The following is a 144,179-nucleotide window of genomic DNA, read 5'->3' as shown; positions in this document are numbered from 1 at the left end:
GAAGTATATGAAGTGACATGTACCGACTTTATGCTACCTTATCCGCACGCTAACTTATACGGAGTAAGAGTTGGTTGCTCTTTTTGCACCGCTCAAAGAATAGTTTATTATTACGTATGTAATACACATATGGACACGGACAATTTGAATACACCCGTTGCACCTTGCAACAGGCGTAACGAAGGTTTTCTTGTAAAATGAAAGAAATTTTGTGAATTATTTTCTTTTTACAAATAATTTTTTGAAATTATAAATTATTTTCCCGAGCTATTGAATTATTACAATTAATGATAAATTTATTATAAAGTATATTTTTTTCCATTTTTTTTAAAATTTTCATTTATTTTTAAATTATTTTTATTATCTTTTCTCTTATCTAAATATTAATTATACCATTTACCTTAATTTTATTATTAGTATTAATTTATCAGAAAATGAAAAAAATAAATAGATTTGTACCATTTTTCAAAACGATTAAATTATTATTAAAACTTTACTATTTATCATAAAACTTATTATACCCCATTAAAACTTTATTACAGTAAAAAAAAAAAAAAAAAAAAATACATTCTTTTTCATACAATATATTAATGAAAAATTAATAAATTGCTAAGGGAATATTATGCACAAAATATTATTTACAAATTTAAACATAATTTAAGAGAATTTTTTTCACTTTACCCTAAAGATAATCAAACACATGAATTCAACAAATGAATGAAAACAAACAAATTCTACCTTAAACCCAACTGATTGGTTCGTGTGGTAAATTACTTGAATCAGATGTTGCATGAAGTTATTTTAAAAGATTAACTCTTGTGCACGATTTCTTGAAATCATGTTAATAAATAAAAATATAAATTTTACTCAGTTCGTGTGAAAGAAATATTTACACGTTATCCTGATAATTTAGTCTAGCAAAGCGCGGAATACCACAGCAACCACCTAAAACAAAATACCAACTTTATTTGTTAATTTATCAACTCCTCACCAACCCTTTCAAGAATGAGATTTTACACCGTGTTGATTTTTCCATTATTTGTTGCACGCGTAGAAACATAGTCAAAGTTTGTTGGATTGACTTGACTTGGCTCGGCTGACTCTAGATTATTATGCGAATAATATCTTGCATAATTATCAACGTAGTAGTTCATGCAAATCTTGCCTTAATAATCAGTCAATTTGAAAATGTTGCATGAGGCTGACCATTTTTTAATTCTGCATCATTAAGGTAAGGGACTTGAATGGCTCAAATACCAATATTTAGTCATTTTTTATAATTATTAAAAGGAAAAATAATATTTTATTTATCTAACATAAAAATACAGTAATTGTTTAGGGCCTGTAATCAATTTATTATAATTACTATTAGTTGATCACAACCATCTATTGCATAATAACACTTCAATTGCACCACATAGGAACCGAGCTCATGCTACTAAATGCAAAGGAGGTGCCAAATTAAGGGGAGAAATTATTGGTTGGTACTAGTCCATTGATACTTAGTGGACTAGTTAAATTGACATTTGGTGGATTAGTAATATTAAGACTCTCGAATTGAACAAATGGTTCTGTTAGAAAATATTAATATATTACAGAGAAATTTTAACATAAACTTTCATTAGATTAGTCCACGACTTCACGCATATCAAATAGATTATGACCATCTAATAATTACTCAATTAAATGATTTTATAATCAGATCCACTTTGGTACACATTTAATTCAGTACCATTTAGTGCAACTAAATTGAAAATGCGACACCAACCAATAATATTAGATTGAGAATGCAACACCATTAAATCAATAAAAAATAATGACGAAAAATGATTACATTATTTATTTAATGGTGATGTTGCAACTTCTTCTTTTTATTTTATTTATTTTATTTTTATTTTTGACAAAAAACGCATCCACACACTCACTTTTATATTACAACTTAATATAATGTGTGGCATAAGTATTGCATTTTCTAAATAAATGTAACGACTTGAATTTCCATAACCCGAAACGTTAGTAACCCGAAAATCTGACCCGATAACGAGTTTGAAATGCGAAAGCGAAAACAAAACAAAAGGGTCACTAGAAACGGCACCATCTCTAGTATAATAAAAGAATACCAAATGGAGTCAACAAGACTTGATTAGAATACAAATGCGGAAACTAAGATCAAAACGGATAAAATATGGAACTAGGGGTAAAATAGTCATTTTACAACCAATGAGGAGATAATTTAACTCTGAACAAGTCAAATGGGATGAACTAAATACCATCTAATCATTTCATGACATCTCAAGAGGTTCTAAGGCCTTTAGTCATGGTTTCCCAGCAATACCCCATCTCGGTCAAGTGATTTCCCGACACCGTCCCACCAAAATGAGTATATCTCTCAATAGTAAATGAATTTGAAAATTGAATTGGTATCATTGGAAATCTGATTCAAAATTATTGAATTTAGACTCAAGAATGACCGAATGAATAGTAACTGCGGCTGAACTTACATTTTGACCAAAAACTGAAAATAGGCTTCTGGAAAAGATTTTCCAAAAGTCCGGTTCGAAAATGTGCTGTCCATATAAACCCAAATGACCTTGGAAAGTCCCGTAATGGTAGGTTCAGTTATAGGAAGGAAAAAAAAAAAGAAAAAAAAAAAAGAAAAAAAAAAGAAGAAGAAGAAGAAGAAATAACCGAGCCTCCAACCAAAAATAAAATAAAAATACAATTGACCACCTTTGCTCACAAATGGTCCTTAGGACTTCCAAAACATAACCCAAACTAAAATAGTGCATAAATGAGATGGGACTAAATGAATGTACATTAAGGGAACTAATATCATGCTTTAAAATAAGATGGCCATTGGCCTTATTACATTATATCAAATAAATACCAAGATACAATTTGCATAAAAGGAGATTACATCCACATTTAAAAGGTACATTATATATAGAAGCAATCATACATCAAAAATCCATAATTGAATCTTCAACTCTAGAATCATCCGAAGCTTTTTTGTTCCTGAAAAATGTTTGTATAATAGGGGTGAGCACCACCGCTCTGTAGGACATGGTGGATCACACTGATAATTTACGCCCTTCAGAATCCCCAAGGACATGCAATAATGCTTAGCATCCTGAGGATGAAAGGTCATGTAACTTCAAGCCTAAGTTTCGTGAAATACAAAAGGGATCATACACCCTAACTCTAGTTTCCGTAGCATGATAGTCCAACTCAACAAGTTAAACATATAACCAAGTCATATAGCAGAAATACAAGCCAACAAGTAAACTTCCAAACGACTCATAAACCACATTAGGCACATTATTACATAATGGCTATCACAAAACTATAACGATAAAAATGTCTACATAATTCCATGAATGAAGAACTCAATCGAGCCCATGAACACCTCCATGACACAACTCACACATGTAAATGCCATGATGCAAAAATGATGACAATGTGCTAAAATCAACGGGACAACATTCCGCACCTGCAATAACAATATGCCAAAATCACCTGAATCCTATCTTGCACCTGCAATCATGATGTGTTAGAATCACTAGAATCTCATTTCGCACCCGCAATACAAATGAGTGCCCTTCTGCACCCTATGGATAACATATATCTATCAAATATCTCATGCATGCTATGGATACATAACTCATGAACCCATTTATAAAGTGGCACACATAGCATGACCCATGCATGATGAAAATAAACCTAAGTATCAGAATGCTACAATAATTTCTAAACTATACAAGTAGACATTTAACAAAATCCTCTAAATGCACATAAACACATATGCACATAAATATCCATAATGATACCATTTTCACTTAAAGTATGATTAAGCAATTATGAATTAATCAAATACCCAAATTTCGCCACTATAAGCCCAAGGCAAAAATGATAACAATTCTATAGTACCTTAAACATTGCATATATATATATATATATATATATATATATATATATATATATATATATCAAATAAAACATGGCTCACATATACACATTTTAAACAATCATGCTTTATATATCTCCACATCCATAAGAACAAAACAAAGTATAAATTACTAACATAAGACACCCCTACCTCATATTGAGGTGAAAACCGTAAAAAGGCCAAAACGAAATGTCCCCAATGCGACGCAACTTCGAGGTTATGTCAGGGAGAACAAGGAGAACAATAAACCTTCTTGCAGCATCACCCAAATCCAAATTCGAGCTCAACTCCAAAACTCAAAAATGGACAAAACATGAATTCAATCGGATGAAAACCAAGGCCGTACTAAGGCCATCACAAAACCCTCATACGTAAAGGCCGAATCTCAAATATAGAAGGGCAAAAGGAGGAGAGAAGAACAAGATCTAAAAAAAAAAAAGAAAAATTCGACCAAAAAGGAGATTTCTCTCTCTTTCTCTCTCTCTCTGTCTCCTCTTATCTCTTTTGTACTTTCAAAAATATCGCCCAAACGGCCCCCACGTGACCCCAAAAGTAGAAGTTGCCAAAACGCATTCAAACGGATAGAAACCGTAAATGTAAAAACACCGATGGCCAAAATAATAAACAACAAAAAAAATGGTACCTAAAAACGAATCACGTACCCCACAATCCATCCCAGACCCACACGGCGACTTCCCGGGTTAAAAACCCTAAAACGGGGGAAAAAGTCTGAATAGCATTTCTAAGAGTCCATGGCTCGAACAAAGACTAAAAAGAATCTCGTGCAAGCATCCTAACCAAAATAAGACATATTACCCGAACTTCCACTAATTGTAGAAAAGTCCCGCCATGAAAAATATCCTAAAAGACAATTGCACTTTTGCCCCAAAATAAAAATATCTTCAAAAGATAATCGCACTAAAACCCCTTAATAAAAATATCTCCAAAAGATATTCGCACAAAGACTCCCAAAAATCAAAATGCCAACCAAATGAAATCGCACAAATGCCCCCACGCATTAAAAGGCAAAGTATAAAAAAGTATAATATAAATTCAATTTGACATAAGAGTCAAACACACAAGTATGAAATCAAAGAAGTGTCGGGAACTATTCACAAGCACTTGACTCGATCCAGTCCGACCAGACCTGTGATATCCCTCGATTCCGGAATACGGGTTGAGACCGAGGGGAATATCAAACAATTAATCTTTTAAATCGAACACAGAATACAATGATCGTCTCGTCGACTATCACAATAATAACCAACCCTTTGCAATAGCACAAATCATTGTAAAATTGGGCTATTGGACAGGTAAGTCGAACCACTGGGATTTCTAGTTTATGGCAACCAAGATTGTAAAATTACTTTTAGTTTGATGAAAGAAGTAAAGAGTTTTTGTTTGGTTTGTCACTTGGTGACTTTGAATTAAAGATTGCATAAAACCATAAATTGTAAGAAATTAAGAGGAAAGAAATTTAGGTAGAGGGGACTAGGGAAGTGAATCCATTACCTACCCTATAAACATGTTAAATTATGCTTACTTGGGGAGACAACATTTATATGTGACTATGAAATGTAGCTACACATGGTTGCTACATTACCTTCAAGAAATTTCATGAAAAAAATGGCAAAAATAACCTATCAAAGTTATACATGCTTGAACTACCTAAACTAGAATGTAGCCTTAGACATGCTTACTAAGCTAGAGATTATCAAACATTCAATCAAATGATAAGAGCACATGAAGTTAAAAACTAAGTATAGTCCATCAAAGGAAGGCCCTAAGTTATGGACTATCAAATTTCTTAAACAACATGCCATTAAACCATTCCACAATCTCATTTTCATTGTCACTATGAAAATGCAAGCCATATGATCATGAGAGAAAATAATCTAAGATAAGATAATAAACTCAAAATGATCATTTATAAATATTAATATCCATCAACATGTGTATAGCTCTAGATTATGGAAAGACCAAATATATACATCATTCCCCTAAAATAAATCAAAACTAAGGCATGCTTACGAGGGAGGGCTTCATCACCTCCCTAGAAAGGGAGTTAGTTACCCATAGGATCAAGGGAGGAAGGAGAAGAGATCATCATCCCCACCATTTTCGCACCTCAAGGCCACAAGACACACAAACCCTCTTGTTCACAATATTTCTCTCTCTAGAACCTTACAAAATGTGAGATATCTTTCTAACAACCATAAATGCCTTCTATATACTCAAGATAGCCTCCCAACCACTTCATTTTCATGGTCCAAAACCCCTAGACAATTGCAGAGCAATCCCCCCAATCAAGGGATAACATTAGGTGGGAAAAAAAAAGCCCATGCTTTAATGTCTGCAGATTTGCGGGCGCCCGTAGGCGCAGGGCGAGCGCTCGCGCTTTCACGAACTTGCTGGCCATTTTGGCTGGCGCCTACGACTTCACGAGCCCACTGCCCATTTTGGTGGGTGCCTACAGCTTTCTTACGGGTGCCCGCAAGTTGTCTTCAACTCTGCGCACCTTTGGTAAAAAGGCCATAACTTTCTGCTTCGAACTCTAAATGACGAACCGTTTGATGATTTGGAAAGCTAACTCAAAGCTCTAAGTATGTCATTTTTAATGGGAGTCCAATTCTCAAGTGTGGTGGGTCAAAAATGAAGAACAAAGTCAAACTTCACTGCTGCCAAGCTACTTTTGGCTCGATCCGTTGACGCGATCATTGTTCTTAGCACTTTTTGCAAGGATAACCATGAGTTCAATAGATCACTAGCTTGGCCAAAATGAAGGTCCCCGACAACGGCATACTTTGATCTTGAAAAACTCAACAAAGCTTCACTTTTAACTCTTTTTGGAGAACCAACCTGAAAGTAAACAAAAACACGAAACTGAAAATAATCTATATAAATTGATTAAATAATGGATTTAACTAACACAATTAAGGGCGCTTAAATATACAATATTCGGCGCTTATCACACCCCTAAACTTACATTTTGCTAGTCCCATAGCAAAACTAAAATGAAAACATTTAATGAAATGACAACAAATCTCCTCTTTCGTGAGAGTGACGATTGCATTTAGCATATGCAACAAGCCTTTTAAAACCCCTAGGCATCCCTAGAGGACGAGTGAAGTCTCGTGAGGGTTTAATAGAAATGTTACCCACAAACATCAAACATGGTGCATGAAGATGCACAAAGCTCATTTGATAACTTGGAACATAGAGAACATTGCAGATGGAATCATTATGGAGACTACCTTGTGTATATGAAGCCTTGATATAACACAATGGCTAAACACATTTCAATTCTCATGCATCAATATCATAGTCTATATAAATATTTTAATTGTCATCTCTTTGATAGAAATCAACTCTAACTCCAATGAAAGTGAACCGGATTTCCAATATGTGGCTTTTACCTTATTTTCCCAATTTCAAAACACAAGTCTTCAAATCATTGAATTTCCCTTTTAAATGAGCTCTCTACGGCATGATTTATTCAAAATACACATAATTTTTTTTTTTTTTTTTTTAATTTATGATACATATTATGGTCGTGCAATGCCGAAATCCCTTAAGCTTTCTAACAGACCCATGTAGCAAGTGTTAGGCCAGCAACTCTTAAACTGGATGGCTTTAGGGTGTTAAGTGTAAAGACACTCTAAGGGCTTAATAACTCGAGTTGGCAAGGCTACGAACTCCAACAAACCATATTTATTTATTTTTGTTTCGTAAATGACCGTGTAATACCTAAGTCCTTTAAGCTTTCTAACTAACCTATGTAGCAAGTGTTAGGCCAGCAATTCCCAAACCGGATGGCTTTAGGATACTAAGTGTAAGGACACTCCAATGACTTAATAACTCGAATTAGCAAGGTTACGAACTTAAACTAGTCATTATCCTTATTAAATTTTTTTTTTTTTTTTTTTCAATGCCAAAGATATCCATTCATTAGGGTCATCAATTCAAATCAACTGAGTCATGGTCAAGGTAAATCGGGTTGCATGCCTCACAATTGAGTTTTCGGTGTGCATCTATGAAGTGTGGAGTATAGAAAAGTATGAAATTCGACGAAAATCTAATTGAAGCATTTATACAAATCGGTTTGAATCAACATGATCATTTTAGATTTTTCTTCATTTTAAAACTATCATGTGACGGCCCAAGTTTTTCAACTCGATGCGTCAGTGATGAACCTAAAGATGACCCGATAACGGATCCGAAATACGGAAATAAAAGACAAAACAACGGTCTCTAGAGATACCACGCATCTCTAAGACACCAATGTGACACTCAATGAGGTCATGGAACCCAAAAGAATCAAATGCGGAAGCAACGTTTCAAAAACGAACAAGAATGAACCTAGGGGCAAAAACATCATTTTCAGCTTAAAAGTGAGTGTCACCGAGCACACCATTGGAAAAATAACAAAAAATTAATGAATTTAGACTCAAGAATCACTTGATTCGGAGTCCGGATGAAGAAGATATGGCTAACGGAAGAAGAAGGGGCAAAACGGTCAAAAAGGTGACAACCAAGAACATCTAACCGGTTACCAAGTCTTCCTAACCGGTTAGGAGACCAAAAATTTTGACCAAAACACTGCCCATGCACATGTAACCGATTACGAAGCCCCTTCTAACCGTTTACATGTGAAGGAGGCAGAATGGACAGCCCAAAAACCTGGCAGTAGGGGTTTTTCAGGAAAAAATGAAAATTTGAGGGCCTAAATGACATTTTCTGGAAAAACACAAAGAAGAAAGCCCCCTCCTCAAAATCGAGTTTTCTACTTTACTCGCGAGAAAAATCGAAAAATACGCACTGTGAAATGCCTAAAATACCCTCCCAAGAAAACTGGTCCAGAGGGTCCAAAAAGCTGCTAAATGAAAAAACAGAAGCTGAACTTCGAGATCGATTTCCGATGCCAAGACGACATTTTCTGGAAAAACACGAAGAAGAAACCCCCCCTAAAATCACATTTTCTAAGTGACCATGTGAAGAACGGAATTTATTTCTCAAAGGAAATTTCTAAAATACCCTTAGGTCAGATTATGCAACAAAAGTGTAAAATGAGTCCGTAGGAGGCTCATTTCACCAAAGAAGAAGCTTTGCCCGGAAACGACCATGCACGCAAACGTAACTTACCTATTAATATGTGCTAAAATGGTCCATGGCCCAAAAATATGGCCGATGCAAAATATGACCCCCCCAACGGCCAAAATGCCAAAAATGTAATTTGGAATGAAAACTTGGAATTCAAAACTATGAAATGACTTCAAAATACCGTTTGGCCTTTGGCCACACCTCATAAATATTAAATGAATTCTAGATAACGAATTTCATACGCAATACACGCTCCAGTGCAAAATAGCATACTAAAACGTATGAATTTCATATAATCTCATTAAAGGCAAAAATCAACATCCATGACATAAATGTGATTCTAAAAGAAGTTTGGCCATTGGCCTCATGTCATATACATAAAATGAGAATCAAAAGTGTGCTTAGGCACACATTATAAGTTTCGAATCAAATATACAAATTTGACAATTAAGACTACAATTGGCATTCCGAGCCAACCTTCAGAAAAATGGAAGTCCACAAGTCATCCAAGCATAATGTAAGTCTCAACTTTAATTCTTATACCTAAAATATGCCCCAGTATCATAGGAGTGAATAACATAAAGCTACTCGTAGGAAATGAGCATGCATCGACCTACGTTTTACAAGTTTGCGTGATTTAATTATTGTGGTTCATTCCACCTAACGTCTATGTCAAATGTGAGACTCAAGGAGCATTCTAACTACTTAAGATCATTTCTAGCATCAATCACTCTATTCATGCAATTTTAGCAACATAGGGTCATGCTTACACAAAGCAACAACATAGGAGCATGCGTATACAAAGCAACAACATAGGAGCATGCTTACACAAAGCAACAACATAGGATCATGCTTACACAAAGCAACAACATATAGATTCTCAAGGTTATCAACTTGAAGTCTAAAATGCAACGTCAACTAAATATAACAATTTAGCATAATTAGAATATCTAATACCACACATCAAGACATAGATTCTTTAGGTTATCAACTAGAAATCTAAAAGTGTGAAATCAACTAAATATGTCAATTTAGTATGGATGTACTTAACAACATCAAAATCACCAATAGCCAAAACCACAAGTCAACAAGGTAAACATGATTGTCAACTTGGAATTGAATGCGAAAACAAATAGTAGAAGACTTGGACATCACGCTCGGAATTCTGCCGAGACCTCAATGGTTATTCCGGGCACTAACCCGCAGGGAAGACCACCCTAAGTGCGCACTATCTCAATGACTTAGAGGACTCAAGTCCCCGTACTAGAGCCAAACCCTAGCCATCTCAACTCAACAATATTCCAAGAATCCAAAATAAGCCAAATAAGTTCATAACAAGTTAGCAATATAACTCTCAATTGTGCATAATAAACATTTCATATCCATAATGCTATGAAATCACAAGCCAACAATATATTCATATTAGAAACATACTCTCATGAATATAAATTTAACAACAATGCCCTTCAATGCATATCACACAATCAAGTGGATACTTCACAAGTCTAAATCCATGATCTTAAAATAGAAGCACCTTCTAAAACATGATTAAATCCATGGATAAACAAGATAGAATTTAATTACAACAAAATAATTAAACTCTCTAGATCATATCATTTCCAATTGGCCCCAATTTAATATATGTTAATAGACATATCATGGTCATTACATATATTCCCACAAAAGCTTAATTAGGCCCATGAAACCACAAAATTAGATTTTAATTAATTCTCTTAATTCAAGTCTCTAAATTTTCAAACTCAACCAAATGCTCTCAAATTAAAGTATGTTAACAAACATGCCAAAACTTAATTTAGAAGTATAATACAACTCAATTTCATGCAAGGTACGGCTATGAACTTTAATCTTTCACAAAAGATAAATATTAATTAAAAAGAGAAATTCTTATTTAATTAACCCAAATTTAATATATGTTAACCAACATATTAAAACAAGATTTTCTACCATGCCATAATTCAAATCAAAGTTATATATTATCATGAATTTTAAATCTTATACAAAGAATTAAAAATTACTAACTTTCTAGATTTGATACAAGACACATATATAAGTTGTATAATCATTCTAAATACTCAATACAATACACACAAAAGCCTAAAACATTCCCTACCTCCATTTGAGATGAAATCTCAAATCCCCACCAAAATAAATCGGCTCCGAATCCGACGAAACTCCTAGGTTTTGTCGGGGACAACACCACGAACATGAATCCCAAGGAAGCCCCATCAAAAACACAACTTGACTTCAAACCCGAACTCAAGAAATGGCCAAAACGAGATTCCAATCGATTGGAATCGAAGGCCTCGCCGAGGGGAACAATAAACACTAAGGTATTTCATTGAAGGGAAGAAGCTCAAAAGAAGAGAGGGAAGATGGCAGCCATGGCTGCCTCTAGATCCGGCCAAGAGAGAGGAGAGAGAGAGCAAAAATCTGATTTTTGACTTAAAGGCCCCCTATTTATAGAAAAACTCAAAAAGTGTCCCGAACGGGCCCCGCCGGGTCCAGAAAAGTGAAATCTGAGCAGACGCACTCAAACGGCAAAACTCTGTCAATGAAAAAGATTCCAAATAAGAAAATATGAACAACGGAAGAAACGGCATCGAAAACCAAGTCCCGAGCAGAGAGTTATGCCCAAAACAAGTTTGGTGCAAACCGGGGCCAGAAACCCTAAAACTGGAAAACATCGTCCAGGAGGAAATTCTAAGAGTCCACGACTCGACGAAAAGTGAAAATGAATCCCATACGAGGATTCAGGCTCAAAATAAGGTATTGAGCAATAACTTTTATTAATTGCACAATGACCCCTCCAAAAAGTGAAAACTGCGAAACTGCCCCAGAATGAAAATATCTTCCAAAAGATATTTTCTTAGATACTCCTGAAATAAAATATCTTCAAAAGATATTTATCAAAAGATATTTATGAAAAACACCCCAAGAAAAGAAAAAGTTTTCAAAGAACTTTGCACTTATGCCCATATGGACACCGGGAGCAACCAGAGTACTTTCTTACGAAAGTAAAGATACGTATCTCATAGAAATCACTGAGAATGAAGATACGTGAAGTCAGAAATCAACTCCAAACACAAGAAGTGTGGTTACGCAAACAGAGTGACAAACGAGGAAAGGACGAAATAGGAAAAAAGACAAAAAGTGAATAGTGTCGAAAAACGAAAAATGTGGGAATGACTCGGTCCTCAAAGGAAGTTGTCAATCCACAAAAAAGAGTCTCGGAAATCACTCCAGAGCACTCGAGACGACACTAACCGACAAGAAACCAAACTCATAAGGGAAAAGACAACGGAAAAAAATTTATCCGAAAAATCCGGGTCATTACATATCATTTGCCTCTATACATAAAGTATTCAACACATGCTTCAATCTCCAACGAGTTCCAAGACTACAAAATCATTGCTTCCATTTTTTATTTTTATTTTTCAGTTTTATACCAATATATTTGAACAAAATAGCAAATGCAAATACTATACAATACACAATACCCCCAAACTTGAATGGCACATTGTCCTCAATGTGTGAAGACAAAGGTGTATAAATAAATAGCATAAGGGGTAAAAGGAACAATAATACCAAGTGAGTGAGGCAACTCTGGCATTGTAGCCGCATGCAATCCCATGAAGAGATGCCAAAATGATCTTCCCCCAAATTTGGACATAAGAACTTATGAAAACAATACTAAAGCACACAAATATAAAAGCATAGGCACACAAAAACAAACTGAAAATGTGGAAAGGAAACTAAACTAAGCATATCCACAAGTTCATGAAATCAAATCTAAAATTGTCTAATAAAATCAAAACATCTAAAAATTAAAATGCAAAAAAAAAAAAATAAAATAAAATAAAATAAAATAAAATAAAATAAAATAAATCTAACTACGAATCTCAAAGTAGGGTTTACCCTAGACCAAGCCTCTCTAGAGAGTTATACTTCCCCAAATAAGAAAGTTCCTGTAGAAGTGGAGGAAAAAGAGCTTGAAAAAAAAAATGAAAAGAGGTAAAGGAAAGACCTCAATCCACTCTTCATCCTCAATGAAAAACTTTAGATTAGAGGGCTGTTTTGGATTATGGGAAGGTGGATCAAGTGAGGGTACACCAAGTAAAGACTTGTGAAGGGTCATATTTAGCGCGGGAATGTCTAGAAAAATATCCTTCACACTTTCAACATCCTCCTTACACTTATCCGGTGGTTCGGGCTCAACAGTTTGAGATAACTCAAGTGAGCGAATGGGAGGAGATGCAAGCTCCCAAGAAAAAGATACATTTGATGTTGCCGAAGGAAAAGAGTGAATGGGGGAAGGAATATCAAGTAAAGAATTTACCTCCCAAATAGATTTTTCTACATCAAAATCCTCACAATTAAAATGAGCCAAGCAAGCTTTTAGAGGATCCTCCATTGAAGGAGGTGTATCAAGCAAAAGATTCTTTAGGGGCTGTTTTGAATTAGGGGAGACAATCTCTTCATCATTATTTTCCTCATTTTGAACCACAATTGCTTCATTTTTATGTGTGGCAACAACTTGATCTTCAACCACCATTTCATCATTTTCATATGTAATAACCACTTGATTATTCTCATGATGAAAGTTACTAGAAGTAAACTCATCATTCATAGAATTCTCTTTTAGATTGGCCATAAATTCAAATGAACATGCTTCTTCCTCTTCATGATTTTTAGCATTAATCCTTTGTTGAATTTGAGATATTTGGTCATCTATCATTGCACTAACTTGGGACTTATGATATGGTACCATTTGATTGATAGACTCTATTGTGGATTGCATGCTAGCAAGGGCAACCAAAATTTACTTGTTGGAGTCCATCATAGACTCAATCATTTCTTTGTTGTTATTAGCAATCACTTCTTCAAATTGAGAGGGTGTATCATGAAATAAGGGTTGGAAATAATGATCATGGGGCTGAAAATTGGCTTGAAAATGTTGCCCATCAGATTGTGGGGCTGAATTTCCCATGTCATGCCACATAAAGTTTTCATGATCTCCCCAACCCGAGTCATAACCATTGAAGTATGGATTACTACCCGGTTCAAAGAAATTTTCAGTTGGTTGCTCTAGATAAAAATCTGAAAATTATCCCGGTTGAGGACAATCTCTTGTATGATGTGTATAACTAGAGCAAAATGCACAAAACTCATGCGGTGTGTGAAATTGAGTTGAAAGATAATTACCCTCCATCTAGGACTAATTCAACCACTTGTTTAGATACATGAAGATAAATTCACACAAAAATATATATACAACACAAAAATAAATGTAAAACTAGAACATCAAACACTTACCCGGAGTCCTTAAGATTTCAAATTTTCAGTTTCTCCTCAGCGAGTTTTGAGTTCCTAGGATCACACAGAAATACACAAAAACAAAAAATATACACAAAACAAAATATTCACAATCAAACAAAAGTTAATCTTAAAAACCTTGGTCACAAAACCGTTTGCAATCCCCGGCAACGGCGCTAAAAATTAATCGATCTCGTCGACTATCACAATAATAATCAACCCTTTACAATAGCACAAATCATTGTAAAATATGGCTATTGGACGGGTAAGTCGAACCACTGGGATTGCTAGTTTATGGCAACCAAGATTGTAAAATCACTTGTAGTTTGATGAAAGGGGGTAGAAGAGTTGGTTTTGTTTGTCACTTCGAAACTAGAATTGAAAATTGCATAAAACAATAAATGTAAGGAATTTTAAAGGAAAGAAATCTAGGTAGAGAGGACTATGGAAGTGAATCAACTACCAACCCTCTAAACATGCTAGAATATGATTAACTTGGGGAAACAACATTTATATGTGACTATAAAATGTAGCTACACATGGTTGCTACATTACCTTCAAGAAATTTCATTAAATCAATGGCAAGAATAACCTATCAAAGTTGTACATGCTTGAACTACCTAAACTAAAATGTAACCTTAGATATGCTTACTAAGCTAGAGATTATCAAACCTTCAATCAAATGATAAGAGCACATAAAGTTAAAAACCAAGTATAGTCCATCAAAGGAAGGCCCTAAGCAATGAACTATCAAATTTCTTAAACAACATGCCATAATATTATTCCAAAATCTCATTTCCATTGTCACTATGAAAATGCAAGTCATATAATCATGAGAGAAAATAATCTAAGACAAGACAATAAACTCAAAATGATTATTTATAAACATTAATATCTATTACAACATGTGTATAGCTCTAGATTATGGAAAGACCAAATCCATACATCATTCCCCCAAAATAAACCAAAACTAAGGCATGCTTACAAGGGAGGGCTTCATCACCTCCCTAGAAAGGGAGTTAGTTACCCATAAGAGTAAGGGAGGAAGGAGAAAAGATCATCATCCCCACCATTTTCGCACCTCAAGGCCACGAAACACACAAATCCTCTTGCTCACAATATTTCTCTCTCTAGAACCTTACAAAATGTAAGATATCTTTCTTACAACCATACATGCCTTCTATATACTAAAGATAACCTCCCAACCACTTTATTTTTGTGGTCCAAAGCCCCTAGACAATTGGAGAGCAATCCCCCCAATCAAGGGATAACATTAGATGGGAAAAAGAAATCCCATGCTTTGATGTTTTCAGATTTACGAGCGCCCGCGCTTTCACGAATTTGCTGGCCATTTTGGCGGGTGCCCACAAGGGATTGGCGGGTGCCCGCGGCTTCATGAGCCCGCTGCCCATTTTGGCGGGCGCCTGCAGCTTTCTTGCGGGCGCTCGCAAATTGTCCTCAACTCTACGCACCTTTGGTAAAAAAGCTATAACTTTCTGCTCCGAACTCTAAATGATGAACCGTTTGATGATTTGGAAAGCTAACTCAAAGATCTAAGTACGTCATGTTTTAATGGGAGTTCAATTCTCAAGCGTGGTGGGTCGAAAATGAAGAACAAAGTCAAATTTCACTACTGCCAGGCTGCTTTTGGCTCAGTCCGTTGACGCAATCATTGTTCTTAGCACTTTTTGTAGGGATAACCATGAGTTCAATGGATCACTAGCTTGGCCAAAATGAAGGTCCCCGGCAACGGCATGCTTTGATCTTCAAAAACTCAACAAAGCTTCGCTTTTAACTCTTTTTGGGGAACCAACCTGAAAGTAAACAAAAACACGAAACTGAAGATAATCTATATAAATTGATTAAATAATGAACTTAACTAATGCAATTCAGGGTGCTTAAATATGCAATATTCGGCGCTTATCATACAAAAAGATAAATAAATAAAGAAATAATCTCGCTGAAAGGGAAACTATTAAATAAATCTCCTCAATTTAAAATCCATTAATCCTCAAAGATAGATAATATAATCCCAATATAATTAATTCTCCAAAATGATACAACTCTGAAATCCTCAACATGGACATCTAATAAAATCCAATAATTGAAATTAAATAAATATCTAATAAACTGAAATAACTAGTCAGAAGGTAGAATCCTACGTCGATGACACCGAAAGAGTGATGATGCCAAGTCTCTGATTTGTATGAACAACTGTTAATCCTGTTACTAACGAGGACTTGAAAAATATAACAATGGTGGGTCAAAACTCAGAACAAGCCCTTTTTACGACAACCCAAACAGAGACCTGAAGAAATTATACATCTATAGCTAACTTATGCAATAACTACATAGCCGATAAGAATATAAATATACACACTAAAAAATTTCACTTAACTAAAGCATATTCAACCAAGTAGTGAGTATCTCATGCAAATCGCACACCAAGGTGGTCACGAGTCCTCCTTCTACCAGGGCACACACATCTTTAAATCCAGTTACCCATCTTAACTAGTAATATACGTCTCCATCCTAACCAATGATCACGAGACCTCAAGCTCATATCATGGTACACATAATTTTACTATAGATATAACTAACCATATCCTAACAATGGCAAACAAACAACCACCATACCCATATCATAATAATGGGTAAGAGCATCTCCAATGGTAAAATACTAAATTCGGATGCCAAATCTATATTTTGACAGTGTTACAGTGTCAAAATCCTACATTTTAGCAATTCTGCTCCAATGATGCACTTTATGCAAAATGCTTTTTTTTTTTTACACAACCACTATTCTTTTTCAACTACCATTCCCACCATTCATATTTGTATCAATAATGTTAATATTAGGTACATTCCAAGTCAAATTGTAGACATTAGAAGGAAAGTAAAATTAAACTTAATTAAAAAGAATCAAAAATCTAAAATATCTTATCAAAAAAGGACCCAAAAATATATATACGTATAAATTTATATATTTGATTATATTATTATATAATTTTTTTTAATATAATTTTTTTTTCCTTTTTCGGTAATTTATATTATATATATATTCAGGGCAAATCATTTCAGCCTCCCCAATCGCCTCCATCTCTATTATCATTCTCAACTCTGAAATTGCCCCCCCTCTCTCTCTCTACAACTGCAAACTACAGAATTAACAAGAATCAGAAGTTCAAAACCCATATCGATTGATCAAAACCAGACACTAGATCAAAACAAGGCATTGTTCCCGGGAAACTAAATGTCCATTTGGTTCCTTACACGCACGATGATGTTGGATGGTTGAAGACTGTTGATCAGTACTATGTTGGTTCCAACAACACCATCCAGGTTATCTATCTCTCTATATGCATTTGTCTGTGTGTATATAATATATATTACATCAGTATCTCAAATTTTTTCTTTACTTTATTATTTGATTTTTGAACTCCATGGCACCATATCCCCTCATGTATGTATGGGTTTTGTTTTAATTTTTTTTCTATAATTCAATTTTATGATGAAGGTCTGTGTGATACCCCCGAATTTCTGAATGCGGGTTGGCCAGACCCACGCCCAAATACCTGAGGATATCAAAAACAAAATTGACAATAAACGAACACAGAGTACAAAAGAATAAATAGGAATAAATAATTTACTAAAAGAAAACTAAAAGAAAAATCCAATAATAAAACCTCTTAATAAATTTCCATTAATAATAAAATCATTTTGATACAATAAATCCTCCATTAATACAACTCAGGAATCCATACTGTGTGGACCCCTAAAAACCAATTTGAACAAGGGACAACAATAACTGTCTACAACTGAAGAACGAAGCATAAAACAATCACCTATGTAGAATCGGAAGAATGAAGTAGACTGATCCCCGTTCAGCACGAACAACCTCTACTCCTGAAGAACACCTAAAAAATAATGGTGGGTCAGGCCCACAAACAAGTTCTACTCTACTACAGTCCTAGCAAAGATCCGATACACGTGTACATCCTAGTCAATCCAACAGTAACTAGTAGTCCGTATATATATATATACACACACACTAAAGGAACCTCACTAGACTATAAGGTTGTCTCAACCTGAATAGTAGACAACATGCAAAACGCACATATAGTGGGCATGAGTACCTAGACCTACCAGGGTACACAACTACAATATATCTAGCTATACATCCCTGGCAATATACGCGCCCTAACCACTGATCCTGAGACTCATGCTCATATCATAACACCATACTTATATATATATAATCTAGTAACTATCCTATCCAGCATAAATTAATTCTCCATAAGTCATTCAACTTGTTCAGCTGACCTGACTTGAATATAAGTAGGACTTAACAATTTAGTTAATCCATTCCCTTATATAATAAATTAATCATCCATAAGTCATTCAACTTGTTCAGCTGACTTGACTTGAATATAAGTAGGACTTAACATTTTAATTAATCAATTCCCTTATATAAAATAGGTAGGACTTAACTGATAAGTTAATCCGTCTCTAGAATGCCATCATCCCATACTGGTGCATTAAACCACACAATCCAACAATTGATGTAACAATTAAAGAAATACATCAAACAATCCAGAAATAGCTATAATTATATGATATCAAGTTATCACAAAATAGGAAAGACTTATTATTTATTTAAGCTTCTTATATCATATGTCCTACACAAACTGAATTTTATACATGATGATATTTTATTATACCTTCAAATAAGCATTCTCCATATCCAATTCATCCTACACATTTAATCTCAATTGCTAAAGCATTTTAAAATATTAAATTCATTCGTTTGTTTTAAACATTCAAATAGCAAGCATCATTATGATTGAGTCTATTTTAATTTATTTAAACCCAAACCTAGTCCCTATTTAATGTTCAGGAATCCTAGGCATGTTTTTACGTTCCATCATTCCACAGATTTGAAAAATACATAATTTAAACATGTAAAAATTCACACCAGAAATCAAATCAAAATCATGCATTTATCAATTCATAACACAAGAACAGATATGAATCAATTTCATAAAACCTATGTTCTAATCCAATTAAACATGCATAATTATTTAATTTTATGTGTTTAATAAATCCTGAAATTTCCTAGGCATGTACAGAAATACGAATCAAAGGGAAAAAGATAGAAAAAGAACTTGCCTTAAACTTTCGAATCGAAAGTTAAACTTCTTCTTCCTTAATCTTCTCTTTGCAGGGTTTTTCTCCTCCTTCCTTCCTTTTCCTACTTCCCTCTCTAACTCTCTCTCTCTCTAGAATGCATTACGTGAATATTTCTAACTCCCTTTTATAACATATAACTATATATTTATAAGCTATATAAAATAATCATAACCGTTTTCCCAATCCAACTCAACTTAAAAAATAAAAATTAAAATATTAAAAAGGTAAGTAAAATATGTTACGTATATAATTTATGTATATCTTTATTAAATAAATAAATTATACACATCCCATTATTTATTATTGAATTATCCAATAATACCTAAGTTACCATAATATTATAAAATAACTTAAAACATAACACGTATCAAATCTATGTATATTTTTATTATTTAAATATAAAACATATACATCAGATTAAATATTACTACCCAAGTTATCATAAAAGTAATTAATAAATTACCCATTATTTATTAATGAATTATCCAATAATACTTAAATTACCATAATATTATAAAGTAACTTAAAATATAACACGTATCAAATCTATGTATATTTTTATTATTTAAATATAAAACATATACATCAGATTAAATATTACTACTCAAATTACCATAAAAGTAATTAATAAATTACCCATTATTTATTAATGGATTATCCAATAATACATAAGTTACCATAATATTATAAAATAACTTAAAACATAACACGTATCAAATCTATGTATATTTATATTATTTAAATACAAAATATATACATCAGATTAAATATTACTACCCAAGTTACCATAAAAGTAATTAATAAATTACTTTTCCTTCTATATATGTATATAATATATATCTATATATATATATATATATATATACACACACACACAACTATTCATGGGTAATAATCCATACCCATCTAACCTCCTATCCAAGTAATCCATGAGACCTAATTGGTTGGCCCATTACCACTAACCATAACCATAAAAGAAAAAAAAATAATAATAATAAAATAAAATAAAACATTTAATTCACAATTAATCAAAATACCATTTAAGCACATAATCTAATTAAACAATTAACACATAAACAAATACAAATAACACATAGACACATAATCAAATACTTAAGTAACACTTAATTCAATTAAACCCATAAGTAATTAGTCAAATAATCAATTAAATAATTAAAAATACAATTAAAAAAAATAAATAAATACCAAGACTATCCTTTTAAAATTAGGGGTATTATATTCTTCCCCCCTAAAAAAAGGAATTTCGTCCTCGAAATTCTCCCTTACTTCCTTCCATTATGTTTGGAAATTATGAACGAAAAACATCATCATATTCCCAAGTAGACGCACCCTTACTATGAGGGCTCCACATAACTCCAATATACCAAGTGGTATACAAGGTTCCTATATTGTAAGAAACACAATAATCATACAATGCATAGGTTGTATCAAACAACAACGTAATCCTCCCATTTCGACAAGAAAATGATCTACATACCTCCAAGTGCCATAGAATATACGCACAAACTCCTATGCACCCAGCGATAATAATTTGGTAACGCTAATCCAGAGGCGATTGCCTCAATTGTGAAACATAATTCTCTAAAAGTCAATGTAATAAGTAAAATTGACCTTTATCCAAAAATCACATTTCTTCCTACATGGAAGACATAACGAGCAAACTACTCCCTGATAGAAAAATATAGTATACGAGGTTGACTATTTACAACATCCCACAGCTGCCTCCAAATTGTGCGCAGTCCATTACAAAGGGAAATATTTCTCTCTGATGTATTTTTAAATGAAATCAAGGTCTGATTGTACAACCCTTACTTCCATTTCAAACCAACAAATTAGAGGTATGCACGAGGTAATATACAAAACCTCAAACGTTGTCACTCCAACCTCCTCGTGCCAACAATACCACAGACAAAAACTGAAAAGCGAAGTAAATGCTTCCAATTGTCTATGAAAACATAGGATATATGCCTCAAGCATATCCTTTATGGTCTAATTTAATCTCTTGATTAATTCCTCTGTCTATAGATATGAAGCAAAACTGCTGCTCCAAAATCATTATAAAGCTCCTTTAAAATAGCACTTTGCATCCACTATAATGGACATCCACATGCTATAACACTACTATCGCTATACTATAGAACTACTCTGAAGCTCTAAAATGAACATCACTCCAATTAATATCCTCAAGCGAACTTTCTCAATCCACCACTCTTATTCCATATGAAAAATTGAAATTCCAAATCAATGTCGATAATTCCCACCTACCGTCAATAGCCTTAAATCAATGTCATTATGTCGATGACCATTTCCATTTCCCTTCTCAGCTGACTGATTCACATAGTCTTTATCACCCCGCTTCTCACCCTTGGCCTGTCTGATGTCTACTGTCAGCTGATACTGCTGCAAAGCGGCGTCTACCACCTGAGCATAGGTAGTGTAAGCTGGACTGCCTATAATAGCTCGCTTAATCGACCACATTAGCCCCTTTCACAAAACCATTGCCTTTCTTTTCTTCCGTATCGACCTCCTCCAGAGCAAATAGAGATAAGCGTGTGAACTGCTGCTCATACTCTGCCACCGTCATGTTCCCTTGTTGCAGATTGAGGAACTCCGTCTTCATAGCTGCCCTGACTGCATAAGGGAAATACTTCTCATCAAAGCGTATACTGAACTGCTCGTAATTCAATTCCATTCTCTCCTCTGCGGTGGTAACTGATTCCCACCACTGTAATGCATCTCCGACTAGCTTGAAGGTAGCAAGCATCTACTTCTGAACCTCCGTGCACTGAACCAACCGAAGATGTCGCTTGATGTCCCGTTTCCACTGGTGAGCTGCTTTCGCATCGGTGGAGCCTGAGAACTCAGGTGGACTCCTCTTTATGAAAGAACCCCTGGCCTTCTCCCAAGTATCAGTCTGAACAACCGGTGCTGGTAACGGTGCCGGCTATACCTGAGACTGATTCCGAAGTGCAGCTGTTACTCCTGCTTCTATAACCCGAGCAACGAGGTCATTGATGTGAGGAGGAAACTCTGGATCTCTGACCTGATCCTGAGCCTATTGAACCACCCCCTGCTCCTTCTGAAACTGACCCATTTCCTCCTGAAACTCAAGCCTTAGCTGCCCTTCCTGCATCTGCTGTTGCCGTAGGAGAAACTGTTGTTTCCTACGTGCCTCTCTCTTTTGCCTGCTGTTCTGTCCTCCTCTCCTAGCGTTAACCATCTGTTAACACGGAAAGACAGACCTCAGTACAATCAAAACGGACCATAAAGGAATACAATGAATCCTAAATTTAAGCTCTAATAAAGAGTAAACGCTACACGGAAGTCTTAATACAAAACACCCTAGAGACACTTGAACCTAGAGTGCTCTGATACCAACTGTGATACGCCTCGGTTCCGAGACATGGGTTAATCAGGCCCAGGCCCAAACCCGAAGGAAATCAAACAATTAAAGTATTCTAAAACGAACACAGATGAAAAAAAAAATGAAATAAGAATAACTATTAAAAGCTGAACAGAATACTAATATAAAATCCTTAATAGCCTGATAAAACTTAATAAAATCCAACTTCCAAAACTTCCATGAATTACAACTCGGGAATCCATCTAGTGGACCCCTAAATAAAAATCTCAACTGAAACGTAAACAACTGACATAAAACCAAATACTAAAATATGGAAGGACATCCTACATCGTCGGTGGAATGAATGATAATCCCTGCACAGCACGATTAAGCCTAAGACTGGAACCGTCCGATACCTGAAAAATAAGAGTGGGTCAGGCCCACAAATAAGTCTAATCTAACAGCAATCCATACAGTGACCCGATATGCAGATACACCTAAATACCTCACAATATCTATCTAGTCCATACATAAATATATCCACACTAGAGGACCTTCACTGGACTATAATGGGGTCTCAACTTGAGTAGAAGGCAACATGCAAAAACGCACCCAAAGGTGGGCATGAATACCTAGACCTAACAGGGTACACCTCAACCATCATATCCAGCTATGCATCCCAATGCATATACGCTCCCTAACCAACGACTCTGAGACTCATGCCCATATCGTGGTATCATAATATATATATAAAGTCCGTCTAACCCAAAGTATGCCATTTTATTGTTTATTGAATTGACATAAGAATTTTAATCTAGTTTAGTCATTCAACTTAATCAGTCGATCTGACTTAAACACAACCAACATTTAATCCAGATAGTCATTCAACTTAATCAGTCGATCCGACTACACACAAACACAATTAATCCAGATAGTCTTTCAACTTAATCAGTCGATCTGACTAAACAAGGTTTAGGATTCAATATTTTACAATCCTTCCCTTAAATCCAATAGGTTAGGTTTATGCGTTTTGAGCTAAACCATCCCTAGTATGACACCGTCCCATACCGGTTCATACCATCCTCCACAACCATGTAATTGACAGAATCTATTAATTCAGCAATTAAAATTCTACATATATATATAATCGTTTAGCGATTTATAATCCAAACCCAATATCCAAGTATTTGCAATTAAATCCAAGCATTTAAACCATATAGTTGTAAGGAATGATTTCATAATTCAACCACTAACATCCAGAGCCTGCATAGATCACATCTAACACATCAATGACCCTATAATATATTTAAAACCATTTTATAAATATATTAAATCCCACTGGAATGCCTAAAAATAAGCTTAAGTATTTAAAACTTCATCTATCCACTAACCATATACAATGTACATAAGTGTTATACAGTTTGATCCGTTAAGTTAGAATTAACCTTAAATCAATTTAGGGTCTTAATAACACCCAAAAATTAACTATTTAATCCCTCCGTGAAGTCTCATTAAATTTCTAAAATTTAATCAAGCCATTTAGTTCCTTTCTTCTGTTAGTAGCATACACCGTTGTATATTTTTACACTGCTACATCCTTTGTCTTAGAGACTTAAACTATGCAACAATAAGTTTAATAACACTTAGAATTAACTACTTAGATCCTCTGTTAAGTCCCTACAGTTCATTAGAATCACTCAGAAGCTCAAATAGTGCTCAAAACACCAAACAGAGCCCTAGAAAACACTTTCTGGACGTAAAACAAATTGGAGCCGGCTCTTGGAATGGAAGAGCCGGCTCTTCCCCTATTGGAGCCGGCTCCAATTCCCTAGGAGCCGGCTCTTGCTGAAGGGGAGCCGGCTCTTGACTTTCTAGAGCCAGCTCTCTCCCTCTTGAGAGCCTCCAGTTCATCTCTGCTCCGTTTCCGTCAATCTGCTCCTTCTCCGATCAATTCCTACCCCTCTGCTTGTTTCTTAAACTGATCTAAAGGATCTAACACCCTCCTGATAGTATCCCTAAGGTTTGATTATAGCAATTTAAATCAATTACAAAGCTTAAGTTTGACAAAAGTTGCAATCAAATACAGAGACTAAATTTACAACAGAATCAATATACTTAACGTACAGGATATTGAAACAAATATACACGAACTGTAAATATATTGGATTTTAAAACAAACAAACTATCACCCAAGCATATAATAAACATGTAGGTTTCAATCATTGATTAGTTATTCCCTAGAGATCATCTAGGTGCACAGAACACGACCCAAAGGGAAAGAGGAAGATAGAACTTGCCTTTGAGTTTCAGACTTTGAAACTCTAAACCACCGTCTCTGAGGTTTTCCGACCACCTTCTAAATTGTCGTTCTACTCCTCTGCTACTCTTAGTTAAACGCAGAAGAAAACCCTTATTCCCTTCTTCTTGAACTTCTCTGTAGATCACTCAAGTTTTCTCTGTTTCTCTGTCTCTCACTCTCTGTATCTAGGTACGTGAACAGAGTTGTACGTACTTCCCAAAACCCTAAACCCACATTATGATATATTTATAGGCCCAAAACAATAACCCTAATCCGTGTAAAAATTAGAGACTAAGCCCTAATTCCAACCTTAATCGGCCCATGAAACTACCTAAGTTGAAACAGACGGCGGCTATGATAAAACCTAAACCCTACGTTACGATAACTCAATTATAAACAATTAAATAATTACCATTTAATACAATAATTAACCAATTAATATAAAACGCAATTAATCAAATAACTCACGAAATAACAATTAATTTAATTTAAAGAAAAATACAATTTAAACAATTAATTAAATTAAAATACTATTTAAACAATACATTAAATACCAGGAATATCCTTTTTAATCTAGGGGTATTACAAACCTCCTCGTGCCAACAATACCACAGACAAAAACTGAAAAGCGAAGTAAATGCTTCCAATTGTCTATGAAAACATAGGATATATGCCTCAAGCATATCCTTTATGGTCTAATTTAATCTCTCGATTAATTCCTCTGTCTATAGATATGAAGCAAAACTGCTGCTCCAAAATCATTATAAAGCTCCTTTAAAATAGCACTTTGCATCCACTATAATGGACATCCACATGCTACAACACTATTATCGCTATACTATAGAACTACTATGAAGCTCTAAAATGAACATCACTCCAATTAATGTCCTCAAGCGAACTTTCTCAATCCACCACTCTTATTCCATATGGAAAATTGAAATTCCAAATCAATGTCGATAATTCCCACCTACCGTCTACTCCTGTTTAGTCCTACTTCCATATTCATGATAGGAAGTGGCTAAAGATTCATATGATATCCGATGATCAACTTTCCACCTTTCTAGCAGGTGTTACACTTAAGTCAATTATATACACGTCCCTATCCATACTTGTTTACCAAAATCGACATTTGATGTCATGTTGTACCTTCTAACCGTCTGAGTGCACTAAGAAAAAGTATAAGTTCAATCTCAGTCGTTCGACCGTCATAACACTATTTACAGAAACTACTAAATCCTTCTCCAGTACCTTAAACTCCATCTGAGTAAGGTAACACCTTCTCCAGGGTCAGCCCCGATATTCAAAGTTGACCTCCTAAATTACCTTGGTAATAACAAGTTTTATTATTACACATGCTATAAATTCAACTAATAACTCATCAACTAACCGAAAGATTTAAATATCTTATCGATTGTTGAGAGCATCCACTTCCATAATTGCTTCCACCAGACGGAACTTGATATAAAGTGTGAATCACCACTTCTATCCATCTAAACCGTCTCGTGATCCATTCTATTCGTATGAACTGAAGTTCTACCAGTTCGAAATAGACAAGAACTAAGCTGACCTAACTTATCAGTCAACCAATATCCCATCCAGAATCATGACCCTTGTGCGAAGTCAGTAATCCCTCAACTAAATCCATGGAAAATGCTCTCTTATTTCCACTTCAATATAGGGAATGGCTGCAAATGATCTAGTGATCTCTGATGGTCCATCTCGACTATATAATAAATATTACACTGGGAGACAAAATCACTATGTCCCCCCTCCTGCCTGTCCTCCAAACGTCTACTTCATACCGTGAAGCATCATATTTCCACTAGGATAAATAAAGAACTAAGAGTTGTGAAACTCAACCCTTGCATCCTCCATCCAATTTGTCTGCAGAAAGTACCATTAATCCGGTACCACCAGCTTTCTTCTGTACCCATTATTTAAATTGGAGCTATGACTTTAACTAAATCTATCTATCCACCACTGATCCGTGATAAACTTACCAATATTAAAAGTCAATTAGTAATTCCATTTATCAATAGTTAACTATAACTTTAACTCAACAAAAGTCAACAAACTAAGACCTTTCCATACATACCATGCACCTCATCTTTATATAGGTGTTTGGTCTCACCATCTTATCTTTGACACACCCTGTTTCTTTAAGACAAGTTTGTGTCAATCCGACTTCTTTGTCTAACTTCAAAAGAATATGAAATCTTTTCATCCTCCACATAAGTCATTAATTTCCTAACAACAGCTAATTGTTGCAAATTGTGACTAAAAAATAATTCCATATTATTTATGGAAATGAAGAGACTTAGTTTCCTCCTCCGTGTGCAACACCGGCAAATTCCTCCAAAGGACACACCCTCGTGAATAAATTCTTGATTAAGAATTTACTGATGAATATTTATTCAGTCTTCTATCCTCACTCGGTGTCATTCCAAAAAGTACTTAATCTAGTTCTAAATCCTCCTTCCGACTTGGTAACAACTTCTGAAATTTTCAAGAAGATGTTTAGCAAATCCAGCACCTCTGATAAATCATCATGGCGTTACATTGATCTTTATTTACCACCATATCACGCATACCGAAACATTAACAACCACCAATATCATGGCGTTGTAATATGATATGAATCCATACCTAACGTAAAGTATATCAAACTAATCGTTCTAGATTGTTTGACTCGTAGTGATGGTTTAACTATCCCATCCCAAAACACACCATAATGACACATGTCCAGGTCCAATAGATTGGCTAAATTTATATGTATCTACCAAATCCTACAATCGTACGCTCACAAATCTAGCGTAAATAGTGTTATTACTCCATGTTATTAAAACAATAGTTGGCTAATCACACACTTGTATCCCCAACTAAACCACATACCAAATCCTGACTAATAAACAAAAAAAAATAAAACGCGTATGATAAACACGATAAAACAAAATATACTCCTACTTAAGACATCGTTCTTTTTAGAAAAGAAAGTCTCTTTTGAAATCAACCTTACTAGATTGTTTTAAAATTTCCTTTTATAGTTTCGTAAATAATCATCCAACCTCGAAACATATCCTTTAAAACATAGCTTAAAAACACAAATGTTTACCTAAGCAAATACCAAGGGCTGCGGAATGTAAACTGTCTAGCTTGGTTTTATAAAGCGAATTAAAACGTCACAACATAGTACTAATGCCCTCTTGTATGTGATTTAAAAATTATGTATTTTGTTCTGATAAGAACATATCTGATCCCCAAACTCTTGAACAATACTCCTTATATACCTCTTTTAAAGATGATAAGAAAGCTTAATTATTTGTAAATTAATCAACCCCAATTCTACTAATAACATTCGCTATACTACTAGCAATTCAGATCACCTCGCGCGATCATCCATCTTCAAGATTTAGTACCCTCTCTATTGGATACACATAAATCTCCTCTATTAGGATCCTCTTCGGCTCCTACTCCTCGCTTGTCTCCTTTTTGAGATCAACTGAAGTCGTGTTGGCCCCAATATGCGGTGACCTATCACGTACACCTAAATCCTTCCTTGGCTTATACTTTTAAAGTAACACCAAACGAACCTAAACCATCGATCCCTAACTCTACCTTCTGGCAACGAAATCGATAACGTACTCCTTTACTCATTTAGGTCTTTATCGCTTTCGCCTTGAACCCATCATTTTCCTAGTGCCAACCATTCTATGATTACAGAATATAATTGACATTAGCTCCTCCTAATAAACCGTAAATAGAGTACAACGAATCCTAATACGGGCTCTAAGTTTTAAGAGACGCAACGCGGAAGTCACATAACGAAAGACATTGTTAAGGACACTTGAACCTGGAGTGCTCTGATACCAACTGTGATACCTCCGGATTTCCGAATGCGGGTTGGCCAGACTCACATCCGAATACCCGAGGATATCAAAAACAAAATTGGCAATAAACGAACACAGAGTACAAAAGAATAAATAATTTACTGAAAGAAAACTAAAAGAAAAATCCAATAATAAAACCTCTTAATAAATTTCCATTAATAATAAAATCATTTTGATACAATAAATCCTCCATTAATACAACTCGGGAATCCATACTGTGTGGACCCCTAAAAACCAATCTGAACAAGTGACAACAATAACTGTCTACAACTGAAGAACGAAGCATAAAAGAATCTCCTATATAGAATCGGAAGAATGAAGTAGACTGATCCCCGCTCAGCACGAACAACCTCTACTCTTGATGAACACCTGAAAAATAATGGTGGGTCAAGCCCACAAACAAATTCTACTTTACTACAGTTCAAGCAGAGATCCGATACACGTATACATCCTAGTCAATCCAATATTAACTAGTAGTCCGTATATATATATATATACACACACTAAAGGAACCTCACTAAACTATAGGGTTGTCTCAACCTGAATAGTAAGCAACATGCAAAACACACATATAGTGGGCATAAGTATCTAGACCTACCAGGGTACACAATGACACTATATCTAGCTACACATCCCTGGCAATATACGAGACCTTACCACTGATCTTGAGACTCAAGCTCATATCATGGCACCATACTTATATATATATAATCTAGTAACCATCATATCCAGTATAAATTAATTCTCCATAAGTCATTTAACTTGTTCAGCTGACCTGACTTGAATATAAGTAGGACTTAACAATTTAGTTAATCCATTCCCTTATATAATAAATTAATCATCTATAAGTCATTCAACTTGTTCAGCTGACCTAACTTGAATATAAGTAGGACTTAACATTTTAGTTAATTCATTCCCTTATATAAAATAGTTAGAACCTAACTGATAAGTTAATTCGTCCCTAGAATGCCACCGTCCCACACCGATGCATTAAACCACACAATCCAACAATTGATGTAACAATTAAGGAAAAATATCAAATAATCCAGAAATAACTATAATAATATGATATCAAGTTATCACAAAATATGAATGACTTATTATTTATTTAAGCTTCCTATATCATATATCCTATACAAACTGAATCTTATGCATGATGATATTTTATTATACCTTCAAATAAGCATTCTCCATATCCAATTCATCCTACATATTTAATCTCAATTGCTAAAGCATTTTAAAATATTAAATTCATTCGTTTGTTTAAAACATTCAAATAGCAAGCATCATTATGATTGAGTCTATTTTAATTTATTTAAACCCAAACCTAGTTCCTATTTAATGTTCAGGAATCCTAGGCATGTTTTTACGTTCCATCATTCCACATATTTGAAAAATACATAATTTAAACATGTAAAAATTCACACCAGAAATCAAATCAAAATCATGCATTTATCAATTCATAAGACAAGAACAGATATGAACCAATTTCATAAAACCTATATTCTAATCCAATTAAATATGCATAATTATTTAATTTTATATGTTTAATAAATCCTAGAATTTCCTAGGCATGTACAGAAACACAAATCAAAGGGAAAACGATAAAAGAAGAACTTGCCTTAAACTTTCGGATCGAAAATTAAACTTTTTCTTTATTAATCTTCTCTTTGTAGGATTTTTCTCCTCCTTCTTTCATTTTCCTCCTTCCCTCTCTAACTCTCTCTCTCTCTAAAATATATCACGTGAATATTTCTAACCCCCCTTTATAACCTATAGCTATATATTTATAGGCTAAATAAAATAACCCTAACCGTTTTCCCAATCCAAGTCAACTTAAAAAATTAAAATTAAAATTAAAATATTAAAAAGGTAAGTAAAATATGTTACGTATATAATTTATGTATATCTTTATTAAATAAATAAATTATACACATCCCATTATTTATTATTAGATTTTCAAATAATACCTAAGTTACCATAATATTATAAAGTAACTTAAAACATAACACGTATCAAATCCATGTATATTTTTGTTATTTAAATATAAAACATATACATCAGATTAAATATTACTACCCAAGTTACCATAAAAGTAATTAATAAATTACCCATTATTAATTAATGGATTATCCAATACTTAAGTTACCATAATATTATAAAGTAATATAAAACATAACGTGTATCAATCTATGTATATTTTTATTATTTAAATATAAAACATATACATCAGATTAAATATTACTACTCAAGTTACCATAAAAGTAATTAATAAATTACCCATTATTTATTAATGAATTATCCAATAATACTTAAATTACCATAATATTGTAAAGTAACTTAAAACATAACACGTATCAAATCTATATATATTTTTATTATTTAAATATAAAATATATACATCAGATTAAATATTACTATCCAAGTTACCATAAAAGTAATTAATAAATTACTTTTCCTTCTATATATGTGTATAATATATATATATCTATATATATATATATATATATATATATACACACACACAACTATCCATGGGTAATAATCCATACCCATCCAACCTCCTATTCAAGCAGTCCACGGGACCCAATTGGTTGGCTCATTACTACTAACCATACCCATAAAAAATAATAATAATAATAATAAAAATAAAAAGAAAATATTTAATTTACAATTAATCAAACTACCATTTAAGCACATAATCTAATTAAATAATTAACACATAAACAAATACAAATAACACATAGATACATAATCAAATACTCAAGTAACACTTAATTCAATTAAACCCATAAGTAATTAGTCAAATAATCAATTAAATAATTAAAAATATAATTAAAACAAATAAATAAATACCGAGACTATCCTTTTAAAATTAGAGATATTACAGTCTGTAATTCTATTTTTTCCCTGTAATCAAGGTTTGTAATTCTTGTTTTTTAAACTAAATCCTATTTAGTGTAATTCTTTTATTTTTAATATATATATATATAGATCTGAATAGCTTTAATTTTCTCTCTTTGGAATAGCTTCTCTCTCTCTCTCTCTTTGAAATCGCAATAGTTATTTCTTGTGCTACAATTGGCATAAGAAATAGCAAAGTTAAAAAGTAGTAGGTGATATAGCATTGCATTGGAGAGCCTGTTTTTAAAACCTATCTGCTATATTTTGAATTGGCAGGCCATATGACAGCCCCATTGGAGATGCTCTAAGAAACAAATATATAAATATAGCCATATCCTAACAATGACATGTCTTCCATATCCTGACGATGGTATGACATAGAATCACATCCTAACAATGGTTTTCAAATAATCTAAACACACACACACACACACACACACACACACACACACATATATATATCATGTTTAAGATCACACCAAACACATATGCACTTGATTAATATCATATCATAACATAACAACAAATAACATATAATTTCATGTTATTAAATAACAAGAATAACTTATAAGTTATTTAAAACCTTTAATCATTTATTTCATCATAACCAGAAATATAGCATGCTGATAATATATTTTTCCAGCAATTCAAAAGATCTTACAATCTCCCATCTTACTAACATTTAGTCTCCTATACTAAACAATTTATATGATTAAACTTACAATTTAATAATTAATTTAATCCCATTTACATGCATCGAGATTATCATGCCTCAAATTCACATATTACTGTACGTAAGTCCCCTTTTATTGTTCGGGACCTTAAATAATCAATTCGGGGTCAAACATAACACGTTTGCCCAAAAACATCACATAATGCCCGAGCACTGTCCTTAGTGTGCTCGAGCACCGAAGTGTGCTTAAGCACTATCCTAATAGTGCTCAAGCACTATTTCACAGAAGACAGTGCTCGAGCACTGTTACGAAAAACAACTCGAGAATTCTAATTTTAAGTCATGTTCTCCATTATTAAGGGTCCTAAAACATGTTACTAAGTCTTATAAATACTCAAACACGAATTGATATCATTTTAACACGTAAAAATCCATTTAAATCGGATATAATTCATGAATTTACCAAATCATACATCAAGAACAAATATGAACATAAACCCATAAAAACCTTACCTCTAGATTAATTTAAACATGGATTCATATTTTATTAACCCTCTAATCATTCCTAAAGTTATACTAGAGACATATAGATCACAGATCTAAAGGAGAAATGTAGAACAAAGAAATTGCCTTAAACTTTCGGATCAAAATCTAAACTCCTTCTTCCTTATTCTTCTTCTCTAACGCCGGTAGCCTTCGAGCTACCGTCGTCCACTCTAATGATCCCTTTTTTTCTCCTTCCTTCTCTCTCTTTCTCTTTTTCTCTCTTTTCTTTTCTTTTTTTCCTCTTTTTAGATCTACTCTATATGTATATATATAGATAGATAGATAGATATATATTATATATATTATATATATCTTAGACCTAACACACGTCTGACGATCTCAAATTAGGTAAGTAATATAATAAATAATTATTTTTAATGAAACATAATATATATATATATATATACACACATCATTATATATATAACTACTAATCTCCAAGGGTCACTATCCAATCCATTTAGGATTCCACTCAAATAGTTCAAGACTCATCTAGTTGGTCCATGGGTTACAACCCAAATCCATAAACTTTTACAATAAAATAAAACTAAAATAAATAAATCATTTAACTAACACAATTAATCAAAATAAAAACTATTCAATTACTGAAGATGCAAGAAATTTCTCCTCTCTTTCTCTCTCTAGAATTCTCGCATTTCAACCCAAAAGATATATCCCCCAATTCTATCCATTACTTCTCCTCTTTATAGACATTTACAAATGTTGATGGACTGCTGGATCTAGGCCCGTTCCTCCATGAGTTCTGGTCATCTTTGATGGGCTTATTCGCGTTCGGCCCATATGGCAGTGTCTTTCTATGGGCCTGACCCATCTGTACGGACCGGATGTCGCGTTTGCAAGTCATATCCGGCCCATGTCACTTCGGGCCTCCTCAACTGCCCCCATAATTACCCCTTGTTTAATAAGGGTGTAATTATTAAAGGCGTCTCATCATGACGTTGACGGCTCGAGAAACCCACATGGGGGAACGGACGGTCAGATCCAGAATCAATGTTCCGGGGCTCGATGAATTTCTCGCCTTCCTGACGCTTCGGCCCTCGGGTCCCCCTCGCCTTTATAAGGCTCTAGAATACCACTTCATGCCTTTTTACCGTCTCCATCACCAGTCAAATCTCTCTCTTTTTAGAACAGTGCTAAGCTTCTTCCGGTGAAATCCTTCAAGAGTCATTCTTCCAGCGGTCTCGCAGTGCTCTTTGTTGTTTTCTACCTTAGAGGTTAGTTTTGTTCCTTTTTACTTTCGGCAGGCTTCTTTTTACCCTTTTAGATCATTCAATCACTTCCACCATGGTTGTAGATCTAGATGTTCTTCGTATGAGACTTAGACTTCCTGACAATATCCAAGTTAGGGTTTGCCCTAAGGATGTTAATATTATGACCGGTGCCAGCCTCCTTCCCGGCGAAGTTTTATTTTCAAACCTTCAACTGAATGTCGTTAGGTTCCCTCTGCACCCCTTCTTTAATTTTGTCTTCAATAGACTGGGGATATCCCCCCTGCAGGTAAACCCTAATTTCTTTAGAATCATATCCGTTATGCTACTGTTGATTCGTGACAGAAGTCTGGACCTTGACCTCATAGATCTTCTTCTGTGTTATAAGGTCAGTAAGATCCGAACTAACGAGCCCTTCTACCACCTCTACCCGATTGACAAGATGTCCATATGTACGGACACAATCAAATTTGAAAAGGGTTGGAGGGATAACATTGTGGGCATTAGTGGGGCCTGGTCTTCACTGGCTGCAGAGGATTACCCAATCCCGAGCGCCTTTGGCGTCTGTTCTGTTTCCTCATATAAGAAATTCAAATCTCATAAAAACGATTGTCCCTGTGAAACATGCGCTCCTCGCTTTTGTACTTTCTTATGTCGCTCCTTAGGCATACCTTGTGATGACTTGAGCTACAGTGTTTGTAGGGATAGGAGTAATTACTTGAAGAAATACGTTCTGAATGATATTCCTTCTTGTTCAGACCTCCTCACTTCGGACAACCTTCTAGCGCTCTCATCCCTCGGCTATACCATGAGCAGGCTTCAGATTCCATCCTTTGGTAGGAGGAAAAATACTCCCCCACCCACTTCTGCTGCTGGAGCAACCTCCTCTCCTACATCAGCCTCTTCCTCAGCCACCATCTCTGACACAATCCCAAGCACGGTGGCTATTGATTCTGTTGTCAGCACCCCTGCTACCAACCCGAGCGCGTCTCCACAAATCACTACTGCCCCTGCTGCCGCTGGGGGTGCTCGGGACAAAGAACGAGGCAAAAGGCCTCATCCTGACGGTGGAGTCGACCCTGAGGAGGAACCTCTTATAAGAAGGACCCGGGTCTCTGGGCCGAGTGCTCTCTTGCATCGCCCAGTCAGAGCTCCTGCCCCCTCCGGGCCTGTCGCAGCTGGTGCCTCTGCTTCTGCTTCAGCTTCTCCTTCTCTTCCCACTTTACCACCGTGGGCTCCTCGGTACACCCGAACGGATGGGACGTTCGTGAAGCCGAACGAGACCATGCTAAAGGATGGCCAGACTGCCATGGCGTATTATAGGAGCATGTGGACTCCGAAAGACCTTGAGGCGGCGAAAGGTCTATCCCAAAAGGATGTGTTCAGCCGCTTCCCCCAATCTGCCATGGAGGTGACTTTTATTTTCCAACTCATGAATCCTCTCATACTATTTGGTCTTACCTTCGTCCGACCAGACTATCAGTTTAACCATTATTAATGTATATCTATGCAGACTTTGTTCGGTATGATGGCTATGCAGAAGCAGGTGGAAATAGGGAACGCTGTAATACCCCGATAATTTTAAAAGATTTATTAATTAGGATTAATTATTTTATTTTATTTTTCAATGATTTATTTTATTTTATTGAGTGCTAGATTAATTATCTTATTTTAATTAAGTTATATTTCGTGATTATGTATGATGATTGATTGTTTGTGTGGTTGATTATTGATTGAATTATTGGTGTGTTGATTTTATTGGTATTATATGACTTAGTTGTAAATTCTTGTTTGTTTATGTGCTTCATGTAATTAGTATTTTAATTTCTGTATTTAATTAATTATCTTATTTATTTAAATTAATTGGATTGGGCTTAAGGAAAGTTGGACCAAAAGATGTGGTCTTGGGCTTGTATGAAACCTTATTGGGTTAATTAATGAAGGTCCGTGGTTATTTAATTATTTAAATGATCACTTTTGTATCAATTATATATATATATATATATATATATATATATATATATATATATATATATATATATATAAATATAATTAATTAATAATTGTTATGGAAAGATATATATATAGATATATATTTATTGATATTTATAAGTATATATGATTTAATTAACTAATGAGTTAATTATGGAAGGAATATATATTTATATATATATATGTTTATAGATATAAATTATTTAAAGATTATTATTTTAATTCATAATACTAGTTGGAATAGGATTTGGAATTTAAGGTGTATAAAAATACACATAAGGCTTTAGGGTTAAAGGTTTTACACGTTAGAAAAATAAAACAGACAGAGAGAGAGGAAGAAGAAGGGCTGACAAGGAGGAGGTCGGATCTGAAAAGGAGGACGTCGGAATTGGAAGAGATAATTAAAGCTTAAAGCGTCGGTTTCGTTTCGAAACCTTCAGGCGAGTTTTCTCTAACTTTCCTCTTAGAACTCATAAGGATTTCACCTTGAGTATCAAGGCTTTAATTAAATTTATTTGTTTAAAAATTATGGTTAGATCGGAATAATTAAAAAGTATAAACTATTATATTTGATTTTTAGATTATTGGATTTTAATTGATATATATAGGTGTTATGTATATTTTAAAATCAATCTATAGGTGGATTTGTGACCCAAGAGAGTTAATTATGGTTTCTTTATTTTCTAGAATTGTTCTGTAATTTTCTGGAATTTTTCTGATATTTTTAGGAATTTATTAGGATTTATTTTCCTATTATTTGTTAGGAAAATAATTATATATATATATATATATATATATATATATATATATATATATACTAGGTAACTGGGAGCGGCGGCACAATAAAGAATTGATCCAGTGCGGCGCGGTGTAGGATAATAGGGTGTATACGCCAATTAGGGCCATTTGATTAATTAAACTTATGTGAATTGATATCGTGCATCGCGGCGCATAAAACTTTGGTGCGCATGTGTATCTGGACCATAGAAGTGGTCTGGTCAACTATGGGATTATTTGGTGTATTGCAGACCATGAGAAGATGGTGCACTCGCTGATCTGGACCTTAGATCTATTATAGTTAATAGAAAATAATCTAGTGTGAGCGTGTTCATTTGCGCACTCATTTATGACCATTGGATGCGGCATAAAGGAAGTGATGGATTCAGTGTGGTGAGCTCACGGTAGCTGAAAGAGCTTAGCCAATACCAGCACACAAGGAGGCTTGAATCCAGCGCGTGCAAGTGCATAGTAAGCACGTGGGCGCGCGTGGGTAACTATGTTGGCCTAATTCGACACTAGAAATTAAAACGGTCATAACTTAGTCATTTTAAATCGAAATTGGGTCATTCTTGAGCTCAAATTCAAGGATTTTTCGTCTTCTTTCCAATGGTACCAATTTCATTATCAGATTCCCATCCTACTAGGAGATATTTATATGGAAGGAAGTGTATATATATACATATATATATATATATAATTATTTATATATGTGTATATATAGTTTAATTTGTCTATGAGTTGTATGGAAGGATGAATATATATATATATATATATATATATATATATATATATGTATGTATGTATGTATGTATATTGATTTTAAATAATCAAGGATTATTAAAGTGTTAAACACATATATACATTAAATAACATATGTGTAGGTATATATATATATAAATCATTTAAGATGATTAATATTATCATTCTTATTTGGCATATCTTAATAGGCTGGTTGTTAAATTAATGATATGCGTATAATATGCATGTGATGGCTATGTATGATTTAGCGTATTGTTAATTTTAAAGTTAATTCATGGTTAAAGTGTGGGCATGGATGAATTGTCAAATGATTAAATATATTACCTAAATATTTGTATGAATAGAATACATATATGTAAAGTATGGATGAATTGCTAATTAAATGTATGAATAAATATACCTGTGGAGGCATGGTTGAATTGCCAATGTATAAATATACATACACGGAGGCATGGTTGAATTGTCAATGTATAAATAAATATACTTATGGAGGCATGGTTGAATTGCCAATCTATAAATAAAAATATTTACAATGGCATGATTGATTTGCCAAAGCATAATTACGTTGTTATGTGTTAGATGATTAAAATATCATCTATGGTTGTTGTATGTATGGATTGGATTAGGGTTAGATATTCTTAAATGAGAATAGTTTAGTACTTACTGGTTAGTGTATTATTTTACATTAATAAAATAATATTGGGGAAGACGTGGATGATTTGTCAAAACTTGGATTTTGGATATGTGATTTAAACAATTAAAATCATTATCGGGTTGGGATTAAATAGAGTATTTCTTTTATTATAATTTGTTGTTTAAATGATTAAACAACTGACTAGGATGGGATTAAGGTCAAAGGAGTTTTTATAAAATGAAATGGTAGATTGGTCTAAGTATGAATATTATTTTAATAATTATTTAATAGGTATGGAAATTTAATAAACCTATTAATGGATGTGATTAGTATAGTATATATAATTATATATAGACATGTATATCGTGCTTTATTAAAGTTAAAACTTTATTAGGTTTAGTTTTGATCAGAGATGATCTGCTTATTGGTTTTCAGAGGCCTGGTAGAGTGAACTTGCTCGTAGGGTTTAACCCACGATTTATTTTTCAGGTTATTAGAGGTTCCAGTCTCGAGGTTGAGGATCCGCAGCTGGGAGACTGTCATTCGTCTATTCATCTTGTGTACTTTTAAATAGTATTGGATTATTGGATAATGTTTTAAGGGGTCCTTGAGTTATGGGATTTCCGAATTGTAATTGTTGGAGAATCATTAAGTAATATTTATTTATTAGTTTTCTTCAGCGGTTTATTTATTCTTTATTATTCTTCTTTGTATTCTGTGCTTGTTAAATACTTAAATTGTTTTGATATCCCTTGATTTTGTGCGCGGACTTGATCAATCCGTGTTTCAAAATTAGGGGGTATCACAAACGCCAGGGCCCGTAAGTTCTCTGATAGCCTGGAGGTGGCCAATAAGGAAAACGACCTTCTCGCCAGCAAGAATACCGAGGTATTGGCTCGGCTTGAAAAAATCGAACAAGAAAGAGATGTCTTGAAGAAGGAAAACGACTCTCTTCAAGATGAGAAGGATGCCCTCCAGCTTGAGAAGAGTGTCTGGCAGACAGAACGTGATTCAATCAGAGACGAAAAGGCAGAGCTCCAGCGCCTTCTGGCTGATGAACAGTCTGCTCGAATGGCTTTTGAGAAGAGAGCTCTGGACGAGCGCAATGCTCTGATTGATACCATCAGCAGAGTGAACGGTGGGATGCTGGCTCTTCATGCTCGGTTCTCAAGAGTCGGAGCTCTTAGATATGCTCAGGGATTCCGAGAAGGTTTCTCCGACCGAGTTCCGGCTGAGGGACAGACCAGCTCAACTCCAGATGAGGTTGATAAGGATTTAGGGATTAATCCTCTGGGGGTCTATGTTGACCCAGAACCCACCGAAGCGGAGCACATATTTGATGAATGTCAGGATATTGCTTCTTCTAGGATCACTACAGCTCCTCCTACCGTTCAGCCTCTAATCGCTCCTCATTCGTCAACTGTGATATCTCCCATAGTCACTGTTGACGTTGGCCCCCAGCAGAATGACTCTGTTATTCATCTTGATTTCCCACCTCGTAAGGGTGAGATGGCTGACGGGACCGAGGAGGCGGAACGGCACAACTAGGAGGCTGTCGGTACTGGGGCAGCTAGCTAGGACTCCTCCAGACTTTTCGATTCCATACTTTTTTTTTTTTTTGTAACAATGTGACTTGAGTACTTCATTATTTGTAACTCCAATGCTTATCATGAATGAGATGACAGAACTCTTTTTCCTTTATGTTACGCTCTGTTCAAACCTATTTTCAATATATATACTTTTTCTCTTTTTTTTTTTATATTAACTTTGTCGTGTACGTGTTTATGACAAGTGCCTGGCGTTCGGCTTATGGTGCCAGCTGCCACTTATCTTGCTTAAGTGCCTGGCGCTCGGCTAGAATGCCACTTGCCACTTGGCTTTTTATTTTTTAGCAAGTGCCTGGCGTTCAGCTTATGGTGCCAGCCGCCACTTATCTTGCTTAAGTGCCTGGCGCTCGGCTAGAATGCCACTTGCCACTTGGCTTTTTATTTTTTTAACAAGTGCCTGGCGTTCGGCTTATGGTGCCAGCTGCCACTTATCTTGCTTAAGTGCCTGGCGCTAGGCTAGAATGCCACTTGCCACTTGGCTTTTTATTTTTTTAGCAAGTGCCTGGCGTTCGGCTTATGGTGCCAGCTGCCACTTATCTTGCTTAAGTGCCTGGCACTCGGCTAGAATGCCACTTGCCACTTGGCTTTTTATTTTTTAGCAAGTGCCTGGCGTTCGGCTTATGGTGCCAGCTGCCACTTATCTTGCTTAAGTGCCAGGCGCTCGGCTAGAATGCCACTTGCCACTTGGCTTTTTATTATTATTTTTTTAAAAAAAAAACCCATTGAAAAGGAAAGTTATTTTTATAAATTTCAGGAATTTGCACATTCATACGTACTTGATTGACAACAAACAACACTCAATAAAGCCGAAACTTAGCTTTTATTGGTAGTACCTCTTCAGAGACGTGGCATTCCAGGGCTTGCTGACCAACCTTCCCACCATGGTCTTTAACGTATATGCTCCCTTCCCTATGACTTCTGCAATTCTGTATGGGCCTTCCCATGGTGGCATCATTTTTTTGACTATCCCCACCTTTCTTTTCAGAACCAGATCGCCAGGGGCAAAATCTCAGTGTTTCACTCTTTTGTTGTGACTATTCGCCAATACTTGCTGGTATGATGCTAACCTTATTGCTGCAGCGTCCCTCTTTTCGTCTATCATATCGAGGTTCAATCTTAACATTCTGTCGTTCTGATCTCGACTCCATGCTAAGTTTCTGATAGTTGGGACCAAGTGCTCAACCGGTATAACCGCCTCGGTACCATATGCCATTGCAAACGGGCTCGCCCCAGTCGGCCGCCTTGGGGTGGTCCTGTAAGCCCATAGGACGTTCGGGAGCTCATCCAACCACTTCCCTTTATGGTCCTCCAGCTTCTTCTTAATGCAGGCGAAAATTGTTCTGTTTGTGATTTCTGCTTGTCCATTGGCCTGAGGATGACTTATTGCAGCCAACTTCTGATTAATTCCATACTCCTCCAGCAGCTCTCTTACTTGCTTGCTGTCGAGGTTCGTGCCATTATCCATGACTATTGACCTTGGAACGCCGAAACGGCAGATAATATTGCTCCAAATAAATCGTCTCACATGAGTCTGAGTCACGCTTGGATATGGTTCTGCTTCCACCCACTTAGTGAAGTAATCCGTGGCCAGTAGCACATACTTGTTCTGAGCTCTTGCCGTTGGCAGAGGACCGACCACATCCATCCCCCATTGCGCGAAAGGCCATGGCGAGGCCATTACGTGCAATTCCTCAAGTGGTTGGTGGATCAATGGTCCATATCGTTGGCATTTATCGCACCTTCGAGAGAACTCCTCCGCATCTCTTGACATGTTCGGCCAGAAATACCCTTGTGTCATTGCTTTATGCGCTAACGATCTTCCCCCAGAATGATTGCCACATATGCCTTCATGAATAGCTCGCAACACCTGCTGCGACTCTGCGGGGGTGACACATTTCAAGTATGGGCCAGAGTAGGACCTTCTGTACAGCTGGTTATGCACGATGGCGTATTTTGCAGCATTCTTTTTGATTTTCCTAGCTTCATCCCTTTGCATAGGCAAAACGCCATCTCGAATATAAGTGATGATGGGGTCAATCCAACTCGGTTCATATGGTATGACATTGACTTGCCAAGGGTCAGAGTCCAAAGGTTCTTCGAAAATAGATGGCTGGGTCAGTATTCCTATTGGAATCACCCTCGCCAATGTTTCACCAGAACTCAACGCACTACATGCTAACCGGTCCGCATCTGCGTTCTGTTCCCTCGGTAACTGTATGAATTCAATCTTTGCAAAATCCTTGGCTTTATGCAGAACGGCAGAACGATATGCCTCCATCGTGCCATCCTTGGTCGCGTACTCACCATTTACCTGCCGAACAATCAACTGAGAGTCACTATAAACAATCAAACTTCTGACCTGTAGCTTACTAGCCAACTTTAACCCATTCAGCAATGCCTCGTATTCTGCTTCATTATTGGTGGCTCGAAACTCAAGTCTGAGTGCTTGACTCAAAGAAGTACCCTCTGGGGTTTGCAGTTTAACCCCAATTCCAGCCCCCATCTGGTTAGAGGAGCCATCTACATAAAGTTTCCAAGAGCCGCACCTAAGGTCTTCTTCCGTATCCTCAAAGTCACATTCTAGCAGGAAATCGGCTACCGCTTGTCCTTTGACAGCTGTTCTCGGCTTATATGTTATGTTAAATGAACTTAACTCTATGGCCCACTTTGTCATTCTGCCCGAGAGTTCTGGCTTGTGCATGAGCACTCTAATTGGAAAAGTTGTTAAAACAGCTATAGGGTGGGATTCGAAATAATGCCTCAACTTTCTTTTTGCGTTTACAAGTGCAAGTATCACCCGCTCGGCCTTCGAGTATTTTCGTTCTGCCTCGGTCATTGTTTTACTGACATAAAATACCGGGTGTTGCACCCCTTCCTTGCAACGAATCAGAACGGCACTTGTCGCAACACTAGATACTCCAAAATACAAAAATAACTTTTCTTCTGGATCCGGGGCTGACAGGACTGGTGGATTCTGCATATATTCCTTCAAGTGGGTCAATGCTTGTCGTTGCTCATCTCCCTAGACCTGTCTTCCATGACTCCGAATCATGTCAAAGAACGGCTTGCAGCGGTCTGACAACTTAGAAATGAATCGACTTAATGCAGCTATTCGTCCTGTGAGGGCTTGCACTTCTCTGATCGTCTTTGGCTCGGCATTCTTAATCAAAGCCTCTGCTTGAGCGGGGCTAACTTCGATGCCTCTGTGGTTGACCACGTGTCCCAAAAACTGACCGGAACTCACGCCGAACAAGCACTTGGTTGGATTGAGCCTCATCCCATATCGCCTCAGCACATCAAATATATCTTGCAGATGTTTCAGATGATCATCCTTCTTCCTACTCTTTACCACCATATCATCAATATAGGCTTCCACAATCTTTCCTATTTGATCCTTGAAAATTTTGCTAACAAGTCTTTGATAAGTTGCTCCCGCGTTCTTTAGTCCGAAAGGCATAACTTTGTAGCAGTATGTCCCTCGCTCGGTTACAAAAGAAGTTTTTTCTTCATCTGCCGGGTCCATAGGGATCTGATTATAACCTGAATAAGCGTCCAGAAAGGTTAAACGCTCATACCCGGTGGTGGCATCCACCATTTGATCAATCTTTGGCAGCGGGAAGCTATCCTTCGGACAGGCTTTGTTCAAATTGGTGAAATCAATGCATACTCGCCATTTCCCATTCTTCTTCTGCACGACAACGACGTTGGACAACCAATCAGGGTAGTGTACTTCTCTGATAAATCCCGCATCAAGCAGCCTATCAACTTCCTCGGCTATGATTTGGTTGCGTTCTGGAGCAAATCTTCGTTGCTTCTGTTTTACTGGTTTGAAATTGGGATTGACATTCAAGGAATCACAGGATACGAAGGGATTAATTCCAGTCATGTCTAGGTGACTCCATGCAAATACATCGGCATTGTGAGACAAGAAGTCAACTAGCTCTTGCTGCTCTTCCCTGGTCAGTCTTATTCCTACTCTGGTAGTTCGTTCTGGCCTGGACTGATCGATCTGCACATCCAGAAGAGGCTCTTCGGTCAAGTCAACTGACTCCTCCACCCTGTTCTGCTTGGGCGGAGGTTCCTGTAATTGCTATCTGGGGCTTGCCGGTCGGACGGTCGGTCAGACGGACGGTCGGACGGAATAACACTCTTTGGCTGCAACCTGATCCCCACGAATGTCTATCACCTTATTTCCATCGGGTCCGAGGCACCTCATAACCTGATGCAAAGTTGAGGGTACTCCTTGGACTCTGTGAATCCATCCTCTTCCCATCAGGAGATTGTACGAGGGGTGAATCTCTACAACCACAAAAGTTTCCATAAGAGCTCGTTCTGCAGCTTGAACTTCTACTTCCACCATTCCGACGGGCTCCACCCTCTTACCATCGAATCCTAACAGGGGATTTCCAGTGGGCTTGAGCCTCTCTGGTTTAATCTCGAGCTGATCAAATGTGTCCCTCGGCATGACATTCGCACTGCTTCCGGGATCGATCAGAACTCTGCGCACCAGGCAGTCCGCCACTGTCAAACTGACTACCAACGGGTCTTCATGGGGGATTTGAACACGCTGCAGGTCTGTCCTGTCAAACTTTATCTGTATCGATGTGATCTGCTGGTGTAGAGTATTTACACTGCTGACCCTTTTCTTCATCTGCGCCTGCCGTAGGCGCGCTCGGAGTAGCTCATCTGACTCTTCGCTGGGCTCAGGTCGACCATGGATAGCATTGATTATACGAACTGGTTGTGAATTGTGGGAGCTTTGTTTATGACTCCTTTTTACTTGTTTCATCGGTCGATTCTGCTCTGTCACCGAGCCTTGAACATAACTCGCGAACTCCCCTCTAGCTATCAACATCTCCACTTGCCTTCTCAAATTCCTGCATTCATTAGTCTAATGACCGAAATCGGAATGGAAAGCACAATGTTTAGTCTGATCCCTTTGTTCGAGGGGTTGCCTAATTGGTAGTGGTGGATGAAACTTATCTTTGTTCTCCTGATATGGCCTCGCCAGAGTGACCTTCAGCGGCGTGATCAGCTCTTCCTCCCTGGACCTCTTTTCTGCCTTCCAGGAGGTCTGACGCTGCGGCTGAGCCTGCTTTTGCCTGATCTTTGCCTTGGACTTTTCCTCGATCGACATGAGCGACGCTGTCCGAGCATTGGCTGCCTCCTCTTCTTCCAGGCGCACAAAGCCATCGGCTCTTTCATTGAGTTCATCCATAGTCGTCGGCGTGTTCACTACCAGACTGGTATGGAACGGAGTGCCACATGTCATGGCTAACTTGAAGGCTTGAACCGCTATAGAAGGGTGGCATTCGATCACCATACTCTTAGTGAGATTAAACCTGGTGAGAAAAGCCTGGAGACGTTCATCTTTGTGCTGTCTCATTGTGAATAGGCTTGAGATGTCCTTTGGCGAACGCTTGTTCCCATAGTACTAGCTTATGAACCGATCGCACAGGTCTCGGAAGCTACCAATGGAGCTCCTAGGCAAGTTCTTGAACCAGCTGAGCGCCGGTCCAGCTAGGCTTGTAGGGAAACATTTGCACATTAAAGCGTCGTTTTCCGTATTCAGGGCCATCTTCAACTGAATATGGTACACATGATCGATCGGATCGGTTGTTCCGTCAAACAGAATAAATACTGGCATAACAAACTTCCTTGGATGCGGGGCATTCAGGATCTCGTCAGTGAATGGTGAATCAACCGTTCGAGCCGCGGATCGGAGTGCTTCATTCTCTCTTTGGCGCCCAGTGGTATCTCTGTGAGCTACGGTTCTGCTCTCCGAACCGCGATGAGTGATTGTAGCCATGGAGGGCCGGTAGGACGGATCGAATGACCGTTCCTCTATGAGCTCTCTTTGCCAAGGCGACGTAACTTGGCAGCGATCAACCTCTATCACCTCCTCTCGGTTGAACCTTTCCCGATGCGGATCGAAGGTCATGGCTTCGTTCTGTCTGATCTGCTCATGTCGCGGATCAACGTGAGTCGATCCTTCGTGATCCTCAACTCGACGAGCATTTGGCGGCAAATCATCCATCCTCCTTTCATCACGGTGGAGAGCTGACTGATTGTTCTCGTCCTGCTCGCCTTGATGCGCGATATTAGATTGAACACCTCCTTCACCGGCCGGAAGTGGACGCGAAACCGCTGGTATTTGCTGATGTTGCATTCCAGCTTTCAATTCTGCATTCTCTTTTTTGAGAGCCTCGATCAAGTTCATCAACTCCTCAAGCTTCGTTTGCTGGACAGCCTCCATCGGATTGGAGCTTTCACCTATCATTATTCCTGAACGGAGTAAAGGCATTAATCTCAAGTTCGTGAGTAGATCCGAGCTTCGTGAGTGGGAATTTTTCAGATCTGGTTTCGAATTCTCCGAATTATGCTCACGGTTGACGAGATCTGAATTGTCCGAATTCTAAATCCGTCAGATCCTGCCACAATCGAACAACTCGTTGTTGCGTAGATCTGAAGCCACTTCTGCCAAAGCAACAGGAACTAAAATTCCTCCAGAGTAGGTCACAATCGCTCAGATCTGGATCCAACTCCCAAAGATCGAGTTTCGTTCCCCCCGATTGGTCTGAATCCACGCGATATTAATCAATGATCAATCAATCTTCCACGCTTCCCACAGACGGCGCCAATTGAAGATGCAAGAAATTTCTCCTCTCTTTCTCTCTCTAGAATTCTCGCATTTCAACCCAAAAGATATATCCCCCAATTATATCCATTACTTCTCCTATTTATAGACATTTACAAATGTTGATGGACGGCTGGATCTAGGCCCGTTCCTCCATGAGTTCTGGTCATCTTTGATGGGCTTATTCGCGTTCGGCCCATATGGCAGTGTCTTTCTATGGGCCTGACCCATCTGTACGGACTGGATGTCGCGTTTGCAAGTCATATCCGGCCCATGTCACTTCGGGCCTCATCAACTACATAAACACATCATATGAAATCAAACAAAATTCACATATACTAATAGCCAAACTAAATAATTTAATTAACTCAATTAAACCAATTAAATAGAACAAATAATATATTAATCACACAATTAAATATAAAATAAATAATCAATTAGCCACATAATTAAATAAAAATGTAATTAAATAAATTTTCAAAAAATAAGAGTATTATTACAAGACTCAATCCCAAAAAATAAACCGAAAAGTAAAATATCAAAAAATAAAAAAAAGGACAGATCCTCACATAAATGTGTTTCGTGAGCGTATATATTGATATTGTACGAATGCTTTATCCTGAATTTAAAGTGCACTGGACCATCTGGTGTGCGCACTGAAAATATATGAATCTCATTATTGTACCTCTATAATGAATTTTCTATGAGATACTTCACTCTATGTCCTTTCATACCGAATTGCACTTTACAAATATGAAAAATTACAAGGTGGTCTCGCCCTACTAAATAGCTGCATATAAGCGCGCCCTTCCGCTGGCAACCAAATATCCATAGACAATTATTTCTTATATTTATTAACTAGCCAAATTAAAAACCTTACGGCCACTTAATCAAATTCTTTACTAAAATAATTTTCAAAATATATACTTTTTATGCATTGACAAATAACTTAATAAACATTTTATTAAAATGCAGTGGTTTTAATAATCAAATACTTTATTTAAATTGCTTTAAGAATATATTCTAGTACAGTTTGAAGGAGCATAAATTCCACATTAGTGTTCATGTTCCACAACTCCAACATTAATTACCCAAGATGTCATGGTGTATTGGCCTGAAAAAGATATCTAAGTAAAATTGAGTCCACTAATCCCCTCTAGATTTAGAAATTAATGCATTCATTAAAATAAAAAGTCACACCAAAATAATGACATTAATTTGTATAATGTGATTTTATCTCATCACATGGAGATTACATATATTACACTATCATAGATAAAAATATCCAATTTTTATCAAACACTATTAAGGACAAAACTTACCTACTCATATGTGAGTAGGGTATCTCTCATGACCGCTGATGTGGTTTAATCACAAATTTATAAATAGTCTGTAATTAAGTAAAAAAATCGGATAAGGTAACTGAATTTATTCCAAAATAAAAAGTCATCATCCTTATTATTATTATTTTTTCTTAATTGATACTCATACACACATGTCTTTTCTGAGAGTTGAAACTCCTGACTTTTCCTTTAGAAATAAGAGGCTGCTAGGCTACAAATTATTTATATATTTGTGATGATTGTACCACAACAACTTTAAATATCTTTGAGTAAAATTCGTGTACACCTACACGAAAGCTAACAATGATATAACTTGAAAAATATAATGCAAATATCTGAAAAATTGACTGAATATCTAATTTAATAATAATTTATATCTATTATAAAAGATGAATTTACAAATAGATAATTAACATTCAGGGCATATATTCTCAACAGATAAAGTTAGGAAATGTCCTTGTAAGTACAAGTAGTGGGCACCAGCCTGTTGTATTGAATCTTAACCCAGGCCTCTCATTTTGGGAAAAAAAGGCCCTGAAAGGACACATTGTATGGATCTAAGTCATCTTCACTCATTTAACGTTAAAAAGTTGAAGTCTATCAGCCAAGTACCATTTAAATCACGCGCGACAATGGTAGGGTATATATATATATATTGTGCATGGATATACAATGAGTTAGCACGACCAAATCCTTTCTCAGTCAGACATGAACTTTGTGATATCAAGAATCACCATTAGCGAGCGGTTGGATCATGAAGTAGATTTCACAGTGAAACGGCTGAATTCAAAACATTCATTCCACATTGAAGACTATTTGTCGGTGACTTGATGAATACTAAATTTATCATGATTAAATAGAATAATGATTCTTGAACTGAAATGTTCAATGGAACACTTTGGCCAATCATGCATTGTGGCCCCATACATTGTTGTGAGACAATAATGCATTCAATGGGTGTATAATGACATAGCTAGTGAGGTAAGAGACCAAATCGATGAGTTTATTAGTCACACATGATCTTTGTGATATCAAGAATTACCACTATGAAGTTGGATGAAGTAGATCTCACATCGGGGTCACATGAAAAACAACACATTGTTCAAATAGTTGTACAGTACAGTCATAGTTGTTTAAAACATTCATCAAATACTGTGTTCGACACAAACAGTGACTTAACCGATCAAAACTTTTTCATTATTAAATAGAATAATGATTCTTGGACAAAATTATTCAATCGAACACTTTGGTCAATCAAGCATGATGGACCCATGCATTGTTGTGTGACAATAATGCATTCAATGGATGCATTGTGGTAGGGAAGTTTTCACTTCTAAATGGTTTGATTCTTACAAAATTGAAGGGTCGTGCAAGCACAAATACAAAGCAATAGTGTGTGTGTGTGTATATATATACACACACACACACACACACACACCCCTTAATGGCATCTTCAATATCTCTAGGTTTAACATCCTTTCTCCAAGTATGAAAAGAACAAACTTGCTGAAGAGCTGTCACTCCCTTGTCAGTGCGGCCAGCAACAAAAGCGCAGCCTTCAAGTGGTAAACCCTTGTCTTTTAGCTCCTGTGCTCATAGCTGGTTGCTAACATGATCGAGGTGCACAGCTTAACCGCAGTGGAGTCATTCACAAGGATGGATATAGAGTCAATGGTGATTGTTTGTCTGTCTGTGTTTAATTTGTTCATTTCTTTTGGTTTGGATGTTGCTTCTGCTTTGTATGTTGCTTCTACTAGAACCTGTGTCCAATGTACTATGTGAGGACTTTGGTGGGTATTTACTATTTTCCCCCTTTTGTTTCATATTTTGTTGTCCCTACTCTCATTGGGGCATCTTGTACATTATCATCAATATATACACAAGCTTACCTTTTAACTAAAAATAAAAAATAAAAATAAAATTTATCACTTAAATAGAAGAATCAATGTTTGTTTTGTCTCTCAAGACCATAATGCATTCAATATATATATATATATATATATATATATATATATATATATATATATATATATATATTCCCCCAAAGAACTCAACTATATTGACCGTATAATATATATGTAAAATTAGAATTGGAATAAATAAATAAGAGATATAAATCAATAATTCTGGGTTGATGCATGCACAATCTTTCACTTATAGAACCATTTTTTGTTAATGTCCACAGGACCACAGGCACGTGTATATACGTGCATTTGAATATATATATATATATATATATATATATATATATATGCATTTGTGAATGTGAAACGAAAGTTCACAATGGTTTGTTTGGCTGTTTTTGTTAAGATTTACAAGTGGCACCATTTTTCATCCTTCTCCTTAATTTCAATCTCTTGCAAGTTGCAAAGTAACTCTCTCTCTCTAGAAGTGCACCAAGGGCAAAAGCCAGGCACAGTCATTATCAACTTTAATTATTAATGCAAGTTTTGGCGATACAAAGATTAGCCGTATTTACTAAAATAAATGCTCATTCCCTTTTTAGTTTATTTATTTCATTCTGGGAGATAACAGGCCAATATATAATTTGTGGTTTCATTTGGTAAAAGTTTAAATAATGCATCTCTCTCCCTCGTTGTCATATAAAAGGATGATTGGTGTATGTGTGTGTGTGTGTGTGTGTGTGTATACTTCTATATAAAACCGTGTTTTATCATTAGAGAGGTGATATTAACACCCCAAAAAAGACTTCAACTGCTCCACTTATATTCTTTTATGATTGGAATGACAAATACAATCTAAATTTTATATTTAACATAAAACTACGTTGTTTGAAAAAATTAAAAGAGTTATACGGATAGTAAACTACAGAATACAATAATGGCGCTTGAGCTTTGTGTTTGGTGTATACCTGGTTGTGTTACTTTTTTCCTCATCTACATTCTCAATGTTGATAAATTCCTGATGAGTTTGCTCTTCCACTCTCCCATTTATCCAATTTTATCTTCTTCTTTTTTCATTTTTCTCGAGTTCCTAATTATTTAGTATGATCTATTTGTTTGGTTTCATTCAATGTCGATTTTTTTTAAGGAGATAAAAGTGAAAGGTGAAGAAAGAGAAAAAAGGAATAAAAAGAATGATGGAAGATTATTTATATCATTTCATTTATAATATATATATACATACATACATACATATATATATATATATATATATGAAACGCCTTCCCTTGTCATTGTTATCATTAATCACTAAATCACTTAAAACATGCGTTTTTAACAGATCTTGGGATTTGATTACATTTGTCATTTCATCAACACTTGTGCTTACATAATATCCTTTAATACATAGAATTGAGCGATGAATTGTCATTTTTCAACCATTATGTTCTAAAGCCAATAAAATCTTTCACTTTTGTAGTTTCAAGTCAGAAAAACATAGCACGACAAAATTATAGCCTTCTAATTATTCGATAAAGGAATTAAAATGCTACAATAAGCACAATCTTACATGTGTGTGTTTTCAATCAATCACTCGCTTTATCAAATGTGAGACACACTTGATTACGTTGAAATTTTGAATTTGCTTTTTACGTAATTAAACTTAGAATGCTAAAAATAAGTGTCGAGCGACTGTCGCTGGAGCGACTGTCGCTGAGGCGACTGCCTTTAGCATTCTAAGATTAATCATAGAAAAAGCGAATTCAAATTTTCAACATACTTTACAATGTGTGTCTCGATCTCTTTTATGGTTGGGTGTAGACCTAGACACACTTGATAAAATAGGTTGAAATTTTGAGTTAGCTTTTTATGTGATTAAATTTAAAATGTTTAAAGCAAGTGTCGAGCGATTGTCGCTGAGAAGACTGCCTTTAACACTTGATCTCTTTCATGGTTGGGTGTAGACCTAGACACACTTGATAAAATAGGTTGAAGTTTTGAGTTAACTTTTTATGTGATTAAATTTAAAATGTTTAAAGCTAGTGTCGAGCGATTGTCGCTGAGACAACTGTCTTTAACGCTCTAAGACTAATCATGTAGAACGTGAATTCAAATTTTTAACATACTTTTTAAAGTGTGTCTCGATCTCTCTCATTGTTGGTGTCAATTCAGGGTTTTAGGCCTTATCTTAGAAAACAGTGCTTGCCAGCCCTAAATATATTAAGGTTCATGCATTCGAGTTCATTCTGGTGCATGTGGTCGTCTTCTCAAGACCTAGCTTGTGAAAGTTTCAATAAAAGTACATGGTTATTACAAAAGTTGTGGCTTTGTAGGTAGATGGGTCCCACATGTCCCTCCCTCACTAATCAACCCCTAATGATATTAATTATAGTTCTATGATTATATGGATTAGTTATTTAATTGTAGCTAATCCTATATTTATAATGATCTATTAAGAATCTAAGATTCTTGTACTTAGATTAATTAATTTTTGTTGACTATATATGCTTGACAATTTAAGCATGGAAACAAAAGATAATCTTTTTTTTATCCCGTTGGACTTTTTTCACATGAGATGTTACTGCATGCCTGTCTTTTTCCAAACATGAATTAAAAATTCTTGCAATATATACCAAATTCACATAAGAATAGTATGGCTAGAACCTAGAGTATGAATTTGATGTTATGCTATAGATGTAGGTAAGGAAGACTGGGCAGTCAACAAGCAAAGCTGTTCTGAGAATTCCACTCGGGTTTGATCACTTGTTTGACAGCAGGTTGCAGTCCCATTGTTTGTATCTTCTATATATATATATATATTTGATGTTATGCTATAGATATAGGTAGGAAAGTCAACATGCAAAGCTGTTCTGAGAATTCCATTAGGGTTTGATCACTTGATTGACAGCAGGTTGCAGTCCCATTGTTTGTATCTTCTATATATATATATATATATATATATAGGTAGATATATAGATAGGTGCCTTAGACAAAAAGGAAATGCAATGATCTCATTCATGTACCTTACAATCTTAGGCCTAAGATTCTTAAGTAGCAACATTCCAAGCCTAGTCTATCAATCATATTGACCAAGGATGTCCAAGAGTAATCTAGCATTACAATGAAATTTTCAAGCATCTCATGACATGTGTTTAGGCCCTATCAAGCAACACAAATCATAGTTCAGTTTGAATCCATCAATCATTTGAAAAAAAAATTGTTTAAAAGATTAATTAAAAGGAATTCATTGAATAATTCTATATCTAAGACTCAAAGCAACAAGTATAATAAATCAGACTTAACATCTTCTGTTTTTGGAAAATGAATGAATTTATAGAAACACAAAGGAACTATATATACTACCAATGACGTTAGTCCAAGTGGTATAACGTACCTTCTCTTTTACATATTTTTATTTTTATTCTTAAAAAAAAATAAAAATTCAACTTTACAGGATCAAGGGGCATACTCAAGAAGGAAACAATATAGGGCACAAGAAGATAAAATAATTATAGCTTTATATATATATATATATATATAAAGCCCAATACAGAAAGGAACCAGCACTGAGAGCCCCCTCGATCACTTCGCATGCTTAATTGTGTGGTCTAAAAGGATTCCTTCTCGTGATAGCTCTCTAACCACTTCCGCCAGCTGGTGTTAATTAGAGTATGAAAAACGTTTGATTGCCATTTGTACGGTGGTACAGTGTTTCTCAATTTCATTATAGTGTTCGGTTTAAAGTGGAAGGTCAATGTGAACCTATGAAATAATGTGTTAAGACTCAATTCAAGTTAAGGCAGAGATTGTTGAATTTGTGGTTTGAAGACTTAAAAGTCGTGTGTAAAAGATGGATGCGTTCAAGTTATTATAGACCTATTTACTTGGGGTGCATTGCGAATATAAGCAACCCCAAATGGACCTGTTCAACTTTTCTTAGAATCTGCTCATCTATGATAGTGAACTCCAGAATGCTGATTTCGTCCGGCTGCTATTCTAGAGTTGTAATTTTTATGATAATTCCTTGTGGAATTTGTGAGAGATAGAGAGAGAACTAATGAATAATATAAGGAATTTAAGGGTGAATGTTGTAAGAAGAGCTGAAAGTATATGTAATTTTTGAATATAAAAATGTAACTTCAAGAGTATGATGAGTGAGAGTGACTAAATTTTTTAACATATGATTGTATATTTATCTTCCTCTTCCTTGATATATAATAATGAAATCTCTTCTACGTAACCTTAGAATTTGTTGAATCATATAAAATATTGTGATATACGTGAATGTATAATTACTGATTAGTATTTACTAGCAAAACTGAGATGTCTTTACTTTAGAGTTGATCGCCAAATTAACACGGTCTCATTGTTCATAACGGGGCATAAAGCAATGGTTAAAACCTTTGATTCCAAGATGTCCATACACACACTTTAAAGTTTTCTCGCAAATTTTCTTTTTTCCCTCCATATATTGGGTCGATGTCAAGTCGTTTATATGTTATTAAAATATTTTACAAATTAGACTCCCAACCTAGCATTACGATTTAACAATGAAAGTACAACTTAGTGTCTGTGTTTTTTTTGGGTTAACTGCAAAAATAAACATCCCTTAACTTTTACCTATTTGAAAGTTGTAACTTACCCAACTGGTAATGCTGTTAGCATACATCTAATATATCATTTTATCCCCCAAGAAATGAAAAAAAAATTATATTTTAAAATGATAAAATAACCTTAAGGGTAAAATTTTAAAAGGCATACTATAATGACCTGCGCTGAGGTTTGCCCTAATTGCAACTAAACTTGAGATTTGTCTTTTTTTTTGCAACATGTTCCCCTGAAGTTTGATCCATTTTACAAAAATCTCCCCTCCCTGTAAAAATTAATACTTTTTGTCAGAAAAATTAGTTGATGAGTCCAAATTGCCCATCAACTGAGTGTAAAGACTATTATCCTTATGGTTTCATGAAATAACAAAAAAAACCTTGTTTTAATAGATAGAAATACCCTTCTCTCCTACCCTTTCTCTCTTTCTCCACCCACCTAAAAAACTACAGTGAGTCACAATTCCCAGAGTGCCCAACTATTTTTGGACGGAGGGAGTATTAATTTCGTCAAATCCTTAATAAATGCAGGTTGTAGCTTGTGCATTTGCTAATTCAGCATTTGAAAATAATTGTTTTGCATTATTGTCATAAAACGATACTACAAATGTGTTTTTTTTTTTTTTTTTGATACTTCAAATGTTGATATTCAAAGATTCAAATGAATTTCGGCATGTGTTAATCCCAAAAAAAAAAAGTGTCATAGGCAAAATGGTCATTTGTTATTTTCAAATATTTTAAATCTTCTTAACAATATAATAATAAGGATAGTTGAGTAAATTCACCTAAAAATCCCTCAATCTGTCCGAAGGGAGGTCTTTGTAAAAGAAGGCCGACAAATCTTTGATTTACTTGCAATTAAGTCGGACTTTATATTATTAGTTGATTCATGAATCCAAATATGATCCAAAGGCATTTTGATTAATAAAGAAGTATTATATATAGAGATTTTAGGTATTTGGACCTAAGTGGTGAAGGGTATATACATATTTTTAGACTAGTGTAAGGGAGTTTGTGCAAAAAAAAGTTCATGAAGTTTTCTACGAAACCGTGAAAGTTGGGAGGATTTTGCAGTTTATACATGTCACAAAAATTTATTATAGATCTATCTAATTTTATCACACAACATAAATTTTGCTTACTAGAAAGAAGATTCATTAATATCCATGAGATTTCATTTGATTTTGAAATTAACATTGAAATTTAAGTGTGTGTATATATATATTAAGACAAAAAGTGTTAGATACAGATAGTCGAAACCTGACACACCAAAATTCACCAAGAGAGACATGGATCAATGGTGAACAAATCAACATAAATGGGATGCTAATATGGCAGGCATTTTTCAATCCACGAAGTTCATTACATTATATGAGAAGATAAGGTTAGACGGACTAACAAGTTTTCAGAATGTTTATTATGGAAAAGTTTTCCATGAAATAGTATTATTTTCTCTTTTTAGGCTAAATTCCTATAACTCAATTTCAACACACACACATTAATCTCGGCTTTCAGAATGAGCCCAGATCCTCTGCATTGTACAGGGGGTGTAGGGTTTTTCAAAACGTGCAATTAAATCTGTTTTCAACACATTAAATCTACATATTTTATCTTGTTTTAACGTGTTAAAAAACAGAATTAATATGTTAAAAAGTAAAAGTAAAATAAATGTATTGAACATTAGAATTAATATGTTCGACAAATTATAGTACCACTACAACACAAATCTGGTACCGCAGAGGATCCCAAAGCTTCAGAAATTGTACAATTAATTTATTTTTTTTTTGTTGACAAGTAAGACATACATACACCCACCCCCAATCAGATCCTCTTCCAGCACATTTAGGTCTAGTATCATTTTTTATATATAAATTTCTAATACAACACCCCACTCAACCATAATAGATTGAGAATGCAATATCAATGCATACATGTATTACATTCTCGATTTAATGGTGTTATAGTATTGCAATTCAAAGTAATACGCTGTAGAGGTTTTGCTTCTTCAATTTAAATGTGCCGCACAGTGTTACATCGTCATGATTTTTCATCCTCAGTGTAGCATGCTATATTGTCGATTTAAAGCTCGCTTAATAGTACTTGAACCCAAAGCATACTAAAAATGATCCGGTTCCATATTTGACCCACTAATGATGTCAAAACAAAATGGTGCCGTTGATAACGGTTACCAGATTTGAATTGGGCTGGGTTGCCTTCTGTTTTGGGCTGGGTTTCACCCCTGGTGGGTTTGGTCTTTTATTCTTCTACTAGGTTGATATCATAGTGGGCTTATCCACTGCCTAATAGTTTAGTGGGCCCCTATCTCCATGAACTGGATGTGCATTTTACTTTATACATATATACAATCAATTTTAATTTCCAATATATCTATATATATATATATATATATATATATAGTCTCAACAAATACTTGAACCGTTTACCATGGAGGAGGTAAAAGTTGGACTTAATCACTTATAAGAATTGTGTTCGGACACAAGAAAAAAGAAGATTTGAAAAAGAACAAAGAATGTAGAGAGGCCCTTTTAGAATGGGGTGGATTGGGCCGAAAAACTCACAAGGAATCTTAAACACACACACACACACACACATAGAGAGAGAGAGAGAGAGAGAGAGACATGCATATAATATTGATTACTCGGAATGAAGGAAGAAGTGTGGAGAAAATATAAAAAGAAAAAAATTGTAGAGAGAGAGAGAGTTCATTCGAATGTAGAATTGAATAGGTATATTTAGGTTAGTTGTTAGTCCCTATTCGGCTCATTACAGTTAGTATACTGTAACAGGTGTACGCTTACCCATTTATCTAAAAACTCAAATTGTTGGGTAGTGTTGTATACCCACCCATTTATATCTCATCACTTTCTCATCCGGATCCGTTGTGGGATAAATGACCATTGTTACATTCTCCCTCACCCAAACTCGCAAAGCTCTCGTTGCGGCTTGGGCCACCTTGTTCACCCGGGGTGCTCACGCGGACACCTTCCCAGCCGGGCGCTTGGCATGACACCGGATCAAGGATTAGATCTAACTCTGTTACCAAATGTAACAGGTGGGCGGTTACCCATTTACTCAAAAACTCAAGCTATTGGGTAATGCTGCATACCCACCCATTTATACTGTAAAACCCCCGGATTCCCAGATACGGGTTGGCCAGGCTCACGCCCGATAACCCGAGAATATCAAATCAATTAGCAATAATCGAACACAGAATACAAATAAGAAAAACAAGAATAAATAAATTGCTGAAAAGAAACTAGAATCATAATCCAAAAACCTCAGAATAAAATTTAATTAACAAAGAATGATTCTGATACATCCTACTTCTCCATTTCTATTACAACTCGGGAATCCATCCAGTGGACCCCTAAAATATCTCACTGAACTCAAAAGATTGGAAACGAATCCCAAGTCTAAAATATGAAATAAAACCCTGGTCATCGGTGGAGTGAATAACTGTATCTGCTCAGCACGATCCAGCTCTAAGTCTGAAACTAACGAACACCTGTAAAAATAAGAGTGGGTCAGGCCCACATTCAAATTCTTCTCTAACTACAATCTAAACAGTGACTCGATACGCAGATACACCCTAGACGTCTCAATAATAGCTATCTAGTCCATACATATAGATATATCCACACTAAGGGACATTCACTGGACTACAGTAGGGGTCTCAACCTGAATAGAAGGCAACATACGAAAACGCACCCAAAGGTGGGCATGAGTACCTAGACCTAACAGGGTACACCTCAACTTACTATAGCCAGCTACGCATCCACTGCATATACTCACCCTAACCAACGAGTCTGAGACTCAAGCTCATCTCGTGGTACCATAAACATATATTTAAAATCCATTCATATCCATCCATAGGAAATCCAATAAATCGTTCAGCTTATTTAGCTGCACAGACTTAAATATAAGGAGAATTATGTTTTTATAATTCGAACCCTTAATCCAAAATAGGTAGGACTGAGTTATTTTGAGTCAGTCTGTCCCTAGTATGTCACCGTCCCATACCGGTGCATACAATCCACAAAATCCATATAATTGATTGAACAGGTAGAACTGTTCACCAATTAAAATCCATAAGGTAGGAATGAGCGTTTTGAGCTAAACCATACCTAGTATGTCACCGTCCCATACCGGTGTATACGATCCTCCATATCCATGTAAATTACAACATATAAATAATAAGCAAGTAATTTACAGTCCATATCATTGCAGAATAGTTTATACAATGCCACAACAATTACAGTTCAAAACCATAATCCAATTAACTGTAGAATAATATATAAGATTCCACAATTAACATCCAACCCATGTAAATTACAACACATAATTAACAGTTTAGCAATTTACAATTCAGAACCGTCCCAAATACTTGCAGGAGACTATTTATAGTTTCAGCAATTTAAATCCAAGAGTTAAACCATGTATTTGCAGGAAACGGTTTAAAAGTTCAACAACTAGCATCCAAAGCGTGCGTAGATCACATCTAATATATATATGACTCTATCATGCATTACAAATAAGTTTTATAATCATAGTTTAGTCCAATTAATTGCTAAACTAATCTAGGCAATTTAGTTCCTTTCGTCCGATAACAGCGTACTAAATTGTATACTCGTATTCTGTTTCATCTTTTAGCACGGAGCCATACACTATGCCACAAGTCCAATTGGTTATTAAAATACTTCACCATGCATGTAAATTAAGTTTAAATAACTCACTAAATCCCATAACAATTGCTGAAATTCAATTAAGCAATTTATTTTTCTTCCATCCGTTAACAGCATAGAAAATTCCTTAATTTTATACTGGTTGTCCCATTGACTTAGAGGTCAACTTTAATCAACTTAAGGTCTTAATTACACCCAAAATAAATTTCTTAATACCTCTGTGTAAACCCAGACCCATCCAAACAGTTCCCATGCTCCAACAGTTGCAAATAGATCGTAAAAAAAAAATTCAGAAAATCCCTATTTGAAAGAGCCTGCTCTAAATTCCAAGAGCAGGCTCTTTTTTTGAGCCTGGAGCCGGCTCTAAGAATGTAGAGCCGGCTCAATGAGTATGGGAGCCGGCTCCCACATCCATGGAGCCGGCTCTCACCTCCTTTGAGAGCCCCTGTCCCCGTTCTGCTCCGTTCTGACTTTCTGCTTCTTCTCCAGCATGTTTCTACCATTCAGTTGGTTTCAAAAAACTTATCCTAAGGTCTTATTAATACCAAAACAGACTCCCAATGGTTTTAGAACAACAATTTGAAATCAGTTACAGAGATTAAACAAAGCCATTAAACCAATATGTTTGAAGAACAACACTGAAACTAATTTAAGAAATTTCAGTTCTCTTCCAAACCCTCTGTTCCTCTTCACCACTGAACCTAAGGATCCTATATAAATCCCTATGACATCCCCATGGTTCGTTTGCAGTAGATGAAATAAATTACAAAGTCTAAAGTTACGACAGAGTAACATGCTTTAAAAACTGAAAATTGAAACGAGACATGTAGAAATTGTAACAGTTTTGATTTCAACACAACCAGATCATTAATATAACATATATTGAACATGTAAATTCCAGATACTGATTGATTAAACCCTAGAGATTATCTAGGTGCACAGAACACGAGCCAAAGGGAAGGAGAAAGTAGAAGAACTTGCCTTTCGGTTTCGGTTTGAAACCTTTCAACGTCGTCTTCTTCCTAAACTTTCCGGCGATCGTGACCGCCGTCAAGGATTCCTCTGCTCCGGTTCTAACCCTCAAACAGCTCTCAAGCTTCCTCCTTAGTTCGGCGTACAATCCTTGGCTCAAACCCTACCTTCCTCTCCTTTAGTTTTTCCCTTAAACTCTCTGTTTCACTCTCTGTATTTTCACTATTCGTGAATAAGGTTTGTGCTTACAACCCTAAGCAGACCCTTATTGTTTTATTTATAGGCTTAGGAAAAGATATTAACCCTAATTCTACTTTAATCGTAGAGACGGAAATCAACAATTCCTTACATCTCTAAGGCGGCTTAATTAAATAAGGCGGCTTTATTCAAACGTGATGGTAAAGAGACAAAACGCTAATAATTTAACCTATTTAATTAAATAAAAAAAACCAATTATTCAATCAATTAAAATCCCAATTAAATTACATAAAATAATTAACCAACAAAACAATTCAAAAACAACCCAAATGACAATTAAATCAATTAAAGACTAAACAATTAAATAAAATAAAGAACGAACAAATAATTTAATCAATTAAACCCTAAACACATATCCACATAAACACATAAAACACTTAAAATAAATAGTAAAATTTCAATTATATCCTTTTTAATTTTAGGGGTATTACATATACCCAATCACTTTCCCATTCAAATCTGATGTGGGACAAATAACCCTTATTACATTTTCCCCCACCCAAACTCGCAACGCTCTCATTGCGGCTCGGGCCACCCTACCTGCCCGGGGTGCTCACCCCGACACCTTTCGGGTCAGGGACTTGGCGTGACACCGAATCAAGGATTGAGTCTAACTCTAATATCAACTGTAACGTGTGGACGCTTGCCTATTTACCTAAAAGCTCCAGTTGTTGAATAATACTGCATACCTACCCATTTATATCCTCTCACTTTCTCATTCGGATCTGATGTAGAACGAATAACCCTTGTTACACATAGCCATATCCATTCCTTAATTACGTGTCAAGCCAAGTGCCCCACCCTAAGGGGTCCGGATCAGCATACTTGGTAAACAGAGTCACCCGACATAACTTCTATTTTTTAAAGTAAAAGGTCAAAGATTCAATCACTTCCGTTAGTTTTTACATGGCATTAATTCAGAATAAATCGCATACATCAATACATAAATTTATAAGTATACATACGCACAAAAACACACACACATAGATACAAAAACTCAGTTGTATCAATGGCATTGCTTATTCAGAAATTTTGTCATGTTCTTAGTGCAGTCGTATTTGCACAAGATTTTGTTGTGCGTATATAGTTAATCAACGCGTAAGCAACTATATAAAATGTTTTTTTAGTGTTGAACTAATTCTTTGTCTTTGGAATGAAGACCTTCCCTTCCATTGAACTCACTATATGCCATGGTGATTAATCAATCTCAGCAACCATAATTATCTACTAAGCTTCCTGCAATCTCTGCTCAACTAATGTTAGTCAAATTATACAGGGAACAATGGCTACCACTGAATCATTGAAGTGTGGGACGCGAGAGAGACTTCTTTGCATCATTAGTATTTCGTTATTTGTGTTATGAATCAATTGCATCATGTCATATAAGTAAAGTGTTTTATTTTAGTGAGTCATATCACTACGTGTAAGTAAATCTAATCAGTTGGTGATACCACATCACTAATGCAACCGATGCAATTAAGTTTTTCTTGAGGGACAGAGTCAAGATCTAATTTCAGAGGCACAAAGTAATAATTTACAAATTATATACTTATATGTATATAAAAAATTTTAAAAAAAAAAAAAAATCAATCCCAAGGGTGTTTCAGAAAGAAAAATAAATTTCAAAGGTGTACAAAGTAATATCTTATAAATTATATACTTACATATATATATATATATATATATATATATATATATAGAATTTAGTGGGCCAGCTTGGGCCTGGGGGGCACGTACCCCCTTGGGCCTAAGCTGGCTCCAACCCTGATTGATGTAAAAGAGGGCACATGGCATTACTTCCACGATAGAGTTTGGTAGCACTGTTGTGGTCTAGGATTAGAGTTGTCTAAATTTGCTAACCCTAATAACTCAAAGATCATGGATTCAAAAAAGAAAACAGTCTCTCTGCCTGCGGAGATAAGACTGCATACATTTAACACTCCAAATCCAACAATGACAGAAGTCTCGTTCACGTGTGCTAGTCCCCCTTTTGTTTATTATGAGGGTTTGTTCAGCATAATTGAAAGCCATGACATACTTGAAAGACAAATAATTCTCAAGCTGGATCATTCCATACACATTAAATCCGAACTCAACATGTATCTGCTTAATAGATGATTACAGTTGAATTTGTTATGACTACATACATACATGTTTGGGTGATATATATATACACACAAATACATAGACATTAAGGTATACAGAACAAATTATAACCCAACTTAGTATTACATTAAAGGACACTTAAATTCTCCAAAAGTCTTCAATTAGCCTTCACAATTATAACTTGGAAAAAAGTTTCCTTCAAGTCCAACATTGTGGAGTAAGAGAAGCATATCTGATATGGTACAGAACCACTAGGACAAATTGATCTACTTTAACCAGTTATGGTTCCAATCTTATATTCCCCATTAGCCAGTCCAATTTTTTTTTTTTTGGCCCTAACACATCCTCCGTCTTGTTCTGGTTGTCCCACTCATCAAAATCACTTTGAAATTGTAATACTTCTCAAGACACTTGTTCATTTCTACATAGATGAACCCTCTAAAAAAAGTCAATTCAATGCACGAGATCCCTGCCATTGCAAGGTCTTGGAAGGTCAGACATACACAACCTTATCTCGGTAAGGAATGGTTGTTGTCAGTTACGAACCCGTGACCTTCATATCATAATTTTTCAAATTTTCAAGGTCATGTCAGGATTTAAGTGTTTAATATCACCACTATGACGGGGAACTCTTGGACCCAAGTTAGATTCATTATTTGATACATGAAGCACATGACACTGTTAACATAGACAACATCAAATAAGTACATGTCCAAATCAAGTTTAACAAGAAGATATACATATATATATATCACAGCTGCAGATTTAAGTCTAGCTTATGTTTATCTGATGCTTGATTGGGCATTTTGTCCATGTGAAAGCTTCCTGGCCAAATCAGATCCATTGCTTCCTCAACCATAAAGGGTGTCCAAGCCACCCCAAACCCTATGGTGGCATCACTAAATCTTGCCACCACACTGCTCCCTTCTCTGCTTGGTTTGTGCACCAGTGAGTGAGGCTGAACACCAATCGACCGCAACGTCGATGTCGACGAGAGAGAATTGAATGGAGGTCCCATGTTTGTTGTCATCATCATCCTCTGAGACTGACCATACCTTTTAGCAGCTCCTCTTTCCCTCTTGTGTGCATTTTGGTGACCACCCAAAGCTTGTGAGCTGAAGAACTTCCTCATGCAAAAATTGCATGAGAACACCTTTTTCGACTTGATCACATCACTCTCTGAGGAGGCAGTGAAGGGCTCATTTAAATTCCCACTATTGAGGCTCAAACTCAACCACTCACCCAAATTTTCATCTTCTAAAACTGTTTGTTGATCTCTCTCATCATTGTCACTTGTCTTGGATTCATCATAGGGGCTGTTTGGTGACATGTATATCTCTTTTCCTTCTTCTTCCTCACTATGGAAGACCATTGTAGCACTACCACTCAAGTTTCAAGAAATGGAATTTGAGTGCCACTAAATAAGGGGGATAGATCAAGGAGGGTTTTAATGGACAGGAATAGAGGGTATATATTATAAGACAAAAGAAGTGGCAGTGGATATTAATTTATATTTATTTAATTATATCTCATTTTTATCCTAGTGTTCCCACATAATGGAGATTTTTTATGGGGCAATAGTTATGTCATTTTCTACTATTGGCTATGTCAAGATTAGGGTTCTTTTACTTGTCTTCTTTATAAATTCTAAATAGAAAGGGTTAGTAGCACAAAATAAATCATCCACTAGGCCATTACTTGTCAAATCATGATCTAAACCTTTTTCTGTCTTTTTGCTTAGCTATGGGACATTAATATGTCCCAATATGTTGTTTATGTTCCTTTCAAGATATGAAACACAATGTGCTCTTGTTACGATGTCACATGAAAATTAAAAGTACATTACCCCATTTATATGTCCATCATCTACATGAAAATTAGAGAACTATCCATTATATGTCCGTCGACACAGGAAATCCAAATCCCCTTCTGTTCATAGAGGATTCGATGCTTGTCCTGCACATGAAAACAACAAACGTAATTTTCATGGGGAATCCAACACGAGACCGTGTGAAACTCCTTTTTGCCTGTGCATCAAAGGACGGGAGGGAATTCTGTTTCCTACGTACCCCGAGAGAAAAAACTGAAAGTAGACTAATTTGAGCACTATTTTCAAGCTGGTGACTATTTTCGAGACTCGAAGTTGCATTCCCACATTGTCAATCCGTGTTTCATTGCATGCCATAGCGACTTTGAGAGGTATAAAAAAGGATTAACAAGTCATACGACTAATAGGCATTAGTTCAGATGATATAATCTCCTTTTTCTGTCTTTTGCTTAGCTATGGGACATTAATACATCCCAATATGTTGTTTATGTTCCTTTCAAGATATGAAACATAATGTGCTCTTGTTACGATGTCACATGAAAATTAAAAGTACATTACCCCATTATACGTCCATCATCTACATGAAAATTAAAAGAGAATTATCCATTATATGTCCGTCGCAAAGAAATCCAAATCCCCTTTTGTTCATAGAGGATCCGGTGCTTGTCCTGCACATCAAAACAAAAAACAACGTAGTTTTCATGGGGAATCCAACAAGGGACTATGTGAAACTCCTCTGTGCCTGTGCATCAAAGGACGGGAGGAAATTCTGTTTCCTACGTACCCTAAGAGTAAAAAACTAAAAGTAGACTAATTTTAGCACTATTTTCCACCAAGTGACTATTTTCGAGACTAAATTGCATTCTCACATTGTCAATCCAAGTTTCATTGCATGCCATTTACTAGTGCGACTTTGAGAGTAGTAATAAGGGATTAACAACTCGATGTGACTAATAGGGGTTAGTTCAGATGATATAATCTCTCATTATTAAAGGGAATGTTGAGTGTTCGAGTCCGACTACGGACAATATTTTGGTTGAACGTACATTTACTTGAACTTTCAAAAAAAAATACATAAAATCACCGCCCCTTGCATGTGTCACATAGATTGAACATAATAATATTATTATTAGAGAGAGAGAGAACTGCACAGAAGTTCCAAAACAGTTGATGCTCAAGACATTATTCATTACATATTGATGCACACAAGTGGACCAATTGGAAAAGTATAATTAATAAGTAGGCACAATTCTCTACTGTACTTTGGAGCTTAAAGTCATAGCTTACTAGTACTTTATAAAGTGTTTCATGTCAGGTTAGGAAGGCATATTTTTATGGACAATAGCAAACCACCAAAATTAAATATTAGTGTATTTATACAAAGTCCATTAATGTGTATAACACTAAAATAAAATAATAAAACTACAAGCCAAATAAGAAAATTAAATACACAGAGAGAAATTAAAAGAATGAGGTAGAGAATGACAAGCTTAGATAATATAATTTTTTCTATGATATAGTAGTGAAATGATGAGAGGTGTACAATTATTAGAATTGTTTAGATACCAAAAAGTATATATATTTTTGTGTTTATATAATTTATTTATTGGAAAATGGGGCCTGCGAAGTGGCAATAATGTTGAGAAAAAGTATGGAAATCGGTGGGGGTGTGAATAAACAAGAGGATCTATGTGGGTGTCTTGATGTAGTGGGCAATGTATATGTACAGTAGGACAAGAGCATTGAGAACCACTTGTACTTATTCTCAGAATTCTGTTCTGGAACTCAAGAAGACAGCAGTCCAGTGTCCCCATATTTGGCTCTCTCTCTCACACACACACACAGACTCTCTCTCTCCTCTCTCATAATGGTGCAATGAAAGGAGCTTTGCTGATGAAGCTTCTTTAAAATAATTGAGGTGTTGAATAGATGACTCAGAGCTTGAACATCAGACCTGGCCTAATCTTCTCATGCCAGCGAATGCTGTAGCCCATCAAAGTGAGAGCTAAGGATTCAAGTCTCCGTAAAGACAAATGGGTTTGTGAGTTTCTTGTCGAGAAAACAAAAAATATACATATATATATATGCAGTTAATGATCTAGAACCACTCGAGTTTCGGTTTATTATGTGCATATTCCTATATATATTTACATGTTGCATCCAACAACATTCTGGGATGTCATGGATATCCTATTTTATTGGCTAATGCCTCATTCTGCAAATGGTAAGTCTATTATAAAAGTGTGAGATAAGGTGACCTCATCCTTATATACAAGTGCGCTCATGGTAGCCCGTGTCCTTAGCTAAAGTGATCAATTAAAAAAAGAAAAAAAAAAAACGAGTCTGGCTTAAAGTCCAAATTAAGTGCTTCAAAGTAAAGTAACATGTTCCTATGGTAAAGCATGATTTTTCTGATATATTCTTGTGGTGAGTTCAATCTACATGAATATATGTGAGGTATCTAAAGAGCTAAGAAAATGATTGCAACTCATCATCTCCTTTGTAAGCCTCATCACTGTGTATCTGATTCCCCACACATGAAATATATATCCAACACAGAGAGGTCTCTCTCATTGATTCCTGGTTCTTGCTTGGCTAGTTGAGAACCCCACTTGCTTTTTCATTTCATTTGATTCACACACTAGAATTAGTAAACATTTTATAAAACCAACTAATTATTATAGCTGGTTGCTACACACAGTATACTTTATAAAACCAACTAAGGACATAAGAATAATAAATAATAATAATAATAATACTATAGATCTCCTCGGCCATTTTTATGCCAATTCTTATTATTTTTGTACCTAAAGTGACTCAATCCTCTCCTTCATACACTCATTTGTCCCTAAAGAGACTCAATCCTCCTCACCTCCCACTTTGGGTAGTAAAGCAGATACTACTAGGCTACAACCCTTCGATTATGCCAATTATTTTCGAATTGTCATTTCACTAGGGTTTGTTTTTGTGGCATTTGATGTCTAAAAGCATATGGAGATCAAACCACTCCAAGTCATAGGTGGAAATATAAGTTGTATGAGTAGTTATGCAGGTCAGCTGATAAAAGGGAAATTTTTCAGAAACTTTTACTTGCGCAAAATAGATAAGCAATAACTAGTACAAATATGAGGAAACTTTTTTCGCACCATCTGGACCAACATTCTTTGCCTTGTCTGGTTACAACACTTCATTCAACTAGAATTTTTTCGGACCGAGTAGTAGGAGTTCATAACCTGAGTCACATAAAGCGAGAGCGGGAGCGCAATAGCGGCAAAATTAAGTCACAAATAGTGGGAACGGAAACAGGAGCGCGTGCGGAGCGTGAGAGTGGAAGCACGCTTGGAGCGTGAGAAGCGGCACCCGTTCGGAAGGATTGTGTGACTTAGTTCAACACAACTTTAACAGAGAATGCATAAAAAACTCATACTAATATGATTTAACTTGTTTCCAACCTTATTGCCCTACCCAGACATACCTTTTCAAAGATGAAAGGAAGGATGGAGCTAATAATTGATTTTTATCATGTAAAATCCTAACACTGACAACTAGAATGAGCAAATCTGAGCAGGCATATAGATTAAATAGGAGGAGGTTGGCTAAAATTATATGTCAATATTATCCAAAGCAGATCAACTACAAATGGGATTGATTGCCTAGTGTAAAGTAATAAATAATAATAAACACTAAAAATATATATTTGTAACAGCCTCGCCAAATTGATAAGAATGTCCGAGTTAGCATTTCATAGTAACATCCCCAAACATCAAATCGGTGGCCTAATACTAAAATGAAAAGCTTTGTTCCCCAACTCTTTTAACTTATTGAACAAATCAAACACATAGTAACACGCCCAAACATCAAATCAGTGGTCTAATACTAAAATAAAATGCTTTGTTCGCCCAACTCGTTAACTTATTGAACAAATCAACACATCAAAGGCAAAAGAATATCCATAAAGTCGCAACAGATGGAAAGAGGAGCCAAGACGAGAAATTAAAGTAATATGGGACTGGATGCGTGGCATGGTCCTAACATGCCCATGTGCTGAAAACTTGTCGCACTTCCTAGGCGTTGAGACTTAAATTACACCGTGCTCAATGATTAAACATGATGTCACATTCTATGACAAGACCAAAAAGTAAGCTCAACCTGCTGTCATCCCCAAGGACTGTGTAGCCTAGTGTGGTACTTCCTCACCTTACAAAATAGAAGGTGGATGGTTCAAGTCCCCATAGGGCCAAAAGAGTGTGGGGGTGTGAGTTTCTTGCCAAAGTAAATAAATGAATAGTTCAACCTGCTGTTCTGATTTAACAAGAATAATTAACCAAATATGTTAATTTAACACCATGACCAGTATACAACAATATAGGAGAGGACAGCAACCGGACCCTAACTCATCTAAATTGAACCAGGAAGATGAGATCCAAATTCTCATGCCTCACCTGAAAATATGGGATATGAGAAAACTGAGAATGATGTACAATTGGATGATCCTCTGTTGAGAGAATTCAGAAGTCCTTTGCTCCATTGACAGCAGGAACTTAAGTTGAGCATGTTGAGTCCAAGTCTAAATACTTTCAAAAGACACCAACCAATTGCAGCCTTTAAAGCATGTCCAAATTTGGCTTTGAATGTTGACATCAACCACGAACAACAAAATATAAACTTACCAGCCATGTCACTTCCCCAAAGATGCTTTACTCTCATACAAGACTTGCACCGCTGATATAGCTAGCAGCGCCTAAGTTTCAAATTTTGCAAGATAAGATGATAAGCAAAAAGACCAATTGAAAGGAGAAGTTCAATTGAAAACTTCTGATTTGTCAACCATTATAAATGGAACTAACAAACATAAAGTGACAGGACATATAAACAGAAATCGATTAATTGTCCTAAAGTCGCTTTATTCTCATAGAAGACTTAATGTGCTGATATAGCTAGAAGTTCAAAATTCAACAAGCCAAAGCCCAAAATAAGTTTGATTGAATAGAAACTCTAGGATAGGTCTCTATGTAAACCAATTTAATGTGTAACCTACATCCTATTTGATTATAATGTTAGGAGCGGTTCCCAAACACACTTTACTATCTGATTTTAGGAATTATGGAGTTCCATGAAAGTCCAATAAACTAAGGAATACATTGGCCATAAAATTCAAGGAGAAAAATAAATATATGGCCAATATACCATCAATTGCAAAGATGAAGCAAGAGCCCATGAGTTTTACAAGCAGAAAGCATGAAGAACCAGTAATTATCACAGTTCAAAAATAATTAAATAGTGAAATCGTAAAACAGTCTCTTAATGTAACTAAGTTCTTTTGAGAACAACAAATCAAAACCAACCTCCCACTTTCAAAGAGGATTCACCACAAAAAGTTCTTCAGATCGCACATAGCATAGCACTTGGCATGCTGAACCAATAATCAATTCAAGTACCTACAACACAGGATAAGAGCAATAACTATATATTATTAAAAGAGTCTTATGCAATTGGACACAAAGCCACCCCACTCACATACATACACAATATTTGCTGACATGAACCAATGCAAACACAATTTAACAACGGCACAGATCCAAAGTTGGGGAAAGCAAATGATCTCTCTATATCTATCATGACTCTTCCGATTAGTCCAAAAAATTCAAAAGAAAGAAAGAGTGCTCGGATGGTACATGTCAAAGGGTCATACTAATCACCAAATTTTTTCTGTTCTTCAATGGTATAACGGTACATTTATATACCATGACAGCTATAAACCATCAAAAAAATCACAATTTATGTTAGAAATTAAACAAAACATAATGTGGGTACTGAGAAGGGAAACACCTTGCCATGCAATGAATCCAATAGCAAACAGAGAGATGATATAGAATTACTTCCTGTTCATATCTTAAAGCTGGCCAGCTCACTTAAGACTTAACACAGTAGGTATTTTTCACCTAACACAACTTCCTCCCCCCCCCCCAACCCATCACCAAAAAAAACAAAAAATAAATAAAAATAATAAAAATATCACATGACCATATTTGACTTTCAAGTGACATAATACAACTCAAGGAAATAAAGTGAAATTAAGCAATCTACATTAAAAAATAACTATGAATAGACATTTCCTCATGAATAAACACATAAGCATATATTCACCCACTAATGCACACTGCACAACCTAACCTCGTATCAGAACTTTCATTTTTTCCTCTTTGAGTGTGCTCATGAAATCACTAATTAAGAATATCTTATGTGAAACATTAGACAATAAAAAGATTCTTTTTAAGCAGGAATCCAAGTAATATGTGATGTTCAAGCAAGTTCCAACTCAAGTCCAATTCATGTTGGGTCGTCACAAACTTGATCTTAAATACTCGAGGCATTTTAACATTACCTTTAACCAACTGAACTCTTATCAATATATTATGTTAACATAACCAAAACCAGTTTAAACCTAAAAAGCCAGTTAAAAATTAAATTAAATATTCAAGTAGATTAAAAATAATTTTAAATAATAATCACATTGACTAGTCTTTAATTCTGCATCCTTGCCTAGGCCCACCTTTTGACCAGAGTTCAGTTCAGGAAGACCCAAAAACAATTAATTATAAATTCCCGAGCAAAACAATGGATCCTATTATGAACACGTAAGATGCCAGGAACAGGTAAGGAACTGCCAATTCTACTTAACAACAATGTTTTAAATGACATTCATAAGCTAAATTTGAAAGTCATTACTGTTTAGAAGCTCGGGATATTACAAACAGAAGATCCAATGTAACCAGTTGTGTTACCAAGACTCTCTTATTCCCCTTAAAGCATCGGTGCCAACACGACATGGGTATCTGGATGGAGTATGTGAGCCTGAATACTTTTAATCTTGCCGATGAAAGAAGAAAAACTCAAATGTGATAGCAAAAAGGGATTACCTTTTGAGATAATGGAATCTTTCTTTTTTCGCCACATCCATTTAATTTGTTTATTACTCCCTCCATCCCAATTTAAGTGTCGCTAATGGGGAGTAATAATTTTTAAGGGGACACATGGGACATGCATTGTCTCCCTAAAAAATTACTAACTTGCCCTTTTAAGTTTTGAATATTCAAGTTTGAAATTTTAAACTTAGAAGACATATAAGGAAAGATGTAAAATATATTATTTGAAAAAGGAAAGCGGACACTTATTTTGGGACAAACAAAAAAGGAAAGCATGATACTTATTTTGGGACGGAGGGAGTATTAAGTACTTCTTTAAAGAATAATAACCTCATGCGTTATTCTTTTATGCAACACATATTATGTTTTTAAGTGGCATGTATCCAAGTTTTCAATGCATTTCAAATTTTCAAGTTGAGTCCAAGTGTCCTAAGAAATGGGATTCTGACATTTAGACACATACACATACCTGATACATGTACCCAAGTACAAGTAACATAGCAATGCAATAGATGTCACACTTAAAACCGAACTAGATTACAAGGTTTTTTATTGGACATTCTACTATTATTAGCGAATCAAAATTAAGAAGAAGGATCCAACGGCAAATAGAAATTAATAATGGTTCTTAATCTATGTTACATGGACTCTTCAATAGTAGGTGAAGTACCCGTGTTCGACGCACATTGCTCGAACATAGGTATGCAATATGAGTCTGGGATTTTTTGTTGGACATGCACCTAAAAAATAATGTACAATAATTTAATTTATAATATTATTGCTTCAAAATGAGTAATGTTGAAAACAATGTTACATAAAGACATTATTTAACCTAGAAAATAGAATAAAATTATTAAATAATACGAATCTTTAGCAGTGTCAATGTGTCTTTTTGTTTGAGAATTTGAGTCAACGTGTCACGACTCACATACCGAAGGCCATGTAACATAATACTTAACTACATTTACTAGAAGAAGCAAAGATTAATTGAAAGGTCCAAGGCTCAAACTGCAGGCCAAAACAAAGATAGATAACAAAACAGCAATGAGAAAAGATATCATAAATACAGCAATGAAAAAAATTATCAAGGATACTCTTCATATTTTTACTTCAATCTAGGACCATTCACTGCAAGCACTTTCTAAGTAATAAAATCACAACAAATTTTTTGCACAAAATGTTCTAAATTAGAAAAATGAATGTACTTATGTTTTGATGTAGTAAAATACCATGAGATGATTGTCAACAAGTAAGAATATGCATACTATAGCTCAAAAATTCCTCATAAAAAAATTAAGAAAAAAAAAAAAAAATTGAACAATGAATATTCAAAGTCTAGATACTAATGTCTACCTATGCCATTTTAATACACCACTTTCTGGAAAAGTATATCCTAATTTAACCAATCAACAAAAACAGAAATGTTGAGATTTCATAATAATTGTTAGCTAAATCAGGTTAAAGAAATGTTTCACCTTCAAATTACCTGTAAAGCATACAAAAACATTGAAAATGCAAAGATGGATGAGACCCTGTAGGTTAGGTAGTAATCCAAACAAAAGCAGGAACATATGTTAAAAAGAAGTAGCTAGAAACCAAATAAAATCAAGCCAACAAATAATATCCCAAACAATAACTAAACTTTAAATTACCAAATTCCATAAATATATACTTGCTCAATAGCTTGCTAAAAAACCACGTTGTATAGGAAAATCTCTCCAATCAGTTCAATCAAACTCCCAACATCAAAAAGCACTCTTCCATGCCCCTAGTTTGAAATAACAAAGTATCTAAACAACCAATTTTATTTCTTTTGATGTGTACTAAGAAAAGGGTGTGAAGAAACTCGAAATGGTCATCAATTACCGCCAACAAAACCCAATTTAATGACGATAATCTGCTACCTCACAAGACATAAATCAATAAAACAGTCTAACAAGACAAATAATTAAGATTAATTGAATTGGTGGGTTTGATGATTACTTGGAGCAGTATTGTCCAACACAGATCAATGCAATAAATAGTAAGAATCACAAAGAAAGCACAAAACTAGCGATCCTGACAAGTACGGCAAAATAAGGTACCCTGAGACAACTCGCAACACGCCCGAGCCTCGACGGTGATGTGCGATGTCAGACGAGAGGATGCCACGACGCTGTGCAGAGGTAGCAGCGATTGCGCGCACCCAAACACTCCGAGAGTCCTTGAGAGACAGAGAAATATACGAGAATTATAGCAATTGATGACTGAAAAAGAAATGAAGGTTTTTAGCTGGGAAAACCCTAGAAATGGAGTTGGAGGTACATACCTGGGGTTGTTGGAGAGCAGGCGGCGAGAGTGAAGGTGGTGGCTGCGAAGTGGTGGTGATGGGAGTCGGGGCAGGGATGAGGAGGTACGTGCTGTTGATACTCTCACGGTGGATATCAGCGACCTCGAAAATGATCCGCAACGAAAAGCCATTGTTTTTCTGAGAGAATTCGAAAAGCAGACCAAAAGGTTTAAGGGTTTTAGGTTTTTGTACATAACCTTGATAAAATGGTAAATTACGCTCAACCACATTCTTTAATTTTTTCTTATGCATATCTGTTGACCAAATTTTATAAAATAATAGTAATATTTTTCTTCTTTTATATAAAAATCTTGTCCATCTTTGTATAAAAATCATAGCATTATTGAGTTTTACATTTAAAAATATCGGCAGTTAGTGAACGGGTTTAGAAGAGGTTAAAATAAAAATTGTTAAACCGTGCTTAAACTTTAAGGGAGGTGAGTTTAGAGGAAGTAAAAGTTAAAATTAAACAGTTTATTTGTAGATAATTTGTTTAAACTTAAGGGAGGTAAGTATAATTTATTTAAATTGAGCTTAAAGAAAAGAAAAATAAAAATAAAATAAAGCTTCAAAATATCATTACTCTATAATTTATCTCCAAAAAAGAGTAGTAGAATAAAATTTGTCATTTTATAAATAAAATAAAATAAAGTGCAAAATTACAAAAGTATAATTTTTGTACAAGTTAATCTTACTTGAGAAACAATCATGAAGCTCACAATAAAGATTATTAAACAGTCAATTGAAGGAAATTCATCAGTCAAATTGAATCAAAATAATGTTAAAAGAACCTCCTTCATATAAATTTAAATGAAAAAGATCATCCAATGGATTTTATAATATTTGTTTGTCAAACTTGTTAAAATGATTTTATCATGGTTAAAATCATATAGTAATTATTTGTTTGCTTAAAAAAAGGGGGAAAAAAAAAATAAAATAAATAAAAATAGTATAATTTGTGTAAAAAAATTTCAAACTAAATTACTCAACAAAATACATTTTTGTGAATCCCACATCTTATTTTCCTTTGTTTAGTCACGTTAATTTTCATATTAGAGAAATATTTTTCATAATTTAAACCCTAAACCTTTGGAAAGAACCTAAAATCACATGATCCAATGTCACAGACAATTTATTAAATTTCTAATATTTCATGGCGCCAAAACTCATTAACAACCCATAACTAAACCATGTCCTCAACCACCCTTATAACCACCCCATCCATATCCACCACCAATTATGCATCCCTTTCGCCACCCTCTCAGTCCACCACCACCACCACCACCACCACCACCAAACACCGCCATCCTCCACCAACAGACGGGCTCGCATTTCTGATCGACAAATCCAAAACCACTCACCAGCTCCTCCAAATCCACGCTTCCCTTATCCGCCGCGGACTTGACCACCACCCAATCTTGAATTTCAAGCTCCAGCGGTCTTACTCCTCTCTTGGCCGCCTCGATTACTCCGTCGCCCTCTTCGAACGAACCCACAACCCCAATGTTTTCTTCTACACCGCCACTATTCACAGCCATGCCATGAACAACCTCCATGAACAAGCTTTCCATTACTATGTCCAAATGCTGACCCAAGGCATTGAACCCAATGAATTCACATTCTCTGCAATCCTAAAATCTTGCCCTCTCAAACCTGGAAAAACTCTTCATTCACAAGCCTTGAAATTCGGGTTTGATTCCAATACTTATGTTAGGACTGCTTTAGTTGATGTCTATGCAAGAGGGGGTGATGTTGCGTGTGCACAGCAACTGTTTGATACAATGCCTGAGAAGAGTTTAGTTTCTTTGACTGCAATGATCACTTGCTATGCGAAGCATGGCGATGTTGGGAACGCTCGGTTACTGTTTGATGAAATGTTGGAGAGGGATGTTGTGTGTTGGAATGTGATTATTGATGGGTATGCTCAGCATGGTAGGCCAAATGAGGCTTTGGGTCTGTTTAGGCAAATGTTGTCAGCTAAAGTGAAGCCTAATGAGGTTACTTTAGTATCAGTTCTCTCTGCTTGTGGGCAGCTTGGGGCGTTGGAATCAGGTAGATGGGTTCACTCTTACATTGACAATAATGGGGTTCAGTTGAATGTTCATTTGGGTACTGCTTTGGTTGATATGTATAGCAAATGTGGCGGTTTGGAGGAGGCCCGCTTGGTTTTTGATAAGATGAAGTACAAGGATGTCATTGCTTGGAATTCGATGATTTTTGGGTATGCAATGCACGGATTCAGCCAAGATGCTTTGCAGTTGTTCAGTAGTATGTGCCGGATGGGTCTCCGTCCTACTGATATTACCTTTATTGGCGTTCTGAGTGCTTGTGCTAATGCAGGGTTGATTTCCGAGGGATGGGGCTTTTTCCATTCGATGAAAGATGAATATAAGATTGAACCGAAGATTGAGCACCATGGTTGTATGGTAAATCTTCTTGGGCGAGCTGGGCATTTACAGGAAGCTTACGAGCTTGTTAAGAAGATGAAGATTGACCCTGATCCCATCTTATGGGGAACATTACTCGGTGCCTGTAGGCTCCATGGTAATGTTGGTTTGGGAGAGGAAATTGTGGAGTTCCTTGTTGGTCGAAATCTTGCAACTTCGGGAACATATATTCTTCTGTCTAATATATACGCTGCAGTCGGGAATTGGGATGGAGTGGCAAGAATGAGGACCATGATGAAAGACAATGGAGTCTGGAAGGAGCCCGGCTGTAGCTCGATTGAAGTGAACAATAGGGTGCATGAGTTCCTTGCTGGAGATTCGAAGCACCCAAAGTGTAAAGAAATCTATATGATGCTGGAGGAGATGAATGGATGGCTTAAGGCTCACGGTTACACCCCGGCAACAGAAACTGTATTACATGATATCAGAGAGAGTGAAAAGGGGCGATCCCTCGAAGTTCACAGTGAGAAGCTTGCCATTGCTTTCGGACTTATCAGTACTCAACCGGGAACTACAATCAAGATTGTGAAGAACCTCCGAGTGTGTTCAGACTGTCATGCTGTGACTAAACTGATTTCAAGAATCACGGGGCGTAAAATAGTTGTGAGGGATCGGAACCGATTCCACCACTTTGTGAATGGTTCGTGTTCTTGTGGGGATTACTGGTGAACAAACAGTAGATTATTGATCTCATGTTGCTGAAAGAAGCAGCACTTATTGGATGAATGTTTATTTTGTTTGGCATTGTTTAGCTATTCAAATTTCAAATTGTAAAGAAATTCTCCTTTTTAATTACCTCCATTTTTGTCTACTTTCTATATCATTTAGCAGAATCAGAACTAAAATATTTTTCATAAGTAATGTATTGCGAAAACCATCGTATGCAATTACACAATTTCATGGCCATGACATTTGACTCTCAAACAATTAGAGTCTTTATTGATTAATAATTACTTTAATTTGGACTGGCACTGTAGATAATTATGTAATTAATAGTTAAAGGGTTATATTCTCAATTTTTGCATATGCTACTTGTATTTATTTTGTATTGATTATGGTTGATCACAAAATAAATTCGAATGCCTTTAGACAAAATAGTTTTTATTTATTAATTTACTAAAGTATTATTTTTGTCAAAGAAATATTTTATTGTGATCAAGTTGAAAAATAATCAATTAGTCAAAATAAATATTTTAATTGTGCAGTTAGATTGATGGTTTTAATTAACCGATAGCTAAAATATGCATAGATGGGTCAAGATACAACATTGATTTAGTGGTTATTTACTATTTGATTGGAGATTAATAAATTCTTTTAGTAAACTCGAAATTAATTTATAAATTAATTGAATTGAGTCCATACCAAGAAAAAAAGTAAGCCCGAGAAATTCTCAATGAAAAAAATATGTGTGATCCTTATTGAAACTTAAATATATATTTTTCTTCCATCCTCTTTCCCGTGTTTGCTTTATTAGTTTCAGTCCGAAGTTTTGAATAGGTTAATTCGTATAATTTTGACTATTATGATTATGAAAGTTATATGTTTCTGCCTTTTTGAATGTTGATATTACATTTGTCTATCATTTTCTTAATTCTAAACCGGGCTGATGATTTTCTTAATTCTGCCAATGATAAAAATGATTATGACTGGTAATGCAGTGACCCCTCTTACATTCTCATGTGCTCAATTTAGTTTTTATAGTTTCATTTTTCGGTTCATACTTTTATTGCTAATTTTACAATAATATCTATTAATAGAATGTTATCGTATTTGATAATAATAACTTTATTAAGGAATTAGTGTAATTTGTATTTATAAAAAATAAAAGAAACATAATTGAGTAATGAAAAAGAGTTACCTAAAATATCAACCTATACGCAGTTTTAAAAGTTCGAAATTATAGTTTCATTCAAACGCTCTATTAAACTAAATTTGGTAACAATTAAAAGCGCTTTTAATTGTTACAAAACACATCTAAATGCAAATTTTTATAATAAAAATGCTTTTAAATCGTAAAAAAGGAGACTGTTGATCCAAGAAAATATGGTATGCTACTCAGTCTAGAACCATTCTTTCTTTTGAACTATGTTTGGTAGAATAAAATTTGTGACTTAGGAATTACACAATATAATGTAAAAAATCAGTGTTCCAAATTGAATTATTTGTTGTCAGTATGATTTTCATAAGGTTGTTAACATATAAATTTATTTTTTCATAAGTTTGTAAAGAAAGTACATAGTATCACCTATTTTCACAGTTATTTTTAGGATTTTATATATATATATATATATATATATAATTGTCCAACAAATCTAGAACTACATGTGCGTGTCAAAATTGTCCAAGTAAACCCTTCTAGTGACGCCTATAAGTTTTTAGCTATTTTCACGTTTTCACTTTGTCCCATAGAATGTTCCAGATCTTACAAAAATTAATAAACATTACATTGACCCTTATCATTGTCCAACCTCTAGAACCATCCTGTATTTTATTAATAAATATGTAGATGAAAGACAACACATATTATATTCTGAAAATAAGTCAAGGACAAACCCTTATTTTGCATGCCCCACACACATATTATGTTATGAGAATAACACCCGCGCAGAATGGGATGGGTTACCCTATTAGATGATACATATTGCCTTTATGAAATGAAGCTTTCGTGACTGACCTTTGTTTCACAATGGACTCTGGCCGTCCAATCTGACTCAAATTTTTCTTAAAAGAAAACCAATTCACCAGAACCATCCTATATTTTCATTAATAATTAAATATGTATATTAACGACACAACACACATATTATGTTCTGACAATAACCAGGACAAACACTTTCTCCATTTTGCATGCAGCACGAGATGCAAATGGAAGCTCAGAAAATATATGGGATGCATTATGGTAAAGAGCGAAAGGAGATTTGATTGCGAATTATTGATTAATTGCTTTCTCCTGCCGAGCTGCTTTCGCGGAGCTATTTTGCCCTAATAAAGAAGGTGGAGTTCTATCTACAGTAGCGATGCATATTTACTTTTCTTGATAATACTCATATGTGTGGAATTTATTAATGTTAACATAAACTCAATTACTTTTCAAAAGGGACCTATTGGCCCGATCATTTTTTCAACACTAAAGATTGTTTCAATGTCATGAAAACTGATATAAGGTTTGGGAAATTGAATGTTTATATTTGCTAGGTTGGTTGCTAAATTGGAAGATTGTTTCAATGTCATGAAAACTGATATAAGGTTTGGGAAATTGAATGTTTATATTTGCTAGGTTGGTTGCTAAATTGGTTTCCACAAGTAACCTGTTGGGTGTATTTATAGCTTAAAAAAAAATCTACAATTTCAAAACATTTACTTTCTTCTAGATTTCTAGTTCAAATAGATTCAAAACATTTACTTCCTTCTAGATTTCTAGTTCAAATTTAGTCAACTGATAATATCAGTCTAGATATATATCAAATCCTCTTACTTGAGAAGTCTAGAATAGTGCCTCAAATGAAAACTGTATAAGTCTTCTAGTCATCCCTAAAAATTGAATAGCATTTCAAACCAATATTACAATTGATGAAGTTTTTTTTACCAAGGGACTATTTTAACAAAGAAATTTTTTTGTCTATCAATACCCTATAACATGGTTAAATGAAAACATGCCCAAAACACTAGATCAAATTCGATCACCTTCAGAAAAAACATGAAACATTTCAAAACATAAGGGTTCTTTGGTCAAATATATATCCTGCAGCCGGGAATTGGGATGGAGTGGCAAGAATGAGGACAACGATGAAAGACAATGGAGTCTGGAAGGAGCCCGGTTGTAGCTCGATTGAAGTGAAGAATTGGGTGCATGAGTTCAAAGAAATCTATATGATGCCAGAGAAGATAAATGGCTGGCTCAAGGCTCATGGTTACACCCTGGCAACAGAAACTGTATTACACTATATCAGAGAGTGAAAAGGAGCGATCGCTTGAACTTCACAGTGCCATTGCTCAGTACTCAATCAGGAAGTACAATCCGAGTGTGTTCAAACTGTCACGTTGTGTCTAAACTGATTTCAAGAATCACGGGGTTTAAAATAGTTGTGAGGTATCAGAACCGATTCCACACTTTGTATTGTTCGTGTTACTGGTGAACAAACATTAGATCAATCTAATGTTGCCGAGAGCAGCACTTATTGGATGACTGTCTCTACTGGTTTATTTTGTTTGCCACTGTTTAGCCATTCAAAATTCAAATTGTAACGAAATTAACACCAATTTTTTCTCTTCTTTCTATATCATTCAGCAGAATGAGGTAGAACTAAAATACATTCCACAAGTGATGCAACAAATGGTTTTGGTTAATCTGCACATGTGGAGCATTGAAGAGTTATCAATAGGTGCTATTCATCCACTTGATTGAAAGGTTCATGAGTTCAATTTTACAGTATTTTCCATCAATTAAATGATCTGCCTCAAAATAATTGAACCAATTGAAAATGTAAAAACAGAGATTTATGAAGACTGAACACTTTTAAGAAGTGATGAGTTAGGGTTTCAACTTACGTAAATCTGTACACAACTAGCTATCCATCTAACCCCCTAGAAACAGTGGCCTGGCAGGCATTTGAATGACAACTGCAAGTTACTAAAGTTAAAAATGAATAAGGCCAGTGATGCCCTCATCTACAACTGAAAAACAAAACTACCTTTCCAAAGTGCTTCCCCTTCTTTTCTCTCAAATGGCTGGATTTCTATGTGCCAAGTAATCAGCTTAATCTTTCCGGAAAGCGCAGAAAGGCCGCCTTGTTCCAGCATCAAAGGGGGGACTTTAGAAAACCCTACATTCTAAAATCCAAAACACAAACTGTGTTGTTGGCGAAACAGGCAGCAAACTTGTCACCTTCCTTGTTCCAGCAGACTTCAAATATGCCTCCATTGCCCGTATATGTTCTCACGACCTTGCCTTCTTTCAATGACCAAATATGCATAGATTTATCCAGAGAGCCACTGGCCAAATACTCACCATTTGGGCTAAAAGCAACAGAGTATACAGGTTCCCTGGCAACACAATTGCAACACACTTGTTAAAAATAAAACAAGCATGACAATCACCAATTTTACATTCAAAAAACCAAAGAAACATGCAGTTCCTTTTAGGTAAACCTCAACTAAAGTTCATGAGTGGTGAAAGTAGTTCACACAGCAAGAAGGCTCAGCGGGTGAACCATCGTATTCTGACAGGGAATTCATCATTCCTAAGCACTAGAGTTCAACTCATAGGATTCTAGACAATGGATTCAAAAATCCCCAGAACAAGCTACAAATCAATAGGGACAATTAAACAGAATTCAGTCAAGACAAGAATGTCCTAAAATGCCAGAAATCAAAAGCCTTATTACATTATAAAGAATATACAACTCTCCTATGCAAATTTTTAATTTTTTTCCTGAATGTGGTTGATTTATTATTAAGATACTTAAAAGTACAGAACAAGAGAGAAGGAAAAAAGCTTCTCAGGTGCAAAATAAAAACAAAAATTACAGCAAAAACAAAGGGACAGCTTATACCTCCTACGCAATTTAATCATCTGGTAATCATTGTTAAAGAATCTGGGACATTTTTCATTATATTTTATTTATATTTATTTTATGATTAAATCAGATTTTGAATCTTATAATCATAAAAATATGAGAAAATCCCAATGCCAAATAAAATAAAAAATAAAAAAATAGATATTCTCTAAAGATTCACTGTAGAAAGATAGGTCTGCTTCAAAAGATTCACTAGCCTCTGTATTGAAAAGTGTGTATTATAGACCAAAAAAACATTGTCATATAATGTGTCTCAGTCAGCTCTTCGTGAGAAACCAACATGATTAGCCAAACAATATCAACTTGAAGATTACTACCTACTGAAGTAAGGATTTGTTGGAGCTGCTTCTTTTTCATTCTAGGATTTATGGGCACGCTTAACCACTGGAAAGTTGAAAGCTGACTCACTCACGGAACACTTTCTCTAGGTCATTGAAGAGGGCACTTTCTGAACATCCTCCTGAAGGCCCTTTTGAAGAATTTGAAGAAAGAAAAGAGGTATTGATACTGTAGTATAAGCATCGATCGCGGGTAGGCGTTGAACCTAAAGCTCGAATCGAAAGACTCAGTCTCACCGACCAGAAGATGGAATTGGTTGCCGCGGATAAGATCTGTTCTTCAGTTTGCCACCACTACCTAGTGTAGTTCCCAGCAGTGCAAGGTGTATTGGAGGACACAAATTTAAACCGACTTAATCTTCGATATTATTTACATAGAATTACTATTCTCCAAGCTTTTATCATTACACCAAGTAGTGGACCCTTGCATCATAATCTTACCACGTTAAGTCGTTAAGTTATAAAGTGAATTATACTTCTCATATGGTAATTCACACACCAATGTACTATCAAAGACAAGGAAAATAATCATCTGAGTTCCATCAAAATAACTAAAATACATGGAAAAAAATTTACTTTTTAGGTGAGCAAGTTGTTTTTGGCGGGAGACACTCTACTTGTTAGTAATGGTGTCTTGCACCACCTGTTCAAACTCTTGGGCATGATTTTTTGGTATAATGAGGTTGAGCTGCTATTGCATGGCTGTCATAACAAGGAACAGAGTATATACTTGTTTGTGTGTGTACAAATACTTTAGGGTTTTAGAAATCATGAAGAAGAGAATAAGACAACTTAGTATACTTAGTGGACTTGGGTATTTTACAAAATTTCTTTTTTTTTTTTTTTTTTTTTTTCATCACCTGGAATTGCAGATTTCCAATAGGTGAGGGGTTTAATTGTCAAGTTAGAGCATAATTCACCCAACCATCTAAGAGTTGCTTCTGTTTGCCAATAAACCAAGGGGTGAAAAAGTATTTTAATAGATGTTAAAAACATATTCAAGAAAGGAAGGTAAAAATCATCACCTAATGATCAAGTTTTGGAGCAGAAAGTTAGTTATAAAACCACAGAATGACTTTGTCCTCCACTATGAATGTAACTAAAAATGCTACAGATCAATATTGGAACCTCACTTTTACATGCGCTCTTTTATGATAAAGGCATATAAGTTCACCTTATTGACCAAGGGCAAAAAATATTATCTTAAGAGATGATCCAGCTAAAACCACAACAATGGCTCAGTTCCCAACCACAAATGAAATTGAAAATGCCCATTTATTAATCACAGATCATTCTTGGAACCTCACGGTTACAGTTACTTTTCTATGATGAAGCATGATCAAAACCATATAAGTTTAGTACCTGTGGCCATTCAAACTGCAGAGAAGTCTCCCTAGTTCAACATCCCAAAGCTTCACCGTTGAGTCAAATGATGCACTGTGTAAAAGCCAAAACCATTGAATGTTTGTGAGAGTATTGAACTGAAAGGCAAATAGAATGTAATATCTCGTGTGTAATGGAAGTCCTCTGTCTACACTAAATTTACAAAAGCATCTTGTTACACCAACGACCACAAATATTAAGGCAAACGAATTATTCATCACCTAGATAAATGTACAAGTATCAAAAGTCCAGTAGGTTCAGAGAGAGAGAGAAGTTGAAGAACTGAAATTGACAGTTTAATTTAATAATTTTATCGACTTTTTCTGGTTTTAAGAAGTAGCACACCTTGCCAAGACTAATTGCTGATTAGGATTGTTTGAGCCTGGACCAGTAGGACTCCATCTGATGGTATATATCTCCTGCAAGATATTTAAGGTTTGTAATAAGCATCCAACAAAATAGATTAATGAATAAAAATGAAGATATATGGATTACGGAAAAGGAAAAGGAAAAGAGAAATAACTAAGTACTACCCTAGCATGGTCTCTTAAATCATGAACGTACTTGTCCTGCTTCATACTCCATATCTGCATCAAAATTTCATATCAGTAGCAAAAACAATACAATGTGAATTAATCATTACTAAGAAGGAGAAAAAAAAAAAAAATTGAAAAACATATATCTGGTTCGCTTGAGAAGCAAACATACATGACATAAAATGGCATATCCCTCTTAAAGTATAGAAATCAGGAAACTAAACAGGATATCAGCAAAAAATGAATATATCATGCATGGAGCAGGTACTGGCAACACTTCCAAGGCAAATTGTAAGTCTATAAAGTAAAAGGAAACATTAGTTACCTTCGCAGTGAAGTCATCAGAGCAAGATGCCAACAATGAACCTGTCGGATCCCATTTGACACAATTAACTTCACTCTGAAATAACAGGAGTCCAAAAAATGAGCTATAATTTTAGTACTATGGTATAAATTTCAAAGTCTTGGTGCATTTTTTTTTCATGTAAGATTTAATGCTCCCAAAATATCACACAATATTTCACATTCTTGTTACTACTTAATGCTGCTTGGTCAAAGTAACCCTCAGCTTAATTGAGGATATGGCTTTACATAGAGCAGACAGGAGAAGAGTGAAGACAGATCAATGCAGTCAACTTCAAGTACTAAAATTGCATGTTATTAAATTTGAATTAGACCAACTGAAGCAGAAAAGAAATCAGTAATTTGAGGTAGCATGATGAGAGTAATGACCAGTTAATAGCAAGAACGAACCTCATGCCCAGAAAAGGTTTTGATTGGCCGAGACTCTCCAATCTTGCCAACATAAATCATAGTGTCTGTGGAGCTTGTTGCAAATGAAACATTGTTTCGCCAATCAACGTCAAGTGTTGGACCTATTAATAAGAGGTCTAAGGAGTTTAATCCTGGCAAACATATATATATATATATATAAATATATATATATATATATATATATATATATATATTTAATCAGAGAAACAATCAGCACTAATTCCTAATATCCAATCAACTATGTAGCACCTGAATGAAATTCAAATTGTTGTTTACATTCCTCTGTTTTCACATCCCACACAATGGCAGTTTTATCACAGCTCCCAGTAAGAAGATAATCGCCCTTCTTGTTCCACTTCAGAGAAAATATGGGTCCTTTATGTCTGCTTAAAGTAGTCTTTAGTTCGCCTGGACAAAAATAACCCACATAAAATAAACTGAGGAAATTTTAAAATGCAGTAAAAACAAGATAAGAACAAGGTTAAATATATATATACATACACTATTTTAGATAAATCATAAATATGGACTGGCCGTGCCTGGTTGGCCTTGGATTTGTTTGCCAAATCACTTCTCAAGGAAAATGAAATAAGAACTAAAAATCTCTCCCCCTCTCTCTCACACACACACATAGTTGTTAAAAGGCTTGCTTTGTGTACACAAGAATCAGCATCCAAAGGCAATTTCAGCTCCTACAAGGGGATAATCATTGTAATCCAAACTGAATGACAGAATTTCAATTACTTTACAAGGAAGATTGGCACAGAAGTAGGATTCTAACTCATGATAATACCAAAAGAACTCCCTACAGAAGTCCAAAAACTGACTAGGAGCGCACATCTGAATGTGCTAGATGATTGGTTGCCGAATTCAGTGGGCATGTGGATATCATGGACCAACATTTTTAAGCATTCATATGAGAAACAAACTCTACAGCTACAGGGTACAAAGGAAGGAGGAGATCTGAGCAACAATAAAAATTGAATTAATGTATTGAATATTCAGCGCATAATGAAGATATCTCTAAGGACGAGGGAGGAACCAGGGCTGATCTTGATGCAGTTTAAATATATACTTAGATTCATACATACATATAAAGATATACTTCGAGTTTTGGCATCTCTGGAGCACCAAAAAATAAAAAGCCCAACTTTGCAAATCTGTCCTCTTCCTATCCGTCTGACCTCAATTCAGAACCTATCATCACCACGAGGTTTTAAAGTTGCGGTAACAGCCGCTGCAACGGTGATGGTTGCAGTGACACAATTGCAGTGGAACAAACACATAGCGTAATGGATGATACATGACAGACACGAATACCAAAGCCACAACTTTTGTGCCACAAGTCCAGCAAAATGTAGTTTACGCTTGTTTTAACCCCAAAATCCCATAGAGTCAGGTGTGATGATTTTAATAATTTTTTCATAACTTTACATGATTTTAAAAGGATTCTGAATTTTATAATGATTATAAGCCATCAGAAAAAAATATTTATTAATTCTTAGAGCATACAGACTCTTACACATTATAGAACTTATCAAAGTCACAGAATTTTCAAACATCATCATGTGTCATGTACTCCTGTTACACAAGTACAAAATCAAATGGGGAAGGTCCATAAAGATTTGGATTGGTAATCTGGAAATAGCTAGATTGGTAAGCTGGAAATAGCAGCAAATTTTTTAATTGTAATTTCAGAAAATAAATATGGGTTAGAGTAGATAAATCTAACCTAAATCAATCCAAAAAAAAACACGCGCACGCACAAAAACACACACTCATATATATATATAAAGAAGTTTGAAACTTGCCACAAAAGGGACTACCTATTAGTCTTGATTAAGATCTTATAAATTTGTTGCTTCAGAGGGTAAGTCCACGGTAATACAATGTTTCCAAACACCCTAATCTGAAAGCTTAAAAGAAAAATTACAGGAAATCCAAAATTGACAGAAAAATCATGGCCATTGTCACACCTATAAATTTAAACATCAAGACAACTACATTGATCCACAACGAGTTTGACACCTGATGAAATCATTAAGTTAGGAAGCACAAACACTTCTCCTAGGGGTGCCATAGTAGTATCGGGCACGCGGACATTCGTGGGACACAATCCGGACACGTGTCCAACACGACTAGAAATGTCCTAACGTTTGAATATATTTCTTTCTGGTTGGACACGGCATGGACACATAGGGGCACGGAAGAAACACAATTGGGACACTTTCAGGGCACAGTGAGGTAGTATTGTAATTATTATTTTTAGAACAATGTGATTCCAATGAAATTTTAAAATATATTATGAGGTAAAAATAATATGAAATTTAAAAAACAATAAATATCTGGCTCTAAGCTCCAAATTAGTTATTTCATTCATGATAATGTGGATAAAATGAGCAAATCTTATTTACAAATATATATAATATATTATATTAATTATTTTTTGACATATCCCTGCCATATCCATGTACTATTTTTTTGAGATTTTATGTATCGCCATATCCGAATCAAGTCATACCCATGTATATATCAGTAATTCCAAGCCATTACGTAAAATACTTTTACCTGACTGATAATTAAAGCCACGGTCACAAGCTAACCCTTATCTGTTGTGCACATATAGTGAAAGAACAAGGCTGCCAATTCCATTTAATTGTCATATATAAGCAATATTAACTGAATACAACTAGCCTCTAATAATTTACTGAGACGTTTCAAACCCAAATGATCATTAAAATTTTGGAAAAATTAACTTCAGATTGATCGATCAGTTCATTGTTCATTGTTGCCAACAAGGAAAATTGTTTGGAGCACGAAAGTTGAAGGGGGGTTCGGCTTTCGGCCTCTTAATCAAGGCTCTTATGACAATCATTTGGAAACGAGTGCTGCTCCCTCAGTTAAATTCAAGTCAGACCTAGTTAAACCATGATGATCATGACTCTCAGTTGGCTTATCATATGAAAATATTACCTTCTGGCTTCTGCCCCATTTATCCCTTTCATACCTTTTAACTATTTAAGTTAGCAACTGCATTAAAAGTCAGCCAAGTTCTGGAATATGAATTAAATAGACATCCACCTATTAAGAAAATTGGGTGCTGTTTGATAAAACCTGAAAATTAAATACTGAACAATGTAAGAGCTGAATTTTAAGTACTGAATTTGTAAGTTGTAATTGTAACTTGAAAACCTCTTTTAAAACTTTTAAGTGTTCACTATTCAGTGATAAGTGACGTCTTTTTCACTTAAATTTTCACTCGTTTTAATTGGAGCTTACTTTTTTTAAATGATATCATAATTAAGATATCAAATGCACTAATTTATTCAGAGAGTTTAGTTATCAAACAAAGTCACAAGAAAGCTCGCAGGAGGATAAAAGTGGATAACAGTATCGCAGTACGTGGCATAGAGAGCTCGAACATAAATCAAAAATGAAAAACTATTCAACAACTCTTTCAATGCGAATATATGAAAATGAGAAGCAAGCAAAGGTAAAATAAGTTTTTGATAATTTACATTAAGGAATATCACAAGCACTTGATACAAACTACAGATATGCATATTGGTTCTCTAACTTAATACATTTCAGCACTTTAGACATCACAAAGGATACAAGAAACAAGATAAACACGTTGCACAGCTCTGTAGATAATATTAAACCCTGTACTTAATGTTATAGCAGTTACAAATAAAAAACGTTGACCAAGGGTTGCTAGAAGTCTATAACAGCTTACCATTAGTGCTCCAAATTCTAGCTTGCCCATCATAAGAACCTGTTGCAAGTAGAGTTCCTTCCCCCTGCACATAGCAGGCAACAATAATTAACGATTCTGAAAAGAAAAATATCAAACAGAAATCAGAGGAAGTTAGGAACCATCAACTTCATCGTCATCTTATCATCATCAGCGCCACCAAACATACGCCAATATCACTGTACCAGATCATAACCACTAACTCTGCTGCCGCCACCACCAACCTTCCTTTACTAATAACAACAATCCAGCACCACCATTCCCCATTCACATTCACCAGACCCACAAAATTGTCATCCCCATTATAACTCCAGCAGAAGTCCAATTAGGTTTGGAACAACCCCCATATGGCAAACTTGGTATATTTGGTTGATTTCTGAAGGAAACATAAATCTGTTCTGATTTAGCAATTACAATGACCAACAAAGGAGTTCGGCCCACCCCTCTATCCCCTCACTTTTAATGGGCTCCAGATGGCCTTGGAATTGAGCCCTACTGAATTTAAATTTGCAGCATTTGTTATTATCCCATTAGGCTTAATTACAGGGGTTTGTATAAATAATAAATAAAGTCATATTACATATATCATCATCATCATCATCCTTGCCTTAATCCCATATGAATATCCATGTAAGATATTACATATAATATAATTGTATAATATGTTATAATTGTTTTTTAATTAATAATAATCTTTTTACAAAAAAACAAATCAATCCAAACCAACCCAGTTCTGGTTTGAAAATGAGTGAACTACCATGTCAGACACATGACACAAAGATATGGGTATAGGATACGTGTCTCATATTTCTGGTTGGAAATGCACCTAATAAGCAAATCCAATAGTTGAAATATATTAAATGATTGTATATTAAAATATCTTATTATGCTCCTTTGTTTACATTATTACTTCAAAAGTAGTAAAGAACACTCTATGTGAGAGAAAAACATTATTTTACTCTAGAAGAATATTAAATAATATGAATATTTAGCATGTCCCCATGTCCTTGTATTTGGGTATGTGCAGCCAATTTGAAACTTAGATACAAACCTAAAACCAAAGCACATTGCTGAGTCCATGTAAAGTAGACACTTAAACTTACCCCCATTAGATTCCAACCGAACACTCGATGGCTAAAAGTTTCAACCTTAAAGTTGGAAGTCTGTCAGGAAGCACGATGAATACCACAAAAACACAAGGCCCGCGGGAACCGCAAGATTTGTTGTTCTGTAGTTTAGAAAGTCCTTTTCGTCTTACTTAACCAGTTATATTTCCTACAGCTGCTTTGGCAGCACAAGAGGAGAGGGACGAACTAATAGGGTTTCACTTTTTCAATATATACCCACAAATACAAACTACTAAACATCAAATTCGACAGAATCGAGAAATTTGACACCAGGTTCAGTAGGAGAATAACATGAAGAGAGATCAAGAAATGGCATGAATGCAAGCCAGAATATAGTAACAGCACTCACATTCCAATCAAGTGTTGTGACATCTTTGCTTTTCTCGTTTGTTTTACCCTTAACATGTTTCAGCACCGCCACATTTAAAGGACCATTTTGCAAACTAGATCTACTGGTGCCATCCGGAATCGTCCAAATCCGAGCTGTTGAATCTCCAGATCTAGATATGAGCAACATGAACAAATTTCAGGTTCAAGGACTAAAAAGAGACCTCTACAGGCTAGCCGGCAGTATGATATAAACATGCCATAGCAAACAGCTCTTAAATTACAGGATAATGACATCATATATACTTGCATATGGCATCAAAGAAACATGCATAATGTGATAATTCATACTTCGCCTAGCCAACGAAAAAAATTGATTTGCCAGGCTAAAGTCATCACCATTTTTCTACATTAATATTCAAAAAATGGAACAAATATAAGAACATAGAAATCATTAAAATTATGCGTACATAAACTACTATTAAACATAAAAATGCTTAGACAAAATATAAAAATCAATATATGCACATGGCGTAATGGATGTGGGGCTGTATTGGGCGTAATGTAAAGGAATCAGTTATCACGGTAGTGAAATCTTCTAGGCCCCGCAGGCCATCAGATGTGCTGACACGGACGAGTCCATAGGGACACAGAATAGACACTGCCAATTCCTTAGGGACTTGGCCGAGACTCATGCAATTCCAATTTTCACTAATGTCTCGGTGAATATCGGACTTGGTCTTGGATGAGTCCCTTCCTCAAACCATAGCTTCCTAGACTTTTCCAACCCTTTTCCATCCAACTAATCTTTTCCATTATGACAAACGCAACGAACCCAAGATAAAACCAAGAATCACGACAGAAAAGTAAACACACCAAGCAAAGAACACAGGGATTTAAACAGGGTTCGGCAACAACCTACGTCCACGGTTGGGATCTGGTGAAAGTTTTCACTATGTGTAAAACCGGAGATTATAAGTTTCAACCCCACTCTGTTTCTATACGAATTTCAGAATTTCTCTCTTACACAACTCCAAACCCTAAGCGCCCTTATATATCGGGCTATGAGTGACTAATTAGGGTCCACAGTCCATAAGCAAAAAACAGGTCAAAAGTTTTCCTCGTCGTCGGGTCGTAAGTGGGTCGTGACACGACCCGACACCAAATTCGGGCCACAACATCACATCTCCCATATTAACAATCCTCCCAGCTTGCTTTCCTCCCTCCTAATGCTTTCAACCCTATTTAGAGCTTCAGAAATCTCTTTTCTATCCAAACCGTTAAGATCATTCATCATATTAATATTCTTTAACCAATAATTTAGAAATTTTTGTTGTTCATATTCTCGAGTCTTGCTTAAACATTTCCCCTTGTGAGCAAAGAATAACTCGAAGATCCTGAAAAACCTACAACCTCTTATCAACCCTTAAAACACACTCCAAACCATTCTTCCTAATGTCAACATTCTGAAATCTGAAAGACCCCATCCTCCTTGGGCCCTCCACAATCCAACAACAATGGCATATGCTTTGAGACCTTCAGATCTTCGGCTACTAAGGCTAAGGTAAATATAAGAATCTCCATTCTCAATCTGCAGAGACCACTAATTTGTCAAGACTCAATTTTTCACCCATGTGTACCTATACCCTCTTGAAGGAAGATCCATCAAATTACAGAACTCAATAATTAGGATAATACTCAGAAACTACGTTCAAATGGAACCCATCCCAGTGGATCTTCTATCCAGATCATTTAGACCCTAAACAATTCAAGACAAAAAAGGTTTTTTTTTTTTTTTTTTTTTTTTTTTTGAGGTATTCATTGATGCTGCCCAAAGAGGGACGCGGCCCAGAACACCACAAAAGTTCTCACACCTATTTTAGACAAAACCTGTTCTAACACCTTTGCACTTTGTTGAAATATCTGTATTATTATTATTATTTTTTTTTTTATTAGTTGTTTTCAGTCTTTTATTAGGTGTTTTATGTAAAATCCCTATTATCATGGGATCACGTAGATAAGATCCCCATAATCATGGGATCACGTAGATTTTTTGGCATATTTCCTATTTTTCTTTTATTTGGGTTCCTTTCTTTGTACCATATTCTTGTATATAAATATGGCTCTTTGCTTTCTATTTGAGTACGCCAAAACCCAAAACAATTTCTTTTTGGTATCAGAGCATAGAACAAAAACCTTCACCTCCCCAACGCCGCCACCTCCTTTCTCCCTCTCTCCATTTTCCCTCACCTCCGGCACACCTCCATCTCTTCCCAGCCCTTGCGCCAAACCCATCGGGTAACCCTCTTTTTTGACTCTTTTTTTAGGAGAATTCCCTTAGTTTTTTTATGACCTAAGGGTCCTTCTGGTATTTTTCTTTTCTTTGTGGACTGCCGATGTTTGTTCAACAGCATATTAGGAGGAAAGCACCAATTTTTTCAGCCTTGTTTTTTTTATCTTTCCTCCTGCTTTGACGTGTGGACCGGCCTTATTTTGGTACAATGATTGATTCTAGTAGCCAAAAGGACACTTTATACTTGGTCCAGCATACTTTATCTTCCGCACATCATACTCCGGCACAGCGGGTTACTAGTGTGCTCTTGAATGGGCGCAACTTCGTATCTTGGTCCCATTCTCTTCAACTCTATATTAGAGGGAAAGGGAAAACCGGTAAGCTTTTGGGTCTAATCAAGGAACCGGAAAAGATGGATACTAAATATATTACATGGGACATGGACAGGTGCACCATTCTGGGTTGGATCTTCAACTCAATGGAGAAGCGTATCTATGATATGTTCATGTTTCACACTTCCATTTTTCGTCTGTGGCAAGCCCTTAACAAGATGTATGCTCATTCCCGCAATGACACTCGTGTGTTTGAACTCTATGAGGAGATTGCTCATGCATCTCAAGAGACACTCAAGCTGTCAGTATCAGAGTATTTTGGGTACCTCTAGTCAATGTTGTTAAAGGCGCGCCTAGGCTCGAGACTCAGGTTTAGCGCCTGTTGTCATTCCAGGCTCACTGATGTTTACTAGGCGAGCGCCTCGGTTGCGCCTCGTCCTGTTTGTGAGGTGCACCTAGACGTGCCTCACTGATATTTGTTTAAAAAAATACGATTATTCTATTTCTTAAGCCAAAAAAGGTACTTTTGGCAACTTAATAAACAAAAAAAGAAAGCTCAATCATACGATATAAGGAACTTTGAACATTTGTTCAAAAGAATAAAAAAATAAGAAAGCCCAAGAGTCAAAGTGTTAAACGAACAACGATAGAATGAGATTGTAAGACGAAGACGAAGCCCTAGTTGCAGAAATGAACAACGAAACCACGTCAGTTCTTTCTTTTCTTTTCTTTTTCTCTCTCTTCTCCTCTAGATCTCTCCTCTCTTCTTATCTTTGTTTACATCTCTCTCTTCGTCTAGTTCTCTCATCTCTCTGTCTTCTTTTTTTTGCTCTGTTTTTTCTTCTTTTTTTCTTGTTAACAATTTTTTTTTTTTTTTTGTTAACATATTTATTTCTTTTTGTGCTTTGTTTTGCCATTCAAAAATCACATTTTGTTTTGCCTTTCAAGAAAACAAATTTGTGCTCTCTTTTATGGTTATTGGATGCTTGTATAGTTGATGGATTTACTTTTTTTATATTTGATATTAATTTTTAAAATATTGATATGACTTATGAGATATGAATGTTATTATGGTGGCTTAAATTTTCAATTGTGCGCCTCACTTCACTTAGGCGCGCGCCTCGCCGTGCGCCTCGCGCCTAGGCTCCAAAGGACCTCTAGCGCCTTGGGCCTTTAATAACTATGCCTCCAGTCTAGGTAGGAAAAATTAGCACAATATGAACCTCTCTCCGATTTCTCTGAAGAAGCTGCAACTCTTTTGGTCAAGAGCTGGACCGCCAGCATACCTACCAGTTTTTGATAGGTTTACGATCTAAGTATGATACTCTTAGAACTCAAATCATAAACACCTTGCTTATGCCTGATTTATATGATGCCTTCGCTACTGTTGACCATGAGGAGCACAGACGTCAGATCTCTCCGCCAATAGCATTACCAAAGACTCCAGTTGATCAGATGGCTCTTACTGCTAATTCTAGACTTTCAGAGGGAAAGGTAATTTGTCAACATTGTGGAGCCACGGGTCATGTAAAGGATCGTTGCTTGAAGCTTCATCCCGACCTAAAGAAGAAATTCTCTCTCAATCGTTCTCCTGGCCGTGGCTGCACTGCCGCAGGGAACACTACTCCATAGATTGTTGTCCCTCCTACTTTAACTCCTCCCAGACCATCTTTTCAAGACTTCAATCAGTTACAATCCCAGATTGGTCAGCTTCAAGAGCAGTTCGGAGATTTATCTACCAAGGCTGACTCTTCTATTCCCACGGCTACTATAGCTACAGGCACTCCTGTTTTTCATGTTAAAGCGGGAAAACCTACTTGGGTTCTAGATTCCGGAGCCAATGATCACATGACTAGTGAGTTGTCATTATTTTTTACTCCCGTTACCTCTGTCATTCGTAGTAAATGATATGTTCATCTATCTCCTAATATTATTTTGACATATGTTCTTCGTGTTCCTAAATTTGCATTTAATCTTCTATCTGTTAGCAAACTTGCCAAATCACTAAACTGTGCAATGATTTTCTTTCCTCATAACTGTGTTTTACAGGACCTATGTTCGAAGAGGATTTTTGGCAAGGGATACGAGCACGATGGCCTATGCTACTTTAGGGATCCTCCACTGGTCGATGTATCATTTTTCTTGTCTATGTTGATGATATCATCATTACTGGCAATGACATCCCTGGTATTGCTCAACTAAAGCTTCAATTGGCTAAAGCTTTTTATGTGAAAGACCTTGGGCAGCTCAGATATTTCTTAAAAATTGAGGTTGCTAAATCTAAGCAGGGTATCTCTTTATCGCAAAGGAACTATGTCTTGGATCTTCTTCGAGACACGGGTATGCATGGGTGTAAACCTGCTTCCACTCCTATGGATCCCAATATGAAGATCTCGGCTGAGTCTGGAGATCTCCTTTCTGATCCCTTACAGCATCAGTGCTTGGTAGGAAGATTAATTTATCTTACCAACACCCGTCCTGGTTTGGCTTTTGCGGTTAGTGTTGTGAGTCAATTTATGCATGCTCCTCATACAGCTCATATGGATGCGGTATATCATATTCTTCGATATCTTAAGTCTTGTCATGGACTTGGATTATTCTATTCTTCTAGCAGGCATGTTGGGCTTCCAAGACTGACTGGCGTTCCACATCTGGCTTCTGTACTTTCTATGGAGATCATCTTATATCCTGGAAAAGTAAGAAGCAACCTACAATTTCGAGATCTTCAACAGAGGCCGAGTATCGTGCCATGGCCTAGGGTACTTATGAGATTCTCTGGCTTCGATCTTTCTTGGAGGAGCTAGTTCTAAGTGAAAAACAGTCCTTAGACTTGTTTTGTGATAATAAGCCAGCCATCATGCTTGCTTCAGATTCTGTTCTTCATGAGAGGACTAAACATGTAGAAGTGGACATTCATTTTATCAGAGAGAAGGTTCGTTCGGGAATTATCAAGTCGTGCCTTGTTCGGTCCTCTAATCAATCGGCAGATGTGTTCACCAAATCCGTTGGTTCATCTTTGCTTCATTCCTCGATTACCAAGTTGGGCTTGATTGATATCTTCAATCTAACTTGAGGGGGAGTGTTGAAATATCTGTATTATTATTATTTTTATTAGTTGTTGTCAGCCTTTTATTAGGTGTTTTATGTAAGATCCCTATTATCATGGGATCACGTAGATTTTGGCATATAAGCTGTTTTTCTTTGATTTGGTTTCTTTTTTTGGTACCCTATTCTTGTATATAGATATAGCTCTTGGCTCTCGGTTTGAGTAAGCCAAAACCCAAAACAACTTCTTTTCGCTCTTTGGCTTCTTCCTTACTTCTATTAACACTTTTTAAGAACTCTCCCGATAGCATAACCATAGCTAACAACAAACAATGCCCTGGAATCATCCTAATAGACGATCCTCATGATCTCGGGCCAACACAAATTAGTCAATGGTTACACCTGTAGTGCTTTCCATCAAGGATTCCCTTTCATCAAATTCTGTAGATACCGCTGTATCATCAGGAGTTCTAGCAGCATCCTTTCCCAAGCTCCACATTTGCTGATCCATAACCCATATTCTCCACCCCTTTGGATATGCCATTGAAGTTGAGTCCTAGGACCCCAGCTCCCTCTTAGCAGTTAGCGCAGAGGGAGCAAGACTGATCTGGTAATCTGGTTGCTAGAGCTGTGCCTGCAAGTTCAGCTCCTCTCTCTCTTCATTACCTAATTTCTGCTCTGCTCCTTCCCGCACCCTCCATTGTGGTTCAGAGTGACCTCACAGCATTGACCAAATCAGTAATTAAGGCTAGTGCCCAACACTGCTGGGTTATTTCACTTCATTAGTTCCAGACTGACTGAGCTTATCCAAGCAAGGGTCATCGAACCCTGTCTCTTGGTCATTATACTCAACCCCATCAGTCCTGCTTGGGCGATGACCCACATTTATACCATAACTTCTTCGCCCTAAATAGTTTCACCCAGGTCTATAAAACTCCAATCGTGGGTTAATATGTTCCCTTGGTGCCTGAAGGGACACCTAACATTTTTGACCTATGTAACCTTCTGTGCCTACACAGAAAGTCCGGGCACCAGTTAAATGGACCCAACTGTTAACCTCAAGTATATAGTTTTGTTCTTCGAAGAGCTGCAGTTATAGTCCCCAAGTGTAAACCACTAATACTTAATAAAAGCTGCAATAAGAAAACAGTTCTGAACAAGTGGGAACAAAAGCAGAAAGGAGCAGATTTAAAATTATGATTAAGAGATGCAGATCTGCATAGAAACATATCTTTAGAAACAAGAACCCACCCAGAAGCAAGAAGTGAACCTGTTGGACTCCATGCGCAAGCACAAACCTACAAAGAACAACGAAAAATGGCATGTTACAGCAGATGTACTAGGAAAAAAAACGAACTTGTGAATACACAAAGAGTGGACATGATCGAACCTCAGAAGTATGTCCTCTCAAAACTATCACATCAGAACTAGGAATTTCACAAGCCTGAGACGTCAAGGTAGTAGAAATATCCATTGGTTCAGGTCCTATCCAAGAAACCCATAGGACTATTACAACTTCCATTCACAAGATAAATGTAAATTGACTCTAAGAGCAATTGAGATGAATGAAAATAACTAAGCACATTCATGAAGCATTTATACAAATTATGAATATAAACATGAGAATAACTAAGCACAAAGCATCAGCTTTCCACTTCCAATAATGCCCAAATCAACCAAAAAATTGGTTGATTTTCATGTGAGAGGGAAGAGTTCATGCATATCACGATTCGCCCACATCGTGTAGATATTGTCCACTCAACATGATCTCCTCTCGGTGCTCATGGTTCCTATATAATTTTATTTTTCATCATTTAAAAATACATGAAAATATTTTATATATATATATATAAATCTGGTAGGGCCAAAATTCGGCCTAGTTTTTGGGCTTGGCAAGTGGGGTCCACTGGGCCCCAAACCACGGCCCAAAAAAGCACCCTAGCCCATCGCACGTGCCCCCACACGCCAACCCTGCGCATAGGTGTTGCGATCAGCAGGGTCATCTTCTCCTTCCCTCGAACAAACCCAGTAACAAGGCTCAGCTTCCCTCTTTCGCAACATGTTGTTCCAATCCGTAACGCGGCCACTCAACAGACCCAATCCACTTAGATTTTACATAAATCATACCACCGTGAACTAAGCTATCTATACATATCGCAATCATTCAAATATGTGACCACTCTAGCCATTCCCACACAAGAACAGTTCAAGGGTGTACTATATATTAAACCATCTTTCCTTTCAAATCAACTATTATAACCACAAATTCATGCCATTACACACAATACAACTCCTTCCCAATCATCATTATCATGTAAACAACAAACAATTCATTATTTATAAGTAATCAAACCACAATCCTTATCTACTACTTCTGATTTCACTCATGTTCATTTATAAGACATATATACATATATATATATATGTATTTATACACAGGTACTGCGGTTACTGATTACTACATGGATTTCGAAACAAAAAATTAACTATTCTCATGTATCCATTCATAACCTCATGCCAATTTGCACCTGAGTCTACCTTTCAATAAAAATAATCGGTTTATTCCTCACCTCCGCTTCGAAGGTAGGTTTACATAAAGAATTTCTCAATCTCAATGGGAAAGCTCAAATTCAAACCAATTAAGAAGTGGTGAAGACCAAGACCAATTATAAAGTCACAAAATTATGTAAATAAATTATTTGTTCACTCAAATTACTCAGATTCTAAATGGTACTACACCATAGTAATTATTGAAGATAAGATAGAATACTACTTACCAACACTAGATCACAATTTCCTTGTTAGGCTCGTCTCCTCCTACTCCAATTCTTCTTTCCTCCTTCAACCTCTTTCTTTGCCTACAATTGTAGAGAATAGGGTAAAACCCTAGTTACAATTGTTTTCCACTCTTAGTCATTTATCTTATCCACTTGTTTAGTTACTCATTTAGTATGCTTTTAGAGTACTATATCCTGACAAGAAGTAGTAGACTAATCCCAAATATCAACACAATAAATTACCATACCACCCTTTACAAAGAATCTCATTTACTTAATTAAATTTAGAGTCATAATATTCAACCCTCCTTAAAATAAATTTTGTCCTAGAAATTTGCGTACTTGGTTCAAACAAACGCAAATATTTCTCCCTCATCTAAGTCTTGATTTTTCAAGAGGCTTCGTCCTCCCTATGGTTGCTCCACAATACCTTCATTAGGGCTATTTCCTTGCGTCGCAGTTGTTTCACCATCCTACAAGAATGCGTTCAGACACCTCAATATACAACACATCCGGATGTAGCTCCACCATGTCCTTATTGATCACCTATAAATCAACTCTCAGACACTTCCTCAAAGTGTCTCAACATAGACACGTGAAATACATCGCAAACTACCGACAAGCTAGGGAGTAGAGCCAATCTGTAAGCCACACTCCCCCTATCCTCTCCAACCCAATAATGAGATTCTTTGTAAAAAGTGATACGGTAATATTATTATATTAATATTTGGGATTAGTATACTATTCCTTGTTGGGATAAACTAAAAGCGTACTAAACGAATAAACAAACAAGTGTGAATAGTATAAAAATGAAGAACAATTCTAACTAGGGTTTTACCCTATTCTGTACAATTGTAGGCAAAGAATGAAGTTAAAGAAAGAATAGTTAGAGAAGGAGGAGACCAACCTAATAAGGTCCATCTTATCTTCAACAATTACTATGGTCAAGTACCATTTAGAACCTAAGCAATTTGAGTAAACAAATAATTTATTTACAAATTATAATTGGATTTTGTCTTCAGTACTTTACAAATTGACATGAGGTTAGTGGTATGGATGGATACATGAGAATAATTAACTTTTTAGTTTTGAAATCCATGCAGTAATTAGTAACCACAATACCTGTACATATATATATTAATATATATACATATGGTATGGGTGGCAATTTCAATGTGGATCGGTCTCCGTTTGAGAGGTTTAGGGGAGGGAGGTGGACATCGAATATAGAGCAATTCTCTGTGGCAGGCACCCTACCATGTCTCGATTTGATAGATTCTTCATCTCTGATGATTGAGAGGAGAAGTTTCCGGATGTGATTCAGGTGGAGTTGGCTAGAATCACTTCAGATCACATTTCATTAGTGTTGGATTGTGGGAGGCTTGCGGAGGGAGAGTTCTTCTTTCAGGTTCAAGAATATGTGGTTTCAAGCTTAGGCTTTAAGGAGAGAGTGCGGGCCTGGTGGGAGGGGTATAGAGTGAGTGGCACTCCAAGCTTTATCTGGCTAACAAACTTATGTTGCTAAAGGGAGATATCAAGAGGTGGAACAAAGAGGTGATTAGGAACTTGAAATGGAAAAAGAAGAGGGCCTTGTCAGATATTGCCCAGATTGACTGGTGAGAGGGATTGGGGGGCCTAGAGGATTCGAAGAGGCATAGGAGGGAGCAGCATCAGGAGCAGATTGCAGAGATTCCTATTTCGGAGAAGATCTTATGGCATCAGATATCTCAGGATTTGTGGCTCAAGGAGGGAGACAAGAAAACGAGGTTCTTCATAGGACAACTAATGCTCATCGAATGGGAAATCATATTGGGAGGATACGCTTTGATGGAGTGAAGCTTTGTAGGGAGGAGGATGTGTGTAGCTGTGTGACCTCATTCTATCAGAGCTTGTTTTCAAAGAGTTATAGTTGGAGACCTTTGTTGGGAGGGTGGGATTTTGACTCGATTTCAAAGGCAGATAGTGGTGCTTTAGAGCGAGCGTTTAGCGAAGAGGAAGTGCTCACAACACTGAAAAGTTGCGATGGTGACAGCTCCGAGACCGGATGGATTTTCTTTGCACTTGCTTCTTCATCATTGGGAGAGGGTTAAGGGAGAAGAGGACACATTTCATTCTTTTCATTCTCAAGGCCGGTTTGAAAAAAAGTTTAAATGCTCGCTTATTGCCCTTATCCCTAAGAACGGGGGGAACTTCAGATGTTGGGGACTTTAGACCTATTAGTTTGGTGGGTTGTATTTACAAACTAATAGCCAAGGTTCTAGCCTTGAGATGGAGGAGTGTCATGGATGTGATTATCTCAGAATCCAAGAATGCCTTTGTGGGGGGGTCGACAGATTTTGGATTTGGCTCTTATTGTCGGTGAGTGTGTGGATGCCAGCTTGAGGAGTGAGATTCCAAGGGCCCTGTGCAAGCTTGATATCGAGAAGGCCTATGACCATGTGAGCTAGAGTTTCTTGCTTTACATGTTGGAAAGGATGGGGTTTAAGGAGACTTGGAGGAGATGGATTTAGTTTTAGATTTCCTCAGCAAGGGTCTCAGTTCTAGTGAACGGTGATGTGACTGGTTTCTTCAGGAGTTCGCATGGCTTGAGATAGGGAGACCCGCTTTCCCTTTTTGTTCATCATTGTGATGGAGGCTCTCCGCAGGTTGATGAGGAGGGCAGTCAATTTGGGATTTATTAGAGGCTTTAGGGTGGGTAGAGACCCATCCAATCAGTTGGAGATCTCCCACTTATTATTTGTTGACGATACCTTAATGCTTTGTGATGCGGATGAGTCTCAAATAAGGCATTTGTGTTGTGTCCTGGTATGCTTTTAGGTTGTCTCAAGCATGAAAGTCAATGTCGGGAAAAGTGTGTTGGTTCCGATGCGAGAAGTTGCGGATATCTCCATTTTGGCAGATTCTCTGGGATGTGGTGTTGGTCACTTCCCCAATTCATGCTTAGGACTGCCTCTAGGGACATCATCGAGGATTGTAGGTGGTTGGGAATCTATTGGTTGAGAGGGTTGAGAAGAGGTTGGTGGGGTGGAAGCAACAATATCTTTCGAAGGGTGGGAAGATTAGCCTCTTGAAGAGTACGTTATTGAGCCTTCCTACCTATTTTCCCTCCATTTTGCAGATTCCTTCCTTTGTGGCCACGAGGATAGAGAGGCTATAGCAGAACTTTCTTTGGGGTGGTTTGGGGAAGGAGTTCACTACGAACTTGTCCGTTGGGAGCACTTTTGCAGGCCGATTCACTTAGGCAATTTTGGATTAATAAGGCTCTTTTGGGTAAATTGTTGGGATTTGTATACGCTGTCATAGCAAATTCTTATTTGGATTGTATAGACATTGTTCCTTATCTGAAATGACATTTATGTATTATACAATTAGTGAATACTAATGTATTATGTTTTCGATTCATAGTGGAATTGAATATTTCCACTTGGTTGCAATAGATATTTATATATATATATATATATATATATATATATATATGATGGCGATCAATACAAGAATATAAATAGCGATCATATATAGTTTGTAGTCAGTAATTAAGGATGTACTCTTAATTAACTAAGACTTGAACCGGAACCGCGATAGGTTGAGGTATAGTGCGAGAGCCGTCGTATGCAATTGCTCCCTATCATCGTCATGGCATTTGACTCTCAAGCATGAGAGAGATATAGACTCTTTTATTAATTAGTAATTACTTTGATTTGTTTGGCGGAACCTTCAACACTTTGGGTAATTATGTTATTAATAGTTAGATGGTTATATTCTCAATATTTGCATAGTTGCTAGTTGTATTTATTTTGTATTGATTATGGTTGATCACAAAGTAAATTCGAAAGCCTTCGTGTGTTTTAAACAAAAATGTTTTTTTATGTATTTATTTACTAAATTATGATTTTTATCAAACAAATGTGATATTGTGATTAAGCGGGGAAATAATCAAGGAACCAAAATAAATATATTAATTGTGCGATCGGATTTACGGCTACAATTATCCAATAGTTAATTATGTATAGAGGGGTCAAAGTGCAACATTGATTTAGTGGTTATTTACTATTTGATTGGTCAATTAATTTCTTTTAGTGGAGTAGAAATTAATTTATGAATTAATTAAATTAGGTTCATAGTATAATGGACTGTGTCAACAATTATTTATTCATTTGAGCCAAGAGAATAGTAAACCCAAAAGATTCTCACCTATAGCCCAACTTGATATTGGAGGCCCATTAGATTGGAGACAATACTGTAATTGTAGAGATTGAGAATTAGTTTTGACACACCGTGTGACTATAAATACATATATGATGTGTATTGTTAGTAAGCTTTTGGGCATCATTAGTGTGTGAAGATAAATATTTCTCTCTCTAAAATTTTAGGGTTTGTGTTCTCATCTAATGGAGGCTCCCACAAGCTATACGTCCAAGGTCTTCATGGAGGTTATATAGGTGATTCCTAAAGGCATGACTATCATGGTGATGGTGGTGACCTAATAAGGAAGAAGGAGCTAAAGTGATCAACATAAGAAAGATCATTCCCTTTGGCTCCGTTTGGTTAGATGGAAATAAGCAAGAAAAGAAAAGAAATGGAAAATGAAAGAAAAGTGAAGTGAATGGAAAAAAAATTATTTTCTAATATGCATTTGATTAAAATGAAAATTTATTCAAGAAAATTGTAGAAAAATATTAATTTGTTATTTTGGATAGCATGAAAGTGAAAAAAAAAATTTGATTGAAGATACCAAATTTACCCTTATAATTTTAAATACTAATAAATAAATGAATTTGTATTTGTTGATGTATATTTTTAGCAAGGAAATAGTAAAATAATGGATTATTAAATTTAATAATATAATTATTTATAATTTATTTATATTTAAAATAAGACTTCATAACTAATTATTAGTGTATGAGAAACGAAAATTAAAAAAAAACACGGAGATGTATTGATGGCAATACTAATTTTTTTTCAGAGAGATTTGATTGTATTTTGTTGTTGCGAGTTATACATGAACTTGTGGAAAAACAAAGAAAGATGAAGAAAAAAAAAAGAAAAAAAAACAAAGAAAAGTTGTTTTGCAGAGAACTTGCCTCTTAGAAATCCAGTACAACAATAAAGGAAGAAATTGTTTTTCACGATTAAGTTAATGGGTAAAATAAGAATGTCAAATAAAAAGGCAAACATTTCACGCGAAAAAAATATTTCCCTGTGTTTTGTGCATGAAAAGTTTTGAGAGAAAATAGACAAGTATGGAAACAAACTTTTCCATTAGTTTTCTCTTTCTATCTATCCAAACTCTAAAAAAAATTACAAATTTTATGTTTCCTTTCTTTTCTAGCTGTTTCCACCTAACCAAACAAAGCCTTTGTGAATGGTTTTGAAGCTTATTCAAACTTCTAAGTAAGTTTACTAAGGGCACTAACAGGAATAATTCCTGATTTTTACTGCCAATTCCTAAAATAGGAATCAAAAGTAAAAATCATGTTTAATAAAATACTTTTACTTTTTTGTTTTAAGAAAGTACTTTCTAGTTTTGTGAAGGGAAGAGAAAGTAAAAAATCCTCACTTTCTCTATTTTCTACACTGTTCACTGAAATCACTTTCTCTACTGTAGCATCACTTATCAAAAAAAAAAAAAAAAAAGAAAAGAAAAGAAAGAAAAAAAGACTCCATAACCCATCTCGTCGCAACCCATCCAAATCCCTCTTCTGCGCTCCTCATCCTCGAGCCCTAGCCGACTGCAACCACTGCCACAACCATCAATTTCCACCCATCCTCCTCCTATCTCTCTCTACCTCATCACCCACCACTCTTTTCTCTCTGTTTAAAATCAACCAAAGCCTGTTCTTCATTGGTTTAATTTATGAAGATGGTGATTTTAAGCTCCGATGACCACGGTTTTACAAATTCCGGCGACGAAGGATTCACAATTCCGATGACAACAACCAACAATTTTGAGGACGGAGATGTTGTGACTATGTAATTCCGGTGGTGGGTTTGGTTTTTGTTCCTTGGATTGGGACTTGGGTTCGCTGTGATTAGGTTGCAGTGGCGGCTAGGGTGTCGATGGTTTGAGTTTTGCAATAGGCAGTGATGGGTGGTGGCGATGGAGGCTTTGGGTGGAGGTGGTGATGTTTGCACTTGGCGGTTGGTAACGACAGCTCTCTGGTCGCCGATCGCATTGATCCTTTCTGAACTTTCACTTTTGGGTACTGCTTGTGAAAACCTTGTAAGATGACTGTGGTTCAAGGAGCTAACCAAATTTCCCCAAGAATCTGAAAAAGAGGTTAATGACGAGAAAGTAGCGCCCAACGTCCATTCTTTTCTGGTTTGTCTCTATGGATCCAATCTCTGCTCCCTGCTACTGATTTTTTTAAAATTTTTTTTTTTTTTTAGGGTTGCAGTGTCTGTGTTTTGTTGGTTGTGATTTGTTTGGTGCAACTTGGTTTAGGTGGATGGTAATGGAGGTTTTGTGTGGTGGTGGGCAGGGGTCAGCGAATTTGATAGTGAATTGGGTTCAATTAGTCACAAAAATATGAGAGAGAAGGATTGAAAAAAAATTGTACACACAAAATCAAAATTATAATTATTGAACTTGCTTTCTAATTTCTTGTTTTGAAAATATTGAAAGCATGAAAAATTAATGAACATGATTCTACTTCATATTTCAACTTTAGAAATGAAAATCATAATTTTACTTTCGAAGAAAGTAAAAGTAAGAAAGTGAAAGCGTAGTAAACAGGCCCTAAATCTAATAAATGTATCATCATCTTCTTCTTGCATTAAAGTAGCTCCTAGAGATGGATCAAGATAAAAGCCCTCTTCCAATTTTTGAAAATATCCATTTCCCTAACATAAGTGACTTTTGAGATTCGGTGTGGAGAGGGAGAGACTCTGGAGGAGAGGGGCGGGTGGTGCTCTCTTGAGGTGAGGATTCTATGTGGGCTGGGTCTTGGAAATTCATTAGGAATGTGTGGGATGAATTTTCTAAAGACATCATATTCAAGGTCCGAGGAGGCACATTTATCTGTTTTTGGGAGGACAGTTGGTGTGGGGATTGTGCGTTGGCGTGTATTTTTCCTAGGTTCTCCATGATTGCTACCGAGTACTTCAATAGAATGCCTTCCATAAATAAGTGAGAACACCTTCAATTTATTCATGGTTCATTCAAGCGCCCTCAGTGATTTGGATTAGCTTGGCGGTGGAGCAGTCCAACACCCAAGGAAGGAGCTAGTTAAGGCTCAGGTGGGGCACATCCCCCCACCCCCAAAACTTTAAAAAAATTGCATTTTTGTATGCATAATTCTTTAAAATTAGATTTTTGAATGTATAATTCTTTAAAATTTTAAAATCCCCCCCCCCCCCCCCTTCAACTTTAAAAAATTTCATTTTTGTATGTATAATTCTTTAAAATTTTAAAATTGCACTGCCTCAAAAAAAAAAAGTTATTGCATTGTGCCCCCTGAACATAATTTATGGCTCGGTCCCTGCCAACACCACCTGGTGGAGCATATGCCCAGTGTTGTTTATTTTCTTTGTAGAATTTTCTCCCCAATCTCCCACCCGTTTAAAACTTCTGATAAATTATATTCAAATCCAAAAAAGATTTAAACTCGATATCAAAAAAATATTAACCAGAATTAATTAAATTCTAATGCTTAACAAATAATTTTGGGTCCTAATCTAATCTATCCCCTTGAATAAAATTTTGCACACAAAATTCATTATGTGCCTTAAGAGGTCAGGAGCTCAAGTTACATACATAAAATCTAGCCTCTAATTAACACGTAACACCTTTCACGTCATGACGCTGCCATGGCAACTTAACAAATGTAAATGTTTTGTTTTCCGCAACTTGTTCTTAGTGTCCAAATCCGTTATAGGCTTCTCCGCATCAGCAATATCCTTTTAAATTTATTTGCTATGTCATTGTATCATTGCATAGGCTCCATTTGTACTTCATAAGCATCAACAGGTGCAATATGCCATGCACTCCCCAGAACTGAACTGGTGATACCAATCTACATGTCACCACTCAGAACCTAATCATAATACAACTTCATGATTCCAAGAAGCATATAATTTTATTTTATTTTTATCAATGCTTCCATGATGAATATAAATAAGAGAATGATGAGCCTTAATTAACACATCTTCCATTAACTGTGATACTTCCAGTCTACCAAGGAATCACAATCCACCATCTAAATATACTGAACCACCTTCTTACTCATCATCAGTGTTATCCCTAATAATTTATAATTCTAGGTTTTTTTCACTGAGACTTGATTGCCTTGTGAAAAAAGTGGGTTATACCACCAAATTATATGTTCCTCCTCATGAATCATGCTCATTTTAGTTGTTTTAAGTTTCTTCCACTTCCAAACTATGAGGCTAACAGGCATGTTTCATTGCCCAAAGTTATTTCAGGACTAGTTAACCTCAAGCACAGGACAGAACAAACAAAAACAAAAGGAACTTAAAAGATCTGATGCAGTATCACAGTTCCAAACAGACCTAGTCTACATGTAAAACCAGATGCACAATCAACGATAAGTAAGCCAAAAGGTTGAGGGATATGATTAGCTTCAGAAAAGAGCAGTCAGTCCAAATTTTGAGCATTAAATATAAGTTCTCTAAATAAATGATGATCCTCTAAATGAGATGATGATAAAGCCATCATTCAAAGTATAATAAGTCTTGATTCATTAATTAACTCCAACCAACAGCTCTTTTTTTTCCCATAGGTAAGATGCACACCCACTATTGCCGAAATGGGACTTGAATCCAAAACCTCTCGTGTGGGAGGATGAGGAGATATTAATTTGGCTACGTGGTCCACCAAAAGCCTTAGTTCTCAAATCCATCATCATCATCCTTGCCTTTATCCCATACAAACGGGGTCGGCCACATGCCCACATGTATTCTCTTTTTCCACTCGTTTCCACCATAAGCCATATTTTTTACTAAATTTAGTTCTCAATTATGATAACTAAATTACTGTTTCTGAATTCCAGCAGTATGCCCCACTAATTTTAACCTAAAACATAAGGATTAGCACAAATTGCGCAATAATTTAGAAAAAACAATGATAATCAAAAATGTTAAGCCTGAAGTTTCCCAAGTCCTAAGACAATACTGGCAGGACAGGGACATAACAAAAAGAGAAATAAATAAACATGAAGCATTCATAAAAAATAAAAAAAGCATGCACAAAAGTCTTTTTCTTTTTTCTTTTTCTTTTTTTGCTTTTTTTTTTGTAAATGTAAAACACACACCAAAACTATTGTCTAGGTTGTTCTAGAAAGCAAAGCACAAAAGAAAATTCGAGGAGATTTACCTCCAAAGGTTCCATTTTCTTCACGTTTGACAATAACCTTATCTTCTTGATCCGTAACCATTTCTCTTTTAGAGTGATCCTCATGCTGCTTTTCTCTCTCCTTTTCCTTCTCCTTTTCTCTCTCCTTTTCCTTTTCTATCCTCTCTCTGTCCTTTTCACGTTCCTTCTCCCTATCTTGTTTTTCCCTCTCTCTTGCTCGCCCACGTTCTCCTTCATGTTCCCTTTCTGACTCTTTATCTCTGCTCTTCTGTTGATTTTTCTTTTTCTCTTTTACCATTTGCTGCAGTTCATTGACATTCTTTGTAATGAGATCCAGAGGTTGTAGAAATGAGAAATCTTCATCCATATCTGTGTCACTCTGGCAAGCTTGAAACAAACATTGATCAACATAACTACAAGGTATGCAGACTAAAGAATATTTCAAGAAATATGAATCAAGTATGCAATAAAATTAGACATGCAAGCATTACTCAAGTTGGCTTCCATCTCTAGGTATTGAAGTCCTTTCTGCACAAATGTGACAAGAGCCCCAGGAGGAACCAAATTTCCATCAATGGGGCATTTGTTAATACCCGCCTCATATCCCAATGCAAAAGCAGAATGTGTAAAACCTGCAAAAGTGTACGACAAGGAACAAATTTAAAAAGTCATATGTTGTTCTTTCTTTTTGCTTGATTTAAATGGAAGATGGAAACTATAGACCAGAAGGTTTCCATCCCCATAGGATCCTAAAACTATAAGTAAAATTAAATATTTAGCCTATCTAAAAATAAATTAGTTCAAAAGCAAACAGTGCTCACATCCAACAGAATACCTACTTGTCAATGAGAGATCAAGAACTACGACATTAGATATCTTAATCAACCCTATTAAGCAAGTCCTAGCAATCCATAATAACCAATCTAAGGGAAGTAATCAAAGTTGATCACACAACACACTATTGGAAACTAACAATCCTGGTCATTTGGGAACCAGAGGGCCCCTTAAGAGACCATTACCAACAGAAACACCTATAACCTTGAGAGGCAAAACAAACAAAGCGCAAAATAACAGTGTCCCCTCACTAAAATGCTCCCGGAATAGGGTCATGGATCCATCAGCAAGCACAATATATTATCTGCAAAACATGGAGTAACCATGAGAGATGAGCTTCTAGATACAACAGTGAATCAATTTGTTTCTTTGGAAGCAAACCCACTTTCATGAATACTAACTATCTTTCTATCAGTATTGCACAAAACTCCAATTTTTATCGTCATTTTGGAGATCTCCTTAAATTTTCTAATAAAGGCAATACTATTTGACACAATCTCACCCAAATCAAGCCTACCTTTCTTTTTATGACCCAAAATATACTGGTTCCACCAAATAATCCCTCCTAATCCCCCTTTAGAATACCAACCACTTGCAAACCCATCAAAACCCTTAAAGGAAATCAGAGAACTGCTACAACACCACATTGAAAAAGCCCTAACCTCCAAAAAACTATACATATGCTTTCTTCAACCAACCCCTTGCAAACCCTAGGACGAATTTGCATGAACGAAGAACTTTAATTCAAGCTCCAAAACAATTCAAACAACAGCAAAAGCACCACGAGTGTCCACAGATCTAAAAGCTCTCACCACTTCAACACTGACAACTCCAACCAACAATATTAACAATTATTCAAAAAAAAAAAAAAAAAAAAGCTTAATTTTGCACAGCCCTAACCAAACCCTAAACCAAAACGGCAAAATGCAAGCGACCCAGTAATTAACACGAGCTCAGAAATCCACAATACAAAAATTAAAACTAAAATTACCCTAAATTATACAAATACACAAATATATACGCACATATAAATACATTTGCATATATATATATATATATATATATATAGAGAGAGAGAGAGAGAGAGGAGGAGGAGGAGGAGGAGGAGGAGGGTACCTGATTCTTGAAGGTAACGGAAGACGAGGTAATTCAATTCGACGGAAGTGATGGAGGTCATGGTGGCTAATGGGTCATGTGGCTGAGCTGTTCGAGAGAGAAAGAGAGGGCTAGTTTCCTCTTTTTGGAGGAAGGAAGTAGCCGGAAAAAGTGGGACTTCAGTTTTGCAGCATCGGAGTCCTCTTTCTCTCTCTAGAAACCTTACGACACTGTTACCAAATTTAGAGAGGAAACGTATTACTACTACTCGCTAACGCTTGGTTTGTATTTTCAATTTTCTATGGAGAGACAGGATGATGATGGAAAATCGAGGAAGGAAGGGAAAGGAGGAGGGACGGAAAAAGAAAGTGAATTTAGAGAGGAAAGGAGTGCTGCTCGCGTGACACCATTATACAACCGAATTTAAAAGGTATTTTTTAAAAAAATTTAAAATATAAAATAATGAGAGATATTTTCTTCTTATTTTTTGTCAAATTTAAAAAATATATATATATATATCTTATTTGTTTGAATTATTTTCTGCAAAAAGAAAAAAAAAATTATAAGATTTAATTTAAAATATAAAAATAATGAGAGATATTTTCTTCTTATTTTTTGAAAAAAAGGAAAAAACTCGATCTTTCAAAATCATGCAAAATGCACTCCTTCTGTTAGATACATTCAAATGTCTGTTAGTTTGTTATGTGAATTTACTAAAATGTCCTAGTAATGAAAAATAAAACAAAATAAATATGAAAAATTTCAATACAAATTCCAAATCAATTAATTATAATTAATATGACATTGTTTTACACTTTTACCACCACACATTATTTGTTTTCCAAACACTATATTAGTATTTTTATAGGATGACGATATTCGCATTCCACTTTTCTTCAATTCCACTCTATTTATCATTTTTTTTTTTAAATGACAATTATTTTTTTTTAGGAAATGACAAGAAAATCATTTAATTAATTAATGTACGATTCCTAAATTTATAATCTCGTAACTACCCGTTATACAACTTTAACTTTTTTTTTTTTACTTTCTTTACTATTTTTTTATTTTATTTTTGTTGAAAGAGATTGATATTTATTCAATAAAATTAACTTTTTTCACTCATGTCAAAAGAGGTAACTTTATTTTTTGATAAGTCAAAAGAAATAATTAATTCTATAAAAATAACTTCTTCTTTTTTATCTTATCAAAAGAGATAATTTATTCAATAGATTATCTTCCTTTTTTTTTTTGTTGAATCTTGACAATAGAGATAATTTATTCAATAAACATATATTTTTGATGGTTTTTTTTTTCATGTCAAAAGAGACAATTTTTTTAATGGTTACTTTTTATTTTTTTGGTCCAGTAAAAAGAGGTAATTTATTAAACTTAACAAAAAAATAATAATAATTTGGTTCCTTAAAAAAAAAAATTTATTCAATTTTTATTTTATTTGTGTTGTCAAAATATACTTTAAATATTAAAGATTGGAAATAAGGAGAGAAAATTTAAAAGAGCAGTTGTGTTATTTAAAAAGTAATAATTATTTACTTGTAAATTTAATGTTAGAATTGTCATTTCATTTAAGATTGCAGTGCAAATGTTGAAAAGTAGAGTGCAGATATCGCCTCTCTTTTTATATTTGTTTTTATTTTATTCAAGTTAAAACACTTTAATAATTTCCTATTGAAATTAATGGAAATATAGCACAGTTCTGAAAATTAACAGAATTTTTAAACTTGAGGGGAGTTTGTTGTGAAAAATTGATATAGTTTAGGGATTTTATACAAATTGTTCTCATATTTTTTCGGCTAAGAGAAACTACATCGGAGAAAAATAACTTTTTTCTCATTTATTCTCTGTCATTCCTTTCACCAAAAATTATTAGTTTCCTTCATTACCTCTCTTCAATCCTTCCTTTCCGCCAAACAAGCTTCGAATTCTAAAGTCACTGTCATTTATAATGGAACCAATCTGTCATAAAATCACGACTATTCAAAATATTTTTATCAACTCTCTTCATGGCTTTATACTAGGGACACAGTAAATACAAAATAAAAATAAAAACTAATTCAGATAAATGTATCATGAAGCTAGATTTTTTTTTTTTTTTTTTTTTTTTTTTTTTGCACATAAAAACTTTTCTTTGAGAATGCAACACCATTATTTGGAAAATGCTATATAAATTACTTTAGAATAAAATTATTTCATCGTCAAAGTAAATAGGTGTAACAAGAGTCATTTGTCTCACATCGGATTCGAATAAAAAAGTGATTGGATATAATTGAGTGGGCATGCAGCACTATTCAATTGCTTTGTTTTTTGAAAAAATGGGCAAGCGTCCACCCAGGGGCAGCTGGACCTTTAGGCGGTTGCCTAAGGACCAAGCCAATAGAAAGGCCTTAATTTTTATTTTTATTTTTTATTATATTATATCATTCCTAAAATTTTTATTTCATTTCTATTATCACTCCGGTCAATATTAAACCCCAAAATTTGTATTCCTTATATTATAACTTTCAAAAATTCTTATTTGTTTATATTATAACATTCCTAAAAATGTTATTTCCTTCTTATTATTAAGCTCTGCCCAATGAAGAGGCCTCAAAATTTTTTTTTTTTCCCTTATATATTATAACCTCCTTAAAAATTCTATTTGTATTATCTCTCTCTCAACTTCTCATTCGTTTTTTTTAGAATTTGTAAAACTTTCCATATTCTTATTTTAACTTTTATCTTCTTTGTTTTTTTTTTTTTTCCTTCTTATTTCTGACATATTTTTCCTCATTTTTCATTAAGTATAAGTTGTATAATTCTATGATCAATTATGTGACAAGAAAGATTGATTGAATTGACTATATATATATATATATATATATATATATATATATATATATTAGATATTAAAAGACTACTTTTATATTTTTTGCCTAACGCCTCAAATTATATTAATTCATTTTTGTACCCACCTGTTACAATTGGTATAAGAGTCAAATTTAATTTTTGATCCGATATCAAGCCAAACAGCCCGATAACAAGCGGTCCGAACCACATGGACTTTGCATTGACGAATTTGAAATAGTGGTATCGTATCTATTCGTATGAGCAGAAAAGGAGAGAGAGTCCAAGAAAAATTGGTCATTTTGTTACCATGCTTTAGTGCTTTACTACTTAAAAGAAAATTAATAATTTAATAATATAATCAAGGGTAATTTGGTAAAAAGTGTTAAGGGCTCCTAAACAAAAAAACAAAAGTGTCCCACAATGATCATATCAAAATATTTTTTTTTGCTTTTGCAGTTTGGTGTCCTTGAAAGTGAAAAGTGTTCAATTCATTAATTAAAGAAATTCCATACACAATGAATGTCCTAGAAGTCTGAAGAATAAATAATCACTGTTTAAGATTCCGAGTTCATCTTGATTTAATTTAATCAATTTTTTTATCGAACATTAATTTAAGAGGCATTTATTGAAGTGTTAACAGAACCATGACCTTCGCTAAACTTGTTCGCTGACAGATGGAAAATGACTTTGAATAAAAATAAAAAAAATCAATTATATTCTTATTTTATACAGAGTAATAATGAAACATATTATATTTTATAAAATTTTGGTATCAAAAAAATAAAAAAGCTAGAGCTGAACGGAAATGGATAACATTAAAAAGAGTTTACAAAGCTAATAGTTTTTTAATATTCCATCAAACTCATTCAAATCCAATCTTACCTTTAATAATACAATCAAAATGTTTTAAAATACAAACAAATATCTCTAGCCATCTAACAACTCTCGCTCCGATTAGGCTTCGAAGACGCATAAACAGCCTGAAAAAAACAAGAAGACATTACTCAAAACTCAAAAGACTAATGGTAATATATATATATATATATATATATATATATATACCCAAGGGCGGAGGCAGCTTACCCCTGGGCCCATGCTGGCCCATTAGTTTTAATTACAAAATAGCTTATCATTTATAAAAGTTTTCAAAATGCTCCCCTGAAATAATTTTTTTTCTAAAAAATGGCCTTAATTTTTATTACACATAGGCCAATAATTTATAAAAAAGTGAAAAATGCCTCACTGAAATAATTATTTACCCTTGGGCCAATTAATTTTTATCACAAATAGGTCTATAATTTATAAAATTTTACAAAAATGCCCACTAAAATAATTAATTTTTTAAATATTTTTAATTTTTCACAGCCTTTTCATTCTTACTCCTCCACTTCCTCCTCCTCCTCTTCTTCTTTATACTCTCTTAAAAAAAAAAAAGTTGATTCCTTTATTCAAATTATTTTTTTTTCTCTTCAAAGTTTAGTAATTAAATTTGTTGTTAATAGGACTCTTAAGGTGTATTTTATGTTTTTATTTTTTTAAAATTATTAAATGTTATTATTCCATCATTATTACAATTTTATTTTTTGATTTATTGTCTTACATCACTATTTACTTAAAAAAAATATAATTTATCATCTTTAATAAAGCGCCCCCTTGAAACAAATTCTTGACTCCGCCCCTATATATACCTGATCATTTTAAATCTAATAGATTGGTACTATTAACAATACCTGATTATCTTCAACACTTGGAATCCAATCGTTTCTTGCAGGGTTGGTTCTGAACACCATCTGTTGTCTTTGTCCTCCATTTTCATAGCCTTTTGGCAGCTCTATATCAATCCCATCTTCACTCCCTTCACTCACCACCTTTATAAACCCACTCCCTGTCTGTTCAATACAAACAAACCAACATTAATTCAACATGTATATATACATATAGAAATGTTTTTTACACGCATATTATTTATCAAAAATAATAGAATGGGTAATGTGCAAAAAAAAACCTGAACAATGTTTGAATTTGTAAATAACCCCCTTGAATTATATTTTGTGCATAAAACCCCCTAAACTATCTTATTTTGTTGTAACATACCCCTAAAGACTATACCATATTTTATTAAATAACCATAATGTCCCTTCTTATTGAATTATATTTAATATATTTTTCTTATCGAAATAAATTATGAAAAAATTCAAACTAATTTGATGAGATATTTTTCATTAAATTTGCATAAATTTATCTTTATTTTTTTTAATTAATTATTTAAATAAAAAATTAATTAATTTTTTAATTTTTAATGAATATATTACATAAAAAGTACGTATTTTTTTCAAAAGTATTTTATTAATTTTTTATTAATATATTGTATGAAAAAATGGATATTTTTTTCAATTAAAAATGCTTCAATTGGTTATAATACATTTTTTATAAATAATAAAATTTTAATAATAAGTTAACCAATTTAAAAAATAATAATTATAAATATAGTTATCTATTTTTTTTCATGATAAATTGATATTAAAAAAAATTAAGATAAATAGTATAATTAATATTTACAAGAGAAAAGATAATAAAAATAATTTAATAAAAAATAAAAAATTTAATAAAAAAAAGTAAAATAATCTTTCGTGATAAATTTAACTTTAATGGTAATAAATCAATAATTCAGGTCAATAATAATTTAGGTTATTTGCACTTTAACTCTAATAGAAATTCCTACCGATATTTATTATTTATCATATTTAAAAAAAAAAAATCATAAGAAAAAAGTGAAATGGAGTTTTTGAAACACCAAAAATAAAAAATCCTTGTCAAATTTATATATATATATATATATACATACTACATGATTATTAAGAACTCAATGGGACTTTTCCCCTAAAATCAGACCGACAAAGAAGGATTAATGAGAACGTCAGGAATATTAACACATCATTACGTAGTATTTGAGAAAGGGAAAGTGTACCACCATAAAATCGCACCAGCCAAAAAAAATAAATTGAGAGAGACGTCATTTCGTTACAAATAATTTATATATATATAAAATATTTTTGGCAAAGGAGAAAGAGGGGATGAAAGAAAAACCGTATGGTGTTGTTTGTCAATAGAAACCAACTGTTTGTAGTATTGGGTCTCCACAAACTCGTCTTGGGCCACACTATTAGCACCTGAAAACAATCCCTGAAAGCAACATCACATACATACACACATACGTTAGAGAGAACTAAAAAAAAAACGTACATATATACAATTTATACAAAATAAGAAGCAGAAAAAATAAGATTGCGACGAACATGGGATTGAGATTGAAGAGATCGGAATTTATCCAACTCAGGAACACAAACGTTTTCGTCCAAAAGAGGGTTTGGTTGTGGCGGGGAATCGGATTCGCTACGGTTGGGCTTGTTGGGTCGCTTTGGGGCCATGGATTCGAACTGGGCTCGGACCTGATTGGCGATCCGGAGCTGTTGATCGGCGTCCAAGACCTCGTCGCTCCGGCTGGGTTTCGTCGCCGTCGAGTACTGTCCCACCATCTTGTTGAATATGAATGAGATTACGATTCTCAGCTGCTGCTGCTATACAATATATGGGTTAGGTCGGCTATGTTTACCTATAAATATATATATACCTATATATCAAACACACGCAATTAGAATTTTTTTTTTGAACTTTCCCGGATAGGAAATTGAAAACTAGGGGCCACGTGAAACCGGCGTAGGCGACATTTTAAACCAGAAAAGTCCATGGAACACTCCAATTTAACATAGAACAATTCTTCGTTTTTAAGCAGGTATCTGGTGTGGCCTATGAATCGTACACCCACTACATTACATCTGTGTGGGGATGTCAACGGGACCGGGTTTGGGCGAGTGTGCCTTCCCCGCCCCCACAACCGTTTAAAAACTCTATCCCGCCCTCGTTCAAAACCTTTAAAATGGGGGACTTTCCACCCTATCCACGCTCCCGTTTAAGATCTTTACCCCGCAGGTACCCGTCCCACCCCGTTTAAAACCAAACATTCTCCTTCATTTACTTTTTTTTTATTAACTAAAATTATATAATTATTAAAAAGATTTATTTTTAAAAAATGGACAATAAATAGTTTAACATAAAATTTAACATTAAAAACGTTATATAATAGCAATTTAACAAAAGTATTAACATATCAAAACCAAACAAGCTAAATTGCATTATTCCCGTTTACCTATCTAATGAATTCAGGGTACTTAAGTAACTTACCTATCTAAATGGGGCAAAACGATCTTCCCTTCCCCCAACACCGAACCCGTGTAGATTTTCATTACATCAAACTATTCCCACCCAAATAAGTTAAATGATCCCCCAAAACTGCCAAAAAGGGGACGGGGCAGGGCGGGGCGGGTAACCACGAGTGTGGGGCAAATTACCATCCCTACATTTGTGCAGGCACTGAATGCATATTATGCATGTACAGCACGCGCGGGAACCGAATACGATGTGTTTAGTGTGACACGTCGTATATATCATTCTTATATGTATTGGTTTAGTTTTTTTTTTTTTCTAGTAAATGACGTAACTCTCAGTCATATAAATGGGTTGAATTTGCCCAGTTTTTCCATTCCAAATTATTAGTTCTTTTTTATAATATTAAAAGAAAATTTATTTTTTAAAAATACGAGGTTCTCCCTAAGTCACATAAAGCAAGAATAGGAGCGAGAGCGAATTCGAGAATGGGAACACGAGCGAAGCGTGAGAGCGGGAGTGCACTCGAAACGTAAGAGCGATACCCGTTAAGGAGAATTGTGTGACTTAAGATTCTCCTACTATCAAGAGTGGGAGAGTTATGAATTTATTGTTATGGGAACAACCATTAATAATATAATTTTATTATTTGGGTTTACATCGCAACAATGAAATTTATCTTTATGATTTTATTTATTTTTAACCAAAATAATTAAATTTTGAAAAATTAAGTATAGATTGATTACATTAGGAATTTAGGATAATCTTTAATGCTACATTTTGTGTGCAGGAATGAAATGGAATACAAATAGGAATATAATGAAATGTCCATTCTCATTCTATTGTTTGGTTGTAAATATGAAATGTGTAGGAATGGAATGATAATAACCATTCTAGTGTTTGGTTGGACCAATTTAAAATTTATAATGGAATAAATTTCTAATTAAATTCTTCAAATTATCCCTCTTAATAACAAATAAATTAAATTAACAAAATGACATTTTTTAATAATTTTTTAAAAATAAATGGTGGCAGTGGCGGTGTTGGAAAATGGCGATGGTGGTAATGGTGGAAAGTGGCGGCAGCGGTGTTAGTGGAAGGTTGCAGTGATGTTGGTGGAAGGCGGTGGTAGTAATGTGGTGGTTATGGTGGAAGGAGATAATGGTGTGACTATGGTGGTGGTAGAAGGTGGTGACGACGGTGGTGGTGGAAGACAGTGGTAGTGGTGGTGGTGGTGAAAGGTGATGGCGGTGGCAGTGACGGTGGTGGATGGTGGTGGCGGAGGTGGAAGGTGGTGGTGATAGAAGGTGGTGGACGGCGATGGCGGTGGCGGTGGAAGGTGGTGGCAGTGGTGAAAGGCGATGGCGGCGATGGTGGTGAAAGGTGGTGAAAGGCAATGGCAATGGTGGTAGTGGAAAGTGGTGGTGGTAGCGGTAGTGAAAGGCAGTGGTGGTGGAAAATGGTGGGCGATGGTGAAAGTCCGTGGCAGTGGTGAAAGGCGAAGGTGGTTGTGGTGGAAGGTAATGGTGGTTTTGAACTTGGAACATGAGGGTTTTTTGAAAAGTTGATTTTTTTTTTAAAAAAAATTACTTAAGACTGGAATGGTCATTCCATAGGTTTAGTTATGGAATGGATTTTTATTTCCAGGAATGGATTTTCATTAAAATGAAATGGCAATTCCCACTTTAAATTGCATACCAAACAAATGAATGGTTGGAATGTGTATTCCATTCCATTTCATTCCTGCATATCAAACGTAGCATAATGGCTCTTTTAAATTTGAAGTTAAGAACAATTTTTGTTAAAATATTGATGGGTTTCTTTTTATAATATCTTAAGTTTTTTCAGTGGGAGCATTTTCATAAAGGGTAAATTGCACACTTCCAAGGTTTGAGTTAAAGACAATCCATTTACAACTTAATCACTTTTTGAACAATGATACCCCCATGTTTGGTAAACTGAACAAAGACACTATCAACCATGATAAAAGTATATACTTGCCCTTTGACTTCTCAATTAACCCATGTGAATCATTAAATTATATTTATAACCTCATATTAATTGACAAAATGACCCTCAAGAATGAAAAAACAAATAAAAGTCATCATTTCAGCTAGGGCATTATTAGAATTTTAGAAATATTCTAAGCGTTCAATGTATATATATATATAATTTCAATGGGGGTGGACGCCCTCACTTGGTCCCTTGTATAGGGGCGGAGCCAGGATTTCAATTTAGGGGGGCATAGTGCAAATTTAAAAATAATAATAAAAAGAAAAATGAAGAAGAAAAAGAATTCTTTTTAGAAGTGTAAGGGAAAAAAAAAAGAAGAAGAAAAATGACATAATTTTGAAAGGAAAATTTTACTTTTGTAAGGAAATTAAAGGAATTTAAAGAGACAAATATGGGAAAAGGAAAAAAAAAAAATTATAAGATAACTTTAGAAACTAATAATTTTATGAGGCACAATATACAAATTTTTCTATATATGCGAAGAAAGAAAGAAAGAAATATATATAAATATATACAATATAGCGGACGAGGCCAGGGCAAAGGGCACTTTGTTGAGAGTTGGTGCGCAGCGGAATAGTTGTGGAATATAATATGGATAGATAACCTAGAGGAGTGGTTAATAGGTTCAACTTGCTCTTTTCTCCAATCTTTGCTTATTTTAATTTTACCGAAATAAAACTAAAATCAAACCACAAAGTAAAAATAAAATGTAAGTAAAATAAATAAGGTTTGAGAGATGGTACCAGGATTTTAGCCAAAAAACCCCAATTGGTATAATAAACCAATTGTAACAGGAAGAATCTCGTTGGACTAAGCAATCTTGAGATAAACGATCCACTATGTTTGAAGCAAAATATATCGAACTTTGACTCAGTTTTACATCTTATCGTTTTACCGAACACTAATCGCTGGCAATCATTAGCTTTGTGACTCCCCCGTCCAACAGCTCTTGACCTCAGGCTTACTCTTGATCTTTGTAGAAGAGTTGCAGGTAGATCAAACAACACTCCACGAATGCTTTGACCCCTTCAAAGTGTGATTACTTCACCCCTTTTTTTCTAGATCAGAATTTGACGAAAAACGAATGAATTTTGCTTTTCGGAATTTCTGAATCTTCAATTGTACTCCAATTCCAATGAAATAGAGAACAACACTACTAAATCACTCTTGTGTTTATGTGTGTGTTCTCAAAAATAAAATAAAAAAAAATCAGATTGATTTTCTGAATGAATAAAAAATATATCTAAAAAATGGACAGAATGTAAATTATTCCTTAAAAACTTTCAAAACCATTTCTAAATGTTCTTACTGCCTCTCAAAACTTCCTAAAACATTGTTCTCATCATCTCAAGCTGTAGTAAGCCATGAACACTTGAACTTCTTCAAATCCGCATCCGATCTTCAACCTTGAAATTCTGAACTGGAAAATTACAACTCAATAGGACTTATTTTGACAACGAAATTAGCCAATATACAGTATATATATATATATATATATATATTTCACAATCTTCCCAAAATATATATTCCACACACTGGCTCCGCCCATGCCTATATAGCTCGTGCTCTGTGTACAGAGTTTTAATTAACTTTAACCCTTTTTACCCATAATAAAGGTAATTAATGATGGTTTTTATTAAAAGTGTGGACACCCTCACTTGGTTGGAGATATTAAAAGTGTCGTAAATCGTAATAAAATGATGGCTTTTATTTATTTTTTATGGTCATTCTGGTCAAGTACGTATTTTTATCATGGTTGGAGTGTCTTTGTTCAGTTTACCAATCATGAAGGGTATCATTGTCCAAAAAGTATTTAAGTTATATATGGTTGTCTTTAACCCAAGCCCGAGGGGTGTCAGTGCAATTTACCCTTTTATAAATGCTCAAACTTGTACCTAAAAAGTTTAAGTAATGTTTTTGAACTTATTTGGTCCTTGTAGGGAAGTGAAATTTTTTTTTTTCCAAAGGCAAGAAATTATTTCATTAGATGAAATTAAATATGAATACAATCTATATAAGCTTTCTCTTATATGAAAATTGGAAAAAAAATTAGAAAAGCATACAGTTTCTCTTCTCTGCATAGCATATTGGGCAAGACAATGAGCCAAAACATTTGCCTGTCTCTTCACCCAACCAATCTTCCATCGATCATGTAGTTTTATATAAGCCTGAATATCTCCCTAAATAGCTTCAATGTCAACTGAAACTTTTGATGGATTAATCACCAAACTACAATCTCCTTCAATCTCCACTTCTATTAATTCCCATGCTTGAGCCCACTTTAAGGCTAATCTTGCAGACATGGCTTTAGCTACTAATGCAGAAGCCACGTTTGGGAAGAAATGGATGACCACCTTTAAAACCTTACCCCTACAATCACGCAGAACTAAGCCAGTAGCAGCATCTTTGGTCTTATCTCTATAGGCAGCATCAAAATTCAGCTTCAATCCATTTTCTACAGGAGCTTTCCATCGCACAACATCAGATTGAGAGGAACTGCTTATCCTAGCTTCATGGCCGCCTTTAATAACCTTTTGATACTCATTCCAATGGTGAAACGCTAACTGCATTAGAGCCCTCTCCCCAATCTCTTTCTGCTCAAAATAAAATCTATTTCTACTCTTCCATAAATACCAGCAAACATAGACAATTAAGCTCAAATATAAATCCCTGTCCTCTGCCTTTTCCCACAATTTCATTAGACCACAAAACCACTGCACCTATGTATTATTAAGGAAACAATTAGGATCCAATCTGATAGGGCAAAATTTCCACACTTTAACAGCATAAGGGCATCTCAACATCACATGCTCAATAGATTCACTATCCAAACCACACCTCAAACAAATATCAGATTCCACAACTTGACGCTTCTCTAGATCTTCCAAAACTGGGACAATCCTATAGACACAACTGCAAATAAAGTAATTTAATTTCTCCTTCACCTTAAGCTTCTATACTTTGTCCCAAAATTCATTAACAACTGCACATCCATTAATTCTTCTCTTATATCCCACCAATTTAGTAGCTCTTTGCAACCACTCAAAGGCAACCCTATATGCAGACTTCACCATAAAACTTCCATCATTTGAGAAGTGCCATACCTTTTTTTATCCCTGACAGTAGTTTCACTTAATGGAATTGACAAAATTTTCTCAGACTCTTCTTGAGAAAAAAACTGAGAAATAAGCACAAAATTCCAAGATTTTGAATAAGGATCCACCAAGTCCTGAACTGTGCGCACATTACACCATGTAGGACAAGGTGAAGAAATTTTAAAACCTGAAGCATTTGGAATCCATGGATCAGTCCATACCTGCACTGCATTCCCTGTACCTACTCGCCACCTCAGGCCTCTCTGCACAATCTCTCTGGATGAACATATGCTCTTCCAAGCCCAACTTGAATTATCTCTTATTTTGGCCTCTAAAAAAGAATTGTGAGGATAATACTTTCCTTTATAAATTCTTGAGAGTAGACTACTATCCTCCACCGCTAGCCACCCTTTTGCTTATTCTTACACAACTGTTTCCATTTTAACCAGCACAAATTCTGTCCTTCCTTAGACCCAGACCCAGACCCAGACCACCAAAAGTGCATAACTTTACTACTCAAACTTTTGTAAACTCCCACAGGAAGCTTGAAACAACTCATAGTATACGTAGGAAGGGCTCGAAGAACAGACTTAATAAGAGTCGCCTTCCCAGCACTAGAAAAGAAACAATCTTTCCACCCTTTTATCTTGTCAACCATTCTGTCTTCAAGATATTTGAAAATCTGTTTTTTGGGTCGACCAATCTCAGCTGGCAGCCCCAAATACCTGTCAAACCTTCCCCCTATGACAACTCCCAACCTTCTACTCAAATCTTCCCTCTCATCAACTAGGACATTGGCACTAAAAATAATGGACGATTTTGAGTAATTGATTTGTTGTCCTGTTAGTCTCTCATACCTGAAATTGACCTTTGTAAAATTATCCTCTTTTTTATATTTTCTCTTTTGAAAAAAAAAAAAAACACAAACAACCTCACACTCATTTGTGGAGGGTCAGGCCACAGTAGCATCACTCAATTTTTTTTTTTACATGTCTTTTCATAATCCGACCCTTCTTAAAATTGTCAAAAACCTTCGATACGCTCTTTTTTATTTTTTATTTTTTATACACATATCTAAACATATATATCTTAAGCCACCCCCTCTTATAATTAACAAAAACCTTTTTATCTAACCTTTTTTAAATTTCAATTTTTCTCTATTATTATCTCACACACACAACATCTTTAACTTTCTTTTTAAGAATAATTATAAATGTATTGAATACACACACACACACACTAATCAACAAATAAGTTTTTACATTTATTCTGTTGATTTAAAATTTTCTCGTATTATTGTTGGAACTCTAAAATTGCAGTAACAAATTTTTGACTCGGCCACTGATACCAATCGTCACCTTCTACTTTGAGATATATAAAAGAGAATCGATATGAGCCTGGACAAAAACTTTGTTTAAAATATTATTTTTGTCCCTTGAAATGTGTGTTAAGAAAATTAAAATATATTTCAACTGCGAGGAGAAATTAGAAAAATCACAACTTCTGTTAATCCCGTCTAACTATGAGTATTGATAAGCTCCTTTATGTATGATCACTTTAATAATTTTTTTTTTTTTTTTTGAAAGGTATCAATTTAATAAATTGTTTCTGAATGCTAGTATTTTTTTTCCCCATCAAATTCTGTTAGCCTTTCTAAACCAGGCAATATAATTTTCTTCTTTTCTACTTTTTATTTTTTTATTGTTAGCTATTTAATCCTCTTAATTTTTTATTGTTAGCTATTTAATTCATCTTAGAATACAAGGTAGGTTTGTAGACTGGGTTTGGTTTCAGTTTGTCTAATTTCCCCAAAGCATTTATCAATTGGGTTGGCCTTGTTCAAGTCTGGGCTGGTCCTGGATTGGGTTCAAGTTATGCCACACACTAATTTTCACCAATTGTTTGGGCTGGAAAAAAGTTTGCCACATCCATCTATATATCTAGGGGTGGCAAAATAGGTCACAACCCATCAACCCGTTCATATCCATCCACTTTAAAATGATTTTAGGTGAATCATATTTTAAATGGATAAAAAATGGGTTGAATAATTTTTAACCACTTAATTTTAGGGTCAAGATGGGTTGAATATGGATATTCATATTCAACCCATCACATAATAAATACACAACACATATCTATTCTATATTTCATTTAACTCATTTCTCTCTCTCTCTCTCATTCTCTCACTCGCGATCCTCTTTTTCTAAATTTGTCTTTCATCAATCCTTTCTCTAATTTTCTTACTCTAAAAATTTCTTTATCCTTTCTCTAATTTTCTTACTCTAAAAATTTCTTTACTTTCCTTCACTTCTCTCTCCCTTAAACGAGTTAATAAATATTGCTAAGTTTGAGATTATTATTTTTATTTGTTATTAAATAAAATTTTAAAACCTTCCGAAAAAAAAATAATAATAATAATAATTGAAATTTTTTAAAATAATAAAAATAATTAGAAAATTAAAAATAATAATTTTTTAAAAATAGTTAAAAATGATAATTAATAGATTCACGGGTCATAACGGGTTGACCTTATACATTTTTTACTCGTCCATTTTCAACTCGTTCTGAACAAATTGAATATGGGTTTTGACCCATATTTGACCCGTCCATTTTTTAACTCGTTCTGAATGGATTAAATATGTGTCTTAACCCATATTTGATCCACCCATTTGCCAACCCTATATATATATCCATAAATCAATAGATCAATGGCAACAACAACAAAACTTTTTTTTCAATTACTTGAGTCACGGGCTATTTGAATTTCGTATTTCTATTACGTAAATCTACATGCTATCATATTTTTCTTTATTAACTTTATTCTCAGTAATTTTGATATTCGTATTTCTCTTTCCCTTCTATACCCTTAATACGTCTTCCATGTACGGAAATGTTGTTTTTGCTTCTCTTATCGAAGGTTGATGATTGTTTTCTTTTTAATCCTTAATTTTTCTTTTTCTTTTTCTTCCTTCTTTTTTGCATGGAAGGCCACAAAAAGTTCAAGTCTCCCCAAAAATATTATGGGAGTTATTTGTAAGGAAAAAAAGAAAAAAATTCAATTATCCAAGAAAGTTATGAAAATGCAAGGTATTTGGGATTAATACCAAAAAAAAAAAAAAAAAAAAAAAACTTCATGCATGGTTTTTGGGTATAACTGAACTAAATATAATTGGTTGCAGGATTGTCATGAATTCATAAGTGATATTTACAAATTTCCTTCTTTTCCTTACAGGTCTTTTTGTTACAATATACACACACACACACACACACACATATATATATATTCCCAAGTAAACCTTTTCTTACATTTTAATTATTGCTTTGATTAATAGCTAGATTCCTCTCTGCAATTTATATTTGCACTTTACTACTTTAGTGGTTGAGGATTTTTAACCAATTAAATTTCTCATTTTAACTTTTAGAAAGCAATCTTGATGCTTCAATCATAGACCCTCTCAAATGGGTAACCTTTGACTTTGGAAAAATAAAAAACTACACACAATATAACTTGTGAACTCGTATTATTTAATTTCCAAGCATCTTCACTGTAGAATTGGGATCCACAATGGACGGTTGAAATCAATTCACACACTACTGTGTGAATTGTTCTTAATTAATCTCAATCATCCATTGCAATATATGTTATAAGCATATGAGGTTGATATTTTCTTATGAGAGAGAAGTATAACTCAGAAACTTTATTCTCCCCTTTCATAGCAACCAAACAAAGCAACAAAAATTGTGTTTGACTTCACCTCCTATCCAATGTAGCTGTACTTAAAAAGCAACAATTTTGAAGAGCCCATTTTAATCACCGGGACTCATTGTTGATAAAAGAACGGTTCAACAATCAATACTCACCGAATATATTCTGCTAGTTCATGATACATGATGTTTTTCAGCCAAAGTTTGTTTTTTTTGTTTTTATTTTTTATTTTTTATTTTAATGTTAAAAGTTTTGTTAGAGATCGAAATGGATTCAAACAAATTTAGTAATAATCAAAATAGCACTAGTTGTACGGAGTAATATTCAACACATTATCATTTTTCGTTAATAAACATATTAGAAACCGTCTATTTAAATTTTATGGATTCAAAGTTGTTCTATGTTATACTTTCATAACTTTTGCCCACTCAGTGGTAGAAATTAAGCCTTATTCGAGCTCAAAACCGAGATTATATTCATGCTTAACTATTTATATTTTATTACAAGCCAAGAATATATATTAGAAAATATTTCAATTTAGCAAACACAACTGCTCAGACAAATTACAAGTTACCAAAAAAAAAATTAGTGATTTCTTCGAGAGAAAAAAAAGGGTAATCCTCTGCTTTTAATTGTTTATCTGATACTATACTCACACAACACACACACACATCTGATAATCAAAGAATTTCTAGCAAATTTGATGCATTTATACTAATCTAATCTATAGTTGCTAGAATACATCAAATTGCATGTGTGATATACACTGCACAAATCAATACATGTCACAAGAACATAGAAAAAAAATTTGAAGAGAAAAAACTGAATGCATCACTTGTGGCCAGGGCCTTTCCTGCTAGGTCCAGAAGCTATCTTGTACACTTGATCTCTCGCGAAAAACCGCCCTCTGTTATAGTTTGATGAACCAGAAGATGAAGATAGCGTCGCAGAGTCGAACCCATCAATGGTTTTAGAGCTGGTGGTCTCATTCTCTGTCACTGAAGTTGAAGGAAGGACTCTAGAATCAACAAGGCTTGGCTGTGCTATAAGGACTAGTATGATCAAAACCATTGGTACTAAAGAGTATTGGTTCATTGTTGATGTTGTAGGATTGAGTTTCTTCAATCTCATATTTTGTCACTCTCTAAATATTCTCAGTGTGTGTGTTTATTGTGTGCAAGCTAGGAAAAAGATTGGTGCAGAGTGTTCATGGCTTAAAGCTACGTATATATATACTGTGTTTTTATAAGGACTGGTTAGCTGGCTAAGGACGGCGAATCGCTTTTTTGTGGGTGGTGGTCAAGGTGGGATCCACTTTTGGGGTGTTTTGACTGAGAATTTTGTGGTTGGTGATGAGTTGCAAGAATGGATGCAGGGTATTTTACTTTCACATTGGAAATGTATCGGGGATGTAGATTATTCACACGTGTGACTAATTTGGACTATTCGGATTTCCGACTGATACACGGTAATAGCAAAAGATTCAAACATGAAAAGACGTTGGTATTCTATAGTCTGCATGAGTATATACATCAGATGGCTCACAACACATATGCGTGAAAGCGAACGTATATGTTATAATTTGTTTGATGCAGTACGACACTCGTATTTTATTGTGGAGAATTTGGGCGCATTAGAATGAGCTCAACAAAGGGTTTCTACCCTAATCTATTTTTTTCTAAACTCGCTTGCGTCATGTCGGTTTCAAGTAATAAAAAAAAAATTTGTTCAATTAGATAATTTGACGGTCAACGTAAAACTATTTTAGGACTACATTAATATGAATAGATGAAATAACATCACTTAAAATGTATGTGAATTTAACTACTACTAGGCCTATTTACTTTATCATTTGAAGTAGCTACGAAATTATACAATTTACTATATTAGTATATAGATTCGTTTCTTTTTTGATTCCACTAGTTTTAACCATACAAATTGCACAACTTTGATCCAAAACATTCTGATTAAAAAGAACATCAATGGTATGAATTTAGTGGTAAACTAAGCTGACCAGCCTCTTATAGTGCTCTATATAACATATTCTTATGTTCATATACATTGGTAGGTGAGTACATGTCATTTGTAGTGGCCATTCTTTTCCCTTTTCAATTCCTTTCTCTTTTTGTAACCACATGTTTGGACCCTAGACTTCTATGTCCAAAGTTAATAAGGTTCAATTTGTACGGGAAAAGATAGAATGGATGTGGGAAAGTCGGTGTCTTATACTTCAAGAAAAGGAGAAAAAAGCTAGCCTTTTTCTCTTTCTCTTCCATAGGTGTCGGGGAGGGAAAATTCTTGCAAATTCCTTCATTTTTTAATTTTCTTTTTTATTATTAGATAAAAATGTAACCAAACAAATATATACCCACAATATTTTTGTCTAGCAGACTCAGGCACCGAACTTCTCCCTTTAAAGAAGATAGATCACATCATCTCATTTAACGTCTATTCCTAATTCTTTTAAGTCGTTGAGTGCGTCCACTTGTACACTATCAAGAAAAAAAATTTAATCGTTGCAGCTTACTCAGAAGAACAATTGCATGTAATCTCCTTGTTACTTCAACATGATATTGTACACTTGCCTTCAGGCACGGACATATACAGGAAATAATATATCCCCCTATCGGCTTGCCTTGATCGATCTAACATAATTTGTGTGTGTATATATATACACACATCCACCCACCATTAAGTAAACAATAGGAATGCCTAATTTTTATATAATTTTGATGATGATTTGATAGTAAGATAGTAGAAAATATTGTATATATACAATTAGATGATTCAGAATGGTAAGGAAAATTCTTTTCAAATCGAAAAATTTCACCAATCATAAGATGACTTGTAGATCTTGAAGAGATGATATGTGATGAGTCTGTGGGCGGGTATGCCGTGGGCGGGGACACTGACAGGCTATCACATTGGCGAGTTACGGGTGCATAATCTCACATTGTCTAGGAAAGAAAAAGGTGAAATATTTATATGTAGGTGTGTCACTCCAATTGATATGAGACATTTTGGAGTAAGTCGAAGAGCAAAACCGTGCGAGTTCAGACTCAAAGCTGACAATATCATATTATGTGATAGAGTGAGTCATTACAAATGATATTAAAGCTTGACCCAATAAAAAATGTGCTGACAGAGATATCCGGCCTCCAAAGAAAGACATCACAGGTCCTTACATGATGTCATGTGCCAGGGGTCTGAACAAGTGCCGTATAGTTACATATACTGACTCCGCCGCCTCTGCATGTGAATCCTATGTGAATGTTCTTGTTCATCAATTTATTTTAATTGTTTGAACCTATGACATTGAAACTATCAATGTGGTAGTAAATATCAAAGATGAGACCAAATAACATGGTTGAGAGAAATTTTATATTGACATGTTTTGCTTTTGGGTGAAAGTTGGCAAAGGTTTTTCCAGCTACATTGTCAGATTTCAATTACACAAGCGCACGTGACCTTAGACCAATTTAATTTCATCCAAGAAAAATTTGGCTCGAGCCGTGTTGTATTTGAACACGTGTGAGTTTTTGTTCAACGGTCAGCAGTCGGCACATCATGCATTGTGTGCTTCACCTTTCAATGTTATAAATCATTTAATCTCATTTAAAAAATTAATGTATTATTTTTTTAATATTAACAATTTAACTTTCTTCTATTAAATTTATAAAAAGTAAATTATCACATTATTATAGATCCTAAAATTAATAATTCATTCATTACTTATATAATTAAAAAGCAAATTTGGATGGGATGGTTTGGAGGGACAGGGAGATAAAAGAAAAGAAAAGAAATGATGGGGTGAATTGTGTTTAGGTGAGTTAAAAAAAAAAAAAAAAAAAAAAATTAGCCTCCACAATTAAATATATAGATTTGTTATTTCATTCAAATCCTAGTTATGTGAAAAGGTAGGATAATAATTTAGTTATTATCCTTTATTTTTCTCTCAATTTTATTCAAACAATAATGATTATCATTTTTTTTTTTTTCTATCTATCTAAATATGAATATAAATTATTACCGTCCTTTCTTTTCTCTCCTAACTAATACTATCATAATTTTCTTAAAAGATTACGTTTGAAAAAGAGACACTTTTATTAGAAATAATTGAGTACTACATTTTTTCTTATAAAAAACTTCCTTTAATTTTCATTCAAGTAGAAAACTCCTTTAATTATTATCAAAATCCTTAACCGTTAAAAATAAGAATGGAAAAGCAAATTATTTTTGTGCAATTATTGATTTACCCTTTCATGTTGATTAAAATATATTTAGAACATTTTTGGATCCCCGTAACAATCCATTTCTAAGAGGTAAAGAATAGAGTTATTTCAACTAGTTTGTAAATTCTGCAAGGAGTTCTTTGAATTCTTGAAGTGAAAGTGGTCTCATATGTGTGTGTGTATATATATTTAGAGGGTTAATTGTTTTATTTAATTGGGGAGTATTTGCAAGTTTAGACTGCATTATGCCCTTACTTATATAATAATAATTTTTAAGAACTCTAAATTTTTTAAAAATATATATATAATTTTTAAAGAATTATAAAATATTATTCTCGGTTAAACTTTTTAAACTTCATTTTTAGAAAAATAAAAAACTAAAAAATAAAATATAAAAAATTTTAATAGTCTAAAAATAATAGTGATGACTTGGTATCACTAAATAATAAATACGGGACCAAGAATTTCTCCATCTAAAAAATCAAGTTTCGTAATAATTTGTTGACAAAATGTATTTTTCTCTTGTTTATTTGTCAAAGTAAGAAATAAAAAAATAGTCAATTAGAAATCTTTGTTTTTGGCGCGCGAATCTCTGAGATGTGGTACCTATCAAATTCAGTTTTCAGGGTTTTCCAGCTACACACTATCAGATTTACATTCCACAAGTGGCAATGTGGCATGTGACCTTAGACCCAATATTCAACACCTTGTGTGTTTTATATATGATTTGATCAAAGAAAAACTTTCTCGTGGGCCATAGATTGCCTTTGAAGAGTGTTAATGCTTGGTCAGTGGTCAATAATATATCCTGGATCTTGTGTTGCATATTTTAAAATGAGAAAATCATTCAATCAAATATATTTGAGTCACATATTCAAATTATTTTGTTATTTGGAACCCACATTATCATAATTTCACTCCACAATTAGGTCAATTACAAAACAAATCAATCTTACAATACGGATGAATTATTGTCACTCTTATAGTCACATAAATTTTTTTTTTTTTTTTTCTGAAAAAATTATAATTGAATTTATCAAGAGGGTTTAGTGGTGGTAGTTGACCCCCAATAATATATATATTTTAAAATTAACATTTCTATTTGTATTTTTACATTTTAGTAATTCTAAAATTGATCCCCTCAAAATTTCAAAACCCCTTTATTCTTTACTATCATTTTTTGTTTATGGACCTCAAGCTAAAAATATGTTACAATAAAAAAAAATGAAGTGATGAGGAAGTTGAAGCAATAACAATGATCAACGATGGCAATAAAAATAACCATGTCTCATGCGATCTCTCTGTAATGGAGAAGATAGTACGAGGAAAACTCAACTAAAAAATTATGGAAAAATTTGCATGCAGAAAAGTCTTTATTAGATACACATGGGATCGGGCACTAACTTAATCGTCAAAGTATTACTAGTCGGCACTTTTGATCCAAAAGTTTAAAGTAATGCTCATACTTAATTTATTTATATTCATTTTACTTTTCATTTGTATCCAACATCATGTTTTCTTTATAACAAGAATAGTGTATACTATTCTCATTTCAAGAAATAAAAAATTAATCCTTGGAATAAATTCCTAGCTAACTCTATAACTGCCTACCAACCAAGTTGTAGCATTGAAAAAGACCTCCCAGTAATAAATAAAATATTAAAGTTGTATTGATTTAGTGGTAGCTTGCATTATCGTGAACTTGGGGTACAAGGATTGTTTGGCTAGTAGCTAAATCATGAACCACATTGTTTCAAAGTACAAGAAAAATTAAACTATAAGCATATGTGACCTACAAGGGCAAAAATCATGTGAATTACTTCCTCTGTTACAGATTAAGTGTCATCTTTAAAAACTATGACTCACAATCTCTCTGTCCCAAATTAAATGTCGTCTTTGAAAACTGTGACGACACTAAATTTAAAATGGAGGTAGTATAACTTTTGCTATTTTTAATAATTGAATTAAAGACAGTTGAATTGGAGGCGTTGTAGTTGACCCTGATCAGAAGTACCACTGGAGGATGTCATTAAAAGCCTCTAGCAAATGTACTTACTTTATTATTTATCTCAGTTGCTTAAAATTTCAAAAAAATAAAAATAAATAAATAAATAAATGTAAGCTTTCATGTTTACTGACCGTATCACAACCCTTCCCAAAATTTCAACGTAAAAAAATTATATTCATTGCTAGCAGATGTAGAAAATTTCAATTGTAAGCTTTTCATGTTTACCGACCGTATTACAACCCTTCCCAAAATTTATATGTAAAAAAATTATATGCATTGTAAAAAATTATATACATTACTAACAGATGTAGAAACTCAATATCATGTAATGGGGTTCACATGAGTTTTGTGACTAGTCCGGTTACTCCGACTTTCACAAATAAATAGCAAAGCTCTTTCAAAGTATATAAATTTGACTTTACCTTTATGCTAATTAGACCGATTCGTTAAAGAGGATTGCTTGAGCATTAGTTGGTCAAGTTTGCAAAGTGGAGGATTCTATTTCTTTATATTCAGGCACGGACCCACAATAGGACTAGTGGAGACATCCCCAACCGGATTTTTTATTTTTTACATTTTATATTTTAAATTTTTGAGAATTTATGAATATGCCCCCACTAAAATTACAATTCGCCTCTATTGGAATTTTTTTTTTTTAACTTCAAATTTTTAAAAATTTATGAAGATGGCCCCACTAAAATTACAATTCGCTCCACTGGAATTCTGTTTTTTTTGGATTTTTATACTTTTATTTTTTGAGAATTTATAAAAATGACCCAACTAAAATTACGAAAATGGATTTGCCCCCACAAATTAAAAGTCAACCCCTCTCATTCTGCAACCAAGTGACCCACATGGGCCGAACAAAAGAAGTAGCACAAGCCCAAGAAAAAAAGCCCAATCCCAAAGCCCATTAAGGGATGAGGCTGGATAAGGATAGCATATCGTGGAAAGTGGCCCAGCATTACGCAAGGGGTTCGGCCCACTTCCACAGCCCAAATCCTGCATAAGGAATGAGTTGTATAATAGGAGAACTTCACTGCATGGAAACAACTTGGCGGAGAAACAATGCGAGTTTTAAACCAATTCAACCATTGCAATTTATTATTAACTTTTTATTACATCAAAATCTACCTCCTCTTCCCCTATTCACAGTAAATATCGAATGGGGTTAAGAACTCTTTATTACATCAAAATCTACCTTCCTCTTCCCCTAATCACAGTAAATTATCACAACCCACTGGCACTTTTACTGCAGTAAAGTGTAATAGGAACCATTGTTTGTTACACCGGTAAAATTCAAATTCTCATTTGTCAAAGGTGAGAGAATGCATGCGAATTTGAATACTGAAAATGGTCATTTTGTGTAAATAATGTTAAAAGATCATGTTTGTAGCCGGTGACTTTTTGGTTTTTTAGGTTTCATTTCATCCAATTCAGCCTTCATGCCTCCATCTATAAGGGTAACCAGGTTCCAATGCCTTTTTCTATTAAGGATCTGAAAGACATGAGGTATTATTTTTAGCACAGAAGCTGCAATTGAATTTAACTACTTCTAAATAGTTTGGACTCAGCTCGTTAAAGGCTTAGCTTATTTTCATTTATTAAGCAAGTGAACCAAATTTGAATAATGCTCAGCTTGTTAGAATTGTGAACAAACTCTTATAAATTATAAAGATGAAACAGAAATTTGAACTCCATATTAGAGCATGCATTTCATGGTAATCCATGTTAGAGCATGCATTCTCAATTTAATATTTTTTCCTCTAAACTTGTCATTTTTTTTTATTTAATAAATATCAATTTCTTTAAAGTGCCGTCATAAATCATTATCTCTCATGTTAATTTGATCCATAATAATGTTCACACTTTAGTTTTGTACTCCTGCATGCACTACATTTACCTTTCTTTACAATCATCCAAAAGTTAGGTATTATTTAATTTAATCCAATCAATATTTAATTTTAAATGAATTAAGTGTTTAATCAATTAAGTGATCTGTTAACACAATTTGAATATCGGTTGAAAATAAAGTGTCACTTAAAATAAGATAAATTCTTAAGCATCATGAAAACTAAATACTTAAAATGCCTAAAAATAAAAATAAAAATAAAAATATTTTAATTTACAATTATCTCTTAAAACTTTAACACATAAAACTTTCAATTTTATCAAACAACACTTTTAAGATAAATGAGTGGAGTTGAAAAAAAGAGATTTAAGTTTAAACAAAATATTTTCATTGAACTCAAATCCGAAACTCTAGAAGATATATTAGATTGGAGGTACGATAGATTATTTTACCAAAATGCTTGTACAGGAGTTTGAATCCATATCGGACCACCTTTCACCTTGTTATCTGAAATTCTTCCAAATCAATATATGCATCGTATTACGTTAACAGGATAACTTTAATGGCAAAGTGTCTTAACTCACATGTTTAAGGTTGGAAAGAAAATCATTTCGATAATTACTCGGTGTATGTGGAATGGGGAAATTATATGTACCTACTGGTGAATTATGGAATGCTCTAAGAGCCTGACACTACCATTGACCAAAAAAAAAAGAGAGAAAAAAGAAGAAGAAGATTATATATATATATTTTTGTAAGATAAATTTTTTTCACAAGTAAAGGCCTTATCGAGATGAAAACCCTCAAACTTTGGAATATACCACTTGTAAGGGTTCTTTCCTATTACCAAGATAATATAATAATGAAAGAGATAGCAAAACACAAATACGAGGGACCAAAGAGATACTCTTAATGAAGGAGAAGAGCGGTATGCTAGCCAAAAAGAGATTTTCTAGTGAAGGGGTAGGAATATATGTTTGCCTCTATGTGTAAATGCAAACTTAGTTACTCTTCACCTTTAGTACTTGCTCTAATGGTGGTATTTATAGTCGGAGGCTATTGGGTATTTTCCACATGTCCCTGAGGAGATCGGTGCCGAGGACCGATTTCGTTAGGTCATGATGGGCTTAGGCACTTAGAAGGTCCAATCCCTTCTTAAACCATGCCTTCTAATTTGGCATGGTGTGTTAATCTTAATGCAAACATTAAATGCATTCAGCAGTTCGGTAGCGGCGATGGTTGAAAATTCTAATGACTCCTATCAGACCATTAAATGTGATTGTAAGGACCTCTATCAAGGCACATGATTCATCATCACTTTTGCTACATCTATACTCAAACCTAGGTATTATTTGACCTCTCATCCTCTAATCCAAAATCCTTCTAAGTATCACCAAAAGTTTTGAGTGATCAAGATAACCTTATCTTCATCTCGTTTCATACCCTTCAATTTTGGACTACAGTGTCCTTTAAGTTTAAGTAATATTATCTCAGCATAACTTAGTATTTTATACCAAGCTTGATGATTATATTCATACTCCTCGACGACTAAGCCTGGTACTAAGGTTTAATTTGTACTTGAGAACTATGTTACATGGACTCGGATACGGGTGTCGGACACTGGTATGTGTCTAGAGATCGGATCCATCTATTTATTAATATAGGACACGGGGATACGGAATAAAAGTGTCCAAAAACCAGACACATGTACTTGGACATGGCATACAAAATATTGAAAAATGAAAATCATATTAGTGATAGTCTGATAGATTTAATCATATAGGCAACTAAGCATGACATAAGACAAGAGGCAACAACTAGCAAGATAAGTAAGAGATAATGTTAATTCATAATTGTTAAATAACTAAAGAATTTAAATAACTAAATAAGTACCTTATTAAGTTATTGCTTATTAGCCAAATTGTGAATTGAATTGACTAATTGAGTCAATTGACTGAATTCTCACACTTGTACCACATAGATTCGGATTTTGGTCTTCATTCTTTAGTCACACAGCATACAGATACAGCACCACAAGTCCACAGTTTGCAGACTTTGCACTTCGAAAGTTTGCACCTGAAATATTATTTGAAAGTTATGTTATATTGACATATTGTTATGAACTATTGAACTTATGAAAAAATAAAAAAAAATAAACAAATGCAAAATTGTTGAGTAGAACTGTATAAAGACAGAGATGTTAGGAGTCTCAGGACTTTAGAGTTTAGAATTTCATAACGAACTCAAGACTTTAAACTTTAAACCATAATCATATCATTCATATCATAAAGTCATAGACTAACATATTACCACTACCAACTAACATATTACCACTACCAACTGCCAACTGCCAAGTACCAACTATTAAGTACCAACAAGACAACATTCCAAAAATTTAAAACAAAAGCCAAAAGGTATATTATAATTCATAGAAAGAGATAAACATAAGAAAAACAAAGGCACAAAGGTATAGCTCATCTTTTGCTTCGTTTCTTCAATCCATCATTCCTTGTTGAAATTCTTTAGTTAGTTTAGTCTCTAAGATAGTCTTTTGACTCTCTTCAAAATCTTCATCAAATATCATAAGCTTTAACTCAGGCTTATTGATGGAAAGCTCAGCAAGTTCCTAAAGAGTATTACCATCAATATCAAACTTATCACCACCTATTATACAAAATAAATTAATAGTGATGTAAAAAAAAATATATGCAGTAGAAGAATATCTATGAAAGTCCTGTTGAAGAGATTAAAATTTAAAAGTAGTTAGTTTATAAATTTACACAAGTCCCAATATTTTGTTGGCCCTTCGTTGTATTCTTTCTTTTTTCTTGATATGAGATGAAGATTGCAATGTACATGGCCCTTCGTTGTATTCTTTCTTTTTTCTTGATATGAGACGAAGATTGCAATGTACAAAGACTAAATCCAGATTGACTACAAGTAGAACTTGTAGTCAATCTGTTTCTTTTGATGCTTTGAATAAGAGAATATGTACTCCAATTTCTTTCGCAACAAGATGATGATGCGGGCTGCGAAAGCAACTTGAATGCTCAAGCTTGTAACATTGGTGTTAAAGCACCATGATTATCCCACCATGAAATTGGTTCCTCGTACAATTTTGCATCAATAACACATGGCTCATTGAAGTAACCAGATCCACTTGAAAAAGCTCCATATTTGATATAAACTTTCTAGAGATCATCTTGATTGCTAAACAATCGTTTGAAACATTTGCTTCTATTTAACGAGACCTCTTGATCTTCATGTGGTGAGTCGTGGAACTCCATCACTTCCACCTCCTATCCAAGATTCAATGTAGTATTTAGGAACCAATGAATGAGCCATACAATGCAGTGGATTGTTGCTTTTATTCCATTTTCACTCCAAAATATTGTACATGACATCAAATAAATTAGATTGGCCAGTGAGCAGATCTTGTTTGTCATGTTTAAATATTCTAGATTTAACTTTCTCAATCATTGTGTCCCACATATCATAAATCAAATGGAGAACAAGAGCATTAGTGTCTGCTGACTTTAGAAAATCAACAATAGGCTCAGTAAAATCCAAGAGATATTCCAAATCAGCCCACCAACTATCACTCACAATGGAAATTTTAATTTCCTTAGTCTTGATTTCAATTACTGATTTTCCATCCCATTTTAGATGCATTCTCCAATTTGGATCTATCACCATCTTTTCAAGTGCATCCTTCACTTCCCTCGTGCGTTTTACCATAATAATGCTTCATGCAAATCTTGTTTTCGCTACTCTTAGCAAACCCAATTCCGAATAAGTGTTGAAAATTGAGAGTACCATGCCATGGTTAACAATAAAATTTCTTTTATTTTGTACATTACTCACCAAATCAGCAATCCACTTACATTCAGTATATTGAGGTGAATTTTCAGATGGTTCATAAATTTTTTTAGAGCGAAATTTAGGCAATGCACAACACATAGAGTCCAAAATATGTGAGCATATATACATTCAATTATGCCCCCAGTAGCCTTAAAGTTACTTCCATTATCAGTAATCTTTGAACAACATTTTGTGAACCCACTTCTTGGATCACGGGTATGAACAGATTTGTTACATATTCAACATCCTTTATGTTGACACTTGCAACAACTGCCTTTAAGAACATTGCACCACTTACTGATGCAGCCATTATGTTTATCAGTGGCATTTGTTGTCTATCCGACCACCCATCAGAAAGGGACATGGCTTTCTTTTTCCAAGTATCTTTTATAGGCTGGAGCTTGCGATTCGCTTACGCATTCTCTTGGGCTAGCAATGTTGTTTGTAATATATCAAATGTTGGAGGAGTATAGCCAGATAACTTGTTGTTGGCTAATGTGAGTGATTATTTTCTGAAGTGAGGGCACCTTGCCAAGTTGAAGGATAAAGTAGACGCATAGAACATATGAGCAGCTTGCTTATCTGCCATATCTCATTGTGCTACATTAAATGCATTTTCTAGCACTCTTGGAGCTGATGCCCTTCTTTTTTTGTACTACAACAAGTCTGATCCTTCAGGTAAGGACAAATAATCTTCATTCTTTCTCACATTTAATTCTTCTTGAGCTTTTTTGCTTTCAGATTGATCATGTTCCTTCTTTAATGCTTGAAATACATCATTACTAATAGAGTGGCAAGCTTCAACCCCTTGATTAGGAATCTTCAATAAATGACCCTTCACTTTTGAATAGGATCAAGTAACCTTTTTATTACAGTAATTGCAAGACCAAGTTCTGTTTCCACCTCCACGTGCTGGTAGGCTAAGAACCTCCACATGATTTTATAGTGGTTTGTTATCAAATTCTAACCCTTGAGCTTTTGATGGTTGTAGGTTTGTTTTTCCTTTCCCTTTGATAGATTGTTGAAATAGAGAGGACATTGTATCTAAACTCTAAAGCACAAGTTTAAATAAGATTGTTAAAAGAATAAAATTGTTATAAATTATAATAAACAGAATAAAACTTAAAAGAATAAAATTATCAAAAAAAATTCTCAAAACTTAAAAGAATAAAATTATTCCATTGGGGGTGCATAAAATAATTAGATACAAGTATCAGTTGATTCAGTTGTATAACCATATGGAGAGAGAGAGAGAAGTCATATATACCTATTGTTATAAATTATAATGAACAAAATGAAACTTAAAAGAATAAAATTATAAAAAAAATTCTCAAAACTTAAAAGAATAAAATTATTCCATTGGAGGTGCATAAAATAATTATATACAAGTATTAGTTGATTCAGTTGTATAACCATATGGAGGGAAAAAGAGAAGTCATATATAGGGATGGCAACGGGGCGGGTTTGGAGTGGGTTTGACTAAACCCATCCCCGCCCTGTCAGTTTAGTGGCAAATCCATCCCCGCCCCGTGCCCCGGGACGGGTTGAATTCTCAAGTCCATCCCCGCCCCGTCGGGAGACGGCAATACCCGTGCCCGCCCCGTCCCGTTAACATTTTTTTTTTTTTTTCTTTTTTTGATTACTGGAATAACATATATCAGGCATGATAAGTGCTTAAATGTTATACATTTCAGCACCTAAATTAGGGTATTTTAGTCATTGCATTTATCTTATTTTTATGTTTTAATTCTAATTTATGTTTTTGTCAATTTCAGGTCAATAAGATTCAAACGGACTAATTTTGGTTCACTAAAGCCTTTTTGGAGTCAAGCAAAGACATTCAGAAAAAGTTCAGAAAATGGCAAAAAGAGGTCGCAGCCTATTGCTGGTATAGTGTGTTTATTCTTTAAAAGCGGTCAATCTCTGGCCTTTGATGATGTTCCCAAAGATGAAGAAGCAAATCAATTAGCCCGGGGCCAAAATGGAGCTAAATAAGGCTTAAAGGAAATTTCCAACTATGGGAGATCGATCCCCCAGAGTGGGGGATCGATCCCTCACTATTTATAGAACTAAAAATGCCCTTTGGGGATCGATCCCCAAGTGGATCGATCCCCCAACAGCTGGCAGCATTGCAGGATTTTCTTATTTTGAGCTTATTTTTGCAACTTATGGGCTTTAATAGGATTTGTTACTTAAGGCCCAGTGAACCATTAGTTTAGGGTTAGTTATTATTTTATTTAGGTGAATATTATTATTTTTATAATTAAGTTTTATTTTTGAGTCTGTATCGAAAATATTCTCTCTGGAGAACGGGGGGAGGAGGGTGAGAAGAGAGGGAAGAGTGGAGGCACAAGGTTTGGGAAGAACATCTACACACTCATCTCTCTAGAGCTTCAAGGAAGAAGAAGAAGGAGAAAAGCATGGAGGAGGATCTTGTTGACACCTTGACCACCACAACCATGATGGGTTAGATCTCCCCTCAGGGCTTGGTTAATCCCTAAGTTTATGTATTTCTAAATACTTGTATTTCTATTTTTGGGGAGATTAATATATTATTGTAGTTGATGTTATGACCTTGTGATTTCTATTTACATGCTTGATTTGACAAATTATGGCTTGTGTTGTTTTAATTCTTCCATTAACTCTATATGTTAATTATATGTCTATGTATAATTAATCTAGAGTTATGCTCTTGATTAGATGTTAAATATTAATTAATTCTCTATGTAATTGCATGTCTATGTGTGATTAGAGGATTATACTCAACACTCGATTCCATTGTTATTTGGGTTTAGTGATGGCCATGGCATGGGTTTTATTGGATGGGATTACTAATTAATTTGATAGGTTATACTTTATCTTGATGGGTTGTGCTACAAATTAGTTTACTTGTCAGAAGGTAGACAATTCATTGCTTGAATTGATAATTCACACTTATTATATGCAAATTCCATTATCCTCTTGATTAATGTATGTTCTCATTAGATGCAATTGTGGTTAGTTTGGTGGAGTATGCTTAGGCTTGATGGGTTGTTCTACACCCTAGTTTACATGTCATTAAGTAGACAATTCATACTTACATTTGATAATTCATGCACACTTGATTGCAAGTTGTTTTAGTGATTGAAGCTATATTTAAGTTGCAATAACGTTCTCCCCATTAATAAAAAATAAGTGGTTAATTGCATGAGCTTAGTGGTGATTCCAATAAACCCTAAGAATTCTCTTCTATCTCTTAAACCCTTAACTCCAACTTAGTTTATTTTCATTGCATTTTAATTTAATTGTTCACTAGCTTAATCAACCAACCATCTCTTTTAATCTCTTTCTCTCTCTCTCTTATGGTAATCACTTGTTAAAACCAATTGTCTTATTTAAATTCAAGCCAAAGGTTTCTTGGGTTCGATCCCTATTCACTATATACTTCATTATAGTAGTAATGGTTTTTATAAATTTAAAGTTGACTCTTTGATAATTCTTTGAAAAAGGCTTTTCCTAAACCACATATTAAAACATCTCATTTTGATTAAAGGAAAAACGACCCCCACAAAGGGGCTTTATCAAGGCATCTGTTCTTCTTTTGATTATTGGAATAACATATATCAGGCATCTGCAATTACCCATCCATAAATTAGTATACCCAGATTTTATAAATATATATATAAGGAATATTTGAAGACCATTGAATGATTTAGAGCCTTGTTGAAAAAAAAGAAAAAATACCCAGATTCAAAACCACGGCCCTTGAAAGTGATTTCTCTCCATTTACTTCTTTCTCCTCTGAAATGAAAATCATTGAGAAAAACAAGATCTGTAAGCGAAAAGATTATTATTGCTGAGGGTCGTCACCGATTCATCTCTTTTATCTTCAGAGGATCATCTCTATCTCGAGGCTGCGAAACATAGCTTGAAGACGAGATACGCTTACTGTGTTGTTAGTGCTAAAAATAAGAGATCGTTGGCGGCGTTTGGTAGAGGTGGTGGAGGTGGTGGTGGTGGGAGGAGCTGTAGAGGAGAGAAAAACAGATGAAGAGGGATGAGGAAATGAAAAAAGGAGAGATAAATAGATGGTGGTTTGGTTTTTGGGTAAGATGCGCCGACCTTGTGTAGTGAGCTTGCGGATGTGGAGACACTGGGAGTACTATGTTTTAGGGTTATAACTTATATAGTAACTTATAATATGTGTATATATATATATATATATATATATATATATATATATATATATATATATATAAATTTTAAAATTAAAAGAACTGTATATAAGATGGGACGGGGCGGGGCGGGACGGATATGAATCAGAACCTGTCCTCGCCCCGTGACCCGCGGCGGGTACAAAAAATGTATCCATGCTCGTCCTGACGGTATAAAATTTGTTCCCATATCCCATTATTGACGGGTGGGATGGGGCGGTAAAAATTGCCACCCCTAGTCATATATACCTATTATTATAAATTATAATGAACATAATGAAACTTAAAAGAATAAAATTATCCACAAAAAATTCTCAAAACTTAAAAGAATAAAATTATTTCATTGGAGGTACATAAAATAATTATATACAAGTATCAGTTGATTCAGTTATATAACCATATGGAGAGAGAGATAAGTCATATATACACGTTCAAGTGTTCTTTGTGTTCCAATCTTATAGATCAAAGTATATACAATAACAATTTTAAAAAGGTGCAGGCCGGAACAACATAAAAATGGTGCAGGAAGAAGAGAGAGAGAAGATGAAAATGGTGTAGGCTAGAGCAAGATGAAAATGGTGGCGTGTAAGAAAGAAGAGAGAGAGAGATGTGAAAATAGTTGCACGAGATGTGTTTTGAACCACAAAATTTGTTAGCATTTAATAACTTGATGAAGCCATCACCCCCAAACAGCCTTTCATTGATATAATATCTATTATATTAAGTTAATGATTGATCCAAATAACTTTCTTTGCTGTGTACCCATGTGATGATGTGAAGTTAGTCACAAAATTACTGTAGTAACTATAATAATAAGTTAGTAAGCTAACTAATTTCTGTATGTAAGTTAGTAAGTTAGCTATAGTTACTACGGTGATTTAATAATAAATATCTCATGTCTATACCTATAATCTAAGTAATTATTCTTGATTAAATATTTCATCATTCAATTAGTCATTGTGATTAAATTCGACTAGGCAAAGTAATATTAATTATCAAGAAATCATCTAAGTGATTAATTCATCATCTAACTCAATTGATTACTATAGTCTCATGAGCTCAATTACGATATAATTATCTATTGATTAGTATAATTTCATTAGTTATCTATTGATTACTATGTCTCATGAACTCAATTACTATATAATTATCTATTGATTAGTGATTACTATAGTCTCATAAGTTCAATTACTATATACTTATCTATGCATTATTATAGTCTCATTAGTAATGTATTGATTATTATAGTTTCATGAGTTCAATTACTATATAGTTATCAATTGATCAGTGATCACTATAGTCTCGTTAGTTAACTATTGATTACTATAGTCTCATAAGCTCAATTACTATATACTTATCTATTTATTACTATAGTCTCATAAGTTCAATTACTGTATACTTATCTATTTATTACTACAGTCTCATTAGTAACGTATTGATTATTAATAGTCTCATGAGTTCAATTACTATATAGTTATCAATTGATTAGTGTTCACTATAGTCTCGTTACTTGACTTTTAATTCTATGTGTTTAATTATATAGTTATATAGGATCATTATACAAGTATATCCTCCTTAATTGAATGTGTTTGTTTATATAATTATATATAGATCACTATAATAGTGTGTGATTTTTAATTCTAAGTGTTTAATTATATAGTCATATGAGATTACTATACTATTTTAGTTTCCTTAATTCAATGTGTTTAATTAGGACAAATATAATTCAATGTGTTTAATTATATAGTTATATATGAATCACTATACTAAGTGTAACCTTCTTAATTCCATGTGTTGAATTATACAGTTAAATACTTAAACATAAGGTTTTTTTTTTTTTTTTAGTTAAATACTTAAATTTTATTCTAATATTTTTGTAAACAAAATAAATAATTTAATGTGTAATTATTTATATAATTATCTTACTAAGAAGTGGGTATGTGAGATTTAAATAGAAAAGAAACTTAATTAATATAAATTTAAGTTTTTTTTTTTTTTTTTTTTTTTTTTTAAGGATATTTATACCCTTAAATAGGGATGACAATTTGACCCGTCCCTTTTTAGTAGTTTTGGGGGACCGTTTAGCTTATTTGGGTGGGGATGATTTAATGTAATAAAAACTCGCACGGGTTTGCTGCAAGGGCGGGGAGAGGTCACCCCGCCCCATTCCATTTAGATAGACAAATTATTTAAGTATTCTTATTTCATTAGTATATATATTTCCCAGTATATATATTAAATACCCTATATAATAATATTGAAGTAACAAACGAATTTGATTAGAAGAAAGTTGCAATGGTGAAGAACTGAAGACGAGGGAAAAAAAAAAAAAACAGCAAATCTATTTTA

General features: G+C 34.8%; 5 protein-coding genes across 7 annotated transcripts; 1 reads left to right on the top strand and 4 right to left on the bottom strand.

The window, feature by feature from the left end:
• Nucleotides 1–63,420: 63,420 nt before the first annotated feature.
• On the bottom strand, nucleotides 63,421–64,237 carry LOC132266947 (zinc finger protein 4-like). The gene has a single exon (XM_059767967.1). The coding sequence runs from the start codon at nucleotides 64,138–64,140 to the stop codon at nucleotides 63,520–63,522; it is 621 nt and encodes a 206-aa protein (XP_059623950.1). The 5' UTR covers nucleotides 64,141–64,237; the 3' UTR covers nucleotides 63,421–63,519.
• Nucleotides 64,238–69,769: 5,532 nt separating this feature from the next.
• Nucleotides 69,770–74,059, bottom strand: LOC132266946 (uncharacterized). Of its 2 annotated transcripts, XM_059767966.1 has the most exons (3): nucleotides 73,831–74,053; nucleotides 73,607–73,725; nucleotides 69,770–70,034 (listed from the first exon to the last, which is right to left on the bottom strand). In XM_059767966.1, exons 1-3 carry the CDS (start codon nucleotides 74,043–74,045, stop codon nucleotides 70,027–70,029), a joined length of 342 nt encoding a protein of 113 aa, XP_059623949.1. In that variant the 5' UTR covers nucleotides 74,046–74,053; the 3' UTR covers nucleotides 69,770–70,026. The 2 variants fall into 2 exon arrangements, with proteins under 2 accessions (XP_059623949.1, XP_059623948.1); XM_059767965.1 differs by lacking the exon at nucleotides 69,770–70,034 and having other exon boundaries at nucleotides 73,360–73,725; nucleotides 73,831–74,059.
• Nucleotides 74,060–74,684: 625 nt separating this feature from the next.
• LOC132266944 (pentatricopeptide repeat-containing protein ELI1, chloroplastic) lies at nucleotides 74,685–77,093 on the top strand. Its single transcript, XM_059767964.1, has one exon. It carries the CDS (start codon nucleotides 75,042–75,044, stop codon nucleotides 76,965–76,967), a length of 1,926 nt encoding a protein of 641 aa, XP_059623947.1. The 5' UTR covers nucleotides 74,685–75,041; the 3' UTR covers nucleotides 76,968–77,093.
• Nucleotides 77,094–80,655: 3,562 nt separating this feature from the next.
• LOC132266943 (WD40 repeat-containing protein HOS15) lies at nucleotides 80,656–110,191 on the bottom strand. 2 transcript variants are annotated; one of them, XM_059767962.1, is made up of 14 exons: nucleotides 109,821–110,191; nucleotides 108,362–108,502; nucleotides 107,892–108,257; nucleotides 97,174–97,268; nucleotides 97,035–97,081; nucleotides 90,136–90,286; nucleotides 88,642–88,705; nucleotides 85,155–85,313; nucleotides 84,885–85,006; nucleotides 84,457–84,531; nucleotides 84,129–84,182; nucleotides 83,941–84,014; nucleotides 83,575–83,649; nucleotides 80,656–81,341 (listed from the first exon to the last, which is right to left on the bottom strand). In XM_059767962.1, the coding sequence occupies exons 1-14, from the start codon at nucleotides 109,879–109,881 to the stop codon at nucleotides 81,122–81,124; spliced, it is 1,704 nt and encodes a 567-aa protein (XP_059623945.1). In that variant the 5' UTR covers nucleotides 109,882–110,191; the 3' UTR covers nucleotides 80,656–81,121. The 2 variants fall into 2 exon arrangements, with proteins under 2 accessions (XP_059623945.1, XP_059623946.1); XM_059767963.1 differs by lacking the exon at nucleotides 109,821–110,191 and having other exon boundaries at nucleotides 107,892–108,249; nucleotides 108,362–108,435.
• Nucleotides 110,192–113,317: 3,126 nt separating this feature from the next.
• On the bottom strand, nucleotides 113,318–116,362 carry LOC132267628 (uncharacterized). Its single transcript, XM_059768760.1, has 4 exons — nucleotides 115,943–116,362; nucleotides 115,734–115,829; nucleotides 114,377–114,535; nucleotides 113,318–113,626 (listed from the first exon to the last, which is right to left on the bottom strand). The coding sequence occupies exons 1-4, from the start codon at nucleotides 116,180–116,182 to the stop codon at nucleotides 113,582–113,584; spliced, it is 540 nt and encodes a 179-aa protein (XP_059624743.1). The 5' UTR covers nucleotides 116,183–116,362; the 3' UTR covers nucleotides 113,318–113,581.
• Between the last annotated feature and the right edge of the window lie 27,817 nt (nucleotides 116,363–144,179).

This window comes from Cornus florida, unplaced genomic scaffold (assembly GCF_030987335.1).
Source record: "Cornus florida cultivar Cherokee Brave unplaced genomic scaffold, ASM3098733v1 CherokeeBrave_3.0.0_Hap2_Chr07, whole genome shotgun sequence".
Classification (NCBI taxonomy): domain Eukaryota; kingdom Viridiplantae; phylum Streptophyta; class Magnoliopsida; order Cornales; family Cornaceae; genus Cornus; species Cornus florida.
Note: the sequence above shows the minus strand (reverse complement) of the source record. Positions and strands in the feature narration are given on the sequence as shown.

What these genes read in the sequence shown, in the direction of transcription:
- LOC132266947 (XM_059767967.1), bottom strand. Translation starts at nt 64,140, where the DNA reads ATGGTCTTCCATAGTGAGGAAGAAGAAGGAAAAGAGATATACATGTCA.
- LOC132266946 (XM_059767965.1), bottom strand. Translation starts at nt 74,045, where the DNA reads ATGTACAAAAACCTAAAACCCTTAAACCTTTTGGTCTGCTTTTCGAAT. An exon ending in CTGCTCTCCAACAACCCCAG is followed by an intron (nt 73,726 to 73,830) that starts GTATGTACCTCC and finishes CTGTCTCTCAAG; the next exon opens with GACTCTCGGAGTGTTTGGGT.
- LOC132266944 (XM_059767964.1), top strand. Translation starts at nt 75,042, where the DNA reads ATGTCCTCAACCACCCTTATAACCACCCCATCCATATCCACCACCAAT.
- LOC132266943 (XM_059767962.1), bottom strand. Translation starts at nt 109,881, where the DNA reads ATGACCTCCATCACTTCCGTCGAATTGAATTACCTCGTCTTCCGTTAC. An exon ending in AGAGATGGAAGCCAACTTGA is followed by an intron (nt 108,258 to 108,361) that starts GTAATGCTTGCA and finishes GTTTGTTTCAAG; the next exon opens with CTTGCCAGAGTGACACAGAT. An exon ending in TGCAGTTTGAATGGCCACAG is followed by an intron (nt 81,342 to 83,574) that starts GTACTAAACTTA and finishes TTGTGTTGCCAG; the next exon opens with GGAACCTGTATACTCTGTTG.
- LOC132267628 (XM_059768760.1), bottom strand. Translation starts at nt 116,182, where the DNA reads ATGGTGGGACAGTACTCGACGGCGACGAAACCCAGCCGGAGCGACGAG. An exon ending in TTGACAAACAACACCATACG is followed by an intron (nt 114,536 to 115,733) that starts GTTTTTCTTTCA and finishes TGTATTGAACAG; the next exon opens with ACAGGGAGTGGGTTTATAAA. An exon ending in CAAGTGTTGAAGATAATCAG is followed by an intron (nt 113,627 to 114,376) that starts GTATTGTTAATA and finishes TGTTTTTTTCAG; the next exon opens with GCTGTTTATGCGTCTTCGAA.